Below are 143137 nucleotides of genomic sequence, written 5' to 3'. Positions count from 1 at the left end.
TACAATATACCACAACATTAATTGCACAAGTAGTGGAATATTTAGCACTTACTCTCTTCCAAGTTTTTGTCTGTGGAGTAATGTTGCAAGCGTAGCATCTCCTGCAGGGAGAAAGACCCAATTCATCCACCGTTAACAACTCAAAGTTAATATTCTGCATAGTAGTTCTGATGGACATAAGAACTCTTTCAGATTTCTTCCTTAACTAAAAGGAATCCTTGATATAGGATGTAGAGACAAGGTACACCAATGCTTTAGTCATATTTTTATAATTTCACACAAATCAGAAGTGTAAATCAATACATGTCCGCACAGGAACCGGATGTAACAACCATATCCTATTATATTTACCACCAACCACCTATGGCTCATCTCCCATCTTTGGCCTTTATTTTTCAGGACCCCTTTTTCCAGATCGAGTTCTCTCCAGAAGGCTGATGCTATGTAACTTGTCTTCAGGAGGTACAAGGCTCATACAAATTAACCTCAAATTCTAGCATCCCGTTACTAAGCAGTTTCTCAGTACTTTGGAGGGTGACCATAGATGTTCTGGTGTTTGCAAGCTCATGTAGCCTTTATCTGGGTCCCCTATTTCAAATGGATAGTAAGGCCTTTCTGCAAAGTAGTTTGATTGATGCTTGAACTGAATCGGTAAGACTTGCGGGGCCAGTGTCTCACAGAGAGATACTGACTGATATTTTTTTCTTGGGGAAAAGGGACGGGGTTGGACCATATCTTTAAACTGTCTTTTTTTAAGTAACTACAGAAGCATATGATGGGATACATGTGACATTTATAACTCAGCATTACATTAAGAGTTCATAGCAGTTCACATTTAGAACAATTGAGCATTATCAAGATGAATGCAATCAATCTTTATTGATTAGCAAGATCATCAATGTAGGGAAAGAACCAATGGCTGAAGTTGTTACCTGACCATTGGGATAAAGGGAATAGGACTTGATATGCCGTCTTTCCATGGATACAATCAAAGTGGTCTCCGTATTATATGCAGGTATTTATTTTGTATATGGGGCAAAGGAGCTGCAGTGGGAATTGAACCCAGTTCCCCTTGTTCTCAGGCCACTGCACTAACTGTTAGGCTGCTCCTCCACTCCAAGGTTTGATGGAGAACAATCAGTGAGTCTAACAAACTAAAAATTCAGCAGGAAACAGATAGCATTGTGGAATCCTTATGGAAAGAGTATACCGGTAGGGCTGTACCACCATCCACCAGGCCGAAACAAACAGATAGAAATATTAACAGAAATTAGGAAAGCTAACACATTTGATAGCTGTATAATGATGGTGTCAGTTGCCCCAGTATTGATAAATGCTAGATAGGTATAATTTCTAGATGAAATACATGACTGCTTTTTGGAACAATTGGTTCAGGAACTGAGAAGAGGTGGAACTCTTTTAGATCTAGTCCTTAGTGGAGTTCAGGACTCAGGGGCCCTTTAACTAAGTGGTGGTCAGGCCACCGTGAGTTTGCCACGCACCAATCTGGTGCCACTGCCGACTCAACGTGGGCGCTGGCAGTAGTTCTACCCCCAGCCCGCAGCTAGCGCTAGCATAAATGTTCAAAAACTATTTCTGCAAGGGGTTACCCGGTGGTAATCAGGCAGCGCTGTGCTCCCCCCCTGCATGTCCATACAGCAGTGGCGTCGTGAGGGCAGCTGACACCCGGGGCGGGTCACCGCTGCGCACCCCCCCCCAGGGTGCAGCGCAACCCCCCCCCCCCCCGCGAGAACATACCTGGAAGGCGGTGAGGGGCGGGCGGGAGAGCCAATCCGCCGAGTGCACGCCGCTGGGGGGTGTCGGCGCCTCGCTGGTTCCTTGCTCTCTCTGCCCCGGAACAGGTTACTTCCTGTTCCGGGGCAGAGAGAGCAAGGAACCAGCGAGGCGCCGACACCCCCCAGCGGTGTGCACCCAGGGCGGACCACCCCATCGCCCCCCCCTTCCTACGCCACTGCCATACAGTAAAGAGCAATCTTACCACGTGGCCATGCCCATTGCGATAAAAAGGGCCTTTTTTACTACAGCTTAGTGTGAGAGGTAACGGTATTGGTGTCTGCTGGGAAATGATGATTATAACATGATCAATTTGAATTAACTGGAGTGAAGGCACTAAGAAAATCTACTGTAGCAGTGTTTAACTTTCTAAAGGGCAACTATGATGAGGAAAGTGATTAAAAAAATCTAAAAGGAGCAATTGTAAAGATTAAATCAGGCATGGATGTTTAAAAATAGCATCTTGGAAGCCTAGGCCAGATGTATTCCACAGAGGTGCAAATGACAGCCAGCATGATGAAAAGATGAAGTGTGAGAGACTATTAGATGCAAAAGAACATCTTTCCAAAAATATGATCTGAATGAAGAAAACAAACAGCTTAAGGACTGGCAAGTTAGATGCAAAGCATTGATAAGAAAGGCTAAAAGAGAATTTGAAAAGGAACTAATAATTTTTTCAGGTATATCAGAAGCAGAAAGCCTGTGAGAGAATCGGTGGAACCTTAGATCCTTAAGGAGTAAAAAGGGCACTCAGGGAGGACAAGACCATGGCAGAGAGACCGAGTGAATTCTTGCTTTGGTCTTTACTGAAGATGTAAGAAATCTATCTGTGCTAGAAATGATTTGCACAGATGATGATACAGAGGAACTGGGACAAATCTTGGTGAACTCGGAAGATGTGCAAGCCAAACTGCCAAGTTAAAGAGTAGAAAATCACCTGGACCAGATGGTATACAACCCAGGCTACTGAAAAAAAATTCAAACATGACATTGCTGATCTACTATTAGTAGTCTGTCATTAAAATTGTCCATGGTATCTGAAGATTGGAGGGTGGACAATGTAACGGCAATTTTTAAAAAAAGAGTTCCAGGAGTGATCCAGGAAATTACAGACCAGTAAGCTTGATATCAGTGCAGGGCAAAATGATAGCTTCTATCATAAATAATAACATTGCCAAATACATAGACAAACATGGTTTAATGGGACAGTCAGTATGGATTTAACCAAGGAAAATCTTGCCTCACCAATTTGCTTCATTTCTTTGAAGGAGTGAATAAACCTGTGGATAAAGGTGAGCTGGTTGATGTATCAATATTTTCAGAAAAGTCCCTCATGAGAGACTCCTGAGAAAATTAAAAATGTCTAAGAGCAAAAAAGCAAAGTTTCCCAACTCCAGAAATCTGGGATGTGAAATTGAGCATATAGTCAAGGATGATTCCTAGAATCGTAATGCTCTGAACCAGAACAGCTGGAGTACATGATAGCAGTGGTGTTGTGCTTGGATTAAAGGGTCAGTCTGTGATCCACAGAGATTCACCAAGCTTCAGCCTGAGATGGTTCAGAGTACTAAGATCAGGGCTTACTGGGTCTGTGCGTGCGACCAGTTGTAGGTATCCACTAATTCAGAACGGCATCGGCTGTGCCAGATACATGTTAGAATGAAGTCCTGGGCCTGGCTGTAGTTTTTGCTTGATGTGTTGATGGGATGGAGAAGGATTTCTTTGGATAAGCAGCCGGAGGCTGTACTCTATGATTCAAGATAGAGATGTTCAAGGGGGTGGTCTTGAAAGGGGGTATTCAGCTGTTAGCTAGGAAGCCGGTTAGCTGAAAGGATCATGAGATGATGGGAAATGGAAGACCTGGACAAAGTTTTATGGTTGTTTATGTCAGTTGATAACAACATTCTTGATCAGGAAAAGTTTGAAGTACTACTACTACTACTTAACATTTGTAGAGCGCTACTAGGGTTACGCAGCGCTGTACAATTTAACAAAGAGAGACAGTCCCTGCTCAAAGAGCTTACAATCTAATAGACAAGTGAACGGTCAGCCCGATAGGGGCAGTCTGGATTCACTGAACGGTAAGGGTTAGGTGCCGAACGCAGCATTGAAGAGGTGGGCTTTAAGCAAAGACTTGAAGACGGGCAGGGAGGGGGCTTGGCGTAAGGGCTCAGGAAGGTTGTTCCAAGCATAGGGAGAGGCGAGGCAGAATGAGCGGAGCCTGGAGTTGGCGGTGGTGGAGAAGGGTACTGAGAGGAGGGATTTATCCTGTGAACGGAGGTTACGGGCGGGAACGTAAGGGGAGATGAGGGTAGAAAGATAGTGAGGGGCAGCAGACTGAGTGCATTTGTAGGTAAGAAGGAGAAGCTTGAATTGAATGCGGTATCTGATCGGAAGCCAGAGCTGTAATATCAAAATAGTAACACCGTAAAACTCCTGTACCCTTTACCATCCCAACCAATTCGCACCCAGTGAACAAATGATTCAAACAAAAGTCAGATTACTTGAGGTTTTGACTCATTTTTTTTAAACAACCAGCTTTAGCTCTCCTCTGAAAAGACAGTTCTTTAAGGTGGGAATCCAAGGGCATGGAATTCCCCAAATTAGGCCCACCTGTAATGGACAGCAAAAAAGACAGAAAAGCAGACAGCAATCTGGGGCAACATTAAAACAAACGATTACACTCTGGAAACATGAACAAAGTGAAGAGGAAATCTAGAGAGAGATCAAAGGCCACCCTCAAGGAGGAAGAGGAGTCGGATATTCACCGACTGAGCCCTCCCTGCTCTTCAGCTCCGAAATGCATGAAAGTTTGTTTTTTTAAAGTTGCTCCTGCAGTTTACAGTGCAGTCAACCTGTGCGTAAATTACATTAATTCAAGGGAAAGTATGAGCAGAGGTTCCACTTGAAAATTTCCCCACCAAAATTACAGGCACACATTTACAAATTCTGTGTGTAAGTCTAAACTCTGCCCCATCTTCACTCCTGGGAACACCTCTGTTTGCCGTTAAAAAAAAAAAAAGTCTGTGTGAAATGGTATTATGTATTTAGTTCTAATGCAGATAAAAGTAAATTTGTAGCTTTCAAAGTATGTTATAAAATTGTGCGTTGATATATGCCTGTACAAGTGAAAAGCAATGCAAGATAGTGCTTAGTTTTACGCAATCTGCACATAGACTGGGCTGAGCTAGGGCAAAGCTGGAATGTGTGTGCATGTTTTTTTAACATAAACACGTAGAGAAAGCACACAAATGTACACCTTTTAGAGCCGATTGTAATTATTTGTTTAAAAAAGATGTGAAGCGTCTGTTCACGCTTTCCAAAAATACTAGGACTAGGGGGCACGCAATGAAGCTACAAAGGAGTAAATTGAAAACGAATCGGAGAAAAGTTTTCTTCACTCAACGTGTAATTAAACTCTGGAATTCGTTGCCAGAGAATGTGGTAAAGGCGGTTAGCTTAGCGGAGTTTAAAAAAGGTTTGGCCGGCTTCCTAAAAGGAAAAGTCCATAGACCGTTATTAAATGGACTTGGGGAAAATCCACTATTTCTGGGATAAGCAGGATAAAATGTTTTGTACTTTTTGGGGATCTTGCCAGGTATTTGTGACCTGGATTGGCCACTGTTGGAAACAGGATGCTGGGCTTGAAGGACCTTTGGTCTGTCCCAGTATAGCAATACTTAAGTACTTATGGTAAATTTGTAGGACAGAATTTGTCATTGTTACTGGAAGCCTCTATATTGTGTTTATAAAACAGACACCTTTTTGAACTTTTCACAGAGGCACTGATGGTAATTTAATAAGAGAACACCTGACTAAAGCATCATTTAAGGTGCCTATGTGAAGTCCATTTCATAAAGACACTAGGCACATACTTTATTTAGTTAGTTAGTATTTCGCCTGCGCCTCTGATAATACCCAGAACAGGTTACAAAGATACACACACAATCTTAAAACAATAAATAGAATAATAAATCCTATCCATAGATTAATCAGAAAGCTAACAGCTCAAAACAGACATGGAGGCATATTTTCAAAGCACTTAGCCTTCCAAAGTTCCATAGGTTTCTATGGAACTTTGGAAGGCTAAGTGCTTTGAAAATATGCCTGATGGTATCCTAGATACTACAAAAAAAAGTAAGACCTATCTAGCTAAACCAAAAAGTTCCCAACACTTCTGCGAAAAGTTAGGTCAGTACTATTCCTAATTGATTGAGGAAGATTATTCCACAGAAATACCAAAGAGTAGGCACATTTATGGGTACACTCAAGCCTAAAAAGTCACAGAAGGAAGGGAAAAATGCTTCTCATTCATAGATCGTAGAGATCGACAAGGGATCATAAATCGGTAGCTTTTTCAACAAATGTCTTGGAGCTAAATTCTAGCATCAAGTGGCAGGCACAGAGATTTTACACCTGTCATGGAGCTGGTATAAATGTCCATGCCAATATTTAACTACATATGTAAATGGTATTAAACTCTCTGGAAATTCTTGCATACTTTGCCCAGGCATCACCCCTGTGCATGCCTCACAGCATTTCAAACCACATACCTTTGTGCAGGTTGTTATTCTATGAGGTCATTTATGCATGTCTGTGACCCACATCCAAATCTAGATGATTACATACCAAACTGGATATTTACTGCTTAAAGTATGTACCCCCTTATAAAATCACTGTCAAAGTCCGGGCACCTTTAGAGCAAGCTGTTTCTCCACATGAGTCCTTTACATTCTGCTTTAACTTCATCCGCATTGTCTGACCATTTTGGGCTTTAGAACTTGAAGCCTTGCCCACAACAAGGCAGTCAAAGAAATCCCTCTCTCACAGCAAGGCAAAGATTTTCACTCCAGGTTCTTTCTGGTTCCAAAAAAGGTCTGGAGTTCTTGGACCCATTCTCAATCTCATCGAGCTAATCCTCATTTCAGGGCTCCTCATTTGGATTTCAGGGTTCTGTTCATTCCTGGTTTTCTTCTTATCTCCTCCTCCTCCACATCTATCCCACTATCAGTGGGTGTACCTCAGGGATCTGTCCTCAGACCGCTTCTTTTCTCCATCTATACTTCTTCCCTTGGTGCTTTGATCTCATCTCATGGTTTTCAGTATCACCTTTATGCTGATGACTCGCAGATCTACCTGTCCATACCACACCAGGAATTTCAACAGGAATCCAGGACCGAGTATCAGCCTGTCTGTCTGACATTGCTGCCTGGATGTCTCACTACCATCTGAAACTAAACATGACCAAGATTGAGCTTCTTATCTTTCCCCTTAAACCCACTTTTCCTCTTCTCCCATTCACTATCTCTGTGGATAACACTCTCACCCTCCCTTCCTCATCAGCTCGTAACCTTGGGGTCATCTTTGACTCCTCTCTCTCTCTTTCTGCACATATCCAACAGACTGCTAAAACCTGTTATTTCTCTCTGTATAATGTCACCAAAATCTGTCCCTTCATTTCTAAGCACACTACCAAAACCCTTATCCACACTCTTATCACCTCATGCTTAGACTACTGCAACTTGGTTCTCACAGGTTTCCCACTAAGCCATCTCTCTCCCCTTCAATCTGATCAAAATTCTGCTGCATGACTTATATTCCGCCATTGTCACTATGCTCATACTAGCCCTCTGCTCAAGTCACTTCATTGGCTCCCTATCCGTTTCCACATACAGTTCAAACTCCTCTTACTGACTTACAAGTGCATTCACTCTGCAGCTGCTCAGTACCTCTCCACTCTTATCTCTCCCTACACTCCTCCCTGGGAACTCCGTTCATTGGGTAAATCTCTCTTATCTGTGCCTTTCTCCTCTATTGCCGACTCGGACTCCGTTCTTTTTATCTTGCTGCACCGTACGCCTGGAATAGACTTCCTGAGTCAGTACATCAAGCTCCATCTCTGGCCATCTTCAAGTCTAGGGTAAAAACCCACTTTTTGAAGCTGGTTTTAACTCCTAACCCTCTTCACTTGCTCAGTACCCATGTCTGTTGTATCATTCCCACCTTAAGTAATTCCCTTATCCCTTATTTGTCCTGTTTGTCTGTCCTGATTAGATTGTAAGCTCTGTTCAGCGGGGACTGCCTCTTACATGTTCAAATGTACAGCACTGCGTACATCTAGTAGTGCTATAGAAATTACTAGTAGTCTTTTTTTTTAAGAAAGAAAAGTTCAAAATTAAGTCCCTCACCACAATACTCATTAGTTACAACTACTGATCTCAAAGATTCCTACACCTAATCCCACTAGCAATTTCTACATTTCCTGTTTCTCAACTAATTATCAGTAACAAGTCCTTCCCTTGGGTTTCTCATTGGCACCCAGTTTTCACAATGGTACTTCTGGTCAGATACCACTGTAGGGTGGGCCACTTCATGTTTCCGTACCTTGATGATTGACTTGTTTTTAGTGCCCTAAAGAGAGCAAGTCGTACATACTACACAAGTGCCACTGTCTCTATGGTTCCTCGTCAATTATAAGAAGTCCAACTTCACACCAACACAGTCCCTTGCCTTCATAGGGGCTCATGGAAGGCCAGAGCTTGCTTTCCAAGAGGCAGGATTCACATGGTCTGGGCCTCTGTACCGTATGGCATGTGTATGCAACATTCTGTGCCTTCTACTCATGGTGGCTACTATCCACGTCATTCCTCTTGCGAGACTGCATATGCAGTCCATTGCTGTGGCATCTCAAACTTAACTGGAACCAAAAATTACAGCCCTTGTTCAAAATATTTCCCCTCACAGTGACTATCAAGCTGTTCCTGCAATGGTGGCATCCTTTCAGTCTTACTTAGGATTGCCCAGTCCAATCCCCTTAACCACAGCTCACCTTCACAATTGATGGTGGATGGGGTGTCCACCTACTCAACTTCCAGATGCAGGAAGCATGAACATACCAACAGCAAATGCTTCACAGCAACCAGCTGGGACTGAGTGATATTCTATGCCTTACGGTCATTTAGACCCTGGGTGAGGAACAAGAATGTACTGATATGCACGAATAATCAAGTCACAAGGGATCAGCATTCCTCTAACTTTGTCGAGAGGCCCAGCACATCTAACCTGCATTATTCTGGCATCCCAGAAGAGTTCAACCATACTGCAGATTCACTCTGTTTAAAGGTAGATCCTCACTAATGGTCACCTGGCTCTGCTGTGGTCACTGCACACTTTGAGCAACCCAGTATTGACCTGTTTGCTGCACTGGTGTAGCAACATGTGCCACCTTCTGCTCCTTTCGTTCAGCTGTTTGTGGGATGATCCATGATACCTTTACCATCTCTTGAATTCAAGGACTCCTATGCATTTCTTCCATCTCCCAGGTAATGTGAAAGTTGTAGATAAGCAAATCTGTCAGCTATTACCTAAGAACAGCGATGTCGCAATCCTGGATAAGACCACTCTTATCAGGTGTTCCAATACAATACCTTGCAATTGCCACCTCTGAAATACCATATTGTCCAGGCCAGGCTGAAAATATGCATTCCTCACAAAAGGCAAAAGTAAACTGCTAGTGAAATCTTGGTTCCGAATGAGTAAACACCACAGGAGATGCAACAGACTGTCTAAAACGGATGGGAACCTTTGAAAGTTTAGCGTGCAAGAGAAAGCGGGTGCAAAGGCTTAAAAGTCCCATTCATGGAGGACCCCCAAACCCAGTCCAAAGATGACAAAGAAGATATGTGGCATATTGCTTCAGATTAAAATGTCTAGGCCTCCCTGCTTTCAGGAACCCAGAAGGTAATGCCAATGGATCTTTGGTATTTTCACATGCCACAATCGAATAAGCAGACTCCACAAAGTACCTAAATCCCTCCCCAAAAGGCAAAACGGAAGGACCTGTAGCACATACAATCAACGGGGAAAGAGGATCAGATTAAAGTTGGATTTTGCCAGACTCAGAGCGGCAAATGCACCCAATTTTCCAACTGATGTGCAGTATCCTGAAAAAGCTTCTCTAATCTGAAATTCTGCAGATAAGTAGATGCACAAATACCAAAATGAACCCTCCACCCATTTAGGCATAAAGACAACATTCCCTGTGTAACTTCACCAGAGCCTTGGACTTGTCTAGGTTCAAATGAAATGCCCCCAATATCCCTATAACTCCTGGAAGCTCTCCAGGAGGATGGGAAGAGACACTCTAGGCTTCCTGAGGTATGTCAATATATTAATGACGTGCCGCCATCTTGAACTCCCCAGCACCCAAAGAGAACCCCTGGGTCCCAGAGTCAAAACAAAAAGGGTGGGGGATAAAGGGAAACCCTGATGCATGCCCCCAAAAATTTCAAAGGGAGCCAACAAGCAAACCATTAGCCCACACTCTAGCCCGAGGGATATGATAAAGTGATGGCCTGCGCAAAAAAATCTCTAAGCCCATGCGCCTCAAGCGCTCCAAAGAGAAACTCCAAACCACTTATCAAATGCCTTTCCAGTGTCTAAACTGACAAGACATGATGGTACTTCAGAAGATTGTGTGGGACAGGGCATGTTATACTCATAGCCTCCAGTGGCCCAGATAAATCTGGTTTCCCCACCTGCTCTCCTTACAACTGAAACAGTCAATCGTTTTGGGACAACATCAGGGCTACGTAATACAGACATGGTTCACAGAGAACCATGACTGGGATGCAGTTATACCGGGCTATAATCTGTTCAGGAAAGACGGGGTAGGAAGACAGGAAGGGGGAGTGGCATTATATGTTAAAGACAATTACAAGGCCTGGCACTGTGGGTCAATCTGGAAAGAGACCATGGCAAATGTGCTTACATTGGTGTGATATACAGGCCTCCTTCACAGACAGAGGAAGTGGACAGAGATTGGACTGAAGACATTCGAAATATAGCTGTGAAAGAGGAAGTGCTACTGTTTTACTATACCAGATGTTGATTGAGGTATCCTATTGAGATCCCGGATTCTCTATAGGTGGAACTGCTCCAGCAGTTGGTAATGGAACCCATGCTAGACTTGGTGCTTACTAATGGGGGGAGTGTTTCTGATGTTACAGTGGATGATCATGGTTTAATATTATGATAGGTGTGGAGAGGGTTCATTCAAAAGTGAAGGTTCTAGACTTCAAAAAAACTAACTTTGTTCACATGGAAGATTACCTGAAGGAGTTGCTGTCTGGACGGGAACATCTGGAAGAAGTTGGAAAGCAGTGGGCAAAACTGAAAAGGAGCTATTGTAAGGGCAACAAACCCTTTTGTAAGGAAAGTAAATAAGAGAAAAGGAGGCTGTTTTGGTTCTCAAAAGTAGTAGCTGAAAAGGTAAGGAAAAAGAAGTTAACCTTTTTTCACAGAGAGGGTGGTGGACGCTTGGAATGCCCTCCCGCGGGAGGTGGTGGAGATGAAAACGGTAACGGAATTCAAACATGCGAGGGATATGCATAAAGGAATCCTGTGCAGAAGGAATGGATCCTCAGGAGCTTAGCCGAAATTGGGTGGCGGAGCAGGTGGGGGGAAGAGGGGTTGGTGGTTGGGAGGTGAGGATAGTGGAGGGCAGATTTATACGATCTGTGCCAGAGCCGGTGATGGGAGGCGGGACTGGTGGTTGGGAGGCGGGAAATACTGCTGGGCAGACTTGTACGGTCTGTGCCCTGAACAAGGCAGGTAGAAATCAAGGTAAGGTTTACACATATGTTTGTCTTGTGGGGCAGACTGGATGGACCGTGTAGGTCTTTTTCTGCCGTCATCTACTATGTTTTTTTTTATAAAGTACAAGAGATCACAGAAAGAGAAAGAGAGGCGACAATTTCTGGAAAAGCAAAGATTCAAATGGAAAAATGGGGGACAAAACATTTTTTCAGATATGAATATGCTGTTAGGTCAGGAGGCAGCTGCTGAGATAACATGGCCCATTCTCCTGCAAAACTTTAAACACAACAAGCAAGACCTTACAATCAATCCTTGCCTTGGCCGGTCTGCAAACTTCCCAGCTCTTCCCTTGTAGGAAGGTGGCTCCCTCTGGTTATGTCGGTTCGTTTTCATTATCTTCATCCTAAAAGGCTAGCAAGTGGAATTGAATTATTTCAAGCTCAAATGTAAGATCAGATTGAGAAGCTGAGGGCAGTCCCTTCTTAGCCTTTTGGCAGGGAGGGGGGGGGGGGGAGAGGGTGCCTACAATTTAAAGATGGGCAGTATATAAATGTCAAGGAATGAAATAATTCTGTCAACTGCGGCTCCACCTCCCAGTCTAATATACTTAGGCCCCTGTCTGCAAAGCTGCACTACTGGCTGGCAGTGCAGTACGGTACTGCTGACACATTGACACATGCGACAGCACGACTTTGTAAACAGGGGGTGTTAGTGTTGTTTGATGCAAATTAGTGGGATACAGAGCCATGTCCAGAGCAGGAGCTGTCCAGTGCTGCGATGCATTCCCAAGACTCCCCAGTCTGACTTAGCGGCAGTGCAGCTCATTACTTACTGGTTCGCTGTTCCTGTCACTCAGTGAGCCATAAGGACAACAGCAGTGCAGTGAAACTTTCTGAGCCAGACTGTCCTGAACTGCTCAACCATCCTACTTTGCAGGCAGGAGTTCATGCTACTGCAAATGTTACAGCCCCTGAAGGAGCACAGTCATGATATGAGATGTCCTTGATCCATTTTGTCCTTGTTTTCAAGATACATTTCTAGTGCAGGTTTGGCTTTCTTAAGAGGCGAGAGCCATGAAATTGAGTTGACTAATCTCTTACTGTCAGTGGGGGTAATTCTTGAAATGACACCCACGAGAAAAGAAACTGGAAGGGGGGCAGAGGGTGTGAAACCAAGACAGCTGAGTGTAGAGGAAGACTGGAAGGAGCTTGACATGCCGTGTTAGAAAATCTGTCAGCTGCCCTGTCTAAGACCCAGAGTGCCAAAGCAGCGCTCTTCTTTTCACTGGTCTTTAAGCCTTGAAAGGATTCTTTTTTTTTGCTGGCTGCTTGAAGAAACGAAGCCTGGCAGTTTCATCCTGCATCTTTGCACTTCCAAGTGAATCTGAACCAGGACTGACTGGGATCTAACATTCACAGTTTCCCAGGGAACTTTTGCTATGGTATATTCCCCTCCAACACAGAGTTTTATGCTTCTTATTTTTAAGTGCCCACTAATTTCTGCCATCATCAGCCCCTCCATCCAGCGACAAGTACACACATACTGCAAATTTGCTGTAGATCTCTTTTCAGAACCCTCAGTGTTGCTATAACCCTGCGCTGGAAGAGGCCCCAGTTTTACCTGGAATTGTGGGAGGTAGTGAAGGACTAGGGGACATGCAATGAAGCTACTAAGTAGTAAATTTAGAACAAATCAGAGAAAATATGCCTTCACTCAGTGTATAATTAAACTCTGGAATTTGTTGCCAGATAACATGGTAAAAGCACTTAGCTTTGCAGGGTTTAAAAACGTGTGGATAATAAGTCCGTGAGGCATTATTAAGATGGACTTGGGAAAATCCACTGCTTATTTCTAGGACAAGCAGCATCAAATCAGTTTTTACTGTTTTGGGATCTTGCCAGGTACTTGCAATCTGGATTGGCTACTGTTGGAAACAGGATACTGGGCTTGATGGACTTTCCATCTGTCCCAGTAAGGCAATGCTTTTGTACGTTTCTGTCAATTAGATTTCTTGTGTTGCTTTGTTTTGTTCAGTATGAATGAAAATGGCAGAAATCAGCCGTGTTTGGGAATATACTGGATTCTTCCTTGTCTGGTAAACTTCAGAGAGGCACTAACAGTTCCTGAGGAGTTGGTAGGTTTTTATGTTGAAGGTCTGTTTATGAAGTGGTTATTGTTCGGTGCCTGATCTTTGACCCTGCGATAGTGTACATGGAGCAGTTCAGGTCCTGATTATCCAGCTCCGTCTGGGGGTAGCTCCTGGAAACCACCTGGTATCTCAGACTGACATATGTTAGGCTATCTTGTAAAAGCTGAAATGTTTGACTGTTGCACCTTAGGTATAGAGATTCACTTTGTTATACTAAATTTTTGCTGGAGAAGGGAGTGGAGAAGACGGTTCACATGTGGTGGTCATGGCCAGTAGGTTTCTGCATTTTGCAAGCTTGTGGATTCAGAGTTAGCACCAGATCGTCCTGCTCCATTGATGCTAGAGGTTTGACATATCTGGTGCATGCAGCCCTGTTTACCGTAGCTCAGTTTGGGAAGCTTGAAAAAGCCAAGTCACTAAGCTCACTATGGTGGAGAAGCATTGGAAACCTACAACAAAATGTGGACTCTGATGGACATACTGTGAAAAGAACTTCTGCTGGGAAAGAGGTTCAATGCAGAGCCACTTGTGATGCACCGCGTTTCGGGTCTGTCTTTGCTTCCTGAAATTTTGACCAGTTTGCATTTTGATGTGTTGGGGGTTGTATGCTTTGTTGTACGTATTTTGTACTGTGTGCTGTCTGATCCTTTTTTTGTTTGTTTGTTTTAAGTTAGACTGCAATGGCTGGGTCTTGCTGATGTAATTGTGCCCAAGCCCTGCACTCACAGATGACTTACTAATGGAGTGCCTAGTTTGGCAGATTTGGCCTGCTCTCCCCTCCCAACCCTTCTTATTCTTGTGAGAGAAGGTGCTGTCTGTTGGGCTGGGATAAGAGTAGCGAGGTTTGGTTTCAGTTCCTACCAGTGGCGTAGCCACAGGTGGGCCTGGGTGGGCCGGGTTCAGGCCCACCTAACAGTAGCACACATTTAGTGGTAGCTGGTGGAGATCCCAAGCTATATCAGCTGAAGACAACCCCCTGATGGTAAGCCAAGATGGAAAGAAGCGTTTTCTCGCCAGATGAGATATGTTTTTGGTGCTGGTGGGGGAGAACACTTGGTGCCCACCCACTTCTTGCCTAGGCCCACCCAAAATCTGTTGTCTGGCTACGCCCCTGGTTCCTACTTATTGTAGCAGTGATCAAAACTGTTCTTGTGTGGACCTGCTGTAAGCAGCAGGGCAGTGATGATGTGAGACAGGTGGAGGGGTGCCATCTTGTACAAGCAAACCTGCAATTTTTGTAATGCTGAATCAATCGCGGGTTGAGCACTGCATTCAGAAAGGCATGAGGTAATCAGTGCTTCAACCAAGGAATAAAACCATCCTTCTGCCACCCTACAGTCTAGAACTCAGGGGTACCTTCTCCCCATTCTTAGCATGGCAGGATTGTCCCTTTCTTTTGCTCTGGCACAGTTCTTGCTGCCTGTCTCTTTAAATGCCATGTTCATAAAAGCCAGAGCGCGGTGTGTCAGAATTCATGAAGATCTTGCAACAGCTGGGGTTAGGAGCATTAGTGAAAGTGTTTGGGGATGTTCTCAGGACTGAAATGACAGGTGTGGGGGCTCACAATCAAATCAGTTGGGAGAGGACTGGAAATTTTGGGTCGATGCACTGCTAGGTCCGTGCTGGAATGCTTCCTTCGCCCCCTCCCTCCCTCCCTTGCTTCCTTCCTCTGTGCCTTTGCTGAGTTTCATTGACAAAAGGAAGATGTACATGCGAGATTCTTTGGTGGTGGTGATCACATCGAGGACCTGAGAGTTCGCTGCTTGTCCTTATCTGTACCAGGAATCTCCTGCACATTGCACGGCTTCAGTCAAAACCACCCTCAGAGAAAAAAAAATAGCTGTGTTGTTAGTACTCCTCCAGATTTCTCTCTGCCCCCCTCTCCGGTGTTGCTGCTGCTGCTGCTCAGAGTCCCTGGGTGGTGCCCTGGGTATTGCTCAGTTCTCATTAGCACAATGTCTAGATTCAGAGTCCTTTAGAGTGTGCATGCTTTCTCCTTAATGCACCCCTTGTGTCTCTGAAGTGACCCTTCAGATGAGCTACCTGTATTCATTAGGTGCACAGAAAGCCCTTATAAATTCGGATTAAAGTATTAAGACACACACACACACACACACACACACCACTTTCTCACACACCACTTTCACACACACACACACCACTTTCACACACACACACACACACACACACACACACACACACACACCACTTTCTCACACACACACACCACTTTCTCACACACACACCACTTTCACACACACACACACACACACACACACACACACACCACTTTCACACACACACACACACACCACTTTCACACACACACACACACACACACACCACTTTCTCACACACACACACCACTTTCTCACACACACACACACACCACTTTCACACACACCACTTTCACACACACACACACCACTTTCACACACACCACTTTCACACACACACACACCACTTTCACACACACACACACACCACTTTCACACACACACACACCACTTTCACACACACCACTTTCACACACACACACACACTCACACACACACACACCACTTTCACACACACACACACCACTTTCACACACACACACACACACACACACACACACCACTTTCACACACACACACACACACACCACTTTCACACACACACACACACACACACACACACACACACACCACTTTCACACACACACACACACACACACACACACACACACACACACACACACACACACACACACACACACACACACACACACACACCACTTTCACACAAGTGTGTTCCAGTCTTTGCCACTTTTTCTGCCTGTGTTTATAATATGCCATATCACCGGTACAGTAGTGAATTATGTGTTGCATCACCGTCTGTGCATTTTCTCTGCTTTTCCCAGACAGGTCAAGATGGGCAGTTCAGAGGATGAGTTGATTGGGATCCCATTCCCAGAACACAGCAGTGATCTGTTGCACAGCCTGAATGAACAGCGGCACCGCGGCATCCTTTGTGACATCACCATTCGCACACATGGTCTGGAGTACCGTACGCACCGTGCTGTTCTAGCTGCCTGCAGTCACTACTTCAAAAAGCTTTTCTTTAGCTCCTCGGTGGAAGCGGCAGCAGTTCAGCGGGACGTGTGTGAGCTGGACGTGCTGAAACCGGATGCTCTAGGAGCCCTCCTGGAGTTTGCTTATACTGCTACCCTCACCATTAGTAACTCCAGCATGCGAGATGTACTGCAGGCAGCCCGGCTGCTGGAGATCCCATGTGTCGTGGACGCCTGCCTGGAGATTCTGCAGTGCAGTGGCGGTGGTACACCTGACCCTGCAGATGCTGGCCATCAAGGCGACTACCAAAAGGCCAAGCAGTATCTAGAAGAGCTGGCCACGGAGCGGGCTGCAGACAGCCCTTCCCAGGAGAAGGTGCCGGCAGCCCCCTTGCCAGAGGAGCCAGCAACAGTCATCTTTCCACGCCACCGCCGGCGGAAGGCACACCGGTTCCTGCAGATGAAACCTGCCCGACCCAACAATCATATTCTGCACAGCAGCATGTTTCTGAGCCGGCAGCTTTTCTGCTCCCCTGGTACGGAAGAGAGCGACTGTAGTCCTCCTCAAGGGCCGAGGGACCCCTCCCCTCCTAGTGTACCTAGCAGTGAGAACAGCCAGAGCTACAAAGTCAGGGCCATTGAGAATGTGACGCCGGCACCAACCTCGCCACCCGAGAATGGCTCCGAAGAGGACCCCATGGAGCTGGACCCCCTGACGTATCTGCATCCCCTGCACGACTCTGAGCTGACACCATCTGCTGAAATCCCAGACAATCTGGGCAGAAAGAGGAGGTCGCAGATGCCGCAAGAGTGCCCAGTTTGTCACAAGATAATTCATGGGGCAGGAAAGCTGCCACGTCACATGCGGACACACACGGGAGAGAAGCCATTTGCTTGTCAAGTCTGTGGCGTGCGCTTCACCAGGTACATGTATAATTACTTTGTATGTTTCTCTCTGTGCATTTATATAGAAGAGAGTCTACTCAAGGCCAGACCCTGTAAACGAAATTCGAATCCTTTAGGGTAGTCGGGGTGCTAGAGCAGCATTTCCTGGCTCCTTCCCTTTCCCCCTATAACAGATGGAGCCTGTAATGGAATCAGTAGTAGAATGCAGTCTACTTGCCTGCATAAGAAAGTTATTAAATAGAGCTTAATTGCAAATGTAGAGCGATACAGTGCCCTGATGCAACGTTGAGAGATGGCAGGTACCCTGGTTATGAAGGATGGGACTTTCAGCAGAACAACGTAGTCAGCTACCCAACTGGTAGAGAAAAGAGGCTTCGTGCCAGTTCAGACCCTGAGATCTTAGGCACCCTCACCTACCTGAGTACTAACTAGGACAGATTTAGTTGGAGTTGGCCTGACACTGCAGACTAGTAAACAGGAGACATAACTTGCTGGTAGCAGCTAAGGGAACTGTTGTTGTCTTGTGCAGCCTGCAGAATTATTAAAGAGATATTGATGACTAAGCTGGGGCTCTCTTCAGTGGCGTAGGAAGGGGGGGCGGGGGGGGGGCGGTCCGCCCCGGGTGCACGCCGCTGGGGGGTGTCGGCTCCTCGCTGGTGCACTGCCCCGGAACAGGTTACTTCCTGTTCCGGGACAGAGAGAGCAGTGAACCAGCGCGGAGCCGACCCGCCCCGGGTGTCAGCTCCCCTCGCTACGGCTCTGGCTCTCTTCTTCTCAGTCTCAGCTAAAGGCTGTAGTGATGGACCGTGTTCTGAATTTTGTTCCTGTTTCTTCCCTTCCCCCAGGAACGATAAGTTGAAGATTCACATGCGCAAGCACACGGGGGAAAGACCGTACTCCTGCCAGCATTGTTCTGCTCGTTTCCTGCACAGCTATGACCTGAAGAACCACATGCATCTGCACACCGGTGACCGGCCGTACGAGTGCTCTCTCTGCCACAAGGCCTTCGCCAAAGAGGACCACTTGCAGCGTCACATGAAGGGGCAAAACTGCCTGGAGGTGCGTACGCGCCGTCGTCGGAAAGAAGAGCCAGCGGAGGTGGGCTACCCCCATCCTACCACCGTGGCTGAAGGCCTTGATCTCTCCAATGGCAAGATGGAAGAATTTCGCCTATCGATGCTGCGGTACTGGGGGTTGCCCCGACCGACAGTGGAAGAGACGAGTCCTGAAGGGGTGGCAGCAGCGGAAGCCTTATAAATTTGACCCAGAAGAGGGCACATGTACAGCCCTATCCTTGCCATGGTGTCGCTCTTCTGAAGCCCCTCTCATTACACCTAATGGGCTGTCATGGCATTGCCCCTCGTCTGACCGGCACTCCGAGCTCCAGGACCCAGTTCAGCACTTTGATTCTGCTTCTACCACAGAGCAAAGGACTCCTGCTGCCCTGCTTGACTGTTTTTCTGGCATGTCACTGCTGTATCCAGCTGTCAGCAGCGCTGGAGAAGAGCTCCACTTCTCCCATCCTACCTGGGGAGCAGTACATCAGCTTTTGCAGTATGGGATATGTCGCACTCTCTGTCCTGAGAAGATGTATGTTTGGGGGCAGGAGGGATCATTTTTAGGTTCTGTTCCCCTGTAATGAAAGAAATGTCTCTTCTTCAGGAAGGATGGGAGAAAGGACAGGATCTGTTTCAAAGGAAAAATGGCAGCAACTGCAGAATCATGGCAGTCTCCTAGGGCAGCTTATGACATTTAAAGAGGGTATTTTTATTGAATATATCAATTAATATATATTGTGTATGTAAAATAGAGATAAAGATGTATAGAGAGAAATATATACATTTATATATATGATAGAGTTCTATGTTGGGCAGGACAAAAGCAATAATGAATTTGAATTTGGGTGATACGGGTTTTGCAGAGGATCCTGGGCCTTGGGCATTATGGGATTCCATATAGGGACCTGTGCCTTTTCGTGGGGGTCAGTATTGAAATTCCCATGGGAGGGTCTTGGAAGGAGCAGAGATTCAATGGTCAGCCACTCTGCTTGGGGGCAGCAAGTGCCCTGAAAGTTCACTATGACCAGTACAATTGAAAAGTTTGCAGAGTTTGCACTAAGAACTACCCAAGGATACCCTGTCTGCACTATTATTCACTCACCTAGGAGCTCTTACCTGGGAGAACGTTCTCAGCGATCTGAATGAGGCTCCTTTAGAAGGAGCAATGAGTGATTCCCTTTTCATCCACTTTGGGTCCAGAAGTGGAGATTGGCACCAATATTCGGAAAACTGGTGAGAGGGCGCCCTCTAGTGTCTGCACTGTATTTTTGCATGGCTGATCGTGCTTCATAAGTACATAAGTAATGCCACACTGGGAAAAGACCAAGGGTCGGTCCATCGAGCCCAGCAGCACCCTGTCCATGACAGCGGCCAATCCAGGCCAAGGCACCCGGCAAGCTTCCCAAACGTACAAACATTCTATACATGTTATTCCTGGAATTGTGGATTTTTCCCAAGTCCATTTAGGACTTGTCCTTTAGGAAACCGTCTAACCCCCTTTTAAACTCTGCCAAGCTAACCACCTTCACCACGTTCTCCGGCAACGAATTCCAGAGTTTAATTACACGTTGGGTGAAGAAAAATTTTCTCCGATTTGTTTTAAATTTACTACACTGTAGTTTCATCGCATGCCCCCTAGTCCTAGTATTTTTGGAAAGCGTGAACAGACGCTTCACATCCACCTGTTCCACTCATTATTTTGTCTCCCCTCAGCCGTCTCTTCTCCAAGCTGAAAAGCCCTAGCCTTCATTCTGTCCCAAGGCACCACAGAACACGAGCCTGTCTTATCTCTCATTTCTCTTCAGAGATCCCATTACATTACTTTTGCGCCTTTCTCTCTCTTTATTCCAAGTTGCTTTGGCTTCCATTATGGCAACTGGGATATTGTTAATTCATCTACTGCCCTTTCCATGAAGAAATATTTTCTGCTGTTACTCCTTGTAGCCTGATCTCATGGCTTCAAGAATTTCCTTTCTGCTTCTACATTATTTATACCTTTCAGATATTAGAGTCAGATCAGCAGAACAGCTTTTGGAATTGACTGGGCCCTGTCCCCAAGCTCTCTAACAGCTGATGCAGTGTCAGGGCCATGGCCGCAGTGACCCACTCCATTTCGCTGCCTCTGATTTGAAGCTGTAGTATATTGTCTCCTAGGATGTCTACATTAAGGCTCACAAGTCTGATTTCTGAGGCCTTTGATGCAAACCCTATATCATTTTGTCTGTGCTGCCTGTCCCCGAGGCTGTCTCCAAGGGGGGGGGGGGGGGAGACAAGAAGGGCACACAAGCCCAAAAGAGGAGAAAAACAGCTCTTGTGCAGAGCACTGTTTTGTTCCATGACTGCTTTGCCTCTCCCTATGTGCCCTAGCATCCAATGTTACCTCCTCTTCCCCCCCCCCAAGCATTTCCCTTCAAAGCTATCTCCTCTGTTCTGCAGCTGCACCACCCACTGCTGCCATGCCGTCAGGCCTACAGCAGCAGTAATTGCATTATCAGTGAGAAATGCAGTGAATGGTTGGAGCCCATGTGCTTGCAAAGGACCTGCTGGTCCCTCCCGCCCCCTTTGACATGTCTGTCACTAATGCTGTGTTTATAGCTGTTGTGGACCTGGCCGCATGGCAGCAGCAGACAGTGGAGGGAAGGAGGGAATCCAGGGATCCGGTGCCCATCTATGACTTGCTCATTTTGTCTAAGGGCAACTAGGCAGCTGGACCTCCTTTTATGTAGGGACCTGGGACAGCTGCCCCTTTTGCCCATTGGTAAAAGTGACCCCCCTGTATGCTGCTCCTTTTGAATCTCTGCATTCTAGATGCATAACTCCACCCTTTTTAGTGGCAGGAACCTTCAGCCATTGCAGTGGTGCACAATCCTAGTTAATATTACAGTCAAATATCCCCTTCCTACTCCCCAACTTTTCACTTGAACTCAACAGTCAAAGCTGATCTTCCTTTCATACTACTGAAACGTCAGGGAACAGGGCTTAGATCTCAGCTTCCACCTTATGTATAATGTGGCTGCTTTGCCAGATTAATTCTCAGGCTGTTCTTGGAGCCATAAATAGGTGGCGAGATCAGGGCAGAACCACCTGAATGTTCTAATCCATTCACACCTCTTCTGGACAAGGATTCTATCAGCAGAGGGAAGGGAGTTGAACTTCTGGTGATCTTCACAGCCCCCCATCTTCACGTCTGCTGCAGCTGACTGAGGACCAAATGCTGTCTGGAACCTGTGGCCTTAATTTGCTGTTTAGTGCCTTAGAATTTGACTCTTTGTCCTGCCAGTGGCATCGTAATCCCTTGCTTATGACTTCAGTCACTGACGTCACAGAGACAGTGATGTCGCTAAAAAGACAGCAACGTTGCATGAAAATCAGCTCAAGAGGGCATGATAGCAAGAGCCTTAAATAAAGCATTTGAAATTGCGAGCAAGCAGGATTGATTTTCACAGGGGATGACTCTGACCTTTAACTTTTGAACTGTGGTGTGTGCACAGGTGACCGTCATATGTAAAACTCTGTGTCGCCAATAGTGCATAGATCTTCTAAAGGAGTAATCACTCCAGCGTGGGACTTAAAATGTGTTTCCTTTAATAATGTATGTATGTAAAAGTGTAAAGAAACTTGAAGATCTCTCTCCTATGAGGCCTGGGTTTTAAATCTTACTGTTGATTTTCTTTCAACGTGATTTGCAATTTCTTTGTAATAGTTTCAGAAGTGTTTGGCCTGTGTGTAGAGGTATTGCAGTGTGCTTCCTTTAGTTTCTGTTGTTTCCCAGATGGAATTGTAAGATATCAAATTTTTAAAAAGCCGGGTCTGAAGGCAAGTGGATGGGGATAGACACAGATCCCCCAAGGGCCATTTCCTGGCAGCAGGGGGTGGGGGTGGGGGGGAAGAAGTGCTTTCTATGCTTCCGTCTTTCTGGGTCATTGAACATTTAAGAACACGTAGCACTCCTTGAGCATCAAGCCCTAGTTCCCACATGACATGCCACATCTGTCGCTGAAAATGAATGAATCCTAGCTCACGCTGGAGCATGAGCCATCAGTAACCAAGCTTTTCTACAAACAGTAAAATGACTTGATGGTTCCCTGCTGAAACTGGAATGCTGGGTCTACAGTCTGACACCTTTAGCCTAGGGCTCTGTCCAGTCTCTGGTCTCCATTAGGAGGAATTCAAAACAGCTCATGTTTTATGTAATACCTCTTCACATGTATGTATTTCTGTTTGTGTAAGTGAGATAGATGGCCAGTGGGGGCTTCAGGAGGGGAAGGGCTGAGACTGGTTAAGCTGATTGGAGAACTGCAGTTGCCTTCAGTGTGGAGCAGGAGAACGGTGAGGGTTGGATACCTCTGTCCTCTTAGCCCATGGCATCTGGAGGCTTTCTCCACAGCTCTCGGGCCACCACCGGAGGAAAAGCTGGTGCTCACATGGCAGCAATTTCCATTTTGAGTTGGGCTGGCTTTAAAGTGCCTTATGGTGTACTTGAAATCTCTCCTACTTGAACTGCTACACCGATGTGGAAAAACCCTAATAATTTAAAATAGCTGTATTGCATTTTGTGTTGCTTTTTTAATGAAGGTTGGTTACAAAGAATAAAAGAAGTCAGATTTCACCGAGTTGAGAGCTCTGTTGTGTCTCCTACGAATTTGATGTCTTCCAAGTTGAAGTGCCTGAATTTCAGGAACATAAGAGCATTGGATGTCCCATGCTGGGTCAGACCAGAGCTCCACTGAGCCCAGCAACCTGTCTCTGATGCTGGGCAGTCCAGTCCATATCCCAGCCCGCTTTGTATGGATAAATGTTGGCTGTACACAGATAAAATTGATCTAAAGTCCATACTGAGCTGTCTTATTAGAGATGAGCAGGGGAAAGGGTACAGAGGGTGAACTGAGTGTAATTATCTACCCGGAATCCTGTCAAATCCTATTGTGGTTAAGGAGCAATGGGTGGCTGGTATGAATCCCTGTAGTATGGACTGGAATAACTGGGCAGACTGGTGCAGACACTGTGTGATTGGTATCTGGTATGAATCCTTGGCAGAATGGAGTGGAATAACTGGGCAGACTGTTTGCAGGGTTTGGATTCAGTGATTTGGACTTAGGCAAACTGGATGACTTATCTACTGTAAAGGTGTGCTACAGTTTTACCATTTCTAAGGCCTGTTATGACTTATTCAGGGTGTATTCAAGATGGCAGTTCTCAAGGTGCTACTATTGATGTCTCTGTCCAGCAACCTGAGCAAACGTGTATGAAATTAAAGCTTAAATGAAATACTTTTTCTTGTAAATGTGATACAAGTCCACATTGGTAATACTGCCGATAGGAAGCTCTTTGCTTGCCTCTCTTAGACGTTAAACAGATTTTTATGTAGATGTGGTGAGATGGGGTTGTGTGGTAAGGAAAAAGGTTTTCTGATGCTTCCATGAGCAGCCCAGGCTCTTCTGATTGATAAAAATGTTAACCACTGCATCTGTAGCACATGGAAGCCACCTTTAAAATGACGGCGAAAAGCCCATAGCATCCTGGAAGAGAATTACACCAAAACAAAAATCAGATCATGCCCCTCCTCAGAATTTCTTACACTTTATTTAAATAACCTTGTTGTGGAGATGTTTATATGGAAGAGGATAACTTGATGATGGGTTTTGCTGTGTGCTCTTGTGGTTTACATTGTACTATAACATTACTACCCCAGGCAGATACCACTGATGAGAACTTGCAGTCAAATCAAAGGTGACTGCCGAGTTTTTACGTTCTTCTTATTGCCTGGAGTAAGTGAGCGCTCATGTTTCCAATTCTCTATGGTGCATGGTTTGGTGCTATCACCTTCCCTAGGAGATGTTCACCAAATTACTTTTCCTAAGAACCATCAGCAACAATATTACAACACAGAAAATATCTTGGACCTCAAAACCAATAGTCTGTAGCCTGCTGATGTCTTCAGGGCGATTGGTTATTTCTTAGTCTTGTTAGGGTTGGCTGGAGCCTTGTATGGTGTTTGAAAGGTACATATGCTTCCAGTAAAGGATGAGAATGCTGGTTCTGAAGATATTAAGCATTCTGGTTTTGGAAGAGCTGGGCATGCTGATTCAGAGCATGGTGGTTTTAGATGATCTGACTGTGCTGGTTTTGGAAGAGCCGAGTGTGTTGATTCAGGGCTTACTGGTTCTAGATGATTTGACCATGCAGGTCTTGGATGGGCCAGACATGTTTTAGGAAAAGCAAGGTGTAGTTCTGGAAGCAGGGCTATGAAGTTGGAAGCAATTTTGGGTGGAGTCAGAGGATATAAATGTAATGATTCCAATTCCAGCTTCAAAATAAAAACTTACATTATAATATATAGTAAATCTATCTATCTATCTATCTATCTATCTATCTATCTATCTATCTATCTATCCTGGATCTAAAGTACTGGTAAATATAAGTTATATTTATCAGTAACATAGATCCAGAACAGAGAGTTTAAAGCCTAATAGAAGTTGGAGTCAATGGTTTGAAGTACTGACTTCACAGCCCTGTCTGGAAGAGCTGTATGTGTTGATTTAGGAGAAACCAGATGTGCTGATTTTGGAAGAGCGGAGTGTGCTGGTTCTGGAATTGCCAGATGAATTGATTCAGGAAAAACTAAACGTGCCGATTGTGGAAAAGCTGAATGTGTTCATTTAGGAGAAGCCAGATATGCTGATTTTGGAAGATCCAGGTAAATTGAGTCAGGAAAATCCAGATTTGCTTGTTCTGGAGGTGCTGGGCGATTTGAGTCAGGAAAATTGTGATGTGCTGGCTCTGGAGGTGCTGGGCGAGTTGGCCAAGGATAATCCAGATGTGCTGGCTCTGGAGGTGCTGGGCGAGTTGGCCAAGGATAATCCAGATGTGCTGGCTCTGGAGGTGCTGGGCGAGTTGGCCAAGGATAATCCAGATGTGATGGATCTGGAGGTGCTGGGCGAGTTGGCCAAGGATAATCCAGATGTGCTGGCTCTGGAGGTGCTGGGCGAGTTGGCCAAGGATAATCCAGATGTGATGGCTGTGGAGGTGCTGGGCGAGTTGGCCAAGAAAAATCCAGGTGTGCTGGTTCTGGAGATGCTGGACGAGTTGACCAAGGCAAATATAGACGTGCTGATGTGGGAGGAGCTGGGTAAGTTGGTCTAGAAAAAGCCAGATGTGCTGGTTCTGGAGGCGCCGGCCGAGTTGGTTTAGGAAAAGTTGGACGAGTTGGCTCTGGAGGCGCCAGCTGAGTTGGTTTAGGAAAAGTTTGGTGAGTTGCCTCTGGAGGAGCCAGGTGAGTTGATCCATGAAAAGCTGGGCGAGTTGGTTCTGGAGGCACTGACCGAGTTGGTTTTGGAAACGTTGGGTGAATTGGTTCTGAAGGCACCCAGTGAGTTGGCTCAGGAAAAGCCGTATGTGCTAATTCTAAAGGCACCGTGTAAGTTGGTACAGGAGAAGTCAGACTTGCTAGGTCTGCATCATCTGGTTGTTGGCCCACTGTACCTTTCCCTTTTGTGAGGAAGATTTTCCTAAGCTGCCGTATGGGCACAAGGTCACTCTCATACTTTCTCTGGAGTAACTTCTCTGAGTCATGTTCTGGCATTTCCCCCTCGCTGGGCTCTGTCTTATCCTGATAGCTGTAATCCAGATCACTTTAAACAGAGTCAAAAAGAACAAGATTTAGTTAACCTGAGTGGAATGATGAACAGAATTATTGGAAGCATTCTCATATCATGTTGTAAGTCATTCAGCTTTTTCCAGCTGGTACCTGATACCAATTGGGTACAGAATGGGAGTGAAGACCTGAGGTTGGTATAAAGAGGATCCTTTGCCACATACACATGTCACTACTTCCCTTGAAGGACCCTACTTGTTTAAAGGAATCCCTACCCTACTACATAGTCTGCATGCATGTAAATAATGATACTACTGTTCAGAGAGGCTGGTTGAGTTGATGGTAGTGGGAAACCATCGACAAAATCCACAGGGCCCTAAGAGGCCGGGAGGTCAAAGAGTTTAGGCTCCTACATTGATTCCGTTGAAAATGTGATAGGGCTCAGTTCCTATAGTTGGGATCTTAGGGGTCAATATTCAACTGAAGGTGGTCAGTTTTTAAATGCTGGCTGCTGCCGGTAAAATTAGAACTGGATATTCGGTACTGGCCCCATCCAGCTCTGGGCACTGAATATTCAGGAGTTACTTGGGTACTGCTGTTATTCAGTGGACAGCCATATTGGTGTCCTACATTGGATAGCTATTGGATACCTCTGTTTAATAGCAGCGGTGTAGAGATAACGCCTGGCTTAAACCAACTGTGCCCCTGGAGTGCCCTGGCACTAACCAGAGAGTGCCAGTGGTGGTCCAAGCAGATACTCAGCAGCGCTCTCCAATTAACTGCCATGATGGTCTCTGAATGCAGTATACCAAATATTTGCAAATGAGAGCCCAATGATTCTAAGCAAGTTAAGTGGGCAGGAGCTGAATATTGACCGGTAAATAAATAAATTGCTGCTGAATATCTCTTCCCAGCCCAGTCGGCATAGTTTACATAGTGAAAAGCCTGAACTGAGTAGCAAAGGCGCATGAATGTTAAGGGTCCCTTTTCAGATCTGATTACTCAGCTTTCCAAACTCAAACATGAGGTATGTTACATTTCAGATACAATGGGTATTTCACTGGCAGAGGAATCAAACAAAATAACCTTTAAGAGTGGACTAACACGGCTACCACACCTCTCTGCTGGCAGAGGAGAATCAGTAGGAGAAGCAGGATTTGAATCGTGGCTTTCCTGGTTCTCAGCCTGCCGCTCCAGGCATTAGGCTATTCTTCCACTCCATACATGTTGCATTCCTTACTTCATTCCTGCTTCTCTTGCATTTATAACCTCTCTCTCACCTGTCCTTTGATTCTGATTCTGACGCTCTCAATTCAGATCCACTAGTCGTACTTTTCTCTTCACTGGCCTCCAAGCCCTCTTTGCTCAATAGCCCAGCTTTCTCCAGTAGCTCTGGTGGGAAGTTTCTGTGCACACCTCTTCTCTGCATGGCTTCCTTGACGTGTTTTTTCAGAAGCTTCCTCATTCTTTTCCTTTTAGCTGTCTCCTCCACCGCCATGGCCTTCATAGCACTGACCCACAGCCGTACTTTTTCCTCATCGCTGGAGTCTCTGCAAATGAAGCCATGAAAGGAATGAACAGAGTGGAAGGTGTCACTGCTTCTCTCCACTTCATGTCAAAATTACAGCGCGAATCCCACCCCAAAAAGAATAAACTTGTGAACTGATGATATAGTTGTTCACATTTAAGGTGTGAAAGTGATGAAGAGATTGTCAGTCAAGAAAATCATTGCAATGATGGACTGTCCAATATTTCAGAGGTAAGGAAAGCTCAAGATCTGAGCGAGTATCTCAGCTGTTTTATCATGTCAATGGGATTATAAAAGCAGTATTGGAAAAGGAACTTACACCTCATCTTGCTGGTTGTTCTCAAATGTCAGGGGGGCCATGCAGATGGCACAGATATTTCCTAAATGCTGGTAACACTGCCTGCAATAAAGTCCTGAAGACAGGGAGAGGAAGAAGGAAAATAATGGAAGCTTGTAGTTAAAAACAGAGCACACAAAATGCATGTTCATTTCTGGTTTCTTAATGGTCCTACTCCAGGCAAACTGAGCTCAGTAGAGGTCATTTTCCACACAGTCATGATAGTGAATAAATATGCAGGGCTACTTCAAGTCTAGATGTCCCTTACATGCCTCCCTTCCTGCAAATGTCTCTGTTGCCAACACTACTTTCACCTGCTGTTGACCTTTTATTCTAGTGCAACCCTACCCTACCCTAGAAGCTGGGCAGAAGTAAACCTTTGGTGAGCCCTAGGCAAAGAAGAACATTGGACCTCTCACAATATTATGAATCCATTTGAACCCCCCACAGGTGTGTGGACACTAGTGCGTTAGTCTCTGCATCAAATTGCATCCACCCAGAACCCCTAAGAACCTCACCCAGAACCCCTGAAATCAAACTCGAACATATCATCACCATGGAAAACAGACTGTGGAGTACCTCAAGGATCACCACTTTCACCGCTCTTTTTCAACCTAATGATGATCCCACTAGCCAAGTCCTTATCCAATCAAGGCCTTAACCCTTTCATATACGCAGACAATGTCACGTTATACATCCCTTACAGACATGACCTAAAAGAAATCACCAAAGAAATCATACTCAGCTTGAACATCATGAACTCATGGGTGGATGCTTTCCAACTAAAGCTCAACGCAGAAAAAACACAATGTCTCATCCTCTCATCACAATATAACACATACAAACCCACCACAATAAACACCCCAGACTACACCCTCCCTCTGTCTCGGACAGTCTGAAAATTCTCGGAGTTACAATCGACCAAAACCTCACACTAGAAAGCCACGCAAAAAATACAACAAAGAAAATGTTCCATTCAATGTGGAAACTCAAAAGACTAAAACCTTTCTTCCCAAGGGAAATATTCCGCAGCCTGGTACAGTCAGTGGTGCTAAGCCACCTAGACTACTGTAATGCCATCTATGCTGGATGCAAATAACAAATCATTAAGAAACTCCAAACTGCCCAAAACACAGCAGCAAGACTCATATTTGGAAAAGCGAAATACGAAAGCGCCAAACCCCTAAGAGGAAAACTACACTGGCTCCCACTAAAAGAACGCATTGCATTCAAAATCTGTGCCTTGGTCCATAAAATCATTCATGGTGAGGCCCCGGTATACATGTCAGACCTCATAGACTTACCATCCAGGAACCCAAAAAGATCAGCACGCACATTCTTGAATCTCCTTGCAAAGGACTTAAATATAAATCAACATATGCATCCAGCTTCTCCTACATTAGCACGCAACTATGGAATGCACTACCAAACGCCATAAAAACAATGCACGACCTAACAATCTTCCGAAAACTACTAAAAACGAACCTGTTCAAAAAGACATACCACAATGATCCATCCTAAATACCAGACAACGAAACTCTTCCTGTACCAGCCAAAACGGAACTCTCTATACCTGACTGCTTTAGTCACTCTGTCACCAATGAACGTTAATGCACAGCCACCATATTTCTCACGCCGGAAATGAACTGATTATCTAAGTTACTCTATAATTTACTCTATCATTTATGAACTTAATGTAATACCACTTTGTATTTCTCATTCCGGAATGGCGATCGCCATTACGGCATTATGTAAGCCAACAAATAATAATAAATAATAATATATGGAAAAACGAGATTCAAAAGTACAAAACCCTTATGAGAAAAACTACACTGGCTCCCAATCAAAGAATGTATTGTGTTCAAAATCTGCACCCGCGTTCACAAAATCATCAACGCTGAAGCCCCGGGATACATGACAGACCTCATAGACATCCCAATCAGAAACACATCACGATCAACACGAACATACCTAAATCTCCGCTATCCAAGCTGCAAAGGACTCAAATACAAATCAACCTATGCATCCAGCTTCTCTTATATAAGCACACAACTATGGAACACACTACCAAACGCCGTGAAAACAACATATGACCATCTAAACTTCCGGAAACTACTATCACCTGTTCAAAAAGGCATACCCAAACGACCCAACTTAAATGCGTCAATTCTGCAACACAACAAAACCAAAGCTCGTACTGGACATAAATTAACGCTTCCTCCTCATGATTCCTAAATCTCTCTGTCACGCATGAACTTTACCACAACCTCACTCTGTATTTGTTCATACTGATATTGGCGATCGCCTCTACTGTACTATGTAAGCCACATTGAGCCTGCAAATAGGTGGGAAAATGTGGGATACAAGTGTAACAAATAAAAAAATAAAGCATTCCTCAACCAACCCCAGCAAGCACCTTCCTATCTACCCATCCTGCAGGTCCCAGCATGCACTCTGGTTCTTGTGTCTTTAGGTGAAGGAGTTTGCTTTGACTGTTAAAGAAACCAGCAGGCTGATGGAGGCTTGAAAACTTGAGGGGTGGAGGGGAAGCAAACCCATAGTGCAGTTAATGAAGCTACCTGCCAACTCCCTCATATGAGATTCAAGGCGAGAAACAAGGCAAATAAAACTGATACAATCCTAGAAATAACAACAACAAAAAAAAGAAAACAAACTTAATAAGCAGTAGGAAAACACATCAAAGAAACAAGTGAGTCTTTAAAGTCTTACAAAAAAGAAAATAATTTTTCAGTTGACGGATCTCAGCAGAAAGACTGTTCCAAAGGCGAACAGCTAGGAAACAAAAAGAATGCGAAAAAACAGCCTTGAATCTAACATTCTTTTCAGAAGGAAAAGTCAAAACAAGATAGTTACAGGTCCAAGAGGTGGAAGTAACATTACCCCTATGTTTACTAAGTGGTGCTATGAGCGTGTTAGCGTTTTTAGCATGCGTACGTGGTTTATGCTCGTTAAATGCTAACGTGCCATAGAAATGTATAGGTACGTTGGCGTTTAACACACCTTAAATTTACAGGCACGTTAAAAACGCTAACGCACTTTAGTAAACATACCCCGTAGAACCTTAATTGCTAGAGCTAGAGTCTCTGCACAAACACCATTTAATATTTTAAACAGCAAGCAAAGCACTTTAAACGAAATCCTAGCCTGAACTGGCAGCCAACGCAACTCTCTTAACAGAAACATAATCTAATCTGGCTGCGGAATTTTAAGCCAGCTGAACCTTAGAAGTGTACTTTGCTGCCACCCGTAAGTACAAAGAATTACCATACACCAATAGGGCTAAAATAGTTGTACGAGAAGGCTAAAATAAGAGGGCCACAGCCAAAGTTGTTTTAATTTAATTGTTAATTTTGTGGTTCCATTTATAAGGTAGAAACGAGGAGCCAAGAGCTGGTGATTTATTTATTTATTTCATTTATATCCCACATTTTCCCACTCAAATCGGGTTCAACGTGGCTAAGAGATTATTAAATTAACAATACAAACTAGTCAGTGTATACATCAGTATAAAAGATATAGGATTGAATTAAACAATGATTAAATAGAATGTGATAATTTGAAAGAATAGCATTATAAAGTGAAAAAGAATGGAAATGGACACTTTGCATTAGAATTCTTCCTTATGGGGGGCGTCATCAGTAAAAAATGTCTTAAAAAGAAAAAGTTTTTAAGGATTTCTGGAATTTCAAATAATTATGCTCCCATCTGACTAGTTTCAGGAAGGAGTTCCACCATCTGGTACATTGGTAAGGGAACCCTGCCGTGAAAATTGATTTATAAACCATTTGGAGAGTTAAATAGTCTCTGGGACCAGGAAGAGTGTTACGTAAGGCTAGATTAATTAAAGGTTGCATATAATCTGGGTTATAATCAGGCTCAGTCTCTAGCTGTCTTCAAGTCTAGGCTTAAAGCCCACCTCTTTGCTACTGCTTTCGACTCCTAACCATGACTCTCTTACTCAACACCCTCACTTATCACCCCTAGCACTGCAATTTCCCCACCCCTAGCTGTCTGTTCGTCTGTCCAATTTAGATTGGTGATCTGCAAGGGCCGACTTCTACATGGAGTGTTGCTACTATTGGAGATTCTACATGGAATGTTGCTATTCCACTAGCAACATTCCATGTAGAAGGCTGCGCAGGCTTCTGTTTCTGTGAGTCTGACGTCCTGCACATATGTGCAGAACGTCAGACTCGCAGAAGCAGAAGCCTTCGCGGCCACATTGGTGATCTGCAAGGGCCGACTTCTACATGGAATGTTGCTAGTGGAATAGCAACATTCCATGTAGAATCTCATATAGTAGCAACAGTGGAGGTAAATGTTCGCTGGGTAAATGTCTCCTGTCGTCCCCCTTCTCCCCCACTGCTAACTCCCGGCTTCGTTCCTTCTATCTCGCTGCTCCCTATGCCTGGAATAGACTCCCTGAGCCAATACGTCAGGCTCAGTCTCTGGCTGTCTTCAAGTCTAGGCTTAAAGCCCACCTCTTTGCTACTGCTTTCGACTCCTAACCATGACTCTCTTACTCAACACCCTCACTTATCACCCCTACCACTGCAATTTCCCCACCCCTAGCTGTCTGTTCGTCTGTCCAATTTAGATTGGTGATCTGCAAGGGCCGACTTCTACATGGAGTGTTGCTACTATTGGAGATTCTACATGGAATGTTGCTATTCCACTAGCAACATTCCATGTAGAAGGCTGCGCAGGCTTCTGTTTCTGTGAGTCTGACGTCCTGCACGTATGTGCAGGACGTCAGACTCGCAGAAGCAGAAGCCTTCGCGGCCACATTGGTGATCTGCAAGGGCCGACTTCTACATGGAATGTTGCTAGTGGAATAGCAACATTCCATGTAGAATCTCATATAGTAGCAACAGTGGAGGTAAATGTTCGCTGGGTAAATGTCTCCTGTCGTCCCCCTTCTCCCCCACTGCTAACTCCCGGCTCCGTTCCTTCTATCTCGCTGCTCCTTATGCCTGGAATAGACTCCCTGAGCCAATACGTCAGGCTCAGTCTCTGGCTGTCTTCAAGTCTAGGCTTAAAGCCCACCTCTTTGCTACTGCTTTCGACTCCTAACCATGACTCTCTTACTCAACACCCTCACTTATCACCCTTACCACTGCAATTTCCCCACCCCTAGCTGTCTGTTCGTCTGTCCAATTTAGATTGTAAGCTCTGTTGAGCAGGGACTGTCTTTTCATGTTCAAGTGTACAGCGCTGCGTAAGTCTAGTAGCACTATAGAAATGTTTAATAGTAGTAGTAGTAACCCATATATAGTTTTGAAAAGGAACTATAGGTGGTTGAGGACACCTATATGAGCTGACGCAGTATTCATAAGTAATGATGACATGTTTTCTGTGTGGGGCTGAGCTGTATTTAGGCATATCTTCCATCCCTTTGGGCCCAAGGTATGTCTAGTTTGCCTGTTCTTTTATATTTCAACATTTTTTTTATTGATGACGTAGCAAAAAGGAAAAACACTTTTCATACAGAAACTCAAATATACAAATATATCCAGGTAAGTCACTTGCTACCATCTGTCATCAAACTTTTAACTTTTTATCCCCCCCTCCCCCCCCCCCCGTCCATGTTGTAATTCAACAATTTTATTTAAGACATTCCCAAAAGTACAGATGCCACAGTCTAATGGTGCTCAATGCCAACTCCTAATGAGGATATGCTCGCTACGAACACAGTACCTCAGGACGTCCTCCTCTGTTTTACCATTATATCCCCATCCCATCCTTTTATATGTCAGTCTTTAAGCTAGCACTTAGTTCAAAGTTACCAACTCATCTGTGGTGTGTGAACAATCATAGACAACAAGTTATGCGTCCGAACCTTGTGTAACACAACATGTAACAACCCCTTTTGGATCCCTCCCCCCCATACTATCCTTCCCTCATCCCCCTTCCCCTCCCCCTTCTCTCTCCCAACTCTCCAAAATCCTCAATCCCTATGCCTACCTGAACGTGGTTCCTGATGGTCCAGGTAGGCCCCCCCTCCCCTAATGCCAACCATTCCCACCTTACAATGCCTCTTCTTGCTCCTCATACCTTTACATCCAGGGGTGATGCAGGAGACAAACGTTTCAGTCATGCTTTTCTTACAGATCGTTCCACAGGCCATGCAGAACTGCTCGTGGACTCCAAAATAGTTTGCAAGCCATCGAAAGAGTGGGAATCTAGAAATGGGGAGGGAAGAAGGGGCAAATTAATTGGAAACTGGAGCCTGGAGTCCTGCATGGGTTCAAAAGCGAACAGACATCTAGTGGTAAGCTATAGAAACGGTTGCAAAGTCTGTTCTGACTGATGGTTATGGAGTGAGGAAAAGAGGTGTTTCCACTAATGTATTTGGAACCTGCAGGGGAGTCACTTTAGGCTGAACTGTAATGGTGTTTGACCTGTAATGATGGAGTGTAAATGATGTCTCCCAATTACTTCCACTGAAGGGAGACAAAATGGCTGATATGTGGTAGAATCAATGCTCAAAGCCCACCTCTTCAATGTCACCTTCGGCACCTAATCACTACACCTCTTCTCAGGAAATCTTAACTACCCCAACTTGACATTTCGTCCTTTAGATTGTAAGCTCTTCTGAGCAGGGACCGTCTTTAATTGTTAATTTGTACAGCGCTGCGTAACCCTAGTAGCGCTCTAGAAATGTTAAGTAGTAGTATTAGATTGGAAATTCCAATTTCTGACATTCCCCAATTGGAAAAATGAGGTTCTAGCAAGCACTGAACTTGGTGGAAGGAAAAGAAACCCTGGGGAGAGGGGCTTTTGGGCTCTTTATACTTTTGAGCATAGAACCCTCCAAACTGTAGTGACCTGGAAGAACACCTCTGCTTCATACAGTACCCTGTGCACTAGCTGCCTGAAGATGCATAGGCATCTTTGAGCAACCAGAGAAGCAGCAGTGGACAGAGCTCCTACCCCAAGTGCATTGATAGCTGGTTGGCTACCACAGTTTGCATCTCCTAGTCAGTGCATTTTTTCTACTACTACTACTACTATTTAGCATTTCTATAGCGCTACAAGGCATACGCAGCGCTGTACAAACATAGAAGAAAGACAGTCCCTGCTCAAAGAGCTTACAATCTAATAGACAAAAAATAAATAAAGTAAGCAAATCAAATCAATTAATGTGAACGGGAAGGAAGGTAGGTGGAGGCGAGTGGTTACAAGTGGTTACGAGTCAAAAGCAATGTTAAAGAGGTGGGTTTTCAGTCTAGATTTAAAGGTGGCCAAGGATGGGGCAAGACGTAGGGGCTCAGGAAGTTTATTCCAGGCGTAGGGTGCAGCGAGATAGAAGGCGCGAAGTCTGGAGTTGGAAGTAGTGGAGAAGGGAACAGATAAGAAGGATTTATCCATGGAGCGGAGTGCACGGGAAGGGGTGTAGGGAAGGACGAGTGTGGAGAGATACTGGGGAGCAGCAGAGTGAATACATTTATAGGTTAGTAGAAGAAGTTTGAACAGGATGCGAAAACGGATAGGGAGCCAGTGAAGGGTCTTGAGGAGAGGGGTAGTATGAGTAAAGCGACCCTGGCGGAAGATGAGACGGGCAGCAGAGTTTTGAACCGACTGGAGAGGGGAGAGGTGACTAAGTGGGAGGCCAGCAAGAAGCAGATTGCAGTAGTCTAAACGAGAGGTGACAAGGGTGTGGATGAGGGTTTTGGTAGAGTGCTCGGAAAGAAAGGGGCGGATTTTACGGATGTTGTAAAGAAAGAAACGACAGATCTTGGCGGTCTGCTGGATATGAGCAGAGAAGGAGAGAGAAGAGTCAAAGATGACCCCAAGGTTTCGAGCTGAGGAGACAGGGAGAATGAGAGAGCCATCAACAGAAATAGAAAACGGGGGGAGCGGGGAGGTGGGTTTGGGGGGGAAAATGAGAAGCTCGGTTTTGGTCATATTTAATTTCAGGTGGCGTTGAGACATCCAGGCAGCAATGTCAGACAAGCACGCTGAAACTTTGGTTTGGATGCAAGGTGAGATATCAGGGGTAGAAAGGTAGATTTGGGAGTCATCAGCATAGAGGTGGTAGGAAAAGCCATGGGATGAGATTAATGAACCAAGGGAAGAAGTGTAGATAGAAAAGAGGAGGGGACCAAGAACAGAACCCTGAGGTACGCCGACAGGCAGAGGGATAGAAGTAGAAGAGGATCCACCAGAGTGAACACTAAAGGTGCGGAGGGAGAGGTAGGAAGAGAACCAGGAAAGGACAGAGCCCTGGAATCCAAGTGAGGACAGGGTATCGAGAAGTATGCTGTGATCGACAGTGTCAAAAGCAGCGGAAAGATCAAGAAGAATGAGGATGGAATATTGACCTCTGGATTTAGCCAGTAATAGGTCATTGGAGACTTTAGTAAGCGCAGTTTCGGTTGAGTGGAGAGGGCGAAAACCAGATTGTAATGGGTCAAGAATAGCATGTGAGGAGAGAAAATCAAGGCAGCGGCGGTGAACAGCACGCTCAAGTAATTTGGAGAGAAAAGGAAGGAGGGAGATGGGTCGGTAATTAGAGGGACAAGTAGGGTCAAGTGAAGGCTTCTTAAGGAGAGGTGTGACCACAGCATGTTTAAAGGAAGCAGGGACAGTCGCAGTGGAAAGTGAGAGGTTGAGAATGTGACAGATAAAAGGAATAAGAGTAGGAGAGATGGCATTAAGAAGGTGGGTGGGAATGGGATCAGAGGAACAGGTGGTACATTTTGAGGAAGAAAGGAGAAGTGTAGTTTCCTCAATAGTAACTTCAGGAAAGGAGGAAAGGGAATGAGGGGAAGGAGAGAGAGGGGAACGGACTAGTGGAGGGAGAGCTGGTGAGGTAGAGAAAGCAAGGTTTATCTTTTGAACCTTGTTGTGAAAGAATTCAGCAAGGGTCTGAGGAGATAATGAAGGGGGAGTTGGGGGAGGGGGCACCTTGAGGAGAGAGTTCAATGTGGTGAAGAGAAGTCGAGCAAAAAAGGTGCCGGTACTCAAATGCTAGGCCATCCTTCAGGAGTAGGTTGATCACTGAGGGACCCACCACATAATAGCCAGCCCCCCTGCAACCAGTCACAGAATCTATGACAAAGCAGAATTGGTGTGTAGGGCCTGAGCTCTTTCATTAAAACTCAGGGACCATGGGTCAATTTTAGCAGACAATGGAAAAGGTACCAGTACTCAAATGCCAGGCCACCCTTCAGGGGTGGGGTGATCACTGAGGGACCCAGGTCCCCTGCAACCAGTCACAGAATCTATGACAAGGCAGAATTGGTGTGTAGAGCCTGAGCTCTTTCATTAAAACTCAGGGACCATGGGTCAACTTTAGCAGACAATGGAAAAGGTAGTCAAATGCCAGATCACCCTTCAGGGGTGGGGTGATTACTGAGGGACCCACCCCACAATAGCCAGGCCCCCTGCAACCAGTCACAGAATCTATGATGAGGCAGAATTGGTGTGTAGAGCCTGAGCTCTTTCATTAAAACTTGGGGAACGTGGGTCAATTTTAGCAGACAATGGAAAAGGTGCCAGTATTCAGTACCCCCAAGTACCCCCTCAAAAAAAGCCCTGCTCCTAGTGCTCTGGGAGGCAGCAGCTTGGAAAGACTTGTGTGACATATTTATGAAAAGACGATCTTACTTTGTTGCCAGGATCAGTATGATGTTGGTATGACCCTCATCTTCCGACTTCCTTCTGATAGTTTTCATTAGAGCTGTTGTCATCGACATTCGCTTGGTGATTATATTATTATATAAAAAAATAATTCGTTCCTGGGGAAAGAGTTAGTGTAGTGTAAGAAAACAATACTTGGCTACAGAATCTAATTTTTGGGTCTGATAAGCTATCAAGGGCTGGAAGTTCTGGAGAGGCAGGACTGAACGCCCCATGGGGAAGGAAACTTGGGTACCACTCAAAGTGCCAACTATTTTTTTTTTGTTACATTTGTACCCCACGCTTTCCCACTCATGGCAGGCTCAATTTGGCTTACATATTGTATACAGGTACTTATTTGTACCTGGGGCAATGGAGGGGTTAAGTGACTTGCCCAGAGTCACAAAGAGCTGCCTGTGCCTGAAGTGGGAATCAACTCAGTTCCTCAGGACCAAAGTCCACCACCCTAACCACTAGGCCACTCCTCCACTCCGATCAAACTCTGCACCTATTAGAGTTCAGAAGAACCTGCTATTTCCTTCAGCCTGTGAATTACTGCTTCTTGGGGGCTGAAGAAAAGGATTTACACCAAGGGTGAAATGCTGAGCCACAACTGTAGGGTTACAGCACTGCCACAGAGGCAAAAATGGCTGGAAAGGCAGGACTAAAGGCAGAAGAGGGGGAGATATGTCCTGGTTCTAAACGCACAGGAGGCAGGCCACTTTCCACTGAAAGAAAGCTCTGGAACAAGGGGGCACAGGTTGAAGGTTAAAAGGGAAAGATTCAGGAATAATCTAAGGAAATACTGTGAGATACATAAAATGTGCAGCTGGTACAGACGACTGTATCTGAATTCAACAAACCCTGGGACAAGCACAGAGAATCTCTGAGGGAGAAGAAGGAAGAGTAGAGATTAGTAGTTGGTACAGATGGTCTTTATTTGCTGTAAATCTATATGGGTTTTGGTTTGTTTTTTTAGGAAAAGGAGGAGATTTAGTTAAGGCTCCCACAAAGTACTTTGTTTCACTGGTGCATCCTAGTCAACTGAAATGAACATTTCACAGAAACGTCCTGGGCCGTGCCTCCCATTTCAAGAGTGTGATCTCATTGAAAGTTTCCCTAGCTTATTACCAGTGCCCTTTCTAATGGTGGCTGGATCAGGACTAACTAGACTGACTACTGCAGAATAGTGACTGGTCTCTTGAAAGCATTCCTTGACTAGTTTGTAATAGAGACATGGTGGAGATTGACTTTGCTGCTGAGCTGACGGAGGGCAGCAGAATCTTCTCCAGGCCCTGGGCTGGGCTAACTTCTCTGCAGAAACAAACAAGGGGTTGTGGAGCTCCTAAACTAAGGTAGGCCTCAGTTTACAGATATCCACTGGGGTGCTGTCATTGAGCCTGGAATAGTTTGAAACGTGGAGCTGGGAAACGAACGTGAATCAATAATGTTTTGAGAAAAGAAGTGCTGTTGATTGGTGACAGTTGCTTCCTCCTTACCTGCTCCCTGGATGGATAATAGGATGCACAAATGACTCGCTGGAGCCTGGTGATGTAGGTGCCAAAGACTGTGATGAAAAAGACTAAGCCATACATCAGTCCTGTGGAGCAAAGGTAAAGGGGATGGGATTTGATATACTGCCTTTCTGTGGTTACAATCAAAGTGGTTTTCATACTATATACAGATACTTATTTTGTAGCTGGGGCAATGGAGGGTTAAGTGATTTGTCCAAAATCAGAAGGAGTTGCAGTAGGACTTGAACCCAGTTGTCAAAGCCAATGCACTACCCATTAGGCTACTCCTGTACTCCATAGAGCCAGATTGATGCACATTGACCAGTACAGACACCTTAAATTGCCAGCTCAGTTCCTCCTTGCTAAGTTAATAAGTTATAGAATAAAAAAAGTCTTTGCCACGTCATCCCGGCCTAGCTAGAATGCTCAGCTTCAGAAATGGACCTCACAACCTTTTTCCCTTCCAGTTCAGACATGGCAGCTCCTTCTGTTCCTCTGAGCTCACAGCCCAGTCAGAACAAGACGGCAAATATTACTGTGCTGTCGTGAGCTGGAATTTTTATTCCTTCACCTCATCTCTCTGTAATCCAGCTGTCACAGAACCCGGTACCTGTGTACCATGGGTTTAACCACTGGCTGTTGTCATTGAGCAATGGATGAGAACACTTCCCTGGTATCCAGAGACCGAGTTTCACCTCTGTAGCATCCTCATCTGACCCTGGAAATGGAAACCTGACCTGGTAACTGACAGGCCATGCACGGCATGGCTCTTGAGCCCCCGGGCTTGCCCCTTAAGCTTAGCTCCTCTTTCTGATTGTCCTTTCACCCATAAGTGGAATTTGGCACACCTGATGCATGTATTTCTCTACTAGCAAGCGATATAAATATAGCCGGAGCTGTTCACTTTCCGTGCTTAGTGATATAACCTATATCTCTTGAAGAACTCATTTTTGAAACACTGCACAAATCCTTACCTATAATTAAATAGCCATTGTAATCTGGCTCTGAGGGGTTTAACTGGCATTTTTTTGAGACGACACTGATGTTTCCCCTCTGCAGGGCATCGAATGCGGACACAACGTTGCTGTAGATCTCACTGCTGTAACCTGTCCCATTGATGGCGACAGAAACTGTGACAGGTGCTGCAGAAAGAACAGAAGACACGGTCGCTCTGGGTGTCGGGTGGGGGGAGGGGGGTCCTGGCCTCTGGTCCTGATGCTGCCTTTCTGAGGAAGGGGAGTAACCCAGGGTGATTCTTTGCTGAAACATGTGAGACCAGCAGAGTGATAGGACAAGTTCCACTAAGAACCAGAGAAACATCATCTCCGGTACAGACAAGCTGCTGAAGGTCTTGGAGTCCAGCTCTCCTGCTAAGAGCCATTTCCAGAGACCATGAAAGGGGGAGAAGAAGCCTTATATTTCCAGAAGCTAATTCTAACCACACAGGGAAAGACTCTGGTCCTGCTTTCCCATCCTGATTAGCTATAACAAAATGCATTTCTAGAGTGCGCGTTCATGAGTAGAAGCTTAAGTGGGGTTGTCAACACAGAGCAGAAACCTTCAAAATTTGTTCACAGAGATTTTCAGGATCACATTTGGACATATCAAGCAGGACTGAATTTGAACATAAAGGCGATACTTGACTCTAAGCAGTGAGACACCCCCCACCTCCCACTTTCTTTGAAGGTCTCAGTGAAAATCTGGTTTTAAAAGGGTGGAGGACAGGGAGGGTGGGAGACAAGCCATTAGTCAGCTGGAGGTGTGGTGAGGGGGAGGGCGGAGTCTTTTTCTTTATTTTTCATCTCAGGAGGTGTCAGCTCTTGGCATGTCCACTACATTCGTAACATTGGGCTCGCAGGACACAGCGCTTGGAAGTGATGGTCATGATGCTGATGAACATAAGAAAATCCATACTGTGTCAGACCAACGGTCCATTTAACCCAGTATCCTGTTTTCCAAACAGTGGCCAAGCCAGGTCACAAGTACCTGGCAGAAACCCAATAGTAGCAACGTGTCTCAAATCAGGAAGGATGCTTACCTCTTGCAATAATTTCTCCATGCAATAAATAGCGGATCATGTCCAAAATCCAGAAGATGACATAATCCATGAGGATGAGGAAGACAATGAGCAGGAAATGGCGGAAGACATTGACCATGGAAAAAGTGTAACCTCTCGATTCAGATTGGGACATAAATAGGGAGCCTGTGCAGTATGGAAGAATAAATCACATCAGAGAGAGAGATTAAAGCAATCTGTTGCAAGTGACTATAATCTTCAGTATTTGGCAATCTGAATTTTAGACCATCTTCAGGATGGTCTAGGACTACAAACTCTACTTTGATGAAGAATCTAGAATAATATAATGCTGCACATATCTGATGGAGAGCCTAGAACCTCAGGCTGCAGATCCCTGATGAACAGGGATGGAGCTAAAGGTCTCCACCAGGATCTACAGACAATCCAATCAAAGCTCTGGGACTCATTCAACCAAGAGGAAGCTCTTGAACATATCCTGAAAGATCTATGGCCTACAACCTTCCCTCTTGATTCCTGCCCAGCAAAGATTGTAAAAGGAGTGAGTACAGGCCTCATTGAAGGGGGGCGCTAAAATTGTTATCTTCTCTCTTATGGAAAGGAAGCTGCGAACAACACTAAAAAGAACTGTGGTATACCCCCACGCTCTGGAATTTACTCCCAGAGGGGCTACGTATAACTCGAGACTACCTCTACTGCAGGAAGCAGGTGAAAGCCTGGCTCTTCCCCCAAGCCTTTTATACATAGGGTGACTGACTCTACACTCATTCTGCAACTGGACTAGCTTGCTACACACAATGTAAGTTAGATCAGCTCCTTATCTCTTGCTTAACTATACAACAAACTTGCCTTGAGTTTAGCTAACTGACTCTGTACCACTCATCTATACCTGCCTTGGGTAAATCTCTTCATTAAAGGTGGTTAATAAATCCCAATACATAAATAAATAGAGCCTGCTAATGCCCCCACTCCAGCTATGCACTGTTGAGAATGACAGACCATATTTACTAGTCTTTCATTCTCAAACGTACTTGCGCTCCCTGTCCCCAGGCCTCTCGCCATTGCCTGCTGTCACCGCTGCAACCTTTTCCCTTCCTGGGTCCTCTACTGCCACCACCTCCCCCTTTCTGTGCCCCCTGTCAGAAGAGGTGGGTCTGTCACTGCAGTAAGCCTGGTGAGTGAGGTGCCCCTGAAAAGTCGCCCCCCCCCCCGCCCCCCCCGTCACACTTACCTGACTTGCCAGCCCTGCTGATGGATAAACTATAATCTGCTGGAGAATCTAGAAGGTTCTAGTTCTGCATATGTCTGATGGAGAACCTAGAGCCTCCTGGTCCGTAGCACTGTGAGGTAACTGTCACTGAGGAGAAAGGTTTGTCCTGCATTGCTAGCTAATTTATAGCCCGGATAATAATTCTGTCTGTCCCTGCTCTTGAGATCACACAGAACCAGCTCTTGCTCCATGCTCCTGTTTTAAAACACTGAGTGTACCATGGTCTACTCACATGGTTGGATATATTTGCGGCTCTCGCTGTCTTGTAATGGGAGGACGGTGGGTTTGCCCATTTTTGCCCTCATTACATCTATTTCAATGAAGCGTCTAGTGATGTAAACGTTGTCAAAGTTATCTTCCAAGAGGTATTTGTTGCGGTACCAAAGTGCCCTGCATGGGGAAAAAACAGCGTCCGCAAAAAGTGGGTAAAACTGAAAGAAAAGTGCTTACGAGGAGCTGACAAACTTTCACTGGATAAAAGTGATGATCTGGGGAACAGGGGGGACAACCTGGGCCAGGCAGCTGCAAAAATAAAGTATGAGGAATTAGTCCATTTCATTTAATCCAAGTGGAACAGAGAGAGGAGGATTACGTGGAAACAAGCTGGGAGCCCCCCACAGCTTAGTGGGATTACTGGGAATGAAAGCCACATTTGGGACTCCAGATCTTTGACTTCAGCTATAAGTGCCAGCCAGCTCTGTGGGAGCTGCAGCTGTTTGAGCACCCCCAAATTTGAGAGCATCCACACCCCAATTCATTTTGAAAAGTTGGCTTCTATGACTTCAGCAGCTACTCTTCTACCCTGTCCTGAAGGACCTCCCACCAGTCAGGTGTTTAGATATCCACAATGAATATGCATGAGAGAAATTAGCATACAATGGAAGGGAGTCATTGTGGATATCCTAAAAACCTCTGAAGAAAAAAGAAGGGGTTCACACCTTCCACAAATCCAACAAGGAAAACAAATGCACAGTGGAAGGAAATCCAATCCAAGAAACCAGTCTTCATCAGGGGTCGATATGCTGATGTTCTGTTGAGCATATGATACTACTGGAGCACTGAAAATAACACTAAGTCAAAATCAGAGACAGAGATAGTAGTAACTGGCGATCACTGCAAACTAATACAACTCCATATGCCCAATAGAACATCAGCATATCGACCCCTGATGAAGGCTTTATAGCCGAAACACGGACCGTGTAGGGTCCTACTAAAGTCTATTTGGAGTTCTCATTCCGTGAGTTCGGACTGGTTTCTTGGATTGGATTTTCTTCCACTCTGCATTTGTTATCCTAAAAACCTGACAGGTTGGGGGGGGGGGGTCCCCCACAGGACAGGTTTGGGAATCACTGCCGTAGTGCTCATATGACATCATCAATTTTCTGCTGTGGTTTTAATGATGTAACTGGGAAGTGCAGGAAGGATTAGTTACTACCGAGTAGGGATAGCTAATAAGCTGCACATCCTCAGGGATTTGTAACGCAGAGCATGCTGAAAGGAAAAAAACCATCTTCCCTATCCAGTTTGTCCAGTTACAATTCTTCCACCTGAGGCAGATGAACCCAAGGGATTCCCTGGCCTCATATCTCAGCCCAGCTCTTACCGCTGCCCTCTGCCAGTCTCATGTGTGTCCCAGACTATTTCAGGCTTCTCGCCTTCAGCTTCGATTCTTCCATGGGCAATGCTAAATCCAACAACCAGCCCATTTTGGGGGGAAATGACATTGTACTTCTAATTATCAGTAGGAGTGTTGCGATTTTAGTTATATGCTTTATAATTGTAAAGAAAACTGCGTTGTCTTCAGTTTTAAGATTTGATGTTCTTTTATACTGATGCTTATATACCATATGCGTGTAAATAAACCAATTAAATAATTGTGGTGAAAGTGCTCAGAATCTAAAGCCTGATCCAGTCTTGTAACTGGAACAATAGATATCGAAACATCAAATCAGCTTGTACTTTAAATGTTCTCCAAAATTTCTAAATTATGCACTTAGCTTGATATTAGGGTCCTGATGCTTGTTCGGAAAATATAACTTACAGGGACTCAGGCTTGAAAGCACCAGTTTCCATGCTTAGTGCTTAGTGAAAGCGCTTGTTAAAATTCATTCACAATCGTATCACTTGCTCATTTCTCTTCTTCCGTTTGAAGCCTGATTCCGTGTTTTCCGAACAAGCAACGGAACCCTAATATCAAGCTAGGTACGTAATTTAGAAATTTGAAAAAACGTTGCCAATATATGAAGGACTTTTAAAGAAAACAAGCTGATTTCATATGTTTCTTGTGGACCGGGGCAATGATCGATATCTATTGTTCCAGGACTGGGCTTATTTAACTAGTTATTTTTCCATTAGAGGGATGACGGTCTGATATGTAATTTAGCCCCAATTCACGTAGTATTTGTAAATACACTAAGACCGAAGTAGACATGCAGACATGTCCAGAGGGCAGCATTACAGTATGTTTCTAGAAGCATCTATGGGAATAATAAATGAAAGTGGTAATAGTTGTATTGGTGGTCCAGCCTGTCCCCGGTGAGCCGCTACCTGTTGGCAGTTCCACTAAAGACATTACTAGGACTTTCCAGTTACGATAGGCTACAGGTTGAACTGCTGTGAGAATGAGCCTGCTCCTCCGGCCTCTTCCCTCGCTGCCACTCACTGAAGGTACATGTAGAGAATGATGAAGGTGGCAAAGTAGGCAAACATGGCCAGGAATTCTCGGAATGGGGTCAGCTGCATCTCAATATCTTCCATGATATCAAACGCCACCTGGGAGAGAGTCTTGGAGGAGTTGAAACGCACTTCAAACTTGTGCTGGGATGTTATGTTGAACTCAAATTCCTTCCCAACTCTCTTGAGCACCCTGATGACCGCTAGAGCAGCAGGTAAAGGGGAAGGAGAAAGAGGAGATGGACACGAAAAAAGCAGAAAATCACACCTTCAGGCTGTTAGCAAATAGAAGCAATTTTTAAACCATGCTAGCACTGTGACTACATTTCTACCAGCCTGCTTTCACAGGTTTACAGCAGAGTAAGGTATGTGCATGAATTACCAAAGGTTGCCTATGTAGGCTGTGTACTGCTCTAGTCTATTGTACATACGATGCACACTGCTCTCGAGTACTGCATGCATGTTGCACTAGGAGTAGGGGGCATGCAATGAAGCTACAAAGTAGTAAATTTCTTCACTTGACATGTAATTAAATTCTGGAATTTGTTGCCAGAGAATGTGGTAAAGGTGGTTAGCGGGGTTTAAAAAAAAGGTCTGGATGGCTTCCTAAAGGAAAAGTCCATAAGCCATTATTAAAATGGACTTGGGGAAAATCCACTGCTTATTTCTGGGATAAGCAGCATAGAATGTATTGAACTATTTCAGGATCTTGCCAGGTATTTGTGACCTGGATTGGCCACTGTTGGAAACAGGATGCTGGGCTTGATGGACCTTTGGTCTGTCCCAGTGTGGCAATACTTATGTACTGTATGGTTGCTGCTGTACAGAAAGGAATGTGCTGTATGGATGGCTTTGCACTGCCCTTCTGCTCATGGAGAAGACTATGCAATATGCTGCTGTCATTGCTGTTCTCGCTTTGCAATCTGTGGCCTTCCGGCCCTCTACACTTGCCGCACTGCCCTGCTGGTCATTTCTCTGGATTCGGTCATTTAAGGGGCTGCACTTACGATCAGCTACACGGGCTCTGAGGAAGTTGCCCACGTAACTTGGAATGATGCAAAAAAGCAGGATGACTGTGAAAGAAAATTGAGAAAGTCATTTGGAGAGAAGACGCTTGGAGAAAACTGCTAAAGGAAGTGAAGCTGCTAGGGCAATTTTCCAAGTGGTTTATGTGGGTAAAAGCGTTTCATCCCCATTAATCGACGGTCTTAAGATCATCCTCCCCCACCCAAAAGTGCACCTTTAGTCATATTAAGAGGGGCTGCTCCTGTGGGTGTTCTGAGGTTGGGGGGAAGAGAGCATTTTCTAGCTAATTCTACCCACACAGGCTTCATAGAGAGTGTGAAAAGTATCCCTACAAGTAACCTAAATCAGTTCCCCACCCCCAGGGCTGGCTCTTTCAGAACAGGCCTCTGCCCAAAATGAGGCTGATAATCGGTCAAATGCATCTGAACATTGTGCTGGATGGAGCAGAACCTCTGCCCCCCACCCCAACTAGTCATGCATGGTAAAAAGGAAAAACAAAGATAACCCACATCTTGGAGGAGTCCCCCTGCCCCTCCCTGCCAGGGTTTTGCTTGGGCCCTTGGAGAGAGACTTTATGAGTCAACTGAAGGCCATGGTACCTACTTTTAGCAAGACCACACAAGGGTTTGAAAAGGTCTACGATGTAGCACAGGAAAAATAAAAAAGGTATGGCCTTCAAGCAGTTGTCTTTAGCATCCTCAAAGACTTTGATGCACTTCCTGTAGGGTGATCCCAGATCGTTGTTACAGACCTGTCCGATCTGTGTAAGCCAGTACCAAACATTCTGAAGGGTTCGACCTGCAGAAAGAAACCACATTAACGCAGATCTCCAAAGCTATTCTGGTCTAAACCATTTGGCAGCTGTTGTGTCCTCACTCAGCCCCTCTGACTGTCAGTGGATCAGAGTTGTGTATATATTTCCCTTATCCCTCTGTCATTGGGTTGGGTTCTGTATTTGTTCATCACTGTCTGTCTGTCAGTGGGTCGGGGTTGTGTATCTGTCCCTCACTCCTCTATCCGACTGTCGGCGGGTTGTGGTTGCATATCTGCTCTTTTGCTTGTCTTGGGATTGTTTATTTGTTGTTTACAGATAGATTGGTGGTGGTGATTGGGAGGACTTTTGGATAATTTATCCTTACCTATGTGTTTGATTGCATCGTAAACCGATTTAAAGAATTTGCCAACAGAGTCAGCCACAGCCTTAGCCTTCCGAGCCATCTTCTTAATTTTCTCGAGTGCACCTGTGATGGCAGAAGAAAGTTTCCAAGTTAGGTTATGGTGTGATCTTAAGATCCTTCTCTTTCACTGTCTTCTGCCCTTTTTTTCCCTCCCAGTCTTTGTCTTGATAGTTTGTCTGGCATGGGAGGGGGAACTTAAATTGATGTTACATTACTTGCTGGGTTGTCTTCCTACTTTGTTGCACTGAAGGTTCCTCCCTCAGGCATGTAGCTGCAGGGGTGATGTTGGTGGTGGGTAGGGGGGGATATTTAGGCTGCCTTTCTTATTTCCCCAGTTTCTTTAGTCCTGAAGACCCTTAGAAGGGCATAATTGAAAGGGGCACCCAAGTTTTCCTGAGGACTTCTTCACAGGACGTCCCGGCGAAGGGGCGGGGAAACCTGTATTGTCGAAACAAGATGGGCGTCCATCTTTTATTTCGATAATATGGTCGGGGACACCCAAATCGCGAAATTTAGGTCAACCTTAGAGATGGTCATCCCCGATTTTCGTCGATAATGGAAACCGAGGACGCCCATCTCAGAAACGACCAAATGTGTTAAGCACACCCCAGTCCCACCTCCGCTATGATTCCAACACGCCGCCGTGAACTCTGGTCATCCCCACGACGGAAAGCAGTTGAGGATGTCCAAAATCGGCTTTCGATTATGCCAATTTGGGCAACCCTGTGAGAAGGACGCCCATCTTCTGATTTGTGTCGAAAGATGGGCGCCTTTCTCTTTCGAAAATAAGCCTGATAGCGTCATCGCTGGCAAAATAAGTTTCCAGCCTTACCTCAGCCAGGAACGTATTCACATGATGGTGCAATCCAAGATTTTCCCAACGGGATGGGATTTGATATACTGCCATTGTGTGGTTATAATCAAAGCATGCAGGTGCTTATTTTGCAGCTGGGGCAATGGAGGATCAAGTGACTTTCACAAGCATTATTTCACCTGCATATTTTGTGTTACTCCTCAGAGAGGCATTTACCTAAGTTTGTGTGACGTCCTCTGATGACTCCCACCTCTAATCTTGTCCCTCCCCAGGGGTAAAAAGGTGGGTGTGCAAAAATCAGAGATTTGCATCTTACTCAGAAGCGGTTCTTTGGCTCGTTGCATGAGATCTGCAGTTTGGTTCAAGGCCAGTTCTGCTCCGCAGGACACGGTGGCAGCACAACGGCTGAAGTTCTCCAGGATGTTGCTAAGAGGTCCTTCCACGGCCAATGTGAGGATCGACAGCAGGATAAAAGTCCGGCCTTCATCTGCAAAGCGACAACAATCCATAAATATCTTAAACACGGCAAATGCCGTATTGCTCGTATTACCAGAAGAAGTCATTGTATGTTAAGGGATACTGCTATGATAACACAACCACAGCTTTCATGGGTCTGACTCAAACTGTACAATCAGTTTATTTTTTTCTGGTGCACATAGATCTCTCTTCTGTATGGAGGAGAATCAGACTCTGGCACCCATTACATTAGAGCAAGCAACAGCTAGAACATTAAAGGAAAAGTACAGTCAATCAGGCATCCTGAGGCTGAGGAGGTCAATCACCTGATGACCTGCTGGGCACTTCCCCTCACAAGGCAGCTAACCCCCTTTGACTCTGCAGCTGCACAGGGCTTTTCAAAGGTTATAGGGTTCCCTTGCTGTATTGTGAAAAGACATAAGACATGTCTAGTGCACTCAGGAACCAGAATTTTGCCATCAGCTGCACCATCCAGAGAGATTTCAATGTTCAGTGAAAGAGTGAAAGAAAGGGCAGGAGGATTTTCATCTCTGTCTCCAAGAGCTTCATAGGTTAGGGACTGTAGAACAATCCTCAGGCGAGACAGAACAGAGATGAGTGAGCCTAACCATGCCAGACCTTTGCGGCGATGTCCTGTGGTGCAACTTACTGGAGAAGAACTGTGGCAGCATAAGCAAGACGACGGAGCGGACCTTGATGGAGAAGCCCATGCCAAGGCTGACAAAAGTGGCCAGAGTGATGGTGGTGATCAAGCAGTACCAGATGTTGTAACTCTTCACAAATATGATGATAGCCGTATAGATGGAGACCAGCAAGAGCCCAGAGAAAAAGCCGCCCACGCTTCGCAGGAACTTCTTCAGCTGGCTGTCCTCTGCAATTCTGCTCTTTCTCTTCTTTGCTTTGAAGCCCGAGGCCAAGAGCTCTCCCAGTGGTTTATAAGCTTTCGGTTTCTTGAACCACTTGACATGATTGTCAACTCTGCCCCTTGAATTATCCTTCAGCCTGGGGTCTGTAGCTGGGTCATAGACTTTCAGTTTAGTCTCAGGTTGCATCTTCTTTTGCAGCTCCTTAAGGTTCATTTGTCACATGTCTAGGGGACAGACATACAGGATCCTCTGGTGTCCTTTCCTTCAGAAACTGAAAAGAAGGCATGTAAGCAACTACAGTTCCACAATAAAGCCTTCCCTCCACATTATCACCAATACCCCAAAGTTCCCCAGATATTCTGGAGGCTGCATTTCCCACCACTTCACTTTTACTTGCATGCAATTAAATATTGACAACCTTTGTGCTTTCCCCATGGCCTTCTTTCCTCTCCTGCCTAGAGTCCTCCCCCTGACTCTGATTCTCTTGCTGCTGCAGTGCATTCTGGACCTTGTAGTTCCCTACCTCTTCACAATACGCAGACTACTGCAACAGTATTTTCTTAGGATGTAAGACCCTAATCCTGAAGAAACTTCAGACTACCCAAAACACAGCAGCCAGATTTATCTTTGGCAAGTCAAGATTCGATAGCGCAACACCTCTTCGAGAGAAGCTTCATTGGCTCCCCATCAGAGAAAGAATAAATTTTAAAGTCCACACTCTGATTCATAAGATCATATATGGAGAATCTCCTAACTACATGAATAACCTCATCGACCTCCCAACCAGAAACAGATCATAGTCTTCTCATACTTACTACTGCTACTACTATTTAACATTTCTATAGCTCTACAAGGCATACACAAAAAAGACAATCCCTCAATTTACACCTTCCCAACTGCAAAGGTATTATATACAAGACCTCCTATGCATCCAGTTTCTCCTTTTTGGGCAGCCAGCTTTGGAACGCTCTGCCACGATCCATCCGTACAATCAACGACCATCTACCCTTCAGAAAAATGTTGAAGACCCATCTCTTCAAGAAAGCTTACCCTAATGACCCGACTTAACTTTTTAAGCCCACCCGCATGATTCCTGTCCTGACGATTATTATACCTTAGACCATGTTTCTCAATCTCCTTAGGCTCATCCCTCAATCTTTTCCTCTCCATCCTTCCTACTCCTTACCCCTCCCAATCTCTTTTCCTTTTGCTCACCCTATCTTTGTTTACCTCTCCATGTTCAATTCACATATCCTCAAAACCCCACTATTACTATGTTTACTACAACTTGTAATATTCTCCTTCAAGACTTTGCAATTCTATTTACTATGTAAGCCGCATTGAGCCTGCTGTCTGTGGGAAAGCGCGGGGTACAAATGTAATAAATAAATAAAGTTTAGCAAATTCTTCCCAGCCTTCTGAATGAAAGTGGACTCTTGCCAGGGGTTCTGCCCCTTTGAATAGATTCTCCTGTGGCTTTGTGCAGACTGTGGGGAGAGGAAGGAGCTTCACACCCTCACACCGAGTGTTTTAAAGTGAATCTCGCTTTGCTTTTTACCTTAGCTTCATTATATGCACCACTCTGTGTGCTTTCAGTGTTTTCTCGATTTCTTTTGTCTTTTCTACCCATAAAGTATTCCAAATAATTTATACGGGTAAATTTTCTTAGAATTGCCCTGCCTTGCTCCAGCTAAAAATTACACCCTTGACCCTTGTCACTAGATTGAGGGAGTGGTCTTTAGGTCAGGGAGGAAATGATGCGTGTGGATTGGATTTTCAAATTGATTCTCCTTATTTCCCAATGAAATTTCACTCCCACTGATAGCGGGCTCAAAGCCCGGGATGTGTTTCCCTTTGAGATGGGGAAAGTGTTAACTTTGATGTTAACTGAACAGATATAGCAGTGTTTCGTCGTGTTAAATTGCGCTGGCTTCCCATGGCTGAAAGAATCAGGTTTGAAACTGTTTAGTTTTTCAAATTTGATATGGCTTCGCATCTGTCTTGCTAATTAATGTAACACGACAGACTGAGAGAACAACTGATTTAATCCTGACTGTTTCGTAAGGGAATTCGGTTTCAGCTTTTTATCTCTCTCTTGCCTGTATTAGGAGTTTCGTTATGGAATTCTTTACCCCTTTTTATTAGGTCAGATAATAGCGATCTTAGCTTTAGGAAGAGGCTAAAACTTTTCTATTTCCAAAGACTTATGTGATTTACCATTACTATTTGGTATCCCTTGGCTGTCTAAATTAATGACTGTTCTCATCCTGTGCTGTACCCATGATGTAAACTGCACTGAACCTTGAAAAGGGGATTTTAGCGGTATATAAGATTTGATTTGATGGAGGTTATTTAAGAGTTTCCTTAGCGAGATGTGAAGTCAGACTTCCAGAGTCTGTATACAGCAGGCTCAATGTGTCCTTCCAGCGTTCCTGTTGGCTACAGGGGGGGGGGGGGGCCAAGAAAGTGTTCCTACAGGGGGCACTGTCCTGCTGCTGGTGCCTGTGTGAGGCGCTGTTTGCCAGGGGCCCTCTACTTACATAAGATGCATTGGCTAAAATGGAGACATTACCTGATCAGATGTGACAACCGTCCCTGCGCCGGGCACAGCCTCTGCTGAGGTAACAGTGCTACCAGGAAGTGATGTCATAGCCCCGGCATTCCAACTGGACCTGCATGTGGCCAGTGCTGGGCAGTGACTCTCCTGTGCTATGGGCCGGGGCAGGCTGGGTGCTGAAAGAGAAGCTTTACTCAAGAGGGAGAAGGATGAAGAAGATGTGGAGAAAAGGAAAAGTAAGAAAAAGGCAAAAGCACCCAACACCAGTAAGTAAATTGTACATGTGTGTTTATGTTTTTGTGTGTGTTCATCTCTTTCTGGTAGCTGAATGTCAGACTGTTACTGAAAATGTGCTCGGAATGACCTGCCATTTATGTGCTCTCATCAGGGACCCATCATGCACGGCCTCTTCACCCCTTCCTATCCAGCTCTCATCAGGGACACATCATGCATGACCTCTTCACTCCTTCCTATCCAGCTCTCATCAGGGACACATCATGCATGGCTTCTTCACTCCTTCCTATCCAACTCTCATCAGGGACACATCATGCATGACCTCTTCACTCCTTCCTATCCAGCTCTCATCAGGGACACATCATGCATGGCTTCTTCACTCCTTCCTATCCAACTCTCATCAGGGACACATCATGCATGGCTTCTTCACTCCTTCCTATCCAGCTCTCATCAGGGACACATCATGCATGGCTTCTTCACTCCTTCCTATCCAGCTGTCATCAGGGACACATCATGAATGACCTCTTCACTGCTTCTTATCCTGCCCTCATCATGCGTGACCTCTCTCTTTACTTCTTCCCAAGCAGCTCTTCTAAGATTGTAACCATTCTTTTCTGCTTCTGGAGGTTTGAAGCGAGCTCTGACCTTCCTGTTGCCATCCTTCTGTGTTCACTACCTCTGGAGTGGTGCTACTGAGTTCCGTTTGAGCAAGTTCTTCCTGGGAGCTGGTTTTGGGGGTCTCATTGCCGTTGGTAAGTATAAATACCCAGTGCAGTGTTGAATGCAATACTGGGTGGGGACTTGTTCCAGACAGAGACATTTATGGTTTGCAGGTCAGTGATTTTAGGGACCCTGTGGCTTTGGGGTTAGTGAATGGAGATCTGGGCTTTGGGCATTCTGAAGTTTAAGATACTTCAGATTTATTTGCTTTTTGGCTCACACCTTTTTCAGTTGTAGTTTTAGGTAAGTTACATTCAGGTACAGAAGGTATCTTCCTGTCCCTGGAGGGACTCACAATCTAAGTTTGTACCTGAGGCAATGGAGGGTTAAGTGACTTGTCCACACTAGGAATCAGAGTAGGATTTGAACTACACTCCCCCCCACCCCGGTTCTCAGCCCATTGCTCTAACCATTAAACTATCCCTCCATTTAGCTTTTCAATGTATTGGAGTGTCAGCAGCCTAAGGATACAGAATGGGGTGTGGATTAGTCAGGGTTTCAGGTGTTGCAGAGTTCTGAGGTTCAAGGATTCAGAATGGTGGGGGTGATTATGTTGGGTTGTTTAGAATTCAGGGGCTCAGTGTGTTGCAGAGTCTGAAGGGTTCAGAATGATGTCGTGTCTGTTGGGATTAGGATTCAGGGTTCAGTGTGCTGCAGGATCTGAAGTTGAGGGGTTCTAGATGATGGGGTGTCTGTGGCTCAGCTGTTTGGAACTTTTTAGTGTAATGCAGAGCTTGTCCTAGTGGGTGCATTATTTTCCTTCTATTATCCTGGCAGGTCTCTTCTACGTTTTGATTGACCCAATGAGCCTTTATGAGAATCATAAGATTCGATTATTGTATGGACTGTTTGGTGAGTACCAGAAAGATTATTCCAGCAAGGAAAAATGCCATGCAACAGGAATGGATAGTGATGGCAGTGTAGCTACTCTCAGTGCAGTGAGAATGATGACACCACAGCTCCTGATGAGGTCTTTTGAGGGAGGATGGTGCCAGTGCTCCTGGTATGGAAGGGAATGGGATTTGATATACCGCCTTTCTGTGGTTCTTGCAACTACATTCAAAGAGGTTTACATAGTATATACAGGTACTTATTTGTACCTGGGGCAATGGAGGGTTGAGTGAATTGCCCAGAGTCAGAGGGAGCTGCAGTGAGAATCGAACCCAGTTCTCCAGGATCAGAGTCTGCTGCACTAACCACTAGGCTACTCCTCCACTAGCAACATTCCATGTAGAATCTCAAATAGGGAAAGGGAAATGGGACTTGATATACTACCTTTCTGAGGTTTTTGCAACTACATTCAAAGTGGTTTACATAGTATATACAGGTACTTATTTTGTACCAGGGGCAATGGAGGGTTAAGTGACTTGTCCAGAGTCACAAGGAGCTGCAGTGGGAATCGAACCCAGTTCCTCAGGATCAAAGTCCGCTGCACTAACCACTAGGCTGCTCCTCCACTTCTGGTGAGGTTTGCAGTGGGGGTGGTATCCCTAATATGACTGCCTATTCTTCTGCAGGTATTTTTTCTGTTGGCTGTGGTTTGTCCTTGCACTTCCGTTGTGCCAGCCTTCTACTCATCCCACAGGTCCTGAGCAAGGAAGGGCGAGCTTACCTGCTCATGTATGTTTTGGCTTCGATTTATGCTGGTATGAGACTATTGACACATGAATACTCTCAGAGCTTCTCAGTGAATGAATTTGAGGGGGATAACAGTGTCTTGCACCCTGTCCGTCCCCCAGGTCCTATCACCAACCTACAGAGGAACTTGGATAGCGTGGTGAAAAGTGTCGGCTGCACTGTGGAACTTCAGATCAACCACACCAAAGAAATGTGGAGAGTGGCTATGGCCCCTTTCAGGAAGGTTGTGGAGGACCTAGTGGTGAGTACCAGCAGAGGACAGAAGGGCGTCCCAGTATAGGCGCCTTCATACATATAATGGGGTAAAGGAAGGCCTGGCTGTCACTAGTTAGATGTTTGTCAGTAAAGGTTGAAGAGGCTGGGGCTTAAAATATGATTCTCAGTCTGACTCCTGTCACTCCACAGAGGGGAGGGAAGAATTTCAACAGTGAAGTGAAGGATGTCTCAGGGAAGTTCATTGCGGTTAGAGACACAATCACTAGCCAAGACGGCTACGACCTGCGCAAAGAACAGGAAGAGGAGAGGAAGGAGGTGGAGGGGAGGATGATGAAGAGAAAGAGTCCTGCACTGTCCACTCAGAAAATCTTTGAACTGAAAACAAAGATGCGTTGTGAATGTGAGTAACCTGTCACTTCAAAAAGCATGCGTGTGAGTATCCTCTCACCCGAGAGACCTGGGAAGCACGAGTATCCCCTCACGTGTCAGTCCAGAGTGTGAGTATCCCCTCACCTGAGAGACCTGGGAAGCATGAGTATCCCCTCACGTGAAAGTCCAGAGAGTGTGAGTATCCCCTCACCTGAGAGACCTGGGAAGCATGAGTATCCCCTCACGTATCAGTCCAGAGAGTGTGAGTATCCCCTCACCTGAGAGACCTGGGAAGCATGAGTATCCCCTCACGTGTCAGTCCAGAGAGTGTGAGTATCCCCTCACCTGAGAGCCTGGATACCCCAGGGGTGCGTGAGGTACACAGTACTTTGTTCTCATCTCTCCTTCTTTCCCTTGCCCAGATGTTGCTGAACAGGCCATTCAGCGCTGCCGCACCTGGTTTGATGAGAAGTACGATGCTTGTCTGAGGACCATCTTCATACCTTTGATTAGCCATCTGCTCTGCCTACCCATGCGGTTCAAGTTCCTCTGCTACCTGACCCGCTGTGAGTGACGTCACCTTGCACCTGAGAGAAAATGCAGCCTAGGGTACTCATTATTTTAAGAACAGAAACTGATAGTGGAAAATTCTAACAAAGGGCTTTAACAGGTCTCTCAGCTCTTCTGGCTTTCTTACCTCCCTTCCGTTCCTCTCCTCTTCTCTCTCTCTCACTCACTCTCTCTGACGTCTCCTGTGTACTTTTAGCTTTAGGAGGAGAGATTTTTCTGGTGCACTGGACAAGGCACATATAGGAATGAATTTTAGAAAATAAAAGACAAAAAGATGCATTAGGGAAAGAAGAGTGAATTGGAGAAATGGGTGGCTGAAATAAATGGGTGAATGGGAAGGTGGATGGACAGATAGGTAATTAGTGGAATGAATGGCTGAACAGTGACACTGATACATGAACAGCGGGATGGCTGTGATAGATATGGAAACAGAGAAAATAAAGGCAGATAAAGACCATATGACCTGTCTGTCCATCCATCCCATCTACTATCCCTTCCTCTCCCTTACAGATCCTGTGCACTTGTCCCCAGCTTTCGTGAATTCAGATGCAGTCTTCGTCTCCACCACCTCCACCGGGAGGCTGTTCCATGCATCAATGACCCTTTCCATGAGGAAGTATTTCCTGAGATTTCTCCTGAGTCTGTTACCTTTCACCTTCATCCTATGCCCCCTCATTCCGGAGTTTCTTTTCAACTGAAAGAGACTCACATCTTGTGCATTCATACCATGTAGGTATTTAAACGTCTCTATCATATCTCCTCTCTCCTGCCTTTCTTCTAAAGTATAGACATTGAGATCTTTAAGTCTGTGCACACGTGCTTTGACCCACTCCATCCTGTTTATCTTTTTGAAGGTGTGGTCTCCTGAATTATACACAGTACTCTAAATGAGGTCTTGCCAGAGACTCAAACAGATGCGTCATCACCTCCTTTTCCCTACTAACCGTTCCTCTCCCTATGCACCCAAGCGTCCTTCTGGCTTTCACTGGCACCTTTTCTACCTGTTTGGCTATTGTAAGATCATCAGATATGATTAGCCCAAGTTACACTCCTCTTTTCTACACACAAGCACTTCACACCCTAAACCGTACCAGTGTTTGCATGACCCCTCAGTGTTTGCATGACCCTACGTTTTTTTAGCATTAACTCTTGGCTGCTAAATTCTGGACCATTCTTAAATCTTCACTAGGTCCCTCCTCATGTTAGCCACACCATCACGGGTATCTACCCTTTTTGCAGATTTTGGAATCATCCGCAAAAAGGCATTCAGTTTATTTATAAGTTGCCTTTGCAGAATTGTGTTAAAGGCTTTGTTGACATCTAAGGATGTTGCATCTCGTGCTGTCCCCAATCCAACTCTCTAGTCACCCAAAGAAATTAATCAGATTTGTCTGACAAGTCCTACCTCTAGTAAAAGCTTGCTGCCTCGAGTCCTGCGATCCACTGGATTCCGGAAATGACCCCCTCTTCTGTTTTAGAAGTGTTCCCATTAATTTACTCACCACAGAGGTCAGACTAATTAGCCTGTAGTTCCCAACCTCTTCTTTACTTCCGCTTTTGTGGCGAGGGACCACCACATCTGCTCTTCTCCAGTCCTCCGGGACCACTCTTGACTCTAGAGAAGCATTGAAAAGGTCAGCCAGTGGAACTGTTAGAACTTCCTAAGTTCCTTCAGTACCTTCGGATGCATGCCATCTGGCCCCATTGCTTTGTCCACCTTTAGTTTAGCCAGCTCTGAAAATTGTTCAGGGACTACCACCCCTCCGTTCCTATTTGGTTTGTCTTTTGTGGTCCTGGCTCCCGGCTCTTCAGCTATGAACACGGAATAGAAATATTGGTTAAGCAATTCTACCATATCTTTATTAACTTCTACGTATTCCTCCCTTTCACCTTTGAGTCTCACACTGCCACACTGAGATCTTTTGTATTTTCACGAATGCCTTTTCCTTACCTTTTCAGCTATTTCTTTAGAGAACCTTACCAGCCTGCTTTTCCTCTTAGTTTTACTTGTTGTACTTTCCTAACACCAGAATGGACAGACGAATGAATGAAGGGGTAATTAGAGTTTCATAGGAAGTATTTGACTGAACAGCTGAATCACCATCAATTATATGACCCGACACAGCTGTGTTTCAGCAAAAACATATGCTTGTTCCCTTTTTTTTATTGTGGGTTGCCTTTGATGGTCCTCATCTCTCAGTGGCTTTTCTTACGATTACTCCCTAGTGATGACAAAATGGTGCAAGAACCGCATTCCAGTTGCAGGAAACTTTGGGCAGACCTATGACAACGTCAACAAGACTGTGGTAAACTTGACACAGTCTTTCACTACTGAAGTCTCCGTACAAGTACGTGGTGTGGTATTAAAACCAGCCTTCTGCTTCCCTTCTTATTTCTCAGACATGCCTTGTCCCCACCCCAATCCCAGATTCAGCTCTGCCCACCCTGACCAGAGGTCTTACAGAGCTTCCAACTCAGCCTAGAAGGAAGCGTCCTTGTTGGTTTGATAAGTTGTTATCTTTTTCCCATTACTGTCCTGATAGAAGGCCTCTGACTACGAGGCATGGCGAATTTTGTTTCCCACTAAGTGAATTTGCTGTATTTAGACTGTATTTTGCTTATATTGGATTGTTTGAAATGATGTAAACCACACTAGACCCTTTTAGGGCAGTGCAGCGGTCTATAAGTATTGTGTTGGTATTGGTAGTGCTGGACTGGTCACATCTAGGCTGTGAAGGGAAAACTTTTCAAAGGTTCAACTGGAATCCACATAGGTAAATCAGAGGTTCCTGAATCACTTCCATGGATTTTAGTGCTTGAAAGTCCAGATGTTTGAACCGCACAAAGAGGTGTTTGTGGGTGGAGTCTGACTTGTTAGGTGGACATAATTCCACATCTATGTTAGTTTCAGAAATATACTCAGGTACCTAATAGTAAATGACAGCAGATAAAGACCCACCTCCGTCCAGGTTATACTCTTTCATGATTAATACTGGTATCACAAACAGGGCAGTCGGACAGGATACCAACCACATAGAGCAGTTATACCTGATGTACTCTTGGAACACAATACCAGAAAAACAAGCCAATAGTCCGTTATTTACACTCTTATTTGTCTGTACACACGGACTTTTCATCCACACAGCCACCTGATCTTCGGTCACAATTCTGCCTGAGTATTGGATTCATCTGTGTGGCTGTCAAGTATGGAGGACCTTCAGCTCTCAGATGTCTTCCTGTGCTCTCGTGTCTATCTACCAGGCCGTCTCTTTTGCTCTTTCTGTGTGTTTCGACCTCTGGATCTCTGTGCTTCTCTTGCTGCCCTTCTGGTCTTGTCTCACTCTTTTGGTCTCTCCCTGGTAGAAAAAGGAGCAGAGTACGATCGTGGGAGTCAACATCACCAAGGCAAAGCTGAGCGATGACATCCAAGATGCCATCGAGATTCGGAAAAGCCGTTTCAACAGTATATTGGCTGTTATCCAGGTCCTGGCCTCCTGCAGCTTCATTTTTCTCTTCTGCTCGTGAGTAACTCTTGTAATTCTCTTCCCTGGGAAGGGGAGCCATGAGTTCACCTGTCCTGGACCATAGGAGCCAACTTTTTAAAATTATTGGGGGTGCTAAACCCAATGGAAATAACCCCTCCCAGGACAGACACATGGAATTTTCTCAATATTGGGGGTGCTCAAGCACCCACAGAGCCAGCTCCTATGTCCTGAACACCTCGTCTCTGGGCCTTCTGGGTCTCGTGGTTTTCCTAAAAACAAACAAACAAATACAAACTCTGCAAATCCCAGCATACTTTGGGATGGGCATCAGGATTGGAGCATTTGAGTTTGTTTGGATTTTAGAATTAATTCATTCCTCTGGTGTCTCCATGTTCCTCTGCTGGCATACATGCATTTCTGGTCTCGTGTGCACGGTTTATATGTGCTGATAAAGAGTGACCAGCATGCTCAGAGCAGCAGAACTTTCCCTGCATTGTATAAGTTTAGTCCACAATTACAAGAACAGCTGATGTAGGAATTCATGTTACCAGTTTTTAGCAAATCCTAAAAGTTGTAACTTCTCCCAGTCTTGGTAAATCAGAGAGATGCGGCTACACTGATGATCAGAAACATCTGCTAGGCCCAGCCTTTTACTCTGGGGACAGACAGATGTTTCAGAGTAGAGATCTAGGTAAAATACAAAAGGTAAGGAAAGGACGGAGTAGGAAGAGGAGAAGGTGGTAAGAAGGAGGGCTGGAGGGAGGAAAAGGAGAGGAGGAACATTATATCAGTCTTGGGCTCTGCTGTGTATCTCTACATATACTGAAGGGATTTCAGCCATCTTCTCTGGGGTCTCATTTCTTTTCCCTCCTACAGTGCTTTCTCCTATGCCAACAACTACAACGCGGACATTCGCCATGATAATATTTACATCACAACCTACTTCAGACAGATTGACGCTCGCCGAAAAAAGCAGGTGGGTGAGAGCCTGGTGCTGGAAGTAAAGCAGGGTAGCCTGTCCTCTGTGCCTCCAGCTGGTCAGCCCAGCAGGTATTGAGCTCGGCCCCTATGCCTCCAACATGTCCATGCAAAATAAGGTAAGTACCTTCTGTGGCTTAAAACTCTACTTTCCTCCCACTCACATTCTCATGTGCAAGCAGAGCTATTAGTGTCTGCTCTAGTGTATTGCTTGCTTGAACAACTTCCTTTCAACAACTTCAGATCAGAAATTCAGAAATGAGCAAATGACATATATCTGAATATACCTATGAACCATAAAAGCATTCCAATGACAGTCTCATGGGGGGGTGGGTGGGTGGGGTGGAGAGATGGAAGGGTGATCAGAGGTTGAGAAGGCAGAATAATGTTATGGTTTATAATGTGCAACTTGATATCTTCCAGGGACATGTGTCGTTCTCTTTTTCAGTTTCTTTTGGGAGTTTTATTTTCACTCATTTTTGTTTGGTGGTTGTCGGAAGGCCAGCTGCATCTGTCAGTTGGTTTCTGGTATATAGATGTTTTTATATAGCTATTGTTGATAGAGACTGTGGTGTCTAGAAAGTTGACTTTTTCTGTGGAGTCATTCAAGTTTGAATTTGATTGAGGGATGATATGCATTGAAAAGTGCAAAATTGTTTGAGTCTCTTCTCCCTCAGTCCAAATCATAAAAATGTCATTAATATACTGGTAGTATTTTAGGGGTTTAGTATGCTGTGTACTGAAAAACGTCTTTCCCAGTTTTACCATGAAAAGGTTTGCATATTGTGGTGCCATCCTGGTGCCCACAGCAGTACCCATGATTTGCAGATAAATAATATTATTTGAAATGGAAATAATTGTGAGTTAGAATTAATTTGATAAATTTTGTAATAGTTCCTGGTGTGAATTGGTGGTCCAAGGTGGATGTTTTTAGGAATTTATCACATGTAGCTATGCCATCTGCATGGGGAACGTTGCTGTATTGTGAGTCTACATCCATTGTGACTGGAAGCAGCTTGATATTTTTCAATTTGTTCAGAAAATCTGTGGTGTCTTGTATAAAGCTGTTTGTTTTGTGTACTAAAGGGAAAGGGAATGGGACTTGATATACCGCCTTTCAATGGTTTTTACAACTACAATCAAAGCAGTTTACATAGTATGTACAGATACTTATTTGTACCTGAGGCAATGGAAGGTTAAGTGACTTGCCCAGAGTCACAAGGAGCTGCAGTGGGATTTGAACCCAGTTCCCCAGGATCAAAGTCCGCTGCACTGACCACTAGGCTACTCCTCCACTAAGAATCCCCTTTTCTAAACCGCCGCTCTGTATGTACTACTTGGAAGAATAATAAAACGACTATTTAAAAAGCAGAGCAAATAGGCCGCTTGCTGCGGGTGTGTCTCTGATGTTTGCTCACTCTCTCTGATTTCTTACAGAAAAAGCGCACACTGTTGCCCCTGAGGAACGGAGAGACTTCGAACTTTATCTTCCCACTGTCCCCTAAAGTTCAGGGGCCTGAGGTGATGAGCACGGTGAGGACTTTTCAAATGCTGAGGGAACACCAGACTGGGGTCAGTACAGAAAGGAAGCTCATGTTGACAAGCGAACCACTGGGAGGGAACTGAGATGCAAGATTTATTGGGATTAATTTACCACCATTTTGAAGAAATTCACCTAAAGCAAGTTTAACCTGGACGTATAGCAATAAAAAAATGTTCAATAGTGGGGTACAGAGTGTAAGGAAGGGACTCCTAAGGACTGCGTCACTCCTTTGCATCTTGTAATGAATGACTAAATGATGGATTGAGGGAACAGAGACTCTCTCTCTCTCATTTTCCTAGTCTAACTGCCCTCCCCCCTTCTTTTTGCAGGTCCTGTCACTAATACACACTCTCCCACTGGCAATCCTGCTCTCCATCCTCTGTGGCACAGATTACATTCTCTACAAGCTGTTCAAGCTCATACACAAGCATTCCTTCATTCAATACGAATTCACAAGTGAGCAGAAAGGGCTCTTTCTGGGTGTGGGGGACTTGTCAATGTCCCAGTTGAGTTCCTGCACGTGCTGCCTTGCCCCTGTGGTGACAGGTGGTCAGCTTCCCTGCTGCCTGTGTCCCTGTATATCTACACTAATCCCCTCTGTCTTTTTTCTTTTTCCATAATAGGCCGACACCACCTCGAGATTCACGTTGGAGGTACCGGATTGTTGGCAAAACTTCTACGTGGTACCATTGGAGCTTTGAACACCTCTTCTGAGATGACAGTGGAGTCCAACAACCTTCGTAAGTTTGGGACCCTTTCTGAAGAGGAAATCCCACATCCTAGCCCAGCTGAATCTGGGCTTAAGTTCTGCAATAAACTCTGAACCCATGTACAGAAAAGGCACCCTAAACAGGGAGTGAAAAAGGCCTGTACCTCTTTTTGTCAGCACTCTCTCAGCCAGTGTTTGTCATTAGCAGTCTCTCTGAGAGCCTCTGACTTCAGTACTCCCTTCCCCATTGCATCTCATGGATGACTCTCTCTGTTGTCTCCTTCAGATTGCCTTCCAAAGCCTCACGCCATGTCCTCCAAGGACTACTTGCACTCAAGCCTTCCCATGGTCTGCCTCCTCCTGCTCACCTTTCTCCAGGTGTATATATGCCGTCTCCGAAGAGTTGTGACCTCCTTCTACTTCCCAAAGGTAAACTAGTCACCACTCCTCAATGGTATCCCAGGAGATCCAAGTTTCCAGATTTATTAAAGATTTGCTATCCCGCCCATGAACAAAGTTATCTGAGGGAAATGGGACTTGATATACCACTTTTCTGAGGTTTTTTTTTTGGAACTACATTCAAAGCGGTTTACATATATTCAGGTATTTATTTTGTACCAGGGGCAATGGAGGGTTACTTGACTTGCCCAGAGTCAGAGGGAGCTGCAGTGGGAATTGCACTCAGTTCCCCAGGATCAAAGTCCACTGCACTAACCACTAGGCTACTCCTCTACACCAGCTGTTCTGGCATTGCAACATACATTCGTTACTACCTTGACCAGTCCAAACCAGTTTTACTCCTCTCTCTGGACCTTTCTCAGATTTTGATATATATAGTTGATCACACTATTCTTCTGGACAGACTAAGCCATCTCGGATTCAAAGGCACGGCTCTCGTCTGGTTCTCATCCTACCTTTCGAATCACTCTTCTGCACGCCAACACACCAACACACCAACTTACATTGTAATTTAGAGGGGAAAGTAAAGAGACTAGGTGACAGAATAGATGGGCTGAGGACAGAACTACATGAGTGTGTGGGGGAGGGGGAACTGTGTGGTCCAGGCTGGCCCCAGTGATCCTTGAAAATCAAGGAGAAGGGTTAGTTGGAAGCACTCATAAACAGAAAGGGCTTTGAGGTTCGTTTTAAATTGTTGCAACGAAGATTGTAACCGAAAGACTGCTCAGGGCCTTGGACTGAAAAGATGGTGCTTCGTGTGCTGTCGTATACAATTTCCCTAAAAGAGGGAGTGTGTAGGCATTTTGCTGTAGTGATCTCATCATACTAGTTGGGCAGTAGGGGCTTAAGATCCGAAAAAGATATGGAGAATGACCAGATTGTAAGACCTTAAACTAGAAGTAGAATTTTGTAAGTGATGCCGTGGGTTACAGGTAACCAGTGAGCTGCTTTTAGAAGGGGGATTGCATGGTCAAATTTCTCGGTGCCTAAGATCAGTTTCATAGCAGTGTTCTGTATTAGTCATAGTCTACAAAGGTCCTTAACTTTATTGGGGAAAAGGACACATTTTGATTTTTCAGGGTGTAGGATGAGTTTGTTTTTCATCAGCCAGTCAGTTGGGAGCCAGTAGGGTCCAGAGGGCAAACTATCTGGACGTCATCAGCATTTATATATAATCTGTGAGATCTAAAGACTGCGTGAAAGTTGAGTGGGGTGCGAGGAATATGTTCAAAACAGTAGGGGCTAAGAAGGATCCTTCTGGTACTCCAGCAGATGGTGAAAAAGATGCTGATAGCACGTTGGTGTGTTGGCGTGCAGAAGAGTGATTCGAAAGGTAGGATGAGAACCAGATGAGAGCCGTGCCTTTGAATCCGAGATGGCTTAGTCTGTCCAGAAGAATAGTGTGATCAACTATATATATCAAAATCTGAGAAAGGTCCAGAGAGAGGAGTAAAACTGGCTTGGACTGGTCAAGGTAGTAACGAATGTATGTTGCAATGCCAGCAGAGCTGGTGTCTGAAGCCAGTTTTGTTAGGATGTAGTGCATTTGTCTTGTCAATGAAATCTTGAAGTTGAGAGTTTACTACGGATTTAGTAATTTTTGCAACAAATAGGAGGTTGGCAATGGGATAGTAGCCATTGGCAATTTGTGACTGGTTGAGTACGATCTTTAAGCTTCGGCCTTATGATTGCATGATTGCATGTTTCTAGTATGGTGGAACAATGACCTTCCAAGTTCCGAGAGTCTGGTGGTGATCACGGCCAGAACGAAAAGGAGAAGATCATCTAGGAAACATTTTATTAAGCATGATGGTACGAATTGTGAGGAGCTGTAGTCAGTCTCATACATTTAATAGTGGTAGAGATCCCCTGCTCTTGACGGATTACTCAACTGAACCTCAGCTTTGCTCCTGAGAAGCGGGCTGTGGGACCCATGAGGATCCCTGTGTTCCACCACTTTTTCTGCCTGGGGCGTCCTTTCATGGGTTTCTCTCTTCTGCAATCCTTTTGTTTTCTCAGAGAGAAAAACGGAGGGTTCTGTTCCTCTACAATGAGACCATGCGGAAGAGGATTTCCTACATCAAGTTCCAGAGGAAGAGGATAATGAGGAGAGCCCGTATCAGCAAACTTCTTGTAAGTACTGTACTGCAGTACAGTCTTTTGGGGCTGAGGGGTGCCAGTGTGGTACCGTTGGCAGAGAGCAACCATGAGAGGTTATAAGCCAGGGATGGGAGCGTAGTGAATGCCATTAGAAAATTATCCCACAGAGGAAGAGGTGGAGGGCCTAGCTAATGGTCTATCCTTGGACCCTGAGGGACCACCGGAGCTAACTACTGCTTCCCTGTCTATCCTTCCCCTTCCGCCTGGCCTGGCTTTATCCCAAGTAGATAGGAAAGTTATTTGAAGGAGCAGCAGTTTCCACAAAGAAGAGACACACACATTTTGAAATGCTGAACTCTTACTTCACCAGAGTCTGGTCCAATCCTGGGATATCTTAGAGATACACAGATACACTTCTTAGCTCTACATTAACTTAACGTAGAGCCTGCTATTTCAACTTGGTACTCCTGGGAATGCAAATAGTGCTGTTAGGTGCCAGGTTCATCTCCTCACTGGAGTGTGCATTTCCCCTAAAGGTGGACCATGGAAGAAGCATAAGGAGAAATCTTGTCAGATGAGTAACTGTGGCCTCCTTCCTTTTTTTCCAGGCCCGGGGTATGGTAGGTAACCTGTACCACTATTGTCCCTTCCTGCGGAGGTTCCTAAGGCGACGCTGCATGGTGTGTGACAGGGTCCAGTCCAAGACATCCTGGATGTGTAAGACCCCCTCCTGTGGGGCTGTGTACTGCGCCTCCTGCTGGAGTGATATGAAGCAATTCTGCTTTGCCTGCACACCCTACGACGGCTTCATCTCTGCAGACAGTGACAGCGAGCACGACACTCGCTATGCCAATTAAAGCCTGGATGCAAATTACAGCTCAGGCTTTGGATCAATGCAGAGTATGCAAGATGCTACGTAGAGCCCGCCAGCATTTTAAAATATTGACCTGGCCTCCATTTACTGAACATACATTTTTCAAACGATAGATGTGTTATTTTCTGTCCTGTATAAATCTGTACAAAGTTTGACTTTTTATTCCAGGTCTGCTGATACTGTGGGTGCCTATGTTTATTCTAATAAAAAGCTGTCATACTGCCTCTGTTGCTGTGGGTTTGTTGCATTGCATCTGAGAAAGACTTGTGGAGTCTGCATGGCCCTGGATGAATGTGAAGGTGGCCCAAGGCCAGTGGTGTGCTGGAGCAGGCTCTCACGGGCTCGCGAGAGCCGTTTGTTAAGTTTTTAAGAATTTTGGGAGCCGCTTGTTAAAGTAGGGCCCTCCATGGCTACTTTAACAACTGGCTCCCAAAATGTGGGCTTGGTCCCCCTGCTGAATTCTCTTTTACTTTGCTGGTGGGGATGCTGAGCCCTGCCAGCCAAGTAAATAGACTGCTGCTGCTCCCCGCTCCTTGTTTCCAGCTCTGAGCAGCAGGCTGGGACTTTTCATGCAAGCGCAAGAAGGTTCCATCATGCTGCTCAGAACCAGAAACAAGCAGCAGAGAATGGTGGCAGTCCATTTATTGGCTGGTAGGGCTCGGTAAAGGTATGCCTAGCGTGCCCGCACAAGGGAGGGGAGAGAGAGGCATGTATTCCCCCCCCCCCCCCAAATTTCAGGGCCGGCTATGCCCGGAGAGAGAGCCCGTTGTTAAAAATTTACCAGCACACCCCTGCACAAGGCAACTTTTTACAGTCTTCAGAAAGTGTGTGTGTGTGTTTTTTTCCGAAGTCACACTGTACCTTGATGTTCACCTTGGTGTTGGCTCTCCCTGAAGCTTGGCAAAGGTTTTTTATTTTTGCAAGAGTCTTGCATCTGGAAGATGGTTGTCCTGGCAGGGCTGTGTTATGAGGGTGCATAAAGGGCAATTGCCCTGCCCCACCCAACCTTGCTCAAAGTAGACCAGAGTGCATCTTTGGGGCCCATGCCTGCACTTTGGGGTGCCTGTCCCTGGAGCTTAACAAGGTTTTTAAAAATGTTTGCATGGAAAATGACTGCCCTGGGCGAGATCTTAAAGGCTCCGGGTCATCGTTGCACCCCTGATGGGGGCTGTGATCTCCCAGTCCCCTCATTTCTGGGGTTAGTACGTGTGCAGTGGGGTGAAGGTGGCAGAGTCACGCAGGTAAAGCCCCTTCGCCGGTCGGCCGTCACTCAGGCCCTTAGCCACGCCCCTCCCTCCCCCTCTTCCTTGCCCCGCCTTCCTAGGCTCCGCCTCCCTCCCTCTGCCTGCGGTGACGCTACGGCGGTGCCCGGAATCAGGGCTGGCGCGAGGCAGAAGGTTGCAGGAGGGAAGCGACCTTGCAATCAGCGGCTCTTGCAGGGACTTGCATGAGTTCTTAGCGGGGTGGGGGGCTCAGATCATGCCTCGGCCTGAGGGGGAGGGCGCTGGAGCTGTGCGTGATGTGAGGCTGCCCCCCTGCCGGCACTGATTGAGGGAGGAGGTCGGGGTGCAGGTGCCCCCCCTGCCCGTGGGACTGGCTGAACATGGAGAGGACCTGCGGGTTACTGGTCTTGTGCTGGCTGTGCTGGGCGAGGGGGGAGGATGGTGCCCACCGAGGATCCAGATGGTCCGAGGACCCGACCCAAAGAGCAGGTAAGAAGCAGCTACAGGTGGATCAGAAACCCCTTCCTCCTCCAACCCCACCGTCCCTCCCCTTTAGTCCTCTCCTTCCCACTCTCAGTGAAGTGTAGCTGGTCCTGGCTCTGGTAGAACCGGGACCAGCAACACTCACCTGCTACAATGTTGGTTCTGCATAGAGGTGGCTTTGCATAGTTACATGTGGGTGGGGGTACAAACTGGGTACTGCACATACACTTTTTAGGTGCAGAAATTGGAGAGGGGACAGACCAAAGGTCCATCAAGCCCAACATCCTGTTTCCAACAGTGGCCAATCCAGGTCACAAATACCTGGCAAGATCCCATTCCCTCACTAGCAGTGTCACCCCTTTTCCTTCTTTGATTCTCTTCATTCCTGTTAATAAAGGAATTTCCCAGGATAGACTGATAAAGGATCTTCTGGTTCTCTACTGATAATGGTTCTCATAGACAGTCCTAGGGGTCCCAAAGGGGGATAGCATAGCACCTCTAATGTTTGGGTCCACAGAACGGGCAGATCTGATGGTGCTTTTGCCTCACCGCAAGGGTTTGTGCTTTTGATTTTCCCCGCAGATTTCCAAATCCAGGCATTTCATAGGGCAGAACCAGGACTGGCTCAGTCTGATCATTTTATTTAACAGATTTCTATCCTGCGTTATCCCGGAATCAGGGCTGGCGCGAGGCAGAAGGTTGCAGATGGTTGCAGGAGGGAAGCGACCTTGCAATCGGCGGCTCTTGCAGGGACTTGCATGAGTTCTTAGCGGGTTGGGAGGCGGGGATAGGGCTGGGCAGACTTATACGGTCTGTGCCAGAGCCGGTGGTGGGAAGCGGGACTGGTGGTTGGGAGGCGGGGATAGTGCTGGACAGACTTGTACAGTCTGTGCCAGAGCCGGTGGTTGGGAGGCAGAGCTGGTGGTTGGGAGGTGAGGATAGTGCTGGGCAGACTTATACGGTCTGTGCCAGAGCAGGTGGTTGGGAAGTGGGGCTGGTGGTTGGGAGGCGGGGATAGTGCTGGGCAGACTTATACGGTCTGTGCCCTGAAGAGCACAGGTACAAATCAAAGTAGGGTATACACAAAAAGCAGCAAATATGAGTTATCTTGTTGGTCAGACTGGATGGACCGTGCAGGTCTTTTTCTGCCGTCATCTACTATGTATCTAAAGGTCTAAGCTGACCTGGAGGGAGATGGTAAGTCTTACCTGCTCCTCTCCCAGTTGTCCACACCACGCATCTCCTGAATTTTCCATCCCTTTGTGGGAAATGGAGAACGCCAGTAGGGGAAAGCTTGAGCTGTGTAGCCACCCATTGCAAGGTGGGATGGGTTGATGGGGTACCTGCTCTGGTAACACGAGTCATTCTGTTCCTTTCGGTCCTGGGGTAGGGGGGTCTTTGTGGATGTGGTTGGGTTGCATTTGGGGGTATTTATATTTAATTGAGACCTCCACTTATCCAGCCAGGATTGTGGGCCCATCCCACTTTTGTGTGGAGGCATCCGTACCTGCTGCTGGATGGATGGTTGGGGTGTTCAGCTGTTTGGGTGTGAGCAGCACATGTCATCTGGGCTGGTAAAACTGGTTCCTGTTGCCTCTGTCTGTCTTGGTGACTGTGGATGCCGCTGAGACACATTGGGAAGAATTTGTAACAGAGAATGTAGCCAGGTGTTAGGCTCTCAGCCCTCGCTGTCACCTTAAAAGTTGAAGTATGCAATTTCATCAGCATTTGGAACAGGGGGGGGGTTCAAGACGTTAAATCCCCAGCTATCATAGTCTCTTTAATGCTTGAGGAAGAGATCTTGGGATGGTCTAGGAAGAGGGTGATGCCAAAGCTTTGCCTCCACCACCCCACACGAGAAAATGATGGTCCTCTGTACTGAGTATTGTAAAAAGTAAATTGACGACATTCAGTGTTTTCTTCTAAAGTTGCTTCTTGAGTCTGTTGTGTTGACGAGTCTCTGCCCAAAGGTAGTAGCTCTAATTTTTTCAACCTTTTATTATATAAACATGTTAGCTTATCCAGTAACCAAAAACATAACATAACCATTCTGGGTCAGACCAGTGGTCTTTCGAGCCCAGTATTCTGCTTCTAACAGTGGCCAATCCAGGTCACAAGTACCTGGCAGAAACCCAAACAGTAGCAACACTCCATGCTACCGATCCCAGGGCAAGCAGTGGCTTCCCCATGTCTGTCTCAATAGCAGACTATGGACTTTTCCTCCAGGAACTTGTCCAAACCTGTTTTAAAACCAAATATGCTAACTGCTGTTACTACATTCTCCGGCAGTGAGTTTAGCTATTTTTTTTGAGTGAAAAAATGTTTCCTCCTATTTGTTTTAAAAGTATTTCCGTATAACTTCATTGAGTGTCCCTTGATCTTTGTACTTTTTGAAAGAGTAAAAAATCGATTCACTTCTACCCGTTCTACACCACTCAGAATTTTGTAGACCGCAATAATATCTCCCCTCAGCCACCTCTTTTCCAAGCTGAAAAGCCCTAACCTCATATGGGAGGAGTTCCATCCCCCTTTATCATTTTGGTCGCTGTTCTTTGAACTTGTTCTAATTCCGCTATATCTTTTATGAGATACGGCAACCAGAACTGAACACAATACTCAAGGTGAGGTCACACCATGGAGCGATACGGAAGCATTATAGTCTTGGTCTTATTTTCCATCCCTTTCCTAATAATTCTTAGCGGCTTTTTTTTGTTTTTTGGCTGCCGCTGCACACTGAGCAAAACATTTCAGCATATTGTCTACAATGATACCGAGATCTTTTTCTTGAGTGCTGGACCCTAGCATAACTATGGTTCCGATTATTCTTCCCAAAGTGCATCACTTTCCATTTGTCTACATTAAATTTCATCTGCCATTTGGGTGCCCAGCCTTCCAGCTTCTCAAGGTCTTCATTCAATTTTTCACAATCCGCATGTGTTTTGACAACTTTGAATAGTTTTGTGTCATCTGCAAATTTAATCACCTCACTTGTCGTTCAATTTTTCCAGATTATTTATAAATATGTTAAAGAGCACTGGTCCTGGTGTAGATCGCTGGGGTACTCCACTATTCACCCTCATCCATTGAGAGAAATGGCCATTTAACCCTATCCTCTGTTTTCTGTCCAATAACCAATTCCTAATCCACAGAAGGACATTGCCTCCTATGACTTTTTAATTTTCTCAGGAGTCTCTCATAAGGAACTTTGTCAAAGCTTTTTGAAAATCTAGGTACAGTACATCAACTGGCTCACCTTTATCCACATGTTTATTTATGCCTTCAAAGAAATGAAGCAAATTGGTAGACTTTTCTGTCCAATTCAACCACTAGGAGTGGCCTAGTGGTTAGGGTGGTGGACTTTGGTCCTGGGGAACTGCGGAACTGAGTTCAATTCCCGGCACAGGCAGCTCCTTGTGACTCTGGGCAAGTCACTTAACCCTCCATTGCCTACCGCATTGAGCCTGCCATGAGTGGGAAAGCGCGGGGTACAAATGTAACAAAAATAAATAAAATAAAAATAAATCCTATTCTTTATAATAGTTTTCCTCTATTTTCCCCAGCACTGAAGTCAGGCATACCAGTCTGTAATTTCCTGGATCACCCTAGAGCCCTTAAAAAAAAAAATCAGCGTTAACTTGGCCACCCTCCAGTCTTCAGGTACTAAGGACAATTTTAACGACTTACAACAGATCAGTAATTTGATGTGTGAGTTTTTTCAGTACCCTGGGGTGTATGCCATCTGGTCCAGGTGATTTATCACTCTCTAACTTGTCAATTTGTCTCAGTAGGTCTTCCAGGTACACTGAGACTTCTTTCAGTTCTTCTGCATCTTCACCTTTGAACACCATTTCCGATACAGGGTAGATCTCTTACACCTTCTTTCGTAAAGACTGAAGCAAAGAATTCATTCAGTCTCTCCGCTATGGCCTTGTCCTCCCTGAGCACCCCATTTCCTCCTTCATGATCTAACAATCCCACGGATTCCCTCACAAGCTTTCTGCTTCTGTTGTACTCGAAAAAGGCGTTACTATGAGTTTTTGTCTCTTTCATGTTCTCTTTTAGCCTTCTTTAACAGTGCTTGGCATGTAGCTTGATACTACTTATGTTGCTTCTTATTTTCTTCATTTGGATCCTTTTTCCATTCTTTGAAGGATGCTGTTTTGTCTCTTAATACCCTCTTTCATTTCACCTTTTAGCCACGCTGGCTGTCGTTTTCTCTTTTTTTCCCCCCACTTTTGTGAATACATGAAATACGTTTGGTCTGGGCTTCCACAATGATATCTTTAAACAATGGCCATGTCTGATTTAAAGACCTAAGCTTTGTGGCTGACCCTTTCAGCTTCTTTTTAACCATTTTCCTCCTCCTCACTTCACTACTGCCCAATGTAATACTCATGGGCTCACACCAGCCTGGTGTGTTATGTTATCTTATCACATATTAACATCTCCTGAGTTCTCTGTTGCCACTGCTGTTCCTCACTGCAGAGGTTTGTATTCTCCAGACCGTATTTATTTATTGGGATTTATTAACCGCCTTTATGAAGAGTCACTCAAGGTGGTGTACAGCAGCTACGGTTTAACGTAAAACTTACAATTTTGTTGATAGCATAACAATAGTAAAATGTACAATGAAACCTAATAATAACAGGATCAAAATATACACATTTAACAGCACTGAAATTCATCAACAGGGATGTAATATGATGTCAACATAATACTAATGAAACATCTGATAAGCAGAACATAAGATATGATAATACTTTTCTACAATACAACTTACCATACAGCTGAGGGGCCAAATGCAGATATAGATACATAAGTACATAAGTAATGCCTCACTGGGAAAAGACCAAGAGTCCATCGAGCCCGGCATCCTGTCCACGACAGCGGCCAATCCAGGCCAAGGGCACCTGGCAAGCTTCCCAAACGTACAAACATTCTATACATGTTATTCCTGGAATTGTGGATTTTTCCCAAGTCCATTTAGTAGCGGTTTATGGACTTGTCCTTTAGGAAACCGTCTAACCTCCTTTTAAACTCTGCCAAGAGGACAAGATTTAGATTGTAAGCTCCTTGGAGCAGGGACTGTCCTTTATGTCAATTTATGTTCATCTGTACAGCGCTGCGTAACCCTAGTAGCACTCTAGAAATGTTAAGTAGTAGTGGTACAGAGTCAGTTTGGATAAATAAATGGGTGGCTAAACTCAAGGCACGTTCTTTGTACAGTTAAACAAGATGTAAGGAACTGATCTAAGTTCTAGTATGTGTTGCAAGCTAGTCCGGGTGCAGAACGAGTCACCCTATGTATTAAAGGCTTGGGAGAAGAGCCAGGCTAATGCACAGGGATTGCACATGTCTCAGCAGACCAGTCCTGCATGGAGGAGTAAGAGCTGAGGGCTGAGCTTCCCTGGCTGCCTCTTAAACCACTCTAGGTGTGTAAGTAGGTGTAATTGGGACGCTCCCAGTTCTTCAGACTCTGCACCAACTTGACAAGAGGAGCCCAGTTCTGGAAAGTGCATCAGCAATGTAGAGTTAGTGCAGTAAATAAGGCTCACCTAGACCTTTGTCTACCATCAGAAATGCGGAGATGGGTTTCTGCTTTAGAACACAGGTGCCCAGTGAGCAAACTCCTTAATGTGTTTCTCACACCCAAGCGTTGGGACAAGTTGGCACCTTTTGCTTTTCAACTGCACTATTACAGAATGGCTGCAAAACAATCTGTCCCAACTAAATCTCCAGCACTCGGGCCTACGTCCCCTCAGCCTGTAGGACTCTCCAGCACTCGGGCCTACGTCCCCTCAGCCTGTAGGAATCTCCAGCACTTGGGCCTACGTCCCCTCAGCCTGTAGGAATCTCCAGCACTTGGGCCTATGTCCCCTCAGCTTGTAGGAATCTCCAGCACTTGGGCCTACGTCCCCTCAGCCTGTAGGAATCTCCAGCACTTGGGCCTACGTCCCCTCAGCCTTAAAGTGCTCGAGCCAATGTTCCCTCTGTCGACCTGAAGGAATATCTGGCGCTTGGGCCCATGTCCCCTCCATCCAGCCTGTAGGAATCTCCAGCACTCGGACCCACGTCCCTTCCACTGAGCCTGAATGTGTTCAGAATTTTGTCAGTTTTCGCATTTCAAGCCTGAGGCCTTGTTTTCTAGCACAAGCTGCTACAGTCTCTTCTGCCTGGCTGTTCCTATGGTTTTCCAGAACAGTGGTGGACTTCATCACCACACTTTTCCAACGTCTCCCATCTGTGGCGGGGACCCTGGAATGATGGGGGTTTCTCCAGTTCCCACTGTAGTTTCGGACCTTCTTTGGATCTCGCTACACCTGAGCTTTTGAAGTTTTATCCTACAGGCAGTGGTTCACTCAGGGTCTCTCACCAGTTCAGCTGTGGTTGACTCTTTGTGACATTCATATGTTGCCTGACAGAGGCTTGTTTAGAGGCACTTTGGGGTTATCATCAGAGATGGGGGTGGAAGGCCTCTCTTATTCTCATACACACAGGGGGCTCCTTAGTGAACATGGGAAAGAGGTGTTATGCAGGATTGCTGGCATGTGAATCTTACCCCCTTCCCTCCATATTTTGATAATGTCTTTCCTTTGTTTTGCAGATGGAGGTCCCAAAAGGGACCAGCCGACTAAATCCCAGGAAGTGCTCGTCTATGTAGTGGGGGAGCATGGAAGCCTCAGCCTTGAGGAGGCCCTGAAGGTGAGACCGAGGTTGTCCTTTTTCCCCTGTGTGAGGGTGTGGGGTGTCTGAAGCTGGGGGTGACCCTTGTTCTTAGGAAGAGGCATTTCTTTGTGCTCAGCTTCCTTCCCTGCTCATATTTTATACCAGCCCTCTGATCTTCCCCCTCTACCCTGTTTAAATCTGTTATTTGACAAGGTGTTGGTGGGTGGGTGCTTTTTTCTGTTCTGACATCTCACTGACTGGGCCCTCCACCCCTTGGCCGGATAGGACCTGCCCTGGATTCCTCTCTCCCCCTCAGGCCCACACCCCTCAACTGCAGTAGGAATGACTGAGGCATATCCTTTGGCTCAGGGCTGGAAGGAAGGCCCTGCTACACGATTACTTAACCAGGGCGCGTCTCTTCCTTCAGCAGCAGAAACAGCCGGATCCCCACGAGGCAAGCTGGTTGGCGTCCAGCCAGAGTACACAGAGCTCTCGTGCTGCTGCATTCAAGACCCCTTCTCTACCCACCATTGTTCAGTCCCTGGAGTTCAGCAGGAGTTCGGTTTTCAGGAGAGGGAAGAGTCTGGGAAGGGACAGCTGAAACCACCCCCACCTCCTGCTCTAGATATAAGGGCACAATGTGAGGTTTACTCTGTAACGGTGCAGAGTCTTGTCTGGTAGACAGCAAAACTGTCCAGTTCAATTTTATTTGGTTTCTGGCAAATCATCATCCATAAATTAATAACAGACAAGATGGATGTAAAAGCAGACCAACCATGCAAGTAGCAGATAGGGGAATGGGATCAGTAGTAAGACTCACTTTCATCACTGCAAGCATCAGCTTTTTTTCAGGAAAGCATCACCGATTAGCCTCTCATTCTCCCCCCCCCCCCCCCCCCCCAGTCCCCTCTGATACTCAGCAGGGAGCCAGCGGCAGGCATATCAGGTTTTTCTCTCACATTTTCATGCCTCCTGGGCAGAGCGTGGGATCTCGCTCACTTCTGATCACACTGTTGCTGCTGAGGTCACTGTCCGGTGTCTTCTATACAGCTGTGTTTAATTCCTGTTCTGCTTCCCTCAGGACTGTGATCTTTACTTCCACAGTCGGGAAGCCAAGAATGAGTGCGGGGTTTCTCTTGTGGAGAGCGTTGCCCAAAGGCTGCTCTTGTAGCAGAGAAGACCTATTAATTTTACAGCTGCCTCCTGTCAGCTATTGCTGGGAGTCTGGAACACCTCGGGCCCACCAACGTGTGCTGATGGAGTGGACCCCCGACTCCTCTTCCTTGTATGTTTTGAAAGCAAGTGAAAAAGCCTGGGCCAGAGGCAGGGAACATCAGAGGGGTGTAAGCATGGATCTGGTTAAAGGTCTGGGTTTGGGGGCTCACCATGGAGGTGTTGGAGGGCAGTGGAAAGGGGCTGTGTGGAGGGGAGCCCCACAGAAGAAGCGAGAGTGCGCTCCTGATAAAGCAAAGCTTGGAGAAGCAGAACCTGACATCGTGAGCCAACGCCTCCAGAGGAAACTGGTTGTTAGTTTTAGCACTGGGGCACATCCTGAATCCAAACCCTGGGCTTCCGGCCTTTCCTGCCAAAAGTCACCCTCCCTCTTCTGCTTTTTCTGTCTCGTAGGCAGAGGGGTCAAGCAGTGCGGTGTTTTGCTTAACACACCCTCGAGAGCCCTGAGGAACCTGCCTGGCTGTCCCATGTGCCCTTACTGTGTGGCAGATGAGAAAGAGAGAGGCAGGTTCTCATTAGGCTTGTAGTCCTTGTGAATAGACAGTGGGGGTTGGGCACGGCCTGGCCGGTGGCACTCTAGCTGTCTCCTCTGATTTGACAATCATTTTATCTACAGGAGGGACCCCCCAGCCACCTTCAGGTGCTCCTGGAGACAGAGGGAGGTCGACTGTTCTTGGAGCTCCAGCAAAATGAGTAAGTGCGGGATAGATCAGAGTTAGTGGGGTTCGCTGTGCATGTGGGGTGGAGAGGACGAGATTTTGAGGGGGGGGTACAAGCCTAGCTGAGGAGTAAAGGGGAGCTGGGCCTTTCAGATAAGGGAATGGGAACAGTTTGGAGGTCTTTGGGGTGCACTGGGCAGTGAAACACTGGGATTGGAGCACAGAATGGCTAAGGTGGGTTTATTGGGAGACCTGGGAGAGTTTGTGCTCACTCACTGAGTGTTTCCTCATGCGTTTTCCCTGAATGTTTGCCACCATGAGGTGGGACAGGAAGCAGATAGGGGGAGGAATTCTCAGATGGGTTGTCCAGTGGTATTGTGTATATTAAGCTGCCAGATCACAGCTTCCATGGATCTGGACCAGAGCCCATGACAAGTTAAATCTGGAAACAGAAGGTCAAGAAGTATTTTGGGAGGGGCTGTGGAGCTCTAGGTTCAAAGCAGAGGAACATTTTTCCAGATGATACAGAGAGGAAAAGATTCTTAATTCTGAGATACCAAGGGATCTTAGAGACTGGGGGATATGGGACCCAGAGTCTTGACGATAGAGGGGAGAGGCCAGCTCTGCAGGCTGGGATACCCAGGGGAGGGGGCAGCCTTGCAGGTTGTGATACTAGAAGGTCCTTTGTGATGTGGTAGAAGGGGCAACCCTACAGGATGTGGATACCTAGGGGTCAGCTTCGCAGCCTGTGATAATCTGGGGCTTTTGTGACAGGAAGGAGGGGGTAGGTATGCAGGTTGTGGTACCGAGGGTCTCAGTGATGGGGGGAGGGGGGCAGCCGTGCAAGCTGTGATCCTGATACCTTCACCATTGGGTGCATTCAGTGCACTAAATATTGCACAGACCCTTTTAAATGGTGGGTGCATCCATGCTACTCTGTTGAAGTGGAGTTCTAGCCTAATGGCTGGAACAGTCCGGGTTCAAGTCCCATTGCTGTGCTCTGTGATCTTGGGCAAGTCCTTTAGCCTCCATTGCCTCGGGTTCAGATTTTAAATTGTAAGCACTCCGGGGACAGGAAAATTCCTAAGTCACATTCAACTACTGAGAAAGACATTAATTAAACCACCCCCCTCTCCCCAATATAAGATGCATTTAAATTACGATAAGGGGCTCGGATTAACTAGTCGAGAACCCCATCACCCAGCGAAGAGTGTAAATTTCTGTCCTGCAGTTGGAGTTTTGGTACTGAACCCCCACAGGCACGGGGAGTGAGTGCGTTCTTGCTGATCTGGGCTGGAGATCAGTGGGTAGGTGTCTGACATGTGGTCCTGTCTCCCACCTTGAGTTTGCATGTTTGGATTATCTTTGATTCTAATTTTCTTGTCTCCTGAGGACTTACATTCTCAAGGTGTAGACTAGGACATGAGGTGTGACACTGGGAGAAGCAGTTCTCTTCCTGCTACTGTAAGCACTAGATGACTGCTCAATGGACCTTCTTCACTAGGCTTCAGAAACACCTCCACATGTCCCTGGGCTGAGAGGGGGAACGTTGTCTTGCTGGTGGTAGGAGAGAGCAGGGTGGTTACTTAGTGCTGCCAGTCTAACTGAGAGAGGTTGATGGCCATCTTCTGTTTCATGTTCTTTTCTCCTTCCAGGGTGCTGCTGAGTGGTGCTCACACTCTGGTGTTTTACCTGCCCAATGGAACACAGGTGACAGAAGATGGCACAGAACAGGTAAAGGCTATTCCTGCGGGATCCTTGGTTCTCACCCTTTTATTGACACAGACAGGTGGCACCTAGTTAATGAAGCCTCAGACAACGTTGTCAGATGCATGCTCATACCGATAGTGCTAACTTCAGCGTGGGTGTCCTCTCGGCCGCGCAGTGGGAGATTTCCCCTTGACCGCACCCTCTCATTTTCTGTTGTAGGTGAACTGCTATTATCGTGGCCATGTGAAGGGCTATCCAGGCTCTTGGATCAGTGTAAGCGTGTGCTGTGGACTCAGGTGCAGTATGAGATAGGAAACTTCAGGAGCAGGACCCTAGGGTTCCTCCCCTCCTCGGTGGCTCCTCAGGCTCCTCATCTTCTTCTTCTTCTTCATTCCAGGGGGCACCTTGCTGTGTCTGGAGACAGAAGCTATGATGTTCAACCTGTAAGCGGACCTGGTGACCCGAGGCATTTGTTCTTCAAGATCCAGGATATACCCTTTCCAGACGTGAAGTGTGGCATGGCCCACCCGTCCCAGTGGATGCCTTCAGGGGAAGAGCAGCCTCATCTGCACAGGGTAGGGAAGGGAGTTAGCATGGCCTGGATCCTTACAATGAGAGACGATGCAACTCAGTGTCACCTGCCAAGTCCTGATGGATGGTATTAGAAATTGCTTGTGAGGGTTACTCCTAGGTCCCATCTCCTCCACCTCTTCTAGCTGAATATCTCTCAATTCCTTTTCAAGTTCTGGAGCTTGAGAACTGATCTGGGAAACCAAGGAAGTCTTCTAGCAAGTACCATGCACAAAAGTGCTAGTAAGCCATTGGTTTCTATCTCAGCTGGTGATTTCCTGTAGTGTCCTTACATGCTCAAGATTGCTAAGAAATCATCTGTGTGTACTCCTGTGAACTGGGGGGGTTAGCGGCCCCTGAAGCATCTGGCTTGTGGCCTTGGTCTCTATAAGAAATTCTACGGTGTCTATTTGTTGGGGAGGGGAGGAAGGGTGGAGGCATGTCCGGCTGTCGTATTTTCACTTAGCCCCCTTTGTCTCTTGTCTTGTAGGGGAAGAGGGATCTAATGAGCGAGGTGAAGTATATTGAACTGGTGATAGTTACTGATAAGAAAGAGGTGAGAAGAGGGTGGAACACCCACATCATGTTCCTGCAAGTTGTTGTATGACACCGCTTTACATATGTACTGTGCACTGCTGACATGCATGTTGTATTCTCTGTATGTGTGATGTGTTGATCTGTGTATGTATTACGTGTTATTGCTGAAAGCTTGGGACAGGCCGACTGGAAGGACCATTTGGCTCTTATCTTCTGTGCTGTGTGTATACTGCATGTTATTGGATGATGGGGGTCTGTGTAGTTGGTGATGGCAGCATACAACATACACATTTCACATATGAGGCGGTGGCCCTCGTGCCCTGTGGTGTGACTCTGCTTCTCCCCTCTTTGGCAGTATGAATATTATCATGGGGACACCAAACGCTTGCAGATACGGATGCTGGAAATCGCCAATCAAGTGGACGTGGTAAGTGGATGCCTGTGGATTTGGCTGGTGCAGTGACAAGGTTCAGGCCTGCAGGAAGTCCCGGGGACCCTGGCGTTTGGCTTCCTGCTGTTTTTTTTTTTTTTTTTTGTTATGCTCAGCTGTTAAGCCAGCCATTATGTTACATGCATGTGGAAGCTGTCGATCATCTTTCTAGAAGGGGCATCTGAGGTTTTTGACACCTGCATATTCCTCCCAGTGTCCTCCAAGATGCCTTCCAGGTCCACCCCACCCCCTCCTGCTACCCAGCATGCATTTTGCAGTGTGAGCCTTATCAAACCATCTGCATAGCTTTGTATTTTCCCTTTGCTTCCTGATGCCAACTCTCCTCAGTCTTAGCTCCTATCTGGAAGAAAAGTCCATAATTTGTTTTTAATATAGACATGAGAAAAAGCTATTGGTTATCCCTGGGGGCAGGTAGCATGAAATCTTCCTACACTCTGGGATTCTGTCAGGTACTTGTGACCTGGACTGGATACTGGGCTAGATGAACCATTGGTCTCACCAGTCTGGCTATTCTTATCTTCTTATCTCAGACCATTCAGCTTTCCTCTGCTCTTCAGCTTTTCTTCCTTTCATCCAGTCATCTCCATTTTCTCTGAGTGCATCTTGTCTTCATCTCTGTCATCACTTTCCTTACTCTTCTCTGTATTGTCCGGCTCCTTCTCCCCTCTCAGCTTGGGACGGCAATCCCAAGCCTGGCTGTCTAAGGTAACTCTCACTCAACCTGTGCAGATCAAATCACAAAAGGCTGTAAAGAATTGTAGAGGAAATGGGGGAAATCGAGGGTCTAGTTCCAGATAAAGGAGAATGGAAAACTTCTTTAGGAAATCACACAAAGCAGATAGCTGTGGCTACAAGAGACTATTCCATTAAGCAGTTAACGGCAGGTGGTTTTGTAATACCTACAATGCATCAATTAACGTTCTCTTTTGAAGAAAAAAATGAACATTTAAGAGAAGGTTCTAGTATTAAAGGGATTGTGAGAGGCTGGGAGTAGAATTGAAGAATACGGTCCAAGGGCCTTTACTCAATCCTCATCCTTCTTGACCTGTCTGCTGCTTTTGACACTGTTGGTCATCCCCCTATTCCTTGATACGCTATCCTCACTTGTATTTCAGTGCTTCGCTCTTTCTTGATTTTCTTCTCATCTCTCCCATCGCACTTTTAGTGTATGCTTTGGTGGATCTTCTTCCATTTCTGAAGGGGCATCAACACCTCCTTTCGTCTGCTGGTTATATCCCTTTCTATGCAGTCTAGAATCCTTCTGGCCATGGCCACCACCTTGTCGCATTGTTTCATCACCTTGAGATCCTTGGATACCGTTACCCCAAGGTCCCTCTCCTGAGCTGTACTTCTCAATCTCTTGTCTCCTATCTCGTACATCTCCTTTGCATTAAATTTTATTCTTGTAATTTTTGGAGATCTCTTCTCATGGTTTGTACTCCCTTTGGAGTATCCACTCTATTGGCTATCTTCATGTCATCAACAAAAAGGCAAATTTTCCTTCTAACCCTTCAACCATGTTTTTCACAAATATATTAAACAGAATCAGACCCAGTACCGACCCCCGAGGCACTCCACTACTCTCCTTCCTTTCCTCCGAACAGATTCTATTTGCCACCGTACTCTGGTCAACCAGTTTCCAATCCACTTCACTGCTTTGGATCCTAAGCTCAATCCTCTTAGTTTATTCATGAGTCTTCTGTGAGGAACTGTATCAAAGGCTTTGCTGAAATTCAAGTAGATTATATCTAGTGCATGTTCTTTATCCAGTTCTTTGGTCACCCAGTCAAAGAAATCAATCAGATTTATTTGGCAGGATTTTCCTTGGTAAAAGCCATGTTGCATTGCATTCTAGAAACTTAACTGTCTTTTCCTTCAACAGTGACTCCCATTATTTTTTCCTACCACTGACGCGAGGCTTACGGGCCTGTAGTTTCCCACAGTTCCCTGTCCCTGCTTTTGTGAAGAGGAACCACATCCGTTCCTCTGCAACCCACGGAACCTCTCCTGTCTCTAAAGATGTATTAAATAAATCTTTAAGAGGTCTTGCCAGGATTTGTCTGAGTTCTCTCAATATGCTGGGATGTATCCCGTCCAGCCCCATAGATTTGTCCTCTTTCAGATTTTCAATTTGTTTATAAACTCTTTCTTCCCGTGACGAGTGTAATATCCACTCCATTCCCAAATATACCCTCAGCAGCTGACCACTCTCCTTCTCCAGGATTTGTTTAGCACATTCGCTCTATCCTCATCACTCTCCACATGGCTATTCTCAGCATCTTTCAGTCTTACAATTCCATTCCTATCTTTTCTCCTTTCCCCAATATATCTGAAAAAGGTCTTGTCACCTCCCTTTATATCTTTAGCCAATTTTTCTTCTGTCTGCACTTTGCTTGCCGTATTTTCCTCTTTGCTTCTTTGCGTTTAATCTGGTAATCTCTTCCGCGATCCTCTTGTTGCGTTCTTCTGTATTTCTTTGGCCTTATTTTTTCAGCTACTTCTTTGGAGAACCATATAGGCTTCCTGTTTCTCTTGTTTTTGTTTACTTTTCTTGTGTAAAGATCGGTTGCCATGTTTATAGCAGCTTTCAGCTTGGACCACTGTGCTTCCACTTCACCTATGTCTACCCATGCCTTCAGCTCCTTCTTCAGGTATTCCCCTATTTAACCAAAATCAGCATGTCTGAAATCCAGTTACCTTGAGCTTTGTGTGTCCGCACTCCGCCTTTGCTCTTGGGTGGGTTCAGTCTGAGCAAAGTTCTTGGACAGGCATCCACAATCTCTCACTTCTTTCTGATTCTGCCAACAAGACGTTCCAATCCACATCATCAGGGCAAGTTGAAATGTCCCAGCAGCAGCGCATTCCCCTTTCATACCAAGCTCGTGGATATCTTCGATCAGATCTTTGTCCAGCTTTTGTGAAGGATCTGTAGATAACACCCGTGTAGGTATAGGTTTTGTCTTTTCTTTCCAGGATGATCCATGTAGCCTCTTCCTTTCCCCAGGTTGCCCGCATTTCAGCAGCTGTGACATTATTTTCCACATACATCACCATTCCTTCACCTAAAAAGAATATAGCACTGAATGGTGACATCTCATTCATAGGAATATAACATACATAGTAGATGACGGCAGAAAAAAGACCTGCACGGTCCATCCAGTCTGCCCAACAAGACAACTCATGTGTGCTACTTTTTGTGTATACCCTATTTTGACCTGTACCTATGCTCTTCAGGGCACAGACCGTACAAGTCTGCACAGCACTATCCCCGCCTCCCAACCAGGGGCGTAGCCAGCCTTCCGTGGGAGAGGGGTCCGAGCCCGGGGGGAGGGGGCACATTTTAGCCCTCCCCCCGGCGCCGCCCCCCCCCCACCGCCGACATTGCCGCCCCCCCTCCCGCCGCGAACCCGCCGCCGCTGCAGCCTACCTTTACTTTTGCTGGCGGGGGATCCCACTCCCCGCCAGCCGACGTCTTCTTCTTAGTCGCTTCCCGCTCTTCAATGTGTTTGCTGACGTCCTGCACGTTGTACGTGCAGGACGTCAGACCTCTGAGTCTGACGTCCTGCACGTATAATTACGTGCAGGACGTCAGCAAACAAATTGAAGTGCAGGAAGGACTGAGAAGACGTCGGCTGGCGGGGAATGGGATCCCCCGCCAGCAAAAGTAAAGGTAGGCGGCGGCGGGGGCGGGTTCGCCGGGAGGGGGGTCCTGGGGTGAATCTGCGGGGGCCCCGGCCCCCTCAGGCCCCACGTAGCTACGCCACTGCTCCCAACCACCGACTCTGGCACAGACCGTATAAGTCTGCACAGCACTATCCCTGCCTCCCACCACCGGCTCTGGCACAGACTGTATAAATCTGCCCAGCACTATCCCAACCTCCAGTCCCGCCTCCCACCACCGGCTCTGGCACAGACCGTATAAGTCTGCCCAGCACTATCCCCGCCTCCCAACCTCCAGCCCCACCTCCCACTACCGGCTCTGCCACCCAATCTCGGTTAAGCTCTTGAGGATCCATTCCTTCTGAACAGGATTCCTTTATGTTTATCCCACGCATGTTTGAATTCCGTTACCGTTTTCATCTCCACCACCTCCCGCGGGAGGGCATTCCAAGCATCCACCACTCTCTCCATGAAAAAATAATTCCTAACATTTTTCTTGAGTCTGCCCCCCTTCAATCTCATTTCATGTCCTCTCGTTCTACCGCCTTCCCATCTCCGGAAAAGGTTCGTTTGCGGATTAATACCTTTCAAATATTTGAACGTCTGTATCATATCACCCCTCTTTCTCCTTTCCTCCAGGGTTTACATGAACCATATCTCTGTAATAGCAACAATATGCAAGATGTCCCTTTTACTTAGGCTATGAACATTTGTTCTCATTGCTTTCCATGTGTTAAGTTGAGTTTAGATGGTTTTCTATTTTGACATTACTTTCCCCACTGTTGTTATGTTTTTTTTTTTTCCTGGGGGTGGCTCTGAATTCCCTTGCTTCCTTTTGTTACCCAAATCTAGGGTAAAAGCCCACCATTTTGAGTCTGCTTTTAACTCTTAACCCTCTAGTCACCTGTTCAGTACCTGTGTCTGTATTAATCATTCCCACAATTCCCTTAATTCCTTATTTCCTTTATCTTCCTCGAATAGATTGTCAAGCAGGGTCTCTCTCTTACACGTTAAGTGTACAGTGCTGTGTACATCTTCTGCACTGTAGAAATAAGTACTGTTAGCGGTACCATCCTTTCTGAGAGGCTTGGCGGAATGGGATTGGTATTTGTCAGTCTGATGTTGGGGTGAGTTAAGTTCAGCCTGCTTTGATCTGTGTAAGAGGTTCTGTCCTGTTGCCTTTGCTTTCTTAGTCATTTGCATTTATTACGGCTGCTGTAAATTTGTTGCACCTATTGGCCAAGAGCAGATGGGAAGGAGGAAGGTGGTAGGAACCCTGGGGTTCTTTGAGATGTGGATCATACCCCCTTCATCACACTGTTCCCCACCCTCCCTTCTTCTCACTGGTCACATATTCCTGACCATTTCTTCTCCACAGTTTTATCGTCCACTGAATGTGCGTGTGGCTGTTGTGGCTGTGGAGATCTGGAATGAGATGGACCAGATCACTGTGGACCAGAACCCTTCGGTCACACTGAACCGCTTCTTGGCGTGGCGGGAGACCAAACTGCTGCCGCGGATCAAACATGACAATGCCCAGCTGGTGATGTAAGTGGGGAGGAGGCTTGTGTTAGTATAACTGGGGATATTGGTTGGGATCATTAGGGTTTCCTGAGGATTGGGCTAAGATGAATCGCTTTCATGCCGAGAGTGGCCTAGATGCCTGATTGCTGTGTGGGAAGCAGGAACTCTATTGCTGGCTCAGCCCACCCCAGGCGACGTGATATCCCATAAATTGAGTGGATGTGAGTTTTTCCCCCGATCCTCAGTGTGTTGAGAAGGGAAGTCGTGGACTTGTCTGTAATGTGCACAGCACCTCATGACCAGCTTTTGCCCTGTACCACTGCTCCATCTCTTATCCTTCCTGGACCTCTTCCTGTCCGTCCTTGCTTATCAGGGCCATGATGTCTAAACTAGAAGTGTCTTTCTTGCCTCACTTCCTCGTGTTTCTTGCACAGAGGGGGTCAGTTTGAAGGCTCCGCAGTTGGTATGGCCTCCCAGACTTCCATGTGTTCCCCTGAGCGCTCTGGAGGAGTGAATGTGGTGAGTATTGACCTGGCCAGCGCCTTTCCATGTGGCGCTTCTCCCCTGTTCCCCACAGTCCCCTCTCTCTGCCATGTTGTTCCTCTCCTTTTTTTGTCTTCTGATGGTCTGTGCATGTTCTCCCAGCTTTCTTGTGAGCCATCCGCATTCTGCTTCTCCTCTCTTATTCCCCCGATTCTGGCGACATCTTCATATTCTCTACCCTGCTCTCTATTCGCTGTCTTTCCAGGACCACTCTGTCAGCACCCTGGGTGTGGCATCTACTATGGCACATGAGCTGGGACACAACCTAGGCATGAACCATGACACTACGGACAGGAAGTGTAACTGCTCCAATCTTCTTCAGGTGAAGAGCTGCATCATGGAGCCAGCCACAGGGTAAGCTTCAGATACAGCCTGGTGAGAAGAAGGGTTCGGAGGGTCATGTGGTCTTCCTGGGGCAGCGGGTAGAAAAGGACTGTTCCCTGAGATTTCAGTAACACAGTCGGGAGCTGTGGCGGTGGGATTTCAATAATTCTTCTGTCCTGCTGACGCAAGCTTCCTCTTTTTGGCAGGTTCTTGCCTGGCTTGGGTTTCAGCAGCTGCAGCCGGTCTGATTTGGAGACCAGCTTGCGCCAGGGTGGGGGCATGTGCCTCTTCAACGTGCCGGAAGCCCAGCGCATCTTTGGAGCCCAGCGCTGTGGCAACCTCTTTGTGGAGGTGGGGGAGGAGTGCGACTGCGGGCTGGCAGAGGTAATTGCTGTGCCTACAGGACTGTCAGGGTCTCTCCCATCCCTCTTCTCACCCCACTTCTCCTTCTCTCTGCAGGTGTGTAAGGACCCCTGCTGCAATGCCACCACCTGTAAGCTGGTCCCTGGAGCCAAGTGTTCCTCCGATGGTATCTGCTGTGAGAACTGCCAGGTAGGACTTGGCCCTCTCCAGCCGTTTGCAGGAGAGCAAAGCAAGTCACCAGGAGAAAGGTTGGCAGGGTTCTGATAAGAACATAAGAGTAGCCATACTGGGAGCAAGATGCACTAAAGACGTCGGTAATTCCCGTTACCTACGGATTCCATAGCAAATCGGTAGGGAACGGGAATGCATCAACGATAGGGAATGCAAATGAGCCTACTCGTTGTAGCTCACTTGCATTCTCTATTCCTTCGGTACCTGAGTTGGAGAATCGGGACGTCCCTTTAGATTAGGCTCCTCTTCCTGGTCTCTTCAGCCAATCAAAGCGGGCTTAGCTGGCTGTTGTCAGCGAAACGCGCTCTGATTGGCTGAAGACACCAGGAAGAGGAGCCTAATCTAAAGGGACGTCCCGATTCTCCGGCAACCAGGAAAATAGAAAAATTTTGCTGTGGAGGGGTAAGTGGCGCGGCGAAGACTAAATAGAAGGGGGAAAAAAACACAAGCGCCGGCAGAGCAAAAAACTGCGAAAAAAAAGATGTCTCTCACAAGTGCAGGGAGAGTACGTCCTTAAAGGACGCCCCTCACATGCGCTCCCTGCTTTTTTTTTTCTTTTTTACCTTTTTTGGGGGGCCGTTTCCTTTCCGATTCCCTCACAGGAGCCCTAACGAGAGGTGCAGACCTCCCGTTAGGGTTCCTACGTTAAGGGAATCGGAAAAACGGTAGTGCAGCTCATTATAATAGCTTTTGAATAATTTGCATTCCGTTTTCGTTGCCTGCTACCGTGGCAAGGAAAATGCCCTTAGTGCATGCCCCGGGTAAACTACTTGCGTTTTAAACTGGCTGGAACCAGTTTAAAACGCAAGTTGTGGGCTCGTTAGGTTTTGTGCATCTGGCCCTGGGTCAGACCAATGGTCCATCTAGCCCAGTATCCTGCTTCCAACAGTGGCCAAGCCAGGTCACTAGGAAAGAACCTTGGCAAGACTTTCGAGTCGATGCCTAATGTTAATAGAGCGTATTGTAAGCCAGCAGGACCCTGGGTGAGATCTCTTGCTGTACAAAATAACCCAGCCCTCAGAGAAATGCCTTTCAGGAGCCTGCAGTGAGCACCGTGTGTGTGATGGGTCACTTGCTCAGTAAGAGACCTGGCTTTCACAACAGGCACCCCCAGTCTTCGCTCCTGCTGTACCCGTTATGCCTCACGGAAACTCCCAGTCAAAACCAGCAAGGAGTAAAATGCTCTGGAGTGGCTCGTTAATGCGTTAACCACCCCTTTATCATATCTGGAAATCCATCTTGTGAGGGGAGGGAACTCCTGCACTTGCCTGGCCCAAGGTCTCTGGGTGTGGATTGACTGCCACATCTTCCCTGCAGCTGGTCCCCTGATCCTTGACGCCATGCAGAGAAGTCCTTTCTCTGCCCCCCCCTCCGTCCCCAGTTGCTGTCTGGCTGCAGCCTTTAATTCTACTGCATGGTAAACCACCGTTTGGACAGTGACTCCGTTATTGTGGCTTTTCTGAAAAATCTCTCTGCATCTCGGAAAAGAGGGGGGAGGCCCGAACCCTTTTCCAGCATCTTGAAACCTTCTGTAGTGATAGTTCATTAGAGTCTGAAGTAAGAAATATTTTAGGGAAATTTTAAAAAGGATTCTGTGCAAGTAAACAACTGTTTTTTTTTTTACCTGCTGATAAACCCCCTTCTCAAAACTGGCATCTCCCCTGCCCCCCACCCCCCAGGGGGCTGCAATTTGTGCCTGCAGATTACGTGGCATTCTTGGATGATTCTGGAGGATTTGATTTGTGTCGAGCAGGATTTTAGGGAAATCATACTATGAAATTGGTTTTCCTTGTGCTCATGGATGGACCAATGAGCTTCCGACACATTCACGACCGTGTGGTCACGTTGCTTCGCTCTTTATACAGCACGATTGGCTGCCTTTCAGTTACAGGATTCAGTTGAAAATACTGACCTTAGCACATAAGGTTCTTCACACACTGACCCCATCCTTCCTCTCTTTACACCCCAGCTCGAGCCTTCCGTTCATCCTCTGGACATGGTCTTGCAATCCCGCCTGTGTTTTGCTTTCATCTTGAGGTAACGAAATGCTCCTCTTTCTTTTGCACAGCCCCCTTTCCGTGAAATGCTTTGCCTCTGCCCCTAAGATCAAAAGTTTCCCATAAAAGAATTTAGATCTTTATTAAAGTTTTGCCTGTTTTCTCGGGCTTTCCAGGGTGTCTCATTAGCCAAAGGTTTAGTGGACAGTACAGTTTCCTCTATCTTTTTCTTTGTTTCACTCCCCCCACTGCTCCATCCTTCTTTCTGTAACCCTCCCCCATGTTAGGCTTTCCTGTTATAAATGGTCTTCTAATTTCATTTCCCATGTCGTACACCACTTTGATTTGTTGTGAAAGGTGATATTATTAAGAGCCTAATAAACGATAAATAATACATAAGTACATAAGTAATGCCACACTGGGAAAAGACCAAGGGTCCATCGAGCCCAGCATCCTGTCCACGACAGCGGCCAATCCAGGCCAAGGGCACCTGGCAAGCTTCCCAAACGTACAAACATTCTATACATGTTATTCCTGGAATTTGGGATTTTTCCAAGTCCGTTTAGTAGCGGTTTATGGACTTGTCCTTTAGGAAACCGTCCAACCCCTTTTTAAACTCTGCTAAGCTAACCGCCTTCACCACTTTCTCCGGCAACGAATTCCAGAGTTTAATTACACGTTGGGTGAAGAAAAATTTTCTCCGATTTGTTTTAAATTTACTACACTGTAGTTTCATCGCATGCCCCCTAGTCCTAGTATTTTTGGAAAGCGTGAACAGACGCTTCACATCCACCTGTTCCACTCCACTCGTTATTTTATATACCTCTATCATGTCTCCCCTCAGCCGTCTCTTCTCCAAGCTGAAAAGCCCTAGCCTCCTTAGTCTTTCTTCATAGGGAAGTCGTCCCATCCCCGCTATCATTTTAGTCGCCCTTCGCTGCACCTTTTCCAATTCTACTATATCTTTCTTGAGATGCGGCGACCAGAATTGAACACAATACTCAAGGTGCGGTCGCACCATGGAGCGATAATATACAAAGAGACTTAGACTAACGTAGTAGATGACGGCAGAAAAAGACCTGCACGGTCCATCCAGTCTGCCCAAGAAGATAAATTCATATGTGCTACTTTTTTATTTGTACCTGTCCTCTTCAGGGCACAGACCGTATAAGTCTGGCCAGCCCTATCCCCGCCTCCCAACAACATAGTAAGTTACAGCAAATAAAAGCTTTAATGGTCCATCCAGTCTGTCCAGCAGTCACATTCATTATCAGTTCTAGATTAAAATCAACAATGAACGTGATATTATATACTTGATCATGGTCTTTCTTTGGTGTTTCTGGGACATAGACCGTAGAAGTCTGCCCGGCTCTGTCTTTATGTTTCAACTACTGGAGTTGTCGGTAAAGCCCACTCCAGCCTATCCGAATCCGTCTTGTCATTTGCGGGACGCAGGCCGTAAAAGTCTGCCCAGTGCTGTCCTTACGACTAGTCTAGTGGTTAGTGCAGCGGACTTTGATCCTGGGGAGCTGGGTTCAATTCCCACTGTAGCTCTGACCAAGTCACTTAACCCTCCGTTGCCCCAGTACCTGTATATAGTAAGTAAACTGCTTTGAATGTAGTTGCAAAAACCACAGAAAGGCAGTATATCAAGTCCCATTTTCACTTTCCCTTAGGTTCCAACTACTGGAGTTGTCGTCAAAGCCCACTCAACCTATCCAAATCCGTCTTGTCATCTGTGGGACAAAGACCCTAAAAGTCTGCCCCGCACTGCCCTCGCGCTCCAAACCACTGGAGTTTCCGTCCGAGCTCTCTACAGCCCATCCTAAGAGAATTGCTATAAGAGAGACTCGGACTGTACTAGCCAACCCGGAACCGGCCTTAGTTGATACAGCCAGAGTCGCCATCTAAGCACCACTTGCCATGCAAACACATATGCAACCCTTTAAGTTTTGGGGTTCTTTTTCTAATTAGAAATCTTGTGTGTTCATCCCACACCTTTTTGAATTCAGCCACAGTTTTTCTTTCCTCCATCACCTCCCTCTGGAGGTCATTCCAGGCAGACTCCACCCTCTCCGTGAAAAATAATTTTCTGACATTACTCCTAAGTCTACCACCCAATTCATTTCCTCTAGTTTTACCGTTTTGCCTTCTCTGGAAAATACTCTGTATTAATACCTTTCAAGTATTTAAACGTCTGTATTGTAGGTATAGTGATGCTCGTTAAAAATATGTCTGCTCTCCATGAAATTTCATTGCCACTCTGTGGACAGTGGCACCAAATCTCTCCAAATACCCCGTTACTCTCCAGATAGAACTTTTGTTCCAACTATCTATTACCTTTCTATAGGGGTAGCGATACCATATACACCACTAACCCCCAGATCCGCCGAGAGACTAGGCCAGGCCCGGGGCAAGGCCACCCTGCCTCCGCCCCCCCTGGCGCTCCCCCCGCCGCTGCAGTCTGCGGTCTCACCTGCCTGCCTCCATGGCTCCGGGCCCCCTTGATTCAAAACAGCAGTCGCAGATCGCGTCTCTTCTGGCCTTCCCTCCCTGTGTCCCGCCCTCGTCTGATGTAACTTCCAGTTTCTGCGAGGGCGGGACACAGGGAGGGAAGCCCAGAAGAGAGGCGATCTGTGACTGCTGTTTTGAATGAAGGGAATTTTGCCCCCCCCCTCTCGGCGGCCCTGCTAACCCCTCCCCCTCCAGCACTGTAGAGATCACACTGGCCTGTTTTATGCCATTAAAAAAAAATAAATCTTTTGTAGTAAAGATGAAGGATGTTCTTTCAGGGAGGATCGCAGGGGACACTATTGTCCTCAGTTTTATTGTAAATTTTAATGGGTTCCTCGAAGGGGAATTTCTCATAAATTGGATATTATATCTAGGTCAATGCATTCCTCATGATGCTGGTGGATCATCCAAAAATTCAGAAGAATCCGCAGCCAAGCGGAGAACTCGAACTCCCCACGGGAAAACACAAGTGTAAGTGAGAGTGGGATGTTTGACCACGGAAATTCAAATCCTGGAGACAAGAATCTTAAAAAGCTTGTTTATTGATGAAAAGACTCGACACAACCGTTGTGTTTCGGCCGTCAGGCCTGCATGCTTTTTACGACACTCAATTTGTCTACTAGCAAGCTCATCACCAAAGGTCTTTCTAAAGACCCTTACAACAGATCATCACATCACGTGCTACCTACTGCACATATCAGCTGTTCTTCCTGGCGTCTGAGACTCAATAAATGACACGTTATTGAGGAAGACTCCTGATGCAGGTCTTACGGCCGAAACACAACAGTTGTGTTGAGTCTTTTCATCAATAAACAAGCTTTTTAAGATTCTTGTCTCCAGGATTTGAATTTCCGTGGTCAAACATCCCACTCTCACTTACACTTGGATCATCCAAAAATGCCATCTTCTCTACTAAATCTTGTGTTATGGCAGTGACTGTACGGAGGGGTGGATAAGATTGCAAGCTGGATTTTGGAGTGCTGGTTGATACTAAATGAAAGCAGTTGGAAGTTAGCTTTTTCAGTCAGGAGTTGAGGAATTTGCCAGTACTGCTTTTTTTTTTTTTGAACAATACGGCTTCTTTGGTAGACTGTGCTATTATTGTTCTATTTCTCTGTTGCTATTTTTGGAGAAGTTGATAGGGCAGGTTGCAGTGAGACAGTTATGTGGAAGAGCAGGGATTACTAGACGTATGGCAGGATAGTTGACCTGACATGGTTTCGAAACATTGAGCTCCATTTTGCTTGATTTTCTTTTGACGAGAGTGGAAGGAAAGGATAATGATCTTTTCTTGTTGTTGTTGTTTATTTATAGATATTTCGTTTGATACAGTAATGCGTCAGATTTTACTGAAATGTTTAGATGAGTTGGAAATAGTAGGGGTAATGTTACGGTGGGTCACGTTATTATCCTTAGAATATTTCACCAGGTAGGAGTTGCTGAATTTCTTTGGGAATTTGGACTGTCTTAAAGACTTTGACCCAGCTCCTTGGGACCCTCTTCTTGTGTTGCTTCACTTTCCTGCTCTTGGGTTGTTTTTAAGCCTTTGCTTAGAAGACAGCTGCCCGATTGATTAGTGAGACTAGGTAAATAGATCCTCTCTGGCCTGTTCTGGCTTCCCATTAGACATTGAGAAATATTGAGTGTTTATGTAGATTTTTACAGTTATACATAAGGTATCTTACTGATCTCAACTCTTTGGTATATGAGCACCATGCACAACGTTCCCGTCATTCCTCAACGGCTTGTTGACTGTCCTACCGTTGCAATTCTGTGGAAAGAATCGACTAGGTTGTGTGTGTTTTTGGTACAAAAGACCCCAGTTATGGAACAGTTTGCTTGTGGAATTATGCGTCAAAAAGGATCAGTTAAAATGTTGGAAACGGCATAAGGTTTATCTGTTTTTTCTCTGCCTTCCCATATCTGCCTCCCTCCCAATCTCTGTTGGGCTAGATTCCAATGATTTGGCCTTCAGGAGGAGGCTTAAAGGATGACTTTTTGACACAGGCTGATCAGACACTGGCCTCCATTAGGTGCCCCGGGGTGGTTGTAGGAGCCTGTTGTATAACCTGGGTGGTTAAGGTTCTGTATTAGAAAACTAGTGTAAGCCGGTATCGGTGGGCCTAACATTTAGAGCTTGTGTAAGTGTAGGCCCGTAAATATGGCCGGGATGTGCGTAACTGAGTGTTCCAGCCATGCTCTGCATGTGTGCACTCCCTTGAAAATAGGCACAATGTAAGAAAATTGTATACTCCCTATGAGGAAAGGCTGAAACGGCTAGGGCTCTTCAGCTTGGAGAAAAGACTGCTGAGGGGAGATATGATAGAGGTCTATAAAATAATGAGTGGAGTTGAACGGGTAGATGTGAGGCGTCTGTTCATGCTTTCCAAAAATACTAGGACTAGGGGGCATGCGATGAAGCTACAAAGTAGTAAATTTAAAACGAATCGGAGAAAATATTGCTTCACTCAACTGTAATTAAACTCTGGAATTCGTTGCCAGAGAATGGAGTAAAAGCAGCTAGCTTGGCTGGGTTATAAAGGGTTTGGATAGCTCCCTAAAAGAAAAGTCCATAAGCCATTATTAAAATGGACTTGGGAATATCCACTGCTTATTTCTGGGATAAGCAGCATAAAATGTATTGCACTTTTTTGGGATCTTGCCAGGCACTTGTGACCTGGATTGGCCACCGTTGGAAACAGGATGCTGGGCTTGATAGACTTTCGGTCTGTCTCAATATGACAATGCTTATGTACTTATTTTATTTACTTATAGTCAACTAATTGTTGCGAACAATGATGTAAGAGAAATACAGAAGCAAAGGTGGAAGAGAGAGCTGGACCTGCAACATTTTCGTTTGGGGCTGATGACAGAAGTAGGGGCCAGATTCAGAGATTTCAAGTACACGACTTCCTGGTTCTCAAACTTTTGGTGCAACACCAGTGCGTCCTGACACACTGGTTGAGAACCATTGTGCTAAATGCTTACACGTACCAGTGCCCTTTTGGTGTGTAAAGAGTTGGGGGCTCACAGGGGGGAGGTTTAGGGGACCACATTCCTCGATTGTTGGAAGGATAGGGGTGGGGGTGATGTTTCCAGCCTTCCTCCCTCTGTCTTCGTGAAAGAATGTCCCTGTTCTTCCCTGTGCACGTGTGTTACGGATGTCTTTGAGTAAGGGTTGCTGTTCCATCTGTACCCTGGGGTGCTAGGTGTGCTGCTGACACCCCTTCCATCTCTTCTGTTGCTGTGCAGCTGAAACGCTCCGGTTCGCTGTGTCGAGAACCTTTGGGTGAATGTGATTTACCCGAGTACTGTGATGGGGTCTCCTCCTTTTGCCCCCCAAATGTCTTCCTCCAGGATGGACATCCGTGCAAGAGCAGCCAAGCCTTCTGCTACAGTGGAGACTGCAGGACGTATGATTCACAGTGTCAGGTCCTCTGGGGTCCAGGTAAAGGGGAACTGCACGGGGAAGGGAGAAAGGACCAAAGGAAGGAAGGGAGTGAGGCATTGTGAAGAGAAGACCTGGGTAAAGAGTGATATGGAGGGAGTAGGGTTACAGAGAGGACCCTGGTGCAGTGGGGGGAGGCACACAGCTAAGGCAAGTGGAGGAGGGCTAGGATGGGTGGCCTTGGGTGGCAGGGGTCCTGGTTCAGAGAACGTTGGACAGGAGAGAAGGGGTTAAATGGCATGTTTTTGCACAGCTAGGATGTCTCATGGAGGGATCCGGGTGAGGGGAAATAGGCAGATGGGGCTAACAGCGGGTAGGAGAAGAAGGAGGAAAGTGTGGGGTCCTGCATGGCCCTGTGAACCCCTCCTTCCTGTGCGACACCACATTCCCGGGGACACGAATGTCTTCGTTTTCATTCTGCCTGCTTTTTTTTTCCCCACCTCTTTATGTGGATTTCCAGGCTCAACTCAGGCTCCTGATGACTGCTTTCGTTTTGTGAACATGAGGGGTGATAAATATGGCAACTGTGGACGGAGCCTGAATGGCACATATGTCCCCTGCAGAGCCCGGTGAGTCCGAGGTCAGCTGGGACTGGGGAGTAACTGTGAAGGCCTGAAGACCTGGGCCTTCACCTGCTTGAGGGAACCTCATGAATGTAACCAACAGTAGGGGAAGGAGGACTATTTATAACATTTTTATACCATTATTGTGGAAACAAATCCATTCAAAATGATTGATTTGTTCGTTGCACTTGTTATACCACTAATTGGCCGAGACCGTAGGCATTAAAGAGGTTTACAAACTAAAAAGAAAATAAGAACAGAGGGGAAGCAAGTGGGAAAAAGATATTGAAGAAAATTGTGAAGACATAAAAATATATCGCCATTTTCAGTCCTGACAGTTCAAAGCTGATGACATCCTGAATATTGCAAGCAGAGCCGTGGTGAGGGGAGCTGACACCCGGGGCGGGTCGCTGCTGCGCACCCCCCCCCCCCCCCCGGGTGCAGCACGGCGCACCCTCCTCCCACTGGAGCGCACCCCCCCCCCCGGAGCGCATACCTGCGGCGACAGACGGGCGGGAGGGCCGATCCGCCCCGACTGCACGTTGCTGGGGTGTGTCGGCTCCGCGCTGGTTCACTGCTCTCTTTGTCCCGGAACAGGAAGTAACCTGTTCCGGGGCAGAGAGAGCAGTGCACCAGCGCGGAGCCGACACCCCCCAGCGGCGTGCACCCGGGGCGGACCGCCCCCCGCCCCCCCTTCCTACGCCACTGATTGCAAGATGCAGCTTTTCTTACTGAGCAGTGGGGGGGGGGGGGGGGGGGGGGCAGAGAGATGTCTGCTGTGAGACAGACCTTGCATGAAGAGTTTTGGGGAGGGAGTAGGGGGGGGTGGGTCAAGGAAATTGTGAATAGCTTTTTCTTCATGGAAGAGTGCATTGCATTCCCTGCAGGCTCCGACACTTTCATCGGACCAACAGAAGAATTATCAAATCAGTTTCTCTGAGCTGTGGATACCCCACAAGATATGTGATAGAGGAACATTTTGCTTCTCCGCCCTAAACCCCTACATTCTCGTCTCTCTGTAGGGATATGAAATGTGGGAAGATTCAGTGCCAGGGAGGGAATGAGCGCCCCCTGCTGGGCTCCAATGCAGAGGTTGTGAACCACAGAGAACGGGCATGCCGCAGCGTACATTTCAACCTCGGTGACGATATCACAGACCCTGCCATGGTGATGTCTGGCACAGCCTGCGGCAGTGGGAAGGTAGAGCCGGTAACTCTTTGCTTGCATAGAGTGGAGGGGAAGTGAGATTCTGTCTGGCCTGCTTTCCTGCCCTGGACTTACGGCTGACCAGATACCCTTACTCCGTAGGTGTGCATTAACCAGAAGTGTCAGAATGTGTCCACATTGGGGGTCCAGGAGTGTCAGAGAAAATGCAGCGGGCATGGGGTAAGAATAATTTGAGGGCGATTCTGTTCTGCAGGGAAGGGTGAGCTTGGTATGCTGTTTTCTCAGTGTTTTCTATTCCTCTTAGGTGTGTAACAGCAACAAGAACTGCCACTGTGACCGAGGCTGGTCTTCTCCGGACTGCAAGGGTTCTGGGTATGGAGGGAGCGTGGACAGTGGGCCGCTGGAACCAGAGACCGGTAGGTGCTCTAGGACTGTCCTCGCACCAGATCAATGCAGAGGTGGAGAGTAGACCCTGGGTCTATCCAGTCCCTGTCCGTAGCACAGCTGCCTGTTGTTCTCTGGTTTTCTCTTTACATCTTCTCAGTCAGAGATGAACAAGTGAACACGGTGCAAGGAGGGGTAGAGATCAGTGGCGTTCCGTGCTTGGCTGACACCTGAGGCAGATTGCCGCTGTGCGCACCCCCCACTGGGTGCAGTGCAACACGGCGCCGCCCCCCCTGGCGTCGGCACCCCCCCCCCCCCCCGGCGCAGCGCCTCTCACTCCCCCTGACAGTCCCCACCTGCCTATCAGCTGAGCTCCAGCCGGCACCTCCAATCTGCAGCGCTGCTGACTTTAAATGAAGAAAACCGTCTCGTCGTTGGCCCTTCACTCACTGAGTCCCGCCCTCGAGGAAATAGGAAGTTATATCAGAGGGCGGGACTCAGTGAGTAAAGGGCCAACGACGAGACGGTTTTCTTCATTTAAAGTCAGCAGCGCTGCAGATTGGAGGTGCCGGCCGGAGCTCAGCTGGTAGGCAGGTGGGGACTGTCAGGGGGAGTGAGAGGCGCTGCGCCGGGGCGGGGGGGTGGACGGAGCACCCCCCCCACCCGTTGACACCCGGGGCGGACCGCCCCCACCGCTCCGCCCTTGCTACGCCACTGGTAGAGATTGGTGTGAAGGTTAAGCAAGGAGCATATTTTGTGTCTGACACACTGTGCGGGGGGGGGGGGGGGGGGGGGAGCTGTAGGGAAGGCTGCTTGGGGTGGGGGTGCATATTTCTCTTGGCCCCCGGAAGTGAATTGCTTTTCTTTTCAGGCTCTGTGTGAGGGATTCTCTCTCACTGTCTGTGCATTTTGAATGTTTTGGGGTTGTTTTTTTTGTTGTTGGAAAGTGGAGTCACTGGCTGTTGTCTGTGTTATCAGAGGAGATTGTTCTGCTCATGTCTGTCTCTTCTCCCCATTCCTCTGTGCCACTCTTCCATCACTTCCCTTCCTTTCTGTGACACTTCTCCTTACCTACCACCCACTTTTATCCGTCTGTGTCTCTTTCCGTATCTCTCTTCCATCACTGGTTTTCACTTTTCTCTTTTTCTCTCCCCCCCCCCCCCCCATGCAGATAGCAGTGCTGTATCCACAGGACTCCTCCTCGTCTTCCTCCTTCTGCTCCCACTGGTTGTACTCCTGGGCATCTGTTACTTTAAGCGCAGCACCCTGAGAAAGGGTCTCTGCAGGTTCAGAAAGGCTTCCAGCTGCCAGTACAGGTACCTGCACCCCACACCTAGAAGCCGCTTGAATGCATCACTAACTTGTCTGCTTTCCAGGAATAGAAACCTCTGCACCTGTCTGCAGCCAGAGAAGAGACTGTGTGGCACAGACAATTCAAGGGTTTCGTGATCACTTTTTCACTTGTTTGAACTTCTGGTGGGAGGTGGGGGAACGGACTGCGTTAGGAAGGAAACTGGGATGGTGGTTGGGGATTAAGGTGATGCTAAGAGACTTGGAGAGCTGGGTTCTAATCCCGACCTGACTCTGCTTCTCCTTCAGTGCAGAGCCCGAGACTCGAGTCCGATTCCTCGGTGAAGGCGTCACGGCTGAGGGGAACCGGTAATGTCTGCAAATGTTCCCTGCTTACTGGCGAGAGTGACGGCTCTGGGGACCCGCTGCAGCATTTCTGTGTGACAGACAGAGGAAAAACTCATTCCTCCTCATATCGGCATTTAAGTCCCAAACCCAGGTCCCAAAAGCAACAGGGACTTATGCTACTCAATTTTCTCCTACCCTGAGCGTAACTCTGAGGTAATGTGTGACTCTTACCAGCAGTGAACAGATCCAAGGATTTCACTGCTGAGTCAAGAGGATCCCCCTGAATCACAACATCACCCAGGAACTGAAAGACCTCCCCCAACCAGAAATGCTTCAGTAGCTTATAAAGAGTTTAATTCTGCATTGCTTTCTGCCGCCTGCACCTGTCTATTCTCTTTGCAGACTGAATCAATGAAGCTGTGACAGACAGGTTTCTGCCGATTATATCTGGCTCTAAGGGATGGAACAGTATTCCTCTCTCACTCCCTCTGACGGTGGTGGTGGTGGGGTGGGGGTGAAGGGTTAGAAGAGGGCATTTGGGAGCTTGAGGGGGGAAGGGGACAAGTTTATATACAGTTTTGTCTCTTTAGCAGACCTGGGGCTCACTGTACTGATAAAAGGTAGATATTAAGGTGCCCCAGAAAGTTCTAGAAGTATAACAAGCCCTTGCCACAGGAAATTGTTTAAAAAGCTTGTTTTACTGTAAATAACTCCCAGGCCTTTAAATTATCCTTTGTGTGTATGGGGTAAGGGAACAGGTGTCCTCTGCTGCTTGTGCTCAGATTGGCGCCAGACAAAGGGCGGGTGGGTGGAGATAGTCCCTTAGGGTTTCTCCCTTGCTGAATAGCAGTATGTAAGCCAGTGGGGGTAGGAGGTTTCAGGAGGCTGTGGAATTTCTGCAGCTTCTCTGTCAACATCATTTTAGGTTGGCTGAGGCCACGTGCACAGCTGTTCTGGATTATAGGCAGTGGGGTGGGGGGAGCTCATGGGCAGTGCTTTCTGAGAAACGCTAGATGCATGGAGCAGTGCTGTTGGGTGCTTAAAATGAGGTGGTGGGTTGCTTTGCCATAGGCTAGGGGACTTCTTTTGCTACGGGCTCTGCCGTGCTGTTTTGTACTTTTAGGCCAGATCAGTGTTGTTTATTCTTTGGCAGGATTTCTCATACCGAGGCACGAACCATGACCCAGGTACCCCCTGAACGCCCAAGACCCCCTCAGCGGATGCAGAGCACGGAGCTCCAGGTGATGCCAGCCATAACTAAGGTATGAGATGAAGAAGGCACAGGGTGCAGAGGACAGAGGTGGGGGCATGAGATGATAAACCTCTGGCTTCCATGCCTGTATGGTTCATCATCTTTGTCCACCTCTGTAACATCTGGGCAAGATCACAGTGGCCAGTAGCGTTCTGTGGAGTGTACACAATATCACCCTTGGCGCAGGTATTCAGAGTAGGGGCTTCCTTCAGGTCTGCCTGGAAAGATTCTGGGGGATTTTCACTGTAAAGTGTATAGCTGTTCTCCTAGCCTGTGATTCTCATCATGAGTCTCTGCGTGTTTCAGATGTGCTCAGTGCCCCTATAAACCACTAAACCCCCGAAAGTTAGAATCTTGCACATCTGAGTTCAGAAAGGGTCTTCCAATGGTTTAGCATCTCCTGAGTAATCTTCACTGTGGGGCGGGGCATGGAGGGGAGAGTCTCATCCTCTGGACCTCGCTCACATCTGTTCCACATCGGAATACGTTGGGCGTGGAAAAGGTGAAATGAGGATCGTATGGAGGAAGACGTGTGGAAAGGGGAGAGAAAGAAAGGAGGCTGGTTTAGGACTTGTGATCTCCTCCTAGCCCAGCTGAGGCTCTGGCTCTGAGTTGGAGACTGAAGATTGTGGGTTTAGGGTCTGTGGCGAGCTGGATGGAGAAAGTATCTTCACCAGTAGTTGTGGAGGAGGGGGCAGGTTTCATCCTAAGCACCTCCTCCCACTTTTCTGCCTTCTGCATGCTCTCTGCTGCACAGGCCGTCATATAACCCTCCGCATGTGCTCATGAGATGACCATTGTAACAGTAACTGCACATTTTCTCTTCTCTCCTGCCACCTGTCTCTTCCTTCTCACTTTGTTCTGGGCTGGCACCTCTCAGCCTTTCTCTCAAGACTCTGCACGGCCAGACCCACCTTCCAAGCCTCTTCCACCTGATCCGGTCCCAAAGCAGTCACAGGTAACGCAACATTACTGGCAAGGGGCTGGTGGTGGGATGATGAGGGGCAGGTGGGACAGGCAGATAACAGGTAACGTGATCTCCTTAGTGAGGATGTAGGGCACAGGTGTCAAACTACAATCCAGTCGGGTTTTCATGAGTATGCTTGAGATGGAAACAGTTCATGCAAATATATCTCATGAATGGTTTTCAGGATATCTCTCGTGAACAATTTGCATGCACAGATTTCATTGTATGGAAATGTATCTTATGCATATTCATGATATACAAGTACCTTTATTGTTAAAACCTGTTCTTAAACTTTCCCCCAACTGTTAACACTTATTACGTGATACTTTACTATCATATGATATTAATAACATCTTTAATTATGAATATTTTTGTCTAGGAAACAATTGTCCACAATGGAGAACAATGTACAAAAGTTATAATAGGCACTTCCATGCTTGATCCGATATCCACACTCCCGTTCTCACTCTGGAATCCCGTGGTATTAAAACCCACCGTTCGGTTGTTCGCTCAAAACACAGCAGTCAGACTTATATTTGGAAAAACGAAATTCGAAAGAGCCAAACCCCTACGAGAAAAACTGCACTGGCTCCCAATCAAAGAACGCATTGAGTTCAAAATCTGCACCCTGGTTCGCAAAATCATTTACGGAGAAGCCCCGGGATACATGACAGACCTCATAGACCTACCAACCAGAAACACATCAAGATCAACACGAACATACCTAAATCTCCATCACCCAAGCTGCAAAGGACTCAAATACAAATCAACCTATGCATCCAGCTTCTCCTATATAAGCACACAACTATGGAATGCATTACCAAAAGCCGTGAAAACAACATATAACCACCTGAAATTCCGGAAATTACTAAAAACTAACTTGTTCAAAAAGGCATATCCAAATGACCAAACTTAAATGCCTTAACCCAACAACACAACAAAACCAAAGATCATACTGGACATAATGGACATTACCTAACTCTTCTTCTTACGGCTCCCCAATGTGTCTGTCACACATGAACTTTACCACAACCTCACTTTGTGTTTGTTATAACCGGTATTGGCGATCGCCTCTACGGTACCATGTAAGCCGCATTGAGCCTGTCATGAGTGGGAAAGCGCGGGGTACAAATGTAACAACAAAAACAACAAAAAAGATATATCACAAAACTTGTCTTTGAATACTGTGATGTTTCGATGTTGTCTAGGTCCTCAACAAAAATATCCAAAGTCCAAATACTTGAACATAACTCAGATTCAATGTTCTTAATGCTTAGTGTTCGTAATTAACCAATACTCGCTCAAAACCCAACATGGTCCATGTTGTTTTACGCTTCATCAGGGGTTGAGACAGTAAGAACATGTCAAACACCTAATATAATCTAAATGTTGATGGGAAAGAACACATAGCACCTTATCACGCCTAATTAAAAAAAAATCACATACCTTATAAATTCAAACATATTTCACGGACATCAAGCAGTCTGTGCACCAACAATAACGTTCCTTAGCATGAAGCCAACTGTATTCTAAGATGTCAACACATGCATACGGGAGCGTTGGTGTCCTCAGCGAATAAATATTTAATCCTCTCCCCTTACTCAAACAACTGACCAGTCCACTTCCTTGTTACGACCATTGGGTAGTATTGTCTTCCAAAGGGAAATGAAACTCTATTCCTTTCGCATAAGCAACTGGAAATGTCCCCTCCCCGAGACACACTGATACAGCAACACAGACCATAAATCTGCTAATCGATGGTGGTCTGTTTTCCAATGACCAACCAGAAGAGCCTCCAAACGCCGAACCTGCAAATTTACTCAGATGTTGTGCTATTCTATGTTTCACTTTCCCTTCTGGTGTGCCCCTATATACCGAAGTCCGTAGGGACAGAAAATCCCATAAATCAGTTGATGTGAATTGCAGTCAGTGTGTCCATGTAGACTAAATGTCTTGCCCGCTGTATTGCATTTGGGATAACCATTACCCCCCGTTTCCCAAACATAGTGACAGTATATTCACCCATTACATGCATGATGACCCCCTGCTGTACCCCCTACACCTGAATGCTTCCTGCAGACTGATAATCTCTTACCCAAATCATTACCTCTAGTACATGCAAACTGAGGAATCTATTGAAATTGGACGTAAATAGACAACCTGGTCTGCTGTTCCCTTACTGCTGAACATTGTAACCACTCATGTGGGGCATTATGAGCCCTCTTATATGCTTTTCGTATAACCTTCGAGGGGTAAGTTGTGGATAACAGATCCCAGACGGACGTGCCTGTTATAACTTTTGTACATTGTTCTCCAGAAGAAGATTGTGGACAATGTTTAACTTGTATGAACGTATTGTTTCCTAGACAAAATAGAGATGTCATTATGCTGTAATATATCATTGTGATGAAACAATGGGTTTTGGAGCCTGAAAACTGTATCATTTCATGAAGTGTATTTCTCCTAATTGGCCAGCAGATGGCACTTGTTTTAAAGCTGTTGCAGAAAAATACTTTCTCTCTTCCAATTTCAGCTTATGGAAAGGCAATCTGCAGTACCATTGGGCAGTTGCTTTCAAAATTGATGCCCTGGGCACTGATTGACCCTGGATTACAAATCTAGCCTGAAGGTACTGGATTTTCCCCATTCTCAGCCAGGGAGTGGAGAGAGAAAGATCTCTTTACTGAGACCCTGTGAGCAGTTATATGATGTAACCTGTGAGCAGCTATATTTCCTGACCTCCTCAGGTACTACCCAGGTAGTAAACAGATGTTTATAATTGATCCATTTTCAGTTACTTGTTATTGCTTGCTGATTTCACCTTTGTCTGTTCACTGTTCAAGTTCTGTGACAATAAACCTTATTTAATTTATTGACTCTGCTGTCCTGGACTGACTACGAATCCTGGTTCATGTTTTTGGGTCTGTGGGTGCTTTCTTGGAACTGTGGCCCCAGTGTCCTAGAAATCACCGAGGAATAATCTGAGAGTGGGAGACTAGCTCAGACGCAAGTAGGACCCAGTTGATGGGTGGAGAGTGCTAGTATAGAGCACGAGCGCAAGTGCAGAGTAACCCCAGATGGGTATTAGGCGTTTCATGACAGTCATATGATAGTAAAGTATCACGTGATAAGTGTTAATATTTGGGGGAAAGTTTAGGAATAGGTTTTAACAATAATTTGTATTCATATTTTTTGGATATCATAGTTATGATATGTAGATAATAATTGATAACTATATTGGAATTAGTGTTACCCTATTTATTGTAATTTTGCAATGCATATTCATGAAGGATATTCTGAAAACCTGACTCGTTTGCAGACCTCTCTGACTGCAGTTTTGACACCCTTGACGTAGGAAAAGAGATGGAGAAATGGCAGGTGGATATTCTGTCCTGTGCGTGAGTGGGGAGAGGTGTTGTGGGAGTCAGTAGGGCAGGTCTGTGAGCAGCTCTTTGCTCAGCGAAGGTTAGTATTGACCTTCTAGCGAGGAAGCTGGTGTTAGTAACACAGATTATACGCTGCTCTAAGAATTTACCCCTCCCCCTCTCCCTGTTCCTCTGTTCTGTACATATAAACACTGCATATGCACATAGACTCCAAAGACAATGTTATGCAGTAACTGCATGGCGCATCCATCCTAACTGCTTAGGATCCCAGCTCTCTTCTCTTCTTGAGTGCTCAGGTAGCCCAGTTCTAGGCGAACGTCTGTCTTGTGCATTGCTCTTGGCTCTCTGCCACTCTGCTGTTCACATTCTCCCTGCTCTGTCTGTCCAGGGCACAGCTTTCGACAGGCCTGCCCCACCCTCAAGACCTTTGCCAGAGGACCCTGTGCCAAGGAAGTCTCAGGTAACAAGACTGGCACGGAGTCGGCTCTGCTCAGTGCTGGTGGTGCTTTGGTGACGGGAGCTTTGTGGTGACAGGGTTGGCTGATGCCATAATGAATGTACTGGTGCTGCCTATTAGACTGGATGCAAGAAACAAGGTGACGTGTTGGCATTTTCTGGCGAGGTTCCTGACTTTGAAAGCCAGTTGTTTGAGATTCCTTCAGCGGTGTTGGCTGACCGAGTCCTCTTGCTGTCTCCGGCAGTGCCTTCTGCTGGCCCAGTGAGAGAGAGGCCTTGTGGCCCTGCCAAAGTCAAGGGAAGGTGTTTGGGCCACGTGGGGTGAGTGATAAGGAGGGCAACGGCCTGCCTAGTTTTGAATGTTGTTTTCCTTTTACTTCAGCCTCAAGTTCCTGTGAAACCACCTCCCCCAAAGAAGCCTCTGCCCTCGGACCCGCCAACAGAAGAGCGAGAGGAGCTGCTTTCTGCTGTGCCCATATACACTCCTCAAGCAGTGGTGTTCCCTTCCAGGCAAGTGTCCAGTGACTCCACAGGGATGGTCCAAGGAGGAAAGCCAGAAACTGACCACATACTTGCTGGCAGTGCAGACCTGCAATTTCTGCAGACATGGCTCCTAGATAACCATCAGGGTCTGGCTTTCTCACTCGGGTAATGTTTCCAGATACCATGACAGGAGTGAGCGTCATTGATAAGCAGGGTATGCTGGATAAGATCTTGGTTTCTGAAGTGTACTGTGAGAGTTTAACTTAGTAGTTTGCATTGGGCCAGAGAGAGCCTTCAGCTACAGCAGCATCAAATTCCTTTTTCCTTTTTATTTGAATTTTCCAAAACAGACATCAAGATAAAAGTTAACAGGAATTGCTTTAATGATGGTGCTCAGTACATATTTCTGTTTCCTCCTTCCATATTTTTTTTTTATCAGCCGCACCAAAGGCCACTGGGTTTCCCTGCAGAGCAGTGGCGTAGGAAGGGGGGGCGGGAGGGGCGGTCCGCCCCGGGTGCACGTGCTCGGGGGGTGCTGGCCCCGCTGGTTCCCTGCTCCCTCTGCACTTCCGGGGCAGAGAGAGCAGGGAACCAGCGGGGCAGACGCAGCTCCGAGTGCCGTGCACTCGGGGCGGATCGGCCCTCCCGCAGGTAAGAATGCGCTCCGGGAGGGTGCGCCACAGAGGGGGGGTCGTGCCGTGCTGCACCCGGGGGGGGGGGGGGGGTGCGCAGCGGCGACCTGCCCCGGGTGCCATTAGCCCTTGCTACGGCACTGCTGCAGAGACAGGGAGGAAGTGGTTTTCCTGTGATGGGAGAAACCTCAGCTCAGTTCTGCCTGTGTGTGTGTGTGTGTAAAATGTGTTGTCTTGGCTGTTCTGTCCATCTCCTGGACGTCCCTAACTCCAGCTTCTTTCCGTTTCCTGGTGTTGCTCCGTCACCTTCTGACTTATTTTTTTCCTCTCCGTAGGCCTGCACCCCCTCCGCCTCCAGCCACAGCCACCGGTGGGAACCTCCAGGCACAGCAAGTATAACTGAGGCTGGACACTGTTGTCACACACATGAACTGATGGTGAGGGGGAGATGATACCGCTCTGCTCTTGCAGTCGCTGCATGGGTGTGGTGGGGGAGCATCCTCCACCCTTTGCAGCCATCACTTCAACCTTGCTTCAGTGCCCGTCTCCTGGGGGACAGGATAGGTTCCACCAGTCTAGCATGGGTGAGAAGAGGACGTTGGTTGCCCTTGGCCCGCAGAGTAACAGAGAATGGGGCTAAATAGATCTGGAGCTGAATCCTGTCTCGTATAGACCTGCTTCAGCTGTGCAGAGACAATCATAGGGCAAATGTTGGCTTGATGAAGGGGGAACCAGGAATTTGAGACTTGGAAACCAGAGGGAGCAGAATGTTTTACCGGAACCTGAGGACTGATTTCAGACTCGCTCAAATGCTGCTTCTGTGGATTATGTAAGCAGGGGCCTAGGGCAAAATTAAGGACTGAAGGGCAGATGTGGGGGAGATCTGTTCTGTTATTTATACTGTGGCGAAAGCAGTTCAAGAGGCCATTACAAGTTCAGCACCTTTGTGAGGGAACTTTAAAGCTGCTGTAAACCAATGTGTGTCTGTGTGTATTTCATGGGTTTGCCTATGGCTTTGTAGACTGGAAACTCTTTCACATGTTTCAGGAACAGGAGCAAGTGTAGGTGGTGCTTATACCTGCCTCTTATTGGATATACCAGCAATCCTAAAATAAAGCCGCACTAATTCCGACGTAGCCCGTTCACTGTGAATTGGGCTGTGTTGGCTTTGCCATGTGGCAGCTGCTACCATGGCTTTACTAAACAGGGTAAACGGTTTACAATAAAAAAGGCAAATTAAATTTTAAAAAAATCTTAAGTAGAGGAGTGTGGTAACCGTGTTAGTCCACTCTTAAGGTTATCAATAGAAATCAAACAAAATAAAACATGGAAAAGAAAATAAGATGATACCTTTTTTATTGGACATAACTTAATACATTTCTTGATTAGCTTTCGAAGGTTGCCCTTCTTCGTCAGATCGGAAATAAGCAAATGTGCTAGCTGACAGTGAGAATCCTGAAAGGTAACTTTAAAACCATACAAGAACTTAAGACCTTTGAAGTCAGAATGATTGAATATTTTAACACCCAACAGAAAGGACTTAACAAGGATCTGGGATTCCTAGCCCATTATAAACCATAAAGCTGTATGTCTCTGTTGATCATCCCACCCCTCACCTATCCACACCCATCCTGTTAGAATATCAATGATATGCTTTGATGTCCCCATGCATACCTCCTACCCACCCCCATCCTCCCACCCTGTCAGACTGTCATAGTAATGCTTGAATGTTTTCACTTATATACACTGTCAGCTAGCACATTTGCTTATTTCCGATCTGAGGAAGAAGGGCAACCTTCGAAAGCTAATCAAGAAATGTATTAAGTTATGTCCAATAAAAAAGGTATCATCTTATTTTCTTTTCCATGTTTTGTTTGATTTCTATTGATAAAAAAATATTGAAATGGGATGATACAATAGGACGCCTAGATTTATAATATTGCTCAACATCATTAAAACATTAACCTACTATCCTAAGGTAAGGAAGGGACACTGTGCATGTGCCTGAGGAAAGAGACCTTCCCCTCCTAAACACAGATTCACCGATCAGGGCGAAATGTCTTTGTGAAATAGTATATTTTTAGGGCCTCTCTGAATTTTTCAAGGAAGTTTCCAAGCAGGTAGCCAAGGCACGTTGATTCCAGAGGGTAGGGACGTCAAGCTTGAAGCAAGATGGACAGGCCACATTAAACTTCACTGTAAAGTGAGAAAGAACAACTAAAAGATCAGGGTGAGCTGAGCATAGGGGTCAAAGGAGCCCGCACCACTGAGAAAAGCAGAAATACCAGTATGAAGAACCCGCTCAGCTATTTTTGAAAAACTAAAAAAAAAAACCCAAAAACTTTATACAACATCCGAAAACTGAAAATAAAAAATGGCTCCAATGAATTGGAAATCCTCAAGCACGTCCAGAAATTTCCTCCTCCTTTCGTATATAGTTCTAGACAAATCAAGAATCACCCAAAGTCTAGACCCTAGAAAAATCAATCTCTTTATTATGAAGCAACAATTGCAATATCCAATTTTGATTTTGCTTAAATACAAACACATTTAACAGAGTCTCAAAGATTTTTGTCACCCTCATTCACAGAGAGATCTGTCAAATTTCCAATCAGTCAACTTCCAACTGCTCTTCTCCTGGAGGGGAGATTTCTTCCATCTGGCAAATTTGAGCACTTCCAAAAAGTACATTTTCGAGAAGTCCACAGGGAAGCTGAGGCATATTGATTTTGTAAACTCTCAGTTTTACATTGAATGCTTCCACTCTCTTGAATCAAAGCCTGGGCCCTCTCTGCTCTGACTGTATCAGTCTTCAGTTCATCCAGATCTCTGGTATGAGTTTTTATAGAGGTCTTATACAGGCTGACCTGCATCCAAACACCTCCAACAGTGGCTGAACTTTCTAACACACTTTTAAGTAAAGTTCCTTCCTGGACAGCTAAATTGTCCCAAAGGGCTTCTAAAGTGATGACTGCAGATTAACAATCCCTGAACTACCTGCTCAGTCCTCCCAGCAGGCCCTGCCTATGGATGGCATCTGTGGTCCAACACAATATTCTAGATTATTCTGGAATAACTGTCCCTCTGCTTCTGGACTCCAAACTGTACTGCTAACCCAATTCAACTGTTCCCTTCTTGATGAGGAATCAAGCTTCAGCACCACAGCTTCAGCACCTGGATCTCCCCACACGCCAATCACATTGGGTGGAGAAAGAAGCAGCCGGTCATTAGGACTCATTAAAGTCTTCCTTCTTCCGCGGCAACGCCATACCTCACACCCCACAGTGGAGATTGGTTCCTGAATCACACTAAAGGCTCCACTCTCCACAAAACAGTCCATTGACATTTGGACAGGGTTTAGACTTGCAGAAGATAAGCTCTCAAGCAGCCTTTGTCCTTCTCCATCATTAAATCAAGTTGAACCACAAGCTCAGCAGGAATCATGCTTCTTCTTGGTAGCCATCTTGTACCTCTTCATTACCCACTTTTGATCCTGGAGGTCAAGGTATCCTATAACATACTCCAGAAGTTACCATTACCTTCCATCTCGAAGAAACCAAACACTCTAGGGAGTCTCCACAATCACTATGACCAAAGTAATTTGTGCTCCCTTTAATGGCTTCTAGGGTGCATTTGTTTCTGGCGTGTTGTCCCAGCTCTTCGAGTTTGATTGCACACACCAACATTCTGGTCGTGTGTATGTTTTAGTTGGCCTAATTGTTGTTCCTTGTGACATTACATTGCTTTGCGCACGCATTCCTTGATGCATGACCAGCAAACATTTCTTCTATTTTCCTCGCAGGCCTCACCAACCTATTGGTGTTCCACATAGATGTTGTCTTCTAACCTTGAATTTTCCCACCGATTTGCAGGCTCAATGTGGCTTACATTTGCCGTAATGGCGGTTGCCATTTCCGGGTAACAGGATTACAAATGGTATTGCGTTAAGGTGCAGACATACATGGTAAGATACATGGAACATAACATATATGGAAGAGATCATGGTGTATATATATATACCATGTGCATACATACATGGTAAAGCATATTACATTATGGTATTGCATGAAGGTTTCTGAGTAATAACTTGGATTGTAACGTACATCAGCTTATGCTGATTCATCCTACCACAGCACACGTCTTATTGTAAGGGTATGGGTCATACATTTGACATACTTCCTTTCTGTGATACAACCAAAGGGGTTTACATATTATATACAGTTACCACAGCATACTTCTTGGACTGGAAAGGGTGAGCATACGCTCTACTATGTAATGCCCCTTCAAGTCTTCTGCTTGGGAGTCACCAGCGTGTGTCTGACTCATTCTGTTTGGCCATGGAGAAAGTGAATTACTTACCTGCAATAGGGGTGCTCAGTTGACTGCAGGATAAGTTAGTCACACAAACCCTCCCACCGCCCCTCTAGGGACGAAACTGCCTACAGATGGAGAGTGCAGTAGAGCAGAAACAGGTGGCCTGCAGTTGCTGAGAAAGGCCTTCTAGGAATTGCTGAGTTTTAGAAGAGGTATTCTGTTCATAACATCATTGGAAGATGTTACCAGTGGGTGGCTGACTTATCCTGCATTATAGTCAAGTAACTTATTCTTAACTCCTGGAATAGCATATTAAACCCTGTCTCCCCAGGTGACTTTGCCTGGCAATGGAGGGCTTTGCCCAGTGGGTGGCGCTTTGGCCCTAGGTATGGATGCCTGGCTGAAGCTGAGCTGTGTTTATAACGGAGCTTCTCTTGCTTAGGCAGTTAGGCAGTGCTGGAAGCAAAGGTGGGTTCTGCTGGTCAATGGCGTTCCTGGCCTGGATGGCACCCGGGGCGGAGCGCCAATGCCCCCCTCCCCCCCGCTAGATAACACTTCCACCCCCCCTCCGGCGAAATGCCCCCCCCCCCCCCCCAGGGTGCACGCCGCGTGCCTGCTCCTCCGAGTTCGCTAAACTTCATTCGTTTGCTGCAGCTCCCTCTGCCCCGGAACTGGAAGTAACCTGTTCCGGGGCAGAGGGAACTGCTGCGAACGAGCGAAGTTTAGCGAACTCAGAGGAGGAGGCGTGCGCCGCGGCACCCCCCCAGCGGCTTGCACCCAGGGCGGACCGCCCCCACTGCAACCCCCCCTTGGTACGCCACTGCTGCTGGTCACACGCCACAAAAATATTTTTACCAATAGTAAAGAAATTGAAGTCGGTCTGGGAACGTTCCATCTCTTTCCAAGGCCCTAAGACCTGGAATTCAATCCCAGTAGACCTTTTTGTAAAGCTTTAAAGTCACATTTGTTCTGATTTATTGTAAATTTCTTGATAATTCTGAAATTGTAATTTGAGTCTTAATAAGATATCTTTTTGGTTGAAAACCACTTTGAAGTTATGGTTATAAGTGGTATAGAAGTGTCCATGTACAATACAATAGAATAGAGAGGAAGAAGAGCAGACAGAGGGGACTCAAGGTGCAGAAGAAAGAGGAGATGAAAGAGGTGGAACGTTATTTTGTGGGATTGGGAAAAGGGGGGCTGAGAGGAAAGAGAGGTCATGAGGGAGGGAAGAGACATGAAGGTGACACTAGAAGGAAGTGAGATGAGAGAAGGTAGAGAAACAGTCTATGGATAGTCAAACACGTGAATTAAAGAGAAAAGAAAGAAATGAGAAGACGACGGAAAAAGAATTCATAAAAGAGAAAAAACATGAAGGCAGAGAGGAAGCAAAAGAGAAGACCAAGAACAAGCAGAGACAGAGGATATAAGACAAGCTGGAGACACACAAGTAACGACATGTGTTCTAGGTCAAGGGTGGGGAATAGCTGGGATTTTGCCATTCTCGGTCACTAGGATCCAGAGACAGAGGATATAAGACACGCTGGAGACACACAAGTAACAATTTCTGTACTAGGTCAAGGGTGGGGAATAGCTGGGATTTTGCCATTCTCGGTCACTAGGATCTAGAGACAGAGGATATAAGACAAGCTGGAGACACACAAGTAACGATTTCTGTTCTAGGTCAAGGGTGGGGAATAGCTGGGATTTTGCCATTCTCGGTCACTAGGATCCAGAGACAGAGGATATAAGACAAGCTGGAGACACACAAGTAACGACATGTGTTCTAGGTCAAGGGTGGGGAATAGCTGGGATTTTGCCATTCTCGGTCACTAGGATCCAGAGACAGAGGATATAAGACACGCTGGAGACACACAAGTAACAATTTCTGTACTAGGTCAAGGGTGGGGAATAGCTGGGATTTTGCCATTCTCGGTCACTAGGATCTAGAGACAGAGGATATAAGACAAGCTGGAGACACACAAGTAACGATTTCTGTTCTAGGTCAAGGGTGGGGAATAGCTGGGATTTTGCCATTCTCGATCACTAGGATCCAGAGACAGAGGATATAAGACAAGCTGGAGACACACAAGTAACGATTTCTGTTCTAGGTCAAGGGTGGGGAATAGCTGGGATTTTGCCATTCTCAGTCACTAGGATCCAGAGACAGAGGATATAAGACAAGCTGGAGACACACAAGTAACGACATGTGTTCTAGGTCAAGGTTGGGGAATAGCTGGCATTTTGCCATTCTCGGTCACTAGGATCCAGAGACAGAGGATATAAGACAAGCTGGAGACACACAAGTAACGACACGTGTTCTAGGTCAAGGGTGGGGAATAGCTGGGATTTTGCCATTCTCGGTCACTAGGATCCAGAGACAGAGGATATAAGACAAGCTGGAGACACACAAGTAACAATTTCTGTACTAGGTCAAGGGTGGGGAATGGCTGGGATTTTGCCATTCTCGGTCACTAGGATCCAGAGACAGAGGATGTAAGACAAGCTGGAGACACACAAGTAACGACATGTGTTCTAGGTCAAGGGTGGGGAATAGCTGGGATTTTGCCATTCTCGGTCACTAGGATCCAGACACAGAGGATATAAGACAAGCTGGAGACACACAAGTAACGACACTTGTTCTAGGTCAAGGGTGGGGAATAGCTGGGATTTTGCCATTCTCGGTCACTAGGATCCAGAGACAGAGGATATAAGACAAGCTGGAGACACACAAGTAACGACATGTGTTCTAGGTCAAGGGTGGGGAGTAGCTGGGATTTTGCCATTCTCGGTCACTAGGATCTACAAGTTATCTCACTGAAGGGAGCAGTACGTGATTCCATGGTCTGGACCTATAATAGTCAAGTCTCAAATGGAGAGGAACATCATATTTAGTCAACCTGTCCGAGTGTAGGTGGTAGGAATAGGTCAGGCTGGGCTGGAAGGAGGTGGAGTAAATTGGTGGGGATGAGGTGGAGGGTGGGGACGAAGAGAGACTGGTAGGACTTTCTTTTAGCCATCAGTCCTTCCAGTGTGTGAACTCCCTGCTGTGCTCTACATCTAAATGAGGCCTGGCCAGTTGTGCCCATGACTCTGCCTTTTTGTTTCCTATTTACAGACATGGTAACGTGTGCTGAGTTGAGAACCTCCAATCATTTTAAAATGTTGGCTCCTGTGAAGGAGGGAACAGTGATTCAACACTAGGATAACAGAGGGTCATGTAAGGCAGGCGTGAAGTGCATTTGGGGAGAAGGAGGGTGTCTCAGTACTGGGGTACCAGGGTATTGCAAGGGAGAAGGAGTGAGGTGCATTGGCGGTGTTGTGTTTTTGAGGGTGTGTGTTGGGGGGGGGGGGGGGGAGAGGGTGTTCCTATGTTGTAAGTCTTTCTCTTTTTCTTCACTTCTCCTTGCTATATGCTGATGGGGGTGGGGTGGTTAAAAAATATTCTTCAGGTTACTGATTTACGTTTGCTGGCTTGGCAACACAAAGATATTGCCCTGGTTGGTAGTCACGTGGCTAGGTAACAAGGCTGCCCTTGCCCTCTGACCCTCCACATTGTTTGAAATTTTATGGGCAAATATAAGTTGGAGTATGTGCTGGAACACATGGAGTAACACTGGCACAGGTTACTACTGCTCGAGAGGTTACTCAGCCCAGGCTGTGAGCGCTGAGTAGAAAAGTGCCTCGAACATAGAAACTGGGTTCTGAACTGAACTGCAGTTTGGACCCAGGGTCAGCAGCATCTTCCTGGCCTCCAAGGCGCAGAGCAGGTAGCAAATTCTGGCAGTGGGGGATGTTTATTGTTTATCATGAATTTGGATTCTGCACCTCTGCTTCAGATGAACAGGTTCCCTCGGGACTCAGCAGCCCTACTGTGGCTGTCTCAGTGACAACCCTGACTGCATTCTCCTTCACGCCTTGGACCAGAGCCGGTTGGGAAGCAAGGCTGAGTTCAGATCCCTCTCTGAAGCTGAGATAGTTCCCATTGCCTCACGTTTGAGAATCCGGGGTGCCCGTGACCGAAAAAAAGGGGAGGGACAAGTCCTGGAAATGCATTTACCTGTATTTGAGGTTTAGGATTCTGTTGTAGGTGGTGAAAAAATTGAGGAGCAAGTGGTGGGAGGTGTAAAATTTGAAAAAGGAGAAGGGTGAGCGGAGTTGTGATAGGGGAGGAAAAGGGAGAATTATTGCCTAGAGAATTGATGTTGCTGCTTTAAAATTACAGAATTTGGCACCCCCCCCCCCCAACTCTTCAGCCTCTTTTTCTGCATTCTGGTAGCCAATTAAAGGCTGAGCTGTGCACTAGTCTACTACTACTACTACTTAACATTTCTAAAGCGCTACTAGGGTTACGCAGCGCTGTACAATTTAACAAAGAGAGACAGTCCCTGCTCAAAGAGCTTACAATCTAATAGACAAGTGAACGGTCGGTCCGATAGGGGCAGTCAAATTGGGGCAGTCTGGATTTAGTGAACGGTAAGAGTTAGGTGCCGAATGCAGCATTGAAGAGGTGGGTTTTAAGCAAAGACTTGAAGACGGGCAGGGAGGGGGCTTGGCGTAAGGGCTCAGGAAGGTTGTTCCAAGCATAGGGTGAGGCGAGGCAGAATGAGTGGAGCCTGGAGTTGGCGGTGGTGGAGAAGGATACTGAGAGGAGGGATTTATCCTGTGAACGGAGGTTACGGGCGGGAACGTAAGGGGAGACCCTCCAGGGTCTAGTTCAAATCAAGGAGCAGCTCTAGGCAAATGGTGCCCAAGGGGAAGATTGTTGATTCTATCTCCCACTTCTTCTGTCCTTTTTCTAGGTTTGCTTTCCCCTCCCTCCAGATATTTTGTCTTGCCCCCTTTCCTGCCCACTTTCTTGCAGAATGTCTCTCCTTTTCCCCCTTTCCTGCAAACATTCTTTCCTCCCCTCCAACCATCCTCTCCTGCCATCAAGCTAAGCCGGGTGTAGCAATGAGTGAATTCCTTCAAAAAAGGCGGTAAATAAATCCTAATAAATAAACGTACAAATTCTAGAGTCAACTCAGTAACAGCAACACAAACTCTCCACTACCAAGCACTTTAGAGATCACACAAACATGTTCCAGACTTCTATAGCAAATCTTTGCCATCGCAAAACAGCATTAAGTGCCAGGACTCAAATCCCAAATTCCCTACCTCTGAAAAAGCAGCACTGCAAATATTTCACCATCTCTAGAGCAACATTACAATTATTGGAGCAACAGAATGAACTGGTCTGCACAGTTCCCCCATATCCCAGCAGAATCCCTCACCTTATTCACATACACGCCAGGGGCGTAGCTACGTGGGGCCACGGGGGCCTGGGCCCCCGTAGATTTGGTCCTGGACCCCCCTGCCAACGACCCTTTCGACCACCCTCCTGCCGCCAACCCGCCGTCGCCATGGGCTACCTTTGCTGGTGGGGGACCCCAACCCCCACCAGCCGAGGTCCTCTTGCTTCCCGCGGAAGGCTTCGTTCTGTTTCTGACGTCCTGCAGATCAAGGCTTCGTTCTGTTTCAGTGAGTCTGACGTCCTGCACGTACAACATGCAGCACGTCAGAAACAGAATGAAGCCTTGCGCAGGAAGCAAGAGGACCTCGGCTGGCGGGGATTGGGGTCCCTCGCCAGCAAAGGTAGGCGACGACAGCGGCAGCGGGGGAGGGTTGGCGGCGGGAGGGGGGTCGAGAGGGTCATCGGTAGGGGGGGCAAAGGGGGCTCAAATGTGCCCCCTCACCTGGGCTATGGACCCCCCCTCCTGCCGAAGTCTGGCTACGCCCCTGATGCACGCACATTTGGGACACCAAGCTATACAGAATTGCAGTAATCCAGTAAAGGAATCGGAGTCTCAGCAGGAGAAACTGGTGCCAGTAAAATTTCCAAAATGATGTGCTTAGAAGTGGAGAAAACCCTCAGAAACCTGGGACAGACAGTCGCAGGTTTAGAGCGAGGTTACTAACATCAAAAGTAACACCCGCCCAGATTCTATCATTGGGTGTAAAAACTCCACTGTTTACTTATTAGAATTTTTTCAAGATGGCGCCATTTTGAAATGCATGGTGCTCCGTTAAGCTATTTCCAGCATCGTGATCTAGCGCTCTGTTCCTGAGGAAGCCTTGATGTTGGGGTGAAACGGAGGTGGCCCCCGTCGAACATAAAGATAAGAGTGCTTTACTTTTGTTATTAAGCGAAGTAATGCTGGAAGTTTAACAGTTTAGCAATTAAGAATCATACCTTTAGACAAAGTTAAAATGTTTGATAAAATCTTGAAAAAATTCTAATAAGTAAACAGTGGAGTTTTTACACCCAATGATAGAATCTGGGCGGGTGTTACTTTTGATGTTAGTAACCTCGCTCTAAACCTGCGACTGTCTGTCCCAGGTTTCTGAGGGTTTTCTCCACTTCTAAGCACATCATTTTGAAATTTTGCTTCCTAGAGTCACTGCATATTTTGTATCATATTACGAGCCTTCAGACTCTAGACGATACTGCAACATTGTAGTCTTTTCCTGTAAAATTTCCCCCTGTATAAAATAAGATCTCGGGGATAGATACCCAAAAGTCTCCTTTACAAACTGTGTACGTTTAGATCCATGGTTGAAGTTACCGATTTTGAAATAGTGAGCGATGCCCAAAGCAAACTGTATGCAAATGAGCTGCAGATGATTTCAGCGAGCAGCTCGATAGGGGAAATGCCTAGCGCAGGGGCTTTCCAACGAGGCACCCCAGTCAGTCAGGTTTTCAGGATATTCACAATGAATATTCATGAGAGAGATTTGCATGCAGAGGGGGGGGGGGCAGTGCATGCAGATTTCTGCAACCTGACCGGCTGGGGTGCCTGCAGGACCAGGTTTGGGAAACCACTGGCCCCAGTGCATGCATAAAGCAGTCACTTCCTAAGCGTCGATGATGGTGGGATGTGAGAGAGAACGCAATTGAAGCACTTGTTGCTTAAGGGAATGAATTATCCCTGACACTTTGTAAGTACTTATTGTTACTGTAGCTTGTGCACATTGGACAAATTAGACTGAATTATGTGCAGTGGCATAGCCATAGGTGGGCTTGGGTGGGCCAGGGCCCACCCATTTATGGCTCAGGCCCACCCAACAGTAGCACATGTTAAGTGGTAGCTGGTGGTAATCCCAAGCTCCGCCAGCTGAAGATTTTCCCCTGATGGTAACGAAAACGCTACTCTCCACAACACCAGCACCTGCGCAGGCTCAGTTTTCAGTGTATTCCTGCTGCCAAGGTGGAAAGAAGCGTTTTTCCACCAACTGAGATTTTTTTTTGGAGGGGGGGGGGGGGGGGGGAAGAACATGGGGCCCACCCAATTCTTGTCTAGGCCCACCCAAAATCTGTTGTCTGGCTACGCCCCTGATTATGTGAGTAAGTAAATAGTTCAGAACAAATCTCTTTGCAGTTGCCTGAGTTATTGAGTAGATTATCTGAGAAGTATGAAACTGCTAATGCAGAAAAGTACTGTGAGCCTGTCTGCGGAGTGCACGTGTTGTTAGAGAAAGAATGGAGAGAGGGGATGAGCACACGAGTTAACTCGCACGGAAGGCATGGCTGCACGCTGTATTAAAATGTATGGTAATGAGCGCATTTAAGTATTCCGTGCAATGCACAGGGCTTTCGATGTGGGCATAACACCAAGTCCAGGGCAGCGTGGAAGAGTTCACGGAGAGGATTGCATGCAAGTTTTTCAGATTTAACTGCCGGTTTGTCTTCTTTTGCTGCCAAGAGGAGTGGCCCAGTGGCTAGTGCAGTGGACCTTGGTCCCGACATCTTGAGTTTGATTCCCACTGCCGTTCCTTGTTACCCTGGCCAAGTCACCTAACCCTCCATTGCCCCTGGTACTAAAACCAAGATTATGAGCCCTCTAGGGACACAGATAGTAGCTGCATTTCAAGTGGATTGTAAACCACGTTGAACCTGAGCCCTGCTTGGGATAATGTGGGATATAAATGTCATGATAAAAGGAATTGTCTGTAAATTTCAAAGGCTGACAGGAAGTTAACAGACACATGCATGTGTGCAAACAAAACTGAAACTAAAAGCACATATCTGCAGCGCCTGTCCTTCCATGCTTAAATATGAGCCTTGCAAAAAGTTTGTGCTCAAGAAATTTTTGTGAGGCTCATATTTAGGTGCGAAAGAACAGGTACCGACGTGCTGTCACTTCTGTTGTTTTCCTTCGGACAAGCACGCAAATAACTTGTGCTTACTGCAAAACCTATGTGCGCATGCATCTGGCATGTTTCCCCCGTTAGCTGCAAGTTTTCCATGCATAAAATTGGAATACGTGTAACTTTCTGCATGGCATGCGACTGGCATGCTTCCCCCGTTAGCTGCAAGTTTTCCATGCATAAAATTGGAATACGTGTAACTTTCTGCATGGCATGCGACTGGCATGCTTCCCCCGTTAGCTGCAAGTTTTCCATGCATAAAATTGGAATACGTGTAACTTTCTGCATGGCATGCGACTGGCATGCTTCCCCCGTTAGCTGCAAGTTTTCCATGCATAAAATTGGAATACGTGTAACTTTCTGCATGGCATGCGACTGGCATGCTTCCCCCGTTAGCTGCAAGTTTTCCATGCATAAAATTGGAATACGTGTAACTTTCTGCATGGCATGCGACTGGCATGCTCCCCCGTTAGCTGCAAGTTTTCCATGCATAAAATTGGAATACGTGTAACGTTCTGCAGGACATGCGTCTGACATGCTCCCCCTGTTAGCTGCAAGTTTTCCATGCATAAAATTGGAATACGTGTAACTTTCTGCATGGCGTGGTATTAGGCTCATTGTAGAAGTTATTTGCTTGACATCTGTGTGTGGCTCTATTGTGAGTCTTTTTGCATCAGCCCCTCAGCCTTCTGATATAACCCTCGTCTTGGTCCTGACCAGAAATAAATTTGGTTTATGTACTAGATTCTCACCACTCAGGGCCTGCACTAGACAATTGCCTAGGTGAAACACAAACTCAGAGTTACACATATTTAGGGGTCTAGTTGTGACTCCTTAGTATAGCGGGGGGGGGGGGGGGGGGGGTGTCCCTGCTGTTTCAAAACCCAGCTGTGCAATATAGAGCCTGAAGCAAAGAAATACATACATCCTTCCATCCAGTGCATGATATTAAAACTCTCTATGCCAGCCAGCTGCTGCAAAGGAATCTGAAGAAGGAAAATGCTGATTATGGCTGGATAGGATAAGGTCAGGCTTTGGCTGTACACTTGGCCTTGCTGTTAGACACAGTGCTAATCCTGTCTGGCACTTTTCATGGACACACTGCTGGCTGATTGTTGCTGGACAGATGGAAAGAAACTTTCCTTTTTCCAAAGAGAAAGTGTAACAGAAAGGAAGGGCAGTGTCCTATTTATCCCTGTAGTAAGTAGAGATGATTGTTTTGCAGGGGCCTCGCCTTATGCCCACTCCCTGAATTAGCACCTGTCTCCTTAAAATAGGGACATGTCATCAGTTTTTATTCCTGCAGGGACTGAAATCAGCCTGGGAAATCCCCCCCTCCCCCTCCCCTTCCACAGCTGTAATGTAAGTTTATGGCCAGGGCCAAAGGCAAGAAGAGTCAAGAGGCAAGAGAAATGGATCCTCAGGAGCTTAGCCGAGATTGGATAACAGAGCCAGTAGTGGGAGGCCGGGCTGGTGGTTGGGAGGCGGGGCTAGTGCTGGGCAGACTTATACAGTCTGTGCCAGAGCCGATGGTGGGAGGCGGGGATAGTGCTGGGCAGACTTGTACGGTCTGTGCCCTGAAAAAGACAGGTACAAATCAAGGTACGGTACACACAATAAAGTGGCACATTTCTTGGGCAGACTGGATGGACCATGCAGGTCTTTTTCTGCTGTCATCTACTATGTATGTTTGTTGGAGCACTTCTTGCATTGGGATTCACCTTTAACCCATGGAGCTGCTACTGAATGAGGATCCTGGGACAGTCCTTGGTTTCTGACCATCCCATCCCTGGTGCATTATGGGGCTGGCAACATGGCTTCCAATGGACAGGATCAGGCACTACAAGTCCCACACTGCATTGGGATGTAAGTTCAAAACAAGGAGTGGCCCAACATCTGGAGCTGGGTAACTTGCCAGTTCCAGGAAAGAGCTTTGAAGCCAGTCCTGGCTTTCTGACGACCTTATCATTGCATATTATGGGAACTTCAAGGCTGATATCAATGGCTAGACTGAGTGACTACATATCCCATAGGGCTTTGGGGTGTAAGTTCAAAACTAGGAACAACCAACAAGTCTTCTTTCTGGAAATGGATCGCTAGGTGGCTCTGCAGGAGTTGTAAAGGTCAAACAGCCAGGGCTGGTCTTTATTCCGTGTAGTATTGTACTACAGTGAGACAGAAAGGGTAGAAAGGGCTGAAGCTGGCTTTTATTCCCTGCAACATAATAAATGACAGAAGATAAAGAGCAAAGGAAAAATATTAATGAGAGGATTAATAATTAAAGTTCTGAAGGAAAAGATGCACAAAAAATACCAAGAAACTTAAATTGAAGATATACATATTTTTGTTTGTAATGTTGTGCTCATAAGTAGAGCCAAAGTCTTCTGAAACGTCCGCTTCCTGTTTTTCAATCATTGCCCACTATTTATAAAGGCGCGCTAACGTTCTTAGCGCGCACTAACCATGTAGGGCGCACCCAATTGTGTTTCACTCCATCACTAATATATAAAAAGATGATAAAGAGCAGCAGAACCGTCCACCTTAGGACGCTGGCCAGGGCTGTACCTGCTACACAACTGCACAACATGTGTGTGTGTTTGGGGGGGGGAACTTGGCAGCTCTGGGGATCTTTATTATTTCCTGCGGTGCTGGATTTGAACCGTGTCACGTAACCTGGACCCATTTACAGTTCTTCGGAGTGACACCACACCTTCTGCTTCTCCGCAGGGATGGGAAAGAAGGGGTTACAGCAGCAGCCAGACTTTGGGAGTGCGGGTCCCGTCTTCCGATTAGCTGTAAGGTTTGCTCCTGGGGGCGTGGCGGGCTTCCCCTCCTCCCCCCCCCTTCCCTCTGGCTGCTCTCTCGCCTGTGTCTTCCAAGTTCCCGTACTACGAGTGCAGCCAGAGAGGAGCAGCACTAGAGCGAGTCATGCACTGGGGGGACCTACTGCTGCGGGGGCTTTTCTGGGGGGGCCTGGTTTTGGAGGGGATCCGGAGGGTCTGCAGTCTCAGGCATGCTGTGTACTGGAACTCCAGCAACCAGAGGTGAGGCAGCCACTCCCGGTTCTTTCTTGTTCCCCATGTCTTTCTCTTTCTTGCACGTCTGTAGTTGGGGCTTTAATGATCTCCATGTGTTGCCAGTGCTGAGCCCTCGCTCGGGGTCATAGACGGAGCCCCTTCCCCACCTATTTGCAAGAAGTGTCCCACACTTGTAGGAGGAAAAGTTGCCTCTATTGGAGGGGCCCCCCCCCCCCCCCCGTTTGCATTTTTCAGTCTACCCTGGAATTTCAGACTATGCTTCGGGAGTTTGCTGATGTTGTGTGAAATCAGCAAATTGAGGAGCCGAAGTCAAACTTTTTGTAGCGAAAACAAGGTGATACGGATTGAAAGCTGAGTTGCTTTTTCTGCTCTTTTTTTAATTAGAGGTTTCCAGTCTTCTCTTTCCGGCTAAAGAGATGGTTTTGGGTGAGTTTTTTTTCTTTGCCCCCTTTTTAAAAAAAAAGTCTCCACTTAACAAGCGAAACCAAAATATTTCCCCTCAAAGCTTCCGCCCTTGCAAAATCTGTTTAGTCTGGAGCAGAGGCCTGGGAGTTGCAAAGGACTCAGCTGAAGCCCCTTCCCTTCGCCGGCCTTAGGAAAGAGGTGGTGGGTAAAATCAGGGAGGCCTGTGCTGCCTCTTTGTCTGAAATATTAGCTTCTTTTCCCCCCCCTCTTCCTTTTTTGAGGGCTGAACTTTATAAATCACAAATTTTCACGATTACTAAACTTTCACTAGGGAAAACTTGACTCTTGTGCATTTTATTTGTGTGTGTGTTTGTTTTTTGTTCCATAGAAACACTTTAAAATGAATATTCATTTATGTTCTGGGATAATGAATCAACTTTCCCAATAAAGGCTGTGAATCTTTGTTTAATTAATCGATAAGGACTGATCTTAAAATCTGTTTGAACTGTGTTTTCACTCTTAAAGCTGAACATCTTATACATTTCATGCAAGGTGTGCACTGGAAATTCCAGGAGGTTAATACCCAGTTTCTGTTCTCCAAGCTTTTCTGGTCTAGAACAGTTTGTGCTTCGAAAATGCCCTGCTGTCTGCCAGGTGAACTTAGGTAGAGGCCCTGGTGCCCCCCCCCCCCCCCCCGAAGCACAGGGGTGAAAGGTGATGCTGCTGTAATGAATCTATCTTTACTTATCCTCTTGCCTCCGCCCTCTGGAAGTCGTGCACAGGGTGACTCACTGGTGAAACACGAGCAGTGCAGATTCCATAGTTCAGTGCACAGGGTCAGTCATGCACCTACCTGGAGAGGAGCGGCCTGACGGGGATTTAGTTTCCTTTTCTACAAATTGTGGCCTCTAATCTATACTCCCCCTTTCTGGTTTTAAATTTGGAGAAGCTAACCCCCCCCCCCCCCCCACACACACAGCACTGTGAGTGAGAGCTGTGGCCAGGCCTGGGATTAAGGAGAGCGCAGGGAGTGAAAAGAAGGGGGAAGGCAAAAGAGGGAATAAGATTAAACTCCCCCCACCCCCCCAAAAAAATAACTGTGAAAATGACAAGAAATGGGAACATAGTAACATAGTAGATGACGGCAGGAAAAGACCTGCACGGTCCATCCAGTCTGCCCAACAAGATAAACTCATATGTGCTACTTTTTGTGTATACATTACCTTGATTTGTACCTGTCCTTTTCAGGGCACAGACCATATAAGTCTGCCCAGCACTAACCCCACCTCCCGCCACCAGCCCCGCTTCCCACCACCGGTTCTGGCACAGACCATATAAGTCTGCCCAGCACTATCCCCGCCTCCCACCACCGGCTCTGGCACAGACCGTATAAGTCTGCCCAGCACCATCCCCACCTCCCAACCACCAGCCCCGCCTCCCACCACCGGCTCTGGCACAGACCGTATAAGTCTGCCCAGCACTATCCCCGCCTCCCACCACCGGCTCTGGCACAGACCGTATAAGTCTGCCCAGCACCATCCCCCCCTCCCAACCACCAGCGGCTCTGGCACAGACCGTATAAGTCTGCCCAGCACTATCCCCGCCTCCCACCACCGGCTCTGGCACAGACCGTATAAGTCTGCCCAGCACCATCCCCACCTCCCAACCACCAGCCCCGCCTCCCACCACCGGCTCTGACACAGACCGTATAAGTCTGCCCAGCACTATCCCTGCCTCCCACCACTGGCTCTGGCACAGACCGTATAAGTCTGTCCAGCACTATCCCTGCCTCCCAACCACCAGCCCCGCCTCCCACCACCGGCTCTGGCACAGTCCGTATAAGTCTGCCCAGCACTATCCCCACCTCCCAACCACCAGCCCCGCCTCCCACCACCGGCTCTGACACAGACCGTATAAGTCTGCCCAGCACCATCTGTGTTTAGAAAACTTGGATGATTGTTGAGATATGTTTTCATTTTATATACATGTAGAGCAGAAATTGCAGGTATAATGAACCATGTGCATTAAGACAACTACTAATCATTTCTATAGCACGGCTAGATGTACGCAGCGCTGTACACATTATACGCAGGTACTTTCTCCGTCCCTGGGGGGGGGGGGCGCACTGTACACATTATATGCAGGTACTTTCTCCGTTCCTAGGGGGCTCACAATCTAAGTTTTTGTACCTGGGGCATAACTCGGGATGTCCCTAAATGCACCTACAAGTAAGGACATTTTTGTCACTGCACACACGTGTGTGTGTGGGGGGGGGGGGGGGAGGGGGGTAGGTGTAATTTTTTATAAGATGCATTTTAGCTTTGAAAAAAGCCTTTAGAAAATGACCCCCCAAAAATGGCCACTGAAGATATTTCCTCCTAGGTGTATTCCGTAAACCAAACCTCCATTTAGGCAGCGTTTACAGAATATAAACCAACTAGGCATAGAATATGCCTAGCGGCCGTGTGCTTAGATTTCCGAACGCCCCCGGTCCGCCCATTCCATGCTTGTGGCCACTCCCCCTTTTTGGCATCGCACACCGCTTTACAGAATATGCATAGCCAGCCCGGCCTGTAAATTCGAAATAATGCCAGGTACTATCAATTGTTTGAGCAGGTAATTATTGGCACCCGCTTGGCTTGTTAAGTAATTAAACTGTGTGCGAATGCAGAATACGACCGGATTTGCATGCGCATTTTCAGTCACGGGGGGGGGGGGGGGGATAGCGTGTACAGATTCTCACCTCCGTTTTCCCACCGAGCCCATGATTTTCTGAATTCTGTGAATGCTTTTACGCTCTTCAGTCACCCTCCGCCCGTTCTGTACCCTTCTCCACCACCGCCAACTCCAGGCTCCGCCCTTTCTGCCTGGCCTCACCCCACGCGTGGAACAAACTCCCCGAGCCCATACGTCAGGCCCCCTCCCTCCCCATCTTCAAATCTCTGCTTAAAGCCCACCTCTTCAATGTCGCCTTCGGCACCTAACCTCTACACCTCTACCCAGGAAATCTAGACTGCCCAACTTGACATTTCGTTCTTTAGATTGTAAGCTCATTTGAGCAGGGACCGTCCTTCTTTGTTTATTTTGTACAGCGCTGCATAACCCTAGTAGCGCTCTAGAAATGTTTAGTAGTAGCTTTTCTGAAGAGTTGGACAGGAGGAAAGGACGCAGGTTCTCGCGTCACTTAACATTTTGCAGGCTGCTTTTCTCTTTGGACACCTTATCGTCTGTCCCTCTGCTTCTGTTTGATAGAGACGGACAATCTTGTCCCACCTTCCTCTTCAGAAACTGAAGGAGAGGTGTGATGATAGTGATATATTGAATTAATATTGGCACTGAAATGAAAAATAATGTCAATAATGTGTATTTTGGGGAAGATTAAAAATATGACAAATTAATTATTATTTATTGCATTTGTATCCCACATTTTCCCACCTCTTTGCAGGCTCAATGTGGCTTACAATACATCATGAATGGTGGAAATATTTAAGAAAGTAGACATTTAGTATTACAGAGGATGTAGAGTAACGTGCTAACTAAGAACATGATGGTAGTTGAACAAGCAAATGTTGTGAGGCAATTCTGGATTTACGTTGAGGAGTTCATATTTGTTGATCTTTGTGGTATGCCTTGTTGAAGATATTGAGGGGGGTCATTATATTCCTATGGGCCCTGCTGCAGATAACGCAAGGTAAGCTTTAGTAAAAGACCCCCCCCCCCCCCCAAGTTTTCAAGGCTCTGCTCTGTTATCATATAGGGAGGTGCAGGTTATGGTTCTCTTGGTCATGTCCTGTCTTTTTGTAGTCTCGGCCCGCAGGCAAATCTTTATTCCCTAAATCGTTTCTTTTTCAGTCGTTTAACGGACTTTGCCATTATCTTGCCCAGAGCGAGGAAGCTGTTGTTTTGTCCGCTTGGATATCCCAGATATATGTTTCTATGCAAGTCATAGGTAACACTGCAGAAATGAGTTTGGAGGGGGGCGTAGCGAAAACAAAATTGGAGGTTTTTTTGTAACTATTCAAAACTGGAGTAGAGGGAACAGTTGGATTGTCCCACCCACCCCTCTGAACAAGAGTTCAGTGTGCATTAATTACTTAAGGGTCCGTGACCCTCAATCATACTGAATCCCTCTGGATGCCAGGCCTGGCCTCCGACATGTTTCACTTCTCTGTGCCTTGCAGGGGGCACTGGGCCACTTAGCTCGTTAGGACCCCTTAAGATGATTAGATTAATTTCCTTCTTTACCCTGTGGATAACACAGGGCTGAATTGGAAAGTGACAGGGTTCACCCTGCTGTGCCTCTGGGAGTTGGCCTGGAGTCTTTCTTCCCTACTGCTGTTGGGCTTTGTGGTGGTCAGGGGGTGGGGGTACAGCTGAGAATCTTGAACTTGGAATTTCCCTGAGGCAGATGTGGTCCCTATAAGACCTTTGCAGTCATGGGGCCGGTCCTCATCCCCATCAGCCCTTTGACAACCCCCCTCCCATCCCTCTCCAGCCCTTAAAGGTCTCTTTCAGCCAAGGTTTTTTTTTTGTCCCCATTTATATGTGTACTAATTTTCTGCCTAAAATTTATATTCTGTAGTTCGAAAAACAGAGTGGATTATAGCGACTTCACGTCTAAACATTTTATGTATGTATTGCATTTGTATCCCACATTATCCCACCTCTTTGCAGGCTCAATGTGGCTTACAATTCGTCGTGGATACTGGAAATAGAAAAGAATATACATTTGGTTTATAGAGGGTTTTGGGTTACATGGTGGTGAAGTACATGGTTGTATTACAGCAGAAGACGTTATAAGACATTCCTATATATATTAAAGATTGTACAGTTACATGTGTTGATCTTTGTGATAAATCTTGTCGAAGAGGTAAGTTTTCAGTAGTTTGCGGAAATTGGCCAGTTCATGGACCGTTTTCAAGTTGCGTGGTAGTGCGTTCCATAGCTGTGCGCTCATATAGGAAAAGGTAGATGCATGCAACAATTTGTATTTCAGACCTTTACAATTGGGAGGGTGAAGATTGAGGAATGTGCGAGAAGATTTTATTGCGTTCCTGGGTGGTAGTTCTATTAGGTCTGACATGTAGGCTGGAGCGTCTCCATGGATGATCTTGTGGGCTAGGGTGCAAAGTTTGAACGTGATGCGTTCTTTAAGTGGGAGCCAGTGTAGTTTTTCTCGTAGGGGTGTCGCGCATTCGTATTTTGGTTTGCCGAATATTAGTCTGGCTGCTGTGTTCTGGGCTGTCTGGAGTTTTTTTTAGTATTTGCTCTTTGCAACCAGCGTATAGTGAATTACAATAGTCCGGATGACTGAGTACTAGTGATTGTACCAGATTACGGAAGACGGACCTTGGAAAAAATGCTTTAATTCTTTTTACTTTCCACATTGAGTGAAACATCGTTTGGTTATGTTTGTCGCATGCTTCTCAAGTGTTAGGTGTCGATCAATGGTGACTCCAAGAATTTTTAGGGTTTTCGAAACTGGTAGGTTTAGTTTAGGTGTGTTGATGGTGGTGAATGTATTCTTATTGTATTGCGATGTGAGTACAAGGCATTGGGTTTTTTCTGCGTTTAGTTTCAGCTGAAATGCATCTGCCCAGGAATTCATGATGGCTTTGCTTGATTTCGTTGGAGATTTCCCTTAGATCTTGTTTGAATCTAAAACATGGTTTTAATCCCCCTAAAACACAAAATGTAAAGGGTAAAGTGCAGTGTCAGTGTGTTCCTTTAGCAGGGTGACCCCCCCCCCCCAGCTCCGCTCCTGCCACCTTCCACCCAGGGCTTTTTTGCCGAGAACTCTTAGGCACGTGGACGGCTCACGGCAGAGAGAAGAGAATTTCTGCTCCGAACAGTGAAAGATACTTTAAAATGTGCAACATGATTTTTTAAACCATGATTTTGAACTTGCTGATTTTAACTTTTTGGAATTTAAAGTGGCAGGACAACCTGTGTGTCTATATATATTTTTTTTCTAAATCCGCCAGCTGGTTGAAACCCGGCCCCTTGTCTCCCTTTCTCCTGTCCTGACTTGTGTTTTTCAGCTTCTTCTGTGTTTTCACCCCCATGAAACATAATTTTCTTTTTTGGCTCTTGCTTGTTTCTGGCTTTTTTGTTTTTGTTTTGTTTTTAACTTGTCTAGTTTAAAAAACAAGTTACCTGTTCTTTTGAAATGTTTGGGATTGTGGTGGGGTGTAGAAAGAAAAATGTTGGTCTCTATTCTACGGTTTCTGGGAATCCCTCTTCCTCCTCAGTTAAATGCACCGAAATAAAGGTTAACAAACAAAAATATAAGGAGAATGCCTTTTCCGTGGGAGGTAAACTTAATAGGCTTAGGTCAATAAAGGAGTATTAACAAATGAAGAAAAGAATAACCTTTATTCTGCACATTCACACGAGTAAGCCAGTAACTCCGCTTCTTACTGCAGAAATCGGGAATGAGGTGAAAGGTTCAGTGTTTTTTTTTTTTTCTTGCACAATAGTGGTGATTAAATTATTTCCAGCGTTGTGTAGTCTGGGGATTCTTTATTTGCTGTTGTTGTTGGTGTAGACTTGTATAAAGTATTGTTTGGGAGGAGGGAGAAACTTTCCCCTTACATTTTACAAAGTTCCTTTCTCTTTTTCCGTTTACTTTGTGGAATTTGAAAAAGGATACCCTTCCCCTGCCCCCAAACTGAAGTTAGCAGGAGACCCTGGTGCAGACGTTTTCTCCTCTGGCTATGAAATAACATCTCAAGAATTAAAGAAGGGGAAACTAGTCAGAGAGAGGGAGAAAATGACAGCAGATAAAGACCATATGGCCTATCCAGTCTGCCCATCCATACCATCCACTTTCCCTTCTTCTCCCCCAGAGATCCTATGCTGTTGTTCAAACTTTCTTGAATTCACTTACAGGCACCTCCACCGGGAAGCTACAGAAAGACTGGAGGTCCTGCTATGGAGAATTCAAAATTCCCCTTGGGTGTTCCCTTTCTGTGCTTTGGAAAAGTACTGTATTTCGCGCTCTCTTTTTTTTTTTTAAACCTTTCTTAGCAGTGTATATTAAGGCAGCGTTTTGCTATAGGTCTCTATTGCCGATTTACAAGTGTCCGGTCAGGAAAGGAGCTTACAAGTCTGAGGATAAGAGCTACTCCATAATCTGAGAGGCCCTCTAGACAGCACCGAGAAGACAGTGTGACAGCACTCATCAGTTCTGTATGCAGCACTGTACAGTGGGGGATATTTATTTAGACATGAGGTTAGTCCAGATCTCAATGATAATGAATAATGGTAACAGCAGCCCTTCAACTGTTTCTACCCAGCATTAAAGGTTACCCCTAGTTTTCATCTCTGGGGGTAGGCGTTAGCGTTGGGCCTGACAATCTGCATGTCCTGTTTCTTAGGGAGCTGTCGAGTGCTATTGGTGACATTGCAGAGGGATTCTGCTAATTTCTTGCAAACCAGAATCAGCTATGTTGGGAGTCAAAGTAACATTTACTTGAAATGACATGAAATAAGTTTTTGGAACAGCGCAGAGAGAGCAGTTTTGCTGAGTTGCAACTTTGCCAGTGGTTGGCTGGAGACTTATCTATATTCGCTTGCGAGTCTGGCAAGAATACAATCTTTATTTGATGGGTGACCCCCTCCCCAAATGGGCCTCCCCTTTTACCCAAAAATCAAAAGAGAAGGAACAGGGAAAAAAAATCCAGAAAATTAAATATACCAGCTGCTCTAATTGTGGTTGTCAGATTGCTCCCTTACAATATTACAAAAGTGATGCTATTCAAAAAGTGAGTAAAAAAAAAACAAAAAACCTCAAAAACATACCAAATTTAATTACCCTTAACAGCTTCCCGTTCCGGGCTGGTGCTTTTCATTCACTGGTCTAAAAAAAAAAAAAAAACCCTTTACCAATGTTGATGAAGTTTAGACCCAAAAAGTGTGTAGTTGAACAAAACCAGCCTTCAGACTAATCGAGGGACATCAAAACTGGTGAAATAAATAGCAGAATCCCACATAATGTCTGTAACTGTTTTGATGCCTTTAAATCATGACACTCAAAACTGAAAGTTAAACAGATGAATTTGAAAAAATACGTAGCCTGCAAGATGAAATGTTTCTGTCACGCTCTGGAAAGGATCGTCCTTAAATCTCCTGATGGGGGCCTCTGTTTTGCAAACTTGCTGCCCCAGGGGTACTTTGCATTCTTTTGCATTCTTTTAATTCAGTCAAACTGACTCAAAATAGCTGGGGGGGGGGGGGGGGGGGGGGGGGGGGATAAGATGCCAACAGATGAAATGGTTCAAAATAGTAAAGAGTGGGAAGAACTTAAGCTCTGCCCCTTAATTACTCTTTGTCATATGTCTTTCTGATTGAACAAAAACGCACTCCGCTCCACTGGGAAATTCAAACAGATGGTTCCTGTTCAGGGTAAAAAGTCTATTTTTGCTTGCATGGGTTCAGAAAGCTACAGTGGAGGAAAAGCCTAATGGTTAGTGCATTAAGCTGACAACCTGGGGAAATGAGTTCAAACCCCACTGTAGCTCTTTGTACCTGGGACAGTGGAAGATTAAGTGTTTTGCCCAGAGTGTCAAAACTTAGTGCCCCGTTAGAAGGCGAACTAGCGTTTTTAGTGAGTGCTAAAAAAAGTGTAGGCAAAACGCTGAGTCCTCTAAGGATAGAGAAAGTACCTGCATATAACGGTCCATCTAGGCCAGTATCCTGCTTCCAACAGTGGCCAATCCAGGTCAGAAGCACCTGGTAGAAACTCAATTAGTTGCACCATTCCAGGCTACCAATCCTGGAACAAGCAGCGACTTCCCGCATGTCCTTATCAATAACAAGCACTGGATTTTTCCTCCAGAACTTGTCCAAACCTTTTTTTGAAACCCAGATATGCTAACAGCTGTTATTACATCCTCCAGCAAAGAGTTCCAGAGCTCAACTGTTCTTTGACTGAAAAAATATTCCTCCTATTTGTTTTAAAAGTATTTCCATGTAACTTCTTGAGTGTCCCCTAGTCTTTGTACTTTTTGAAAGAGTAAAAAAATTGATTCACTTCTACTCATTCTACCCCACTCAGGATTTTGTAGACCTCAATCATATCTCCCCTCTTCCGTCTCTTTTCCAAGCTGAAGAGCCCTAACCTCTTTAGCCTTTCCTCATACGAGAGGAGTTCCAATCCCCTTTATCATTTTGGTCACTCTTCTTTGAACCTTTTCTCTAATTCCGCTATACCGTTTTTTGAGATACTGCAACCAGAACGGAATGCAGTACTCAAGGTGAGGTTGCACCCATGGAGCGATACGGAGGCATTTATAGTATTTTGGTCTTATTCACCATCCCTTGCCTAATAATTCCTAGCAGGATCTTTTCTTGGGTGCTGTGACCCCACCACAATCACCACAAAAGCATGCCTTTGCATATAATTAAACATTTCACCTCTGTTTAGAATTTGGCAGGAGCCTTCCGCCTCATGGAACATCAATCGATCAAATCCAGAACCCAGAGCTGTCTAGGAAGGATATGTGTTACCTTTGGCCCTATGTGCTGTATCTTCCTGTCTGAATTTTAGATTTGTATTGACCACTGCAGATGAATTCCTTGGGTCTGGGGGCTTTTCAGGAAGGCGTGGATATGAGGTCTTAAGGGACTAATTGTGGGGAGTGGGAAAGGAGACAGATGCCCCCCTTATGCTTCTTACTCAGAAGTCTCCACCGGCTGCTTATCTTTGCCCTGAACGTTTTATATAAACAGAAGTTAAAGAATGCTTCTACGTTTGCCCCGTTTCTAAACTCTTTGACAGACCCCTGAGATCCCAGAGAGGCTGAGGAAAGAATTTATGGGTTGTCTAACATCTGCCCTGGCCTCTGCTGACCTTACCAGGTGAGAGGAACTTTCCTCTTAAGCAGTCCTGAGATCTAGGACACTTCTTTCTCCCTGGTCTTGCTTAAAATCCCATCTCTGCGTTTCCCATATTGTGTACTATCAGGAAAACCAGAGGGAAGTGGGTTTTGATTCACAAAGGATCTCGCTTACGGTGGAAGTTCCCTAGTAAGAATCACGAAACTGGCTGTCCTGGCAACGAAAACAAAACAAACCAGACTTTAATCAGTATTTGACTCTTGTGTTGCTTATTCAGTCACCTGCAGGGAAACCTTCAACCTTCCTCTTGGTGTCACTTGTGATGTGAACTTGTCTTGTGGGTGTCAAAAAAAGCTGCTTTACCATTAGCCGTTGCCTCTGTTAGATGTGAAAACCAAGAAAAGAACAAATGTTTGCTGTTTAGGAAAAGTTGAGGGGGGGGGGGAAGAAGTCCTGTTTTTCTGGGAAATTTTGCGGGTTGTCAGATCTCTGGGCTGGCGAGGGAACGGTATTGTCAGGATGCTGTTGGGTGAGAGTGGAGGATCATTATGCCATCGGTGTGCCCTGTGTGTGCTGGAAGGGGCCTCTGTTACTTGTATGTAGGGCTTTTAAAAGCAAACCTGGGCAGTGAAGGGGGTCCTTTCTGCAGCAGTTGCTATACGATGCCTCCAGAGTTTGCAGGAGGTGAGGCAAAGAAGGTGGGTGTGTTGTGCACCCTTGTCCTCAAGACATGAATGCTTGGAATGAGGTTCAACTGGTTCTGTCTGGGCTGTGGTGCCCTGGGGAAGGAATAGGAAAAGCAGCATCACTGACCTGACCTGCAAAAGGATCCTGGGACCCTGTAGAGGGGCTGGGAATAGCAGGAAGGGGGGAAAAAAAAAACAAGACCAAACAAAATCTGGTGATCTTTCGGCATCATCTGGCAACTGACTTAAGTCTGTTGGGAAAACTGTGAGCCACTCCTGAGTCCGAACGTCATGGTTGGATTTAGTGTGGATAAGGGACACGCCAAGTGATCTTGGAAGACGGAACAGTTGTTGAAGTGCTGATCCCCGTGTTTTGTTTTGAGCAGGCTGGAGCTGTTGGGGGCCAAAGCTATCAGTTGTTAATAAAACACAAGCCTGGAAAATGGCTTAAGTGTGCATTGATTGCCTGCTATGCTTGTGGGGCCTCATGACCTCTGCAAATGTCTCTCCATCCCTGTGATGAAGGACAAGCCCGGCTACTTTATTTTGCTTCATCTGATCTGACTAGTTCCTAGACAGATTGGTTTAGTTTTCTGACTTTGTAATCTGTCCTTGAACCGCATAGATGCAATATAAATATGAGTATAAAATAACATAACTCCTTGACCTTTTGACGCTATGAATTCCAATTGGGTGGGTGGGGGGAGTGCAGAAAAATGTTCTGTTACAAATTCATTTGGTTAGAAGACTAAAACTCTGGATTTCCTCCCAGGAAGACTAGACGTCCAGGGTCCCAGGACTCTAGCTGGAGGGAGACGAAAGTAAATAGTTCTGTCAACTTTTGAAAAAGCTAATTTTGGACGAGTTCAATTAAGGGACAAAAAAATAATCCACGTTTGTACTTGAAACCCAGTGAGTTTGAGGGATAAAAAAATATATACAATTATTGGATAACGCGCATCGGGTGTGAGGAATGGCGGTAATGATCCCAACAGTAGTTTGCAAAGATTTGACAGCCGGCCAAACTTCCTTGCAGACTGTGGGGAGGAGGCTGGATCATACTTTGTTTTCTTTGGCTGAGCCCCTTTGCATGTGGAAGTTCACATTTTGCTGGTCCTAATTGATGGCCTGCTTTCTTCACTAACCTTGGATACTCTCAGCAGGGCCTTGGGAGCCCAAGTTGAAGCTCTTCTGTGCATTGATGTTTTTGCTCCTCCGACACATGCAGAATCCTGGCAGCCCTTTTGGTCCTGGAGAGAACCAGACCGTCTGAAATGCTGTGACATCTTTCTATTGGAACAAGTTACTTAAGTATCCAGAAAGCATGGTGTCTTGCGAACTGTGGTCCACCACAGAGCTCCCCCACGTGAGGCATGGAAGTAGTTCATGATCTTTTCCTTCTTGCAGTAGATGGGATGGGGGAGAGGCCCAGAAATGACCGTTGGGGCTCAAAGCCCATAGGAAAATCTTCCCAAGAGGTCAGGAAGCATTTCCTAGCCCGTATGGGAATCTGAATATCTTAGTGTGCCTTCATCCCAGCACATCTTCCTCAGTCATGCATCTCTTACAAAAACTCCTGAGGAGCCAAGGAGGACATGAGTACAAGTAGCGTCCTGTAGAGGGATTCGGTGTACTGTGCCCCCTGTTGTTAGCTTAGATAACTAGGGGTGTGGTGTTGGAGGGAGATAGTTGTTTGTCATACAGAGGTCTTGGAAGTGCAGGAGATGCAGGGAGATTGTAAGGAAGACCAGTCTGATGATCTCCAGCTAGACATGTTTCCTTCTGGTTAATGGTACAGTGCCAGAAGGTCACTATCTAATCAGTTTGACTAAAATACTGTGTCAGTGTTCATTTTCTGAAAGGACCTGACAATACTAGCCTCTACTTTTTATTCCACTGCTAAGGGGATGGGGTGGTGGTGGTGGGGAAATGGGGGACAAGTTGACAAAAAAAAGCTGCCACAATACTGGCTTCTTTTGGAGTTGGCCTCAGGTTTTGAGATTACCGTGCTGATGGGTGAGGAGCAGTAGATTACAGATATTAAATGTTCACACAGTAAGTGAACTGTGTAAGCAACTGTGAAATTGGGGAAATCCACTATTTCTGGGATAAGCAGTATAAAATGTTTTGTACATTTGTGGGATCTTGCTGGGTATTTGTGACCTGGATTGGCCACTGTTTGGAAACAGGATGCTGGGCTGATGGACCTTTGGTTCTTTCCCAGTATGGCAATGCTTATGTACTTATGACCTCCATTGTGCCTGCCAAGTGTGACCTGAGACTTGGAAGGGGGTATAAATGGCTGTTTGACAGCTGGGGAGATTAAACTCAGTGACCTGATTGGACTTGGTGGGGGAGGGATGTGCCTTGGCTCCCATGGTGCTTTGAATCAGAAGAGGGTTTGGTGAGTTCCAGGAGCTATGCTTGTGGGTTGGGTATGTATGGAAGGAGCTCTCATTACAGAAGTTGATTGGGGGGGGGGGGGGGGGAGAAGGTGACTTGCCTCTGTACATGCTAGATGGAGTGGGGCAGTCATATGCCAGCTCTTTGAGTGTTTGAGCGCCCGAAATATTGCTCAAATGCCTTCACTGGGCCAAGATAGTTAAATTGTGGTGTTGGTACATTGAGTTTATTTGAGAAGTGGCTTTGTGCGTGCGTGTGGGTCGGGATGGTGGTGGAGGGTGTGGTAACCCAGTGCTGTGGCATATTCTTCCCCAGAACAAGGAGCTTCCGAGTCCTTCAACCAAGGATACCTGTGCTGTGTTTGACTGGATTAATGAGTAGCCAGGAAGATAAAGCTTCCAGCTAGTAAATAACAACTTTTTTAGAATTTTATTGCAGGGTGTAGCAAGGAGGGTCAGAGGAAAACAGAGTATTAGGGTTACCAGTAGTGCCATATGAATAATCTACTCCAAACTTGGTTCTATGGCCTCCTATTGTGATGTTTCAGGGGTGGGTGGGTTACAGACGTTCAAATATTTGAAAGGTATTAATCCGCAAAACGAACCTTTCCGGAGATGGGAAGGCGGTAGAACTAGAGGACATGAAATGAGATTGAAGGGGGGCAGACTCAGGAAAGATGTCAGGAAGCATTTTTTCACGGAGAGGGTGGTGGATGCTTGGAATCTCCCGCGGGAGGTGGTGGAGATGAAAACAGTACAGAATTCAAACATGCGTGGGATAAACATGAAGGAATGATCCTTAGAAGCTTAGCGGAGATTGGGTGGCAGAGCCGGTGGTGGTAGGCGGGGCTAGTGCTGGGCAGACTTCTATGTCTGTGCCCTGAAAATGGCAGATGCAAATCAAAGGCCAGGTATACACATAAACTCGTATGTGCTACTTTTGTCTTGTTGGCAGACTGGATGCATGTCTTTTTCTGCTGTCATCTACTATGTTACTTTATACAGTGTATTCAATTTGAGGAAACAAGGGACCCTGACTTTTGTGGCTGAAGAGGGAGTCTTGGCCCTTTTTGTTTGATTATTGCTTGTCCGTGGGCCATGCTAGGACCAGCCTTCCATTTTTTTTTCTGAGGCAGACCTGTGGTCATTAAACTCATGGGAGTGGGCCTCCAATTTGAGGCCAGTGGTAGGGGCAGTCTGGGAGGGGAGCTGTCTGTCATGTTGAAGATCAGAGAGCCTTGTAGAGCGGCTGTACAGGATGTCTTCGAATCAGTGCAACCCAGTCCTAGGGTTACTAGAAACCAACATTTAAGGCTATTGAAGATGTTGTTGTTTAAAAAATGTATTATGAACGTAAATGATTTATTTATTTATTTATTTGTTACATTTGTATCCCACATTTTCCCACCTATTTGTAGGCTCAATGTGGCTTACATAGTACTGGAGAGGCCTTTGCAGGCTCCGGTGTGAACAAATACAGGGTGATGTTGTGGTAAGATCAAGTTCATGTGGCACAGCCACATTAGGGAATCGGAGAACGGAAGAGTTGTGTTATGTCCATTACGTGCTTTAGTTTGGTTGTGTTGCAGAGATTAGGTGCTTAAGTAGGATCGGTAGGGTATGCCTTTTTAAACAGGTTGGTTTTTAGTGATTTCCGGAAGTTTAGGTGGTCGTACGTAGTTTTCAAGGCTTTTGGTAATGCGTTCCATAGTTGTGTGCTTATGTAGGAGAAACTGGATGCGTAAGTTGATTTGCATTTAAGTCCTTTGCAGCTTGGGTAATGGAGATTTAGGTATGTTCGTGTTGATACTGTTGTGTTCTGGTTGGTAGGTCTATGAGGTCTGCCATGTATCCCAGGGCTTCGCTGTAGATGATTTATGAACCAGGGTGCAGATTTTGAAAGCAATGTGTTCTTTGCTTGGAAGCCAGTGTAGTTTTTCGCGGAGGGGTTTTGTGCTTTCATATAGTGTTTTTCCAAAGATAAGTCTAGCTGCCGTGTTTTGAGTGGTCTGAAGTTTCTTTAATGTTTGTTCTTTTGCATCCCGCATAAATTCCATTGCAGTAGTCTAAATGGCTTAGTACCATCGATTGTATCAGGTTGCGAAATGTTCCCCTCGGGAAGAATTGTTTCACGCGTTTGAGTTTCCACTTTCAGTTGAACATTTTTCTTTGTTGTGGATTTCACTTGGCTCTCTAGTGTTAGGTTGCGGTCCAATGTAACGCCGAGGATTTTCAGGCTGTCTGAGATAGGGAGGGTGTAATCTGGGGCGTTGATAATTGTGGGGTTGTCCGCGCTGTGTTGGGATCTTATAGATTTGGGTGGGCTTATTCTTTGATGAAGGTACTAACTGTACTGTAATTTCTTGGAGAATGCTCTAGAGCTGAATTGAACTTGGTGATACTTTATAAGATTGAAATGTGATACATCTGTGCCTGTAGGAACTATGGACAAACGTACGTCTTACCCTATTGTTTCCCTGTGCTGTGTGAGACTCTACAAATTTAGGGAACTTCTGTTGTTGAAGTCCACCCCCTGAAGGACGAAGTGGTGTGAACTATCTCCCAGTTCTTGTCTGGTTCTCAAATCACTAGGCTACTCCTATATAATGTGGCTTCCTGTGGTCTTCCGTCCATTGCCTCAGGTAACCAATTTGATTGTGATCTATTATTTAGAGATTATACGTATATATGACAACTAAGCATCAATATATCTGTGGTCCCATTTTATGTGACCTGCGTTTGACTGGGCTGTGCCCAAACTCTATCCCAAAAGTGTCTACAGGTGTTTGAAATACATGTGAGTGCGGTGTGTACTACGTACTGCGTGTAAACGTCCAGGAGTGATTTGTGTCACTTTGCTACCAGTACTTTATAAACACAAATAGGGGCCTCTTTTTCCCTTCTTAATTAGGCGATTTGTTACAAAATTAGTACCCAAGAAAAACGTGCTCGGATTTGCACGGAGATGCACTAATTATATCTAAATAAAGGGACTTAACTCTAATTTTCCAATTCAGGGGTCGATGTAGAAAGCCACACAGAAGGGCCACGAGGCTGTGGCATCTACTGCTGGGGGGGGGGGGGGTCTCATTACTGGAATAGCAGGGGGTGCAGGGCTGGAGTGAGGGGCATTGACCTTTGGCAGAGCTGTGTGTAGGGGGGAGTCTCTGTACTGGAATAGCGGGGGGGGGGGGGGGAGGGGAGGAGGTGCAGGGTAGGTGTATTTTCAGAGCTGTGTGTATGAGGTGTGGGGGGCTTCAGTACTACTACTACTACTACTTAGCATTTCTATAGCGCTGCCAGGGTTTCGCAGCGCTGTACAAGTTTAAACATGGGGAAGGACAGTCCCTGCTCAAGAGAGCTTACAATCTAAAGGTAAAAACTATGTAGTCAGTGTAGGTATCAGGAATGGGAAGGTGGTTAGGCACCAAAAAGCAAGGGAGAAGAGATGGGCCTTGAGTAAGGACTTGAAAATGGGCAGGGAGGGCGCATGTCGTATGGGCTCGGGAAGTCTGTTCCAGGCATAAGGTGATGCGAGGCAGAGGGGGCGGAGTCTGGAGTTAGCGGTGGTGGAGAAGGGTACAGAAAGGAGTGATTTGTCCTGAGAGCGGAGGTTACGGGTGGGAACTTACGGGGAGAGGAGGGTAGAGAGGTATTGGGGGGGCTGCAGATTGAGTGCACTTGAAGGTCAATAGGAGAAGCTTGAACTGTATACGGTAGCGGATCGGGAACCAGTGAAGCGACTTGAGGAGAGGGGTGATATGAGAGTATCGGTTCACGCGGTAGATAAGACGGGCGGCGGAATTTTGGACAGAGTGAAGGGGGGATAGGTGGTTAAGCGGGAGGCCAGCGAGGAGAAGGTTGCAATAGTCAAGACGAGAGGTAACGAGCGAGTGGACGAGGTATTCAGTAGTGGAATAGAGGAGGGTACGGGGCAGGATGGAGGTACAGTAGCAGTGCTGGGCAGGTCAAGTCTTTGGTCCTGGCAGAGAGGTTTTCAGTTTTGTTTTCATGAGTAAGACAAATAGTTACCCGAGTCTGTATTCCTCGTCCTCCTCCTCCTCGCTAACCCCTATTTCAAGCTTGCAGGAGTCCTGGGAGGAATCCGGTTACCAGGAACTACCACAGATAAACTGTAATGGGCTGTGCCAGGTTCAGTATTTGTTTAGTATGGACGGGGGCCCTGATTATTAAATTTTAACCAGGGCCGAAGAGAAATGCAGTTACAGGGTAATTTAGCTGAAAATGCTCAGCAGGTAAAACTATCCATTGCTGATGCAGTAAAGGGGAACTGATATTAGGAAAAGACAACGGGGTCTGTGCCCATTTCTACAGCCTCCCCCCCGCACTTTTTTTATTGGTATATAAACAATTTACAAGTCGTAACACTTGATCAAGAAATTCAGAAAAAGAAAATAAAAGCTTTACATCAGTAATATAAAGGCAAAAGAAAATACATGGTACGATCACCTAAACTTCCGGAAATCACTAAAAACCAACCTGTTTAAAAAGGCATACCCTACCGATCCTACTTAAGCACCTAATCTCTGCAACACAACCAAACTAAAGCACGTAATGGACATAACAAAACTCTTCCATTCTCTGCAACACAACCAAACTGAAGCACGCAATGGACATAACAAAACTCTTCCATTCTCTGCAACACAACCAGACTGAAGCACGCAATGGACATAACAAAACTCTTCCATTCTCTGCAACACAACCAGACTGAAGCACGCAATGGACATAACAAAACTCTTCCATTCTCTGCAACACAACCAGACTGAAGCACGCAATGGACATAACACAACTCTTCCGTTCTCCGATTCCCTAAGGTGGCTGTGCCACATGAACTTGATCTTACCACAACATCACCCTGTATTTGTTCACACCGGAGCCTGCAAAGGCCTCCGGTACTATGTAAGCCACATTGAGCCTACAAATAGGTGGGATACAAATGTAACAAATAAATCTTCTTTTAGACCACAATTAAGGGGGGTAAGTAACATACAGCTCAGGAGAAAAGCTACACAGCTCACAAATAAATGCTATAGCACTCTATTCCCCCCACCCCTTTTTACTTATTCTCAACCAAGGGTAATACAGTGTGAATGTTTTTCAAATCTATAAAAGCACGTTACTGTTCCGGAAGAAAAGACATATTTTATGCCAACATATTTAACGACATCAAAAATATCAATTCCAAAATAATCTACTACTACTACTTAACATTTCTAAAGCGCTACTAGGGTTACGCAGCGCTGTACAGTTTAACAAAGAAGGACAGTCCCTGCTCGAAGGAGCTTACAATCTAAAGGGCGAAATGTCAAGTTGGGGCAGTCCTAGATATCCTGAATGGAGGTATAATGGTTATGTGCCGAAGGCGACATTGAAGAGGTGGGCTTTTGAGTAAGGATTTGAAGATGGGCAGCGAGGGGGCTTGGCGTATGGGCTCAGGGAGTTTATTCCACGCATAGGGTGAGGCAAGGCAGAAAGGACGGAGTCTGGAGTTAGCGGTGGTGAAGGGTACTGAGAGGAGAGATTTGTCCTGTGAGCGGAGGTTACGGGTAGGACCGTTAGGGGAGATGAGGGTAGAGAGGTAATGAGGGGCTGCAGATCGAGTGCATTTTTGTAGGTAAGTAGGAGAAGCTGATCAGAAGCCAGTGAAGTGACTTGAGGAGAGGGGTGATATGGGCATATCGGTCCTGACGGAAGATAAGACGTGCAGCAGAGTTCTGAACGGACTGAAGGGGGGATAGATGGCTAAGTGGGAGGCCAGTGAGGAGTAGGTTGCAGTAGTCAAGGCGAGAGGTAATGAGAGAGTGGATGAGAGTTCGGGGGTGGTGTTCAGAGAGGAAAGGGCGAATTTTGCTGATGTTAAAGAGGAAGACGCGACAGGTCTTGGCTATCTGCTGGATATGTGCAGAGACGGAGAGGGAGGAGTCGAAGATGACTCCGAGGTTGCGGGCAGATGAGACGGGGAGGATGAGGGTGTTATCACCAGAGATAGAGGAGGGAGAGGAGAAGTGGGTTTGGGTGGAAAGACAATAAGCTCGGTCTCTGGTAAAGATCAAAATACTGACTATCAAAGAACCAGAGTATAATCAGGAGGAGTCAAAGTAGATAAAAGATTAATCAGACCACAAGTATTTAACAAATAGTTTTACAAAAATGTTTTTGATAGATGAGAGAGTTCTTAGAGTATAAACTCACCCAAGCGAGACTACAACGAAGTGATTTATATCTCTAAGGGTGGACAAGCTTCTCAATCATGGAACTTCTCCACAATTTGTATTTATGTGTGAACAAAATACACACCCATGCTCTCTTCACAATATAATTAATAAACTAATTTGATATTTAAAAATGTCTGAATCAATCTTATCCTTTGCTCCGTCCAACCTCATACACGTGAGAATTTTTTTTTATATATCGAGAAGTGTAATTCCCTTCTTACTTTCTTAATCTCAATAAGGTATCTATATGCTGTAGTAATGTCTTTAAGATACTCTATATTGTATTTTATAAAACAATATAATTGGGCACTTAGCGTAATATAATTAGGTGATCCACTGCCGGATGAAGTTTAATCCATATACGCGATATTAGGTCCGGTCGAGTGGGATATCACCGATGCTTTATCCTTTCAGGAGTGGATCTAATATTTTAGTCCCAGTTTAAAAGCGCTCCTACGCCTTTAGTAAATCATAGCGAGTCCAACTCTGCAGGGTTTCGTATACACTTCCTCAGGAACTCAGATGATATAACCAAAATAAAGTCAGGAAAAGATGCCCCTATTTAGTTGGTGTGCTGCTCCAATCAAGCTGAGGAATATAAATGTTCCCAGGCAGGAAATGTCATCTCTACGCCACCAAAATAGTGCTAATTGGATAAACATCACAAATTGGTAAATTAATGATTGGGGGATTTAAATCACTGTATTCCATTCAATGGTATCTCTTCTACATCTTCATTGGTGAAAACCGAAGCAAAGAATTCATTTAATCTCTCTGCTACAGCTCGTGTCTCCTGAGTGCCCCTGTTACCCCTTTCTTTGCCTTGCTTTCCTTATCAATGCTTTGCATTTGACTTGACATTCCTTATGCTGTTTCCGATTATTTTCAGTTGGAGCCTTCTTCCATTTTCTGAAGGATTTTCTTTTAGCTCTAATAGCTTCCTTCACCTCACTTTTTAGCCATGTCGGCTGTCGTTTGGCCTTCCTCCTTTTTTAATACATGGAATATATCTGGTCAGGGCTTCCAGGATGGTATTTTGAACAGCATCTGTGATGCAAATTTTTGACCTTAATTCGCCTCATTTTGTCATAGCATTTAACTTTCAAAAAGGAAAATAAACATGTTGGATTTCCTGTTTACTTACTCTAGAGGTTATATCAAATGTTATCAAGCAGCCCCAGTACATTACCTCCTGCACCACTAAGGACTAGGTCTAGAATTTTTCCTCCTCCTTGTTGGCTCCTGTACCAGCTGCTCCATAAAGCAGTCCTTGATTTTATCAAGGGATTTTCCCTTCCTAGCATGCCCTGATGTTACATTTACCCAGTCAATACTGGGGTAATTGAAATCGCCCGTTATCGTGTTCCCCAGTTTGTTAGCCTCCGTAATTTCCAATAACCTTTCTACATCTGTCTGTTCATCCTGGCCAGGTGGATGGGTAGTACACACCTATCACTATCCTTTTCCCCTTTACACTTGGAATTTCAATCCATAGGGATTCCAAGGCTGTTTCACGAGTTCACCACAGGAAGGATGGTGCATGCGTGAAACAGCCTCCTGGTGAAGATGAAGACGGTATCTTTGAACAAGTGCATAGGATGTCTGCGGGAGAGGAAAGGATAGTAGATGACATGGGTGGTCAGACTGGATTATCTGCCTCATAGGAGCCAACTTTTCAAAATTATTGGGGGTGCTAAGCCCAATGGAAATGACCCCTCCCTGGACACGTACAAGGAATTTTCTCAATATTGGGGGTGCTCAAGCACCCTCAGCACCCACAGAGTTGGCTCCAATGATCTGCCTTCACTTTCTATATTTCTATGATGACATTGGCTCTGTCCTACATTCCTTGATTTCATAAGGGTGAATGTTTGTGGTTTATTTCAAGAAATCTGTATATTGTACCTAATTTTGCTGTGTTGCATGAGGTTCCATTTTAAACTCGTGCTCTGTTGATTGTGTAATAGCCAAGTGCCTTTACGCCTGGGCTCTTCTACTCCCTGCATGGCTTATCCTGAGATCCTGGCAGGTTCCTCATTGGTAGACTCATAATGTGGGGTTGCTCTGTTCCCCTCCCTCTTATTTCTCATGACCTAGTACAGTGCATAGCTGGGTGTTTGCGTGCTTCTCTTTCTCCATCCTCACCTTTTAAAGGGCTGGAGGAGGAGGGAGGGCTGGAAGATGGATGTACTCTTTTTCCAGGTAGCTGGAAGGCTAAAGCCCTTGGGCAGTTCATGGCTCAGTAATGAGACAGGCAGTATGGGGCTGGGTTAGGAGGCAGAGCCTCATTAAAGAGACAGAACGCTCCCAAGCACTGGCAAAATTGTTAGTTTTAAATGTTTTGATTTTGGGCTGCGAGGTGAGAGATCGAGGTGCCATTTCTACTGCTAGCCAGGGGGATTTGGGGGGGTGGGGAAGAGGACTGGTTTTGATTTAAACCCTGCAGTGTTTCCTGAACTGCTCTCCCTTCAGCTCGATATGTCTGTCTCTTGCTGTGTGTGCCACTTTCTCTCTGCCTGTCTGCAGGTAGCCTTCTCTCATCTCTTTAATAATGTCCAGCTGTTTGCTGGGTGGCAGTCATACTTCCTTTCATCACATTCAAGCTGAGCTCTCTGTGGGCTGTGACACCTTATCTGGACCAGGCTTGTTCAAGTTCAGTCCTTGAGGGCCCCAAACAAGACAGATTTCCAGGATTTCCTTAAGGAACACCATGAGAGAAATTTGTGTACAACGGAGGGAGTGGTCATGCAAATCCCCCTCACTCATATTCATTAGGGATGTTGTGAGAATTTGGCCTGTTCTGTGGCCCCCAAGGACTGAACTTGGACAAGCCTGCATTGGACCAACAGAAGAATTGTCAGATATTTCAGGTCCTGAGCTCTTAAGATTGCAGAGGGCATCTCTGGGCTTTTCTTGCACTAGCTCAGCAAAACAGAGCAAAGATTCCTGATGCAGAAGGACCTTTCGTCTGTGGAACTACTACTATTTATCATTTCTATA

General features: G+C 46.2%; 3 protein-coding genes across 7 annotated transcripts; all 3 read left to right on the top strand.

Annotated features, from left to right (window-relative positions):
- Nucleotides 1–16438: 16438 nt before the first annotated feature.
- Nucleotides 16439–18838, top strand: LOC115459084 (zinc finger and BTB domain-containing protein 7B-like). Its single transcript, XM_030188951.1, has 2 exons — nucleotides 16439–17516; nucleotides 18344–18838. The coding sequence occupies exons 1-2, from the start codon at nucleotides 16453–16455 to the stop codon at nucleotides 18753–18755; spliced, it is 1476 nt and encodes a 491-aa protein (XP_030044811.1). The 5' UTR covers nucleotides 16439–16452; the 3' UTR covers nucleotides 18756–18838.
- Nucleotides 18839–25231: 6393 nt separating this feature from the next.
- LOC115459085 (E3 ubiquitin-protein ligase DCST1-like) lies at nucleotides 25232–66145 on the top strand. The gene is made up of 19 exons (XM_030188952.1): nucleotides 25232–25685; nucleotides 25830–25947; nucleotides 27840–27909; nucleotides 34223–34307; nucleotides 52931–53056; nucleotides 53802–53876; nucleotides 54542–54670; nucleotides 54764–54903; nucleotides 55068–55278; nucleotides 55670–55813; nucleotides 58044–58165; nucleotides 59181–59338; nucleotides 60179–60278; nucleotides 61718–61813; nucleotides 62153–62279; nucleotides 62447–62563; nucleotides 62819–62961; nucleotides 65011–65124; nucleotides 65700–66145. The coding sequence occupies exons 1-19, from the start codon at nucleotides 25232–25234 to the stop codon at nucleotides 65946–65948; spliced, it is 2778 nt and encodes a 925-aa protein (XP_030044812.1). The 3' UTR covers nucleotides 65949–66145.
- A 1178-nt stretch (nucleotides 66146–67323) lies between these two features.
- Nucleotides 67324–106006, top strand: LOC115459083 (disintegrin and metalloproteinase domain-containing protein 15-like). Of its 5 annotated transcripts, none has more exons than XM_030188947.1 (25): nucleotides 67324–67677; nucleotides 74276–74373; nucleotides 76187–76263; nucleotides 77885–77963; nucleotides 78159–78235; nucleotides 78337–78514; nucleotides 79000–79065; nucleotides 79402–79473; nucleotides 84536–84705; nucleotides 85116–85200; nucleotides 85430–85578; nucleotides 85755–85932; nucleotides 86008–86100; nucleotides 93906–94101; nucleotides 94562–94670; nucleotides 95687–95864; nucleotides 95973–96050; nucleotides 96136–96247; nucleotides 97387–97531; nucleotides 97815–97874; nucleotides 99007–99115; nucleotides 99986–100063; nucleotides 103847–103918; nucleotides 104297–104424; nucleotides 105365–106006. In XM_030188947.1, the coding sequence occupies exons 1-25, from the start codon at nucleotides 67569–67571 to the stop codon at nucleotides 105426–105428; spliced, it is 2760 nt and encodes a 919-aa protein (XP_030044807.1). In that variant the 5' UTR covers nucleotides 67324–67568; the 3' UTR covers nucleotides 105429–106006. The 5 variants fall into 5 exon arrangements, with proteins under 5 accessions (XP_030044807.1, XP_030044806.1, XP_030044808.1 ...); XM_030188946.1 differs by having other exon boundaries at nucleotides 95687–95873; XM_030188948.1 differs by lacking the exon at nucleotides 97815–97874 and having other exon boundaries at nucleotides 95687–95873.
- Nucleotides 106007–143137: the final 37131 nt, after the last annotated feature.

This window comes from Microcaecilia unicolor, unplaced genomic scaffold (assembly GCF_901765095.1).
Source record: "Microcaecilia unicolor unplaced genomic scaffold, aMicUni1.1, whole genome shotgun sequence".
Classification (NCBI taxonomy): Eukaryota; Metazoa; Chordata; class Amphibia; order Gymnophiona; family Siphonopidae; genus Microcaecilia; species Microcaecilia unicolor.
The sequence above is the reverse complement of the archived record's forward strand: the minus strand, read 5'-3'. Positions and strand labels throughout refer to the sequence as shown.

Excerpts from the sequence above, each read along its gene's own strand:
- LOC115459084 (XM_030188951.1), top strand. The coding sequence starts at position 16,453 with ATGGGCAGTTCAGAGGATGAGTTGATTGGGATCCCATTCCCAGAACAC. Across the intron at positions 17,517-18,343 it reads TGTGGCGTGCGCTTCACCAG|GAACGATAAGTTGAAGATTC; the intron begins GTACATGTATAA and ends CCCTTCCCCCAG.
- LOC115459085 (XM_030188952.1), top strand. The coding sequence starts at position 25,232 with ATGCTGATTTTGGAAGATCCAGGTAAATTGAGTCAGGAAAATCCAGAT. Across the intron at positions 59,339-60,178 it reads TTCATTTTTCTCTTCTGCTC|TGCTTTCTCCTATGCCAACA; the intron begins GTGAGTAACTCT and ends TCCCTCCTACAG. Across the intron at positions 62,280-62,446 it reads CATTCAATACGAATTCACAA|GCCGACACCACCTCGAGATT; the intron begins GTGAGCAGAAAG and ends TTTCCATAATAG.
- LOC115459083 (XM_030188946.1), top strand. The coding sequence starts at position 67,569 with ATGGAGAGGACCTGCGGGTTACTGGTCTTGTGCTGGCTGTGCTGGGCG. Across the intron at positions 97,875-99,006 it reads GTCACGGCTGAGGGGAACCG|GATTTCTCATACCGAGGCAC; the intron begins GTAATGTCTGCA and ends ATTCTTTGGCAG. Across the intron at positions 103,919-104,296 it reads CTGTGCCAAGGAAGTCTCAG|CCTCAAGTTCCTGTGAAACC; the intron begins GTAACAAGACTG and ends CTTTTACTTCAG.